We start from the raw sequence: 122,857 nt of genomic DNA, 5'->3' as shown, positions 1-122,857 counted from the left end.
ATAGCATAAAAAATACATTAAAAATGTTTTGCAAACAAAATGGATTACATTTGCAAATGTTCCTTTAAACTTGAAAAGGCCCCTGGAGATGTTAGGAATTACCACGAAACTTTGGCAGCTCATTTGGTCCGTTTTCATTTCAAGAGATGAATTTACAAAAAACTGCAAATTTTGTAATATGCAACACAATAATGAAAAAAACAATCTAATTGCACAAGCGGTATGTGGAACATCAGCCAGGTATTCTGCAAAGAAAACGTTTAAAGCAGATAAAACATTTAAGCTTAAATTTTTTTTTTAAAAACTGTTTAAAACAGAAAAGTGAGAGGAAGCAGTATTAATGTAATATGAAGGCAAGGACAAAACTGGGCAACAACCAGCTGTTTGATCCCTGAGCGAAGACCAGAGCTGTACCAAGTTTTCAGGAGTTAAAATCAAAACGGAGAGCCAAAACTAAAACTAATTTAAACGCTGTTCTTCATTTTTCAAAGGGCAATTGATCTAAAAAAAAAGTTAACTTTTTTTTTTACAAATCTAAATGAAACATAAAAAGAGCAATAAAAGATTTGATTCACAGATAGCTAGTTTTGGTTTCTGCAGGAGTAAAATCTGGTAAAGCTAAATTAGTCGACCACCTTTGAGCGAAAAGTGGGGTTTTTTGGTTGCTGGAAGTGGATTTTTAAGCTGCTGTTACACTGTTGAGTCCTCGTCGTCTTCATCGTAGTAGCGGTTCTTCTTGATGATATCCTCGGCGCTCAGATCCTCAGCGTCGCTCCCCTCCTTGTTGTCTTCCCAGAAGCCCACATCCTGGGAGGAGTGCTTCTCCTTCCCAGCCTCCTCCTGCGCTCTCTCCTTCCGTTCCTCCTCATCTTCTGTCGGATTCTTCTCCTTCGAGGTTCTCACGCCTCCGTTTGGCGTTTGATTCATCCGCTGCTCTTCCTTTTCCTCCTGTTGGTGGTTTACTTCGGGTTTGTCTTCAGATGACTGTTTCTCCTCCAGCGATGCCCTGAAGTCCTTCACTAATTTGAGTGGGCGCCGCGGCTCCCTGGGACCCGCGGCGGCTGTGGGAGTCGGTTTCGGTTTGGCTGCGACTGTGAACATGCGGCTGCGCTCCTTCAGAGACGTGGTCCTCCTCAGGCTCTTCAGCTCAGCCTGCTCTGAGCTCTGGAAGGATGACTGGACCTCGTCCTCTGGGGGCCACTTGGCTCTCCGGGATCTGTTTGAAGGGAAGTCCTCTGAGGACGGACTCAGCGGTCCAGGGCGGTCTTCGCCAGCCGGAGGCGGCCAGGCCACCTTCAGCCGCCGCTTCTCGGCCGGCTTGTCTGCAGCCTCCAGCATCTCTCCGGAGCCGGCCCGCGGTTTTGTGCGGGTCTCCAGCAAGGCGGCCATGTCTGTGACCTTGACCTGTGGCGACGTTTCCCCACTCGGATCTGGCTGCGGCTCGGACACACTCTCAGCTGGCCGCTTTGCTTCCACTGGTTGCTCTTTGGGCTTCGGCGGTTCCTCACTTTCCTCTCCCTCGTCTCGAGGTTCCCACATCTCCTTATGAGGGCGATGGCCGAAGCCTTCGTCGTAGTTCCCTTTGGCCTTGAACAGCTGGTTGTAGTGCGGCTTGCAGTAGATCTTACCATGCAGGGAGGCGTAGTTGCACAGACTAGAGACAGAGCAGCAAAGATTTCACATGAGCACAAATCTTATAAAATTCATTTCATGTTAAGACTCCCAGAATTCCAAGAAACCCTGTTCCAGAGATTTCAAAACTTTGTTTGACTTAAAAATGCAAAGTTCATACTAAATTTGTGGCAGAACTAAAGAAGGAAAGAAAGAAAAGTAAAATAAGAAGAGAAGGAGACCAAAAAGGGATTGAGGTTGGACAAAAAGCTGGAAAGGACAGATATAAGGAAGCCACAAAGAAAGGACACAAAGATGAGGAAGAAAGAAAGAAAGAAAAAATACAAGAAGCAAGGAATGAAGAAAATACAGAGGGAAGGACAAGAAATGAATTGAAAAAAGGAAAATAAGCAAGAAAATGATAGAGGTAAGAAGGAAGGAGGGAAGGACAGAAAGGGACACAGCAACACGATTGGTAAGAAAGAAATACATTTACTCTTATTTTCTTATTTCAAACAAGTCATGTGTATATGCCTGTTTGTATATGTATATATGGAAGTAATAAATGTGAATGTCATTGACAAGTTGATTAATTTTAGTAATTCAATTCAAATAGGATTTTTTTTCTGTTACAGTTTGGTTATTGCTGTTATAACTAATAAAACTAGAAGTCAGTTTCTCATTAAAATGAAATCACTACATAAGACCAAAAGCAAAGTTTTTCTTTAAGTTAAACAGAAATAATAAATTCACCGAAATCAGTGGATGACTGCTGACTGGGCATTTGGCATCTAAGCACACAAATGGAAAGTTATGTGGAAGGAAAAAGTGTGGCAGAACAGGATGAACTGCAGAATTTAAGGGATTGTGAAGCAAAGCACATTCAAGAGTCTGGACTAATCTTTTCTATTATACAAGAATAAATATAACAGTAGATCCAAGTGCAGCAGCTTACTTCAGCTTGGTGTTGCAGTGAGAACAGGCGAAGCAGTTTTTGTGGTAAGTGTGTTCACCAACCACCATTTTCTCCAGAGGATACACCGTTTTCTGACAGGCAGCGCATTTTGTTGTCTCTGGCAGGCGAAACTTCTGCTAAAACAAAAGCCATCCAATGCATTCATGAAGAACAAAGAGTGAATAACTGATTTTAGTAACTGGCTGTGAGATTGTCATGTTGCCCCACCCTGGTTGCTTTGAGTTGCTCAGTTCCTTCTCCTGAAAGAGAGAAAACACAGAATCAGCTCTGGCGTTGCTCAAGGCCTTTTCATGTTTCCTCTGGTTTCTGGAAAACGTTACCATTGCACTCTGCTGCCGGAGTCTGTTTGACTCTCATGGATACAGATTTTCTTAGAGCAGGCCCTTTTGGTTGATCGGTCTGGTGAAAGCACAGAGAGAAATAACAGTATTAGTGACAAGATCATCCAAGTTTGGACACTGAGAGAGAACGATGCAAACAATAAATGGAAACACTTCTCAATCTTTATGAGAAAGAAACTGAGTAGCAAAAGCTGAACTGGTAAATCTGGTTTTATTATATCAATTAAAAAAGGCAGGGTGGTCAGATCAAAGTACAAGATGACCGATTGTTCTTTGATGAAAGCAGTTTTAATGTGTGGTTTATGAGTATTTCTAGTGTGCTGTGGTGGCGCAGCGGTTAAGCACAACCCACATCCGACCCCTGGCGACCTCAGCTGCATGTCTTCCCCCTTCTCTCATTACCCACCTTCCTGTCAATGCACTATCAAATAAAGGCCACTACAGACAATAAAACCTTAAAAAACTTATTCATTACTTTTCTCAATATCAATTTAATCATTTCAGTTACGATCTATTTTGTTTTCATACTATCTCAGAGAACTCTGAACTGAACAACGCTACTGCTTTACATGACAAAACTCACTTGTGACATTTACCCTCGAAGGTGAGCGCGTGGTGACTGCTGTTCGTGTGTTAGCATCGCATACTTTAGGCAGTCACACAATCCGCATATCTTTTCCTACTGATGATGCCCCTTCAGCAACATACAGAGAGGCTCACTGCCTAACACTCAAAGCTGATTTTTCCCCAGCTGTTTCTGCACCACAGTTCTCTTGTCACTGCACAGAAGCTACCTGCAGGCAAGTCTGCATTCACAGCGCAGGAGAACGAAGCTGCAGTCTGGATTTCACCCTTAATTTATGTCCTTAGTGATTTTATCAGCTGACAAGGTTAAGCAGATTTCATCAGGGGAACATTAACCTTGAAAGCCACATATCATTTTTTTTCAAACAATCAAAATACAGCAGAAATATTTCTGTTTGTTTCAACTGAGTTAAACTGTATCTTGTGCTGAACTCACAGAGAGGCCGGCGTTATGTTTAGCAACACTCAGCTCATACTTGGCCTTTTTCTCCTTCATAGACGCAGAGCGGGTCAGCGCAGAACCTGGAGCAGAGGTGGGGATCTTCATAAACTGAGGTCGATAGATGTTAAAAAAAAAAAACACAACAAATGCTGGTAGAAATAAATAATTTGCTTACTTTTAGGATGTTCTGAGTCTTCAGACGAAGTGCTGCGAATCGCCGACCTGCCGACCTGAAGGAGTAAAAACAGGCCAAGGTTTTAGGAGTGGAGCTAAACGTGCATGTATGAGCCAGGCCTAGTTTTCCTTCCTTAATTTGCTGAGGAGAGCACTTTAAGTATTACTCATCTCTGCCTTCACTACTCAAAAGTTTTGCAATGGTTGATAGCGAGAGACACCACCCAAACAATTTCCAGATTAAACTTAACAAAACATGTCACAGGTCATCAAGCGCTCTTTGAACGAGTTCGATTTGTTCAGCTTCCATGTCCAGAACCTGAATTTTTACATGTTTTATCCAAGTATATATACTAACATTTGTACAATAAAGTGGTAACATTAAAACACAAAATAACATAGGAAAAAGTTTTTAGCATTAATTTCTGTCAATAACTAAAGTTCATCACCATTTTAGTCACATTACAACCAAAACTTTACTTTAAGAAACGAAAATCAGAAAATTGGAGTGTGCGTTTAGCATTAACTCTACTCAAAAGTAAAGTAATATTTGGCAGCAATTGAACCTGCAAATCAATGGATCATTCGGGTTTATACATTTGTTCCGGCTCGCAATACTTTGAATTACTTTTACGTTTACTGTTGTAAAAAAAAACAAAAAACAAACAGAAACATTCAGGAGGTACGAAAACCTTTGCCTGGTACCGTAAACAACATCCGGATGGTGTGCTGAATCCGAAAAGAGAAACAAAAGTGATACAGGTAGCAGATGTCTGACTCTTATCTGATGATAACTGGGACGGCTGGGATCTGATAAGGCTGCCACCTGCACGCGTCTGACCTGCAGTCAAAACATCTGAAAGCGTTCGTGTGTCCTTCACTAAACACAACGTGGATGTGCCTGATTGCACCGCGGCTCTGACACTAATGATAGTTTCTCTCTGCACACACACACAAAAAAAAAGCAAGGAGTGTGAGCCGTTTCAAACAGCCCACGTGTTACTAAGAACAGAGTGAAATTTTTTTTGTAACTTTCCTATTGATCATGTTGAGATGAATAAATGTGAATAATAGTTTCAATGATTATGTGAGAACAGATTAAGTATAATAACACGAGAGGGAAACTGAGCAAACGTGAATACAGGGATGAATTAACTAAAGAAACCCAAAGAGTGAAGGAAAAACTCTAAAAACAAAAAAAAAGAAGATTCTTGGTTTTAAATATGTTAACAATGCCAAGATAAAGACAGCAGCTTTACTGAGGCGATCCCATGAAGACTGAGATGGGCCTTGGAAAGGAATGTCTGCATTCCTCTGTTTCAGGAGCTGAAGAGAGGGAGACTTGTTTTATTGGTCAGAGAGAAAAAAAGAGAGAGAGAGAAAAAGAGAAGGAGAGCTGCAGCGAAAGAATGGAACTGGGGAAGGTAGAGACTGGTGACTGAACTAAAGGGCCTTCAGAAATGAGTGAAACAAGTAAGTATGGACGGTTTCAAACGTCTGAAAGGACGTGAAGGGAAATGTGCCTGAGCATTTTGCACCAGGACAGCACCTCGCAAAAGAATGTTCACCTTTGACCTTTTCTTTTCTACATCTTATCAAGACACAACAAAAAGAATAAATCTGTTTTACTGGCATTTTATGTGATAGATTATCAGAAAGCTGCGCATAATTATGATGTGGAAGGAAAATAATTTGCAATGTTAAAAACAAAAAGTGTGTTGATCCAGTGTGCTAATTAGTGAGTGCAGTCAGGCTGTGTGTCGTTTAATCTTAGTATAAACAGGTCTATGAGTTTGTTTGTTTGAACAAACAGGATAATGAAGAGAGAAATACGGTGGTGGCAGCAGCATGCTATGGGATAGCTTCTGCTAAATGCAGGGCAATTCTGGGAGAAAACATTTTAGACCTGAAGCTGGGGCAGAAGTTCACTTTTCAGCAGATCCAAAGCTGCTCAAAAATGAGGAAAACACGACAAAAATGATTTGACTTGTGATGAATTGATACTTGTTAATGTCTATTTGTTGAAACATGCATAACCTGCAAATTTTTAATAACTCTACATGACACCTTATTATGTTCTAAAACACATTACTAGCATACATCAATGAATAATATGTAAATAATTATCCAACTCTTTGTAATTTACACATCGTAATCAATATAGTTATGTAGGTATATATTTTGCAGTAAAAGCTGACTCTAGAAAACATCAAATGCAAATGTCCAGCATATTTTAATAACTACATAACCTAATTTCCTCACTTTGCAGATGTATCATGTTTTGTGTTGGTTTATCACACAATTCTTGTGAAAAATAAAAGCTCCAGGAGTATGAATACTTGTGCAAGACACTGTAAAAACAACAACAAAAACAAGATTGTAACCTTAACTACAAGCTAAAAACCTGAGTTATGTTGCACTCGCCATCAAGTTTAGACTTTTGCCACTTTTACAAATCAACAGGTTTACCTTTCCAGCGGCATCTTCTCCCTTCTCAAACTTCATCTTCAGGTCGGTCAGCTGAACTTTGGGTTTTTCAAAAGTGGCGAGTGGGCTGGTGGGAGCTTCCTCCTCAATCGTCTCAGGTTTTCGCCTGTCTGTGACCTCATCCCTGTCCATCCCTCTCTGCTTGTCGCCCGCCGGGGCTGCGGGTGGCTGCTGCACTGGCCTGGCTGCGCGCTGATCCCCCTTATCGGCGTGCAGGTCCTGGTTCTTGACAGGCGCGGGCTCCTCGCGGATGGCAGCGGGTCTGGTCAGGACGGAGCGTGAGCGGCGAATGCTGGAGCCACTGGGAGGCAGAACAGGAGGCTTTTTATCCTGATTTAGGTTGACTGCTTGCTCAAATTGATTCTTCAGAGAATTCAGTTTTCCAGCGCGCAGAGAGGATGGAGCGCTATCAGTAGTCTGCAAGAAAAACAAGAGAGATGAACTGAATTAGAAAAAAAACATTCAGTCACAAGAACTATTTAGTTGAAGGAGAACTGATGGAGAGAGACAGCTGAAAGGCCTCGGATTAATGCAGTGGAATGAAGGAAATGCCTGATTCTGAACTTGGCTAAGTTAATAGATGAAGTGAGCAGCTGCTCAACGCTGCTCCAGCACAGAGATGTGGCTCCTGAAGTCAGAGATGCTGGTTTATTAGCTGTGACGGGAAACTCAGCTGCTTTTCTCTTCACTTTTTTCCCTAAACCCCACAGACGACGGCTCCGTTTACCACTGAAGTGTCTGCTTTTAGTGACAGGTGAGGAAAAGAAAACTCAGCAGGAGCACCACACACTTCAGCAGGCAGGAAGTTCCTCAATTGTAGAAAAGCAGTGACACATAAGCAAAGAGGATGTGGACAGGAAAATATGTACTTCTGTTAATCATAGAAAACAAAATGGACTTCAGAATGACGTTTCCTGCCCACACCCTTGCACAATTTCCACACAAAAAAACTATTTAATATGCCTTGCAATTAATTACAAGTTATTAAAGATGACAAACATGAACTGAATCCTTATGTGTAAAATAAATACATAGAAACAGTAAAGGACGCCGCGACGAGATTTCAGCAAGTGACAAAACCCAGACAAAAAAACAAAAAGCAGTGGCACAACTGCTGTCTTTGTGAAGCGAGGCCAGCCTGAATGGACAACCGGATCACGAAGAGATTGTTCCCGATTTTTTGTTTAAGCAAGTAGAAAAGAAGAAGGAACCTTTTTCAATGAGAAGAAGCAGCCAGGATTGGTGTCACTACAGCGAGACAGCAAGGAAAGTCCAGGTGGCGCGGCTGGTTTTCCTCCGCGGCTCAGGAGGCGAGAGACGGCAGAAGGTCGAGCTGTACATGACACAGGCGGCTAGACAAGACCTACCAGAGAGAGCCGGTCCGGCCCCGCTCTAACGGCAGGAAAGTGAGAGACAGAGTCAGAATACCCAGGAAACCAGAGCAGGAAATGATACGCTCCGGGAAAAGTTAACTCTTTGCTCCCTGCTTTTACTTCTTGTTTCCTCTGATGAAGTGTTAGTGGACAAAGTTACCAAAACCTCAAATTAATGCACGACTCGCCAGAAAGATACAGAATACTCAGGTTAAAAGAATAAAAGGGATCAATTAAAGCAAGGAGCAGGGAGGAAAATTAAACGGTAAAGAAATAGTTCAGTATAGGCCTGTCACGATAGGAAATTTTGCTGAGCGATTAATTGTCTCAAAAATTATTGCGATAAACGATAATATTGTTTGAAGACCTTTTTACACTGATTTAATGGAAATGAGGTAATAATGCATGTGATTTCCTGCCAAAGATAGATACACTTTATTTTCAAAAGAACACTAAACACTGCAACTGATAAACAAAATAAACAAAACAACCGAAAACAAAAACAAAATGGATTCTCAGTCTCCATTAACAAAAAACGCACTTGAAAAAAAAACTAAACAACATAAAGCCAAAGTGGAAATAAATACTGCATTCAACCAAAAGAGTGCAGATTATGAAGTCTGTATATTATTTTGCCCTTCAGTAATAATTAGATTTAAATAGAGAAAATGGGCACATCGACTACCTGATGCAATAGTTCACACTACATGATTTTTGCTCCTATTTTTCCCCTTACAACAATCTTAAAACGTTGATCTTTCTAAGATTGTGTGGTGTGTTACGGTAGATCGTCGTTGCCGCTCCGATCTAAATCAGGGGTTTTCCCCGACTGGGAGCTTTAACTACACCTGTTGAATGTGACAGGCAGCCAATCAGAAAGCGAGGATTCTCCTTCGCACTTTCTGAGGGGAAATTACGTCCCAAACAGCTGACACGACGCAACCCGAAGTCCAGCGGACATTGGAGATGATATGTGGAAACAACATTAATGTTTATTCAAAAGCAAAGAATATAGAAATGACAAGTGGAGGAGTTGGAGCGAAATTGCTACCGCAGTTGATAAACCCGGTAACTTTTCAGCTGTTCTTCGTTAACGTGACGTAAATAGGTTATAATGATTTTCATTCGGTCAGGACTTTACGCTGACACTAGCCACATGCATTGCAGGTAGATTGTAGTAAAGCTTTGATTAATGCCTGGTTTTAAAATTAGTTAACTGAACTTGTAGCCATTATTTTGTGCCCATTGTTGGACACCACACGGCAGGAACGAATCCGATCGAACCGCTATACCTAGGATTTCTGTCGGCTAATGTGTGGTCTGTCAGGTTTTGAAAATGGGCCGACAATCGGCTGGCAGCTCTAAGATCGTGCAGTCTGCGCTGGGCTTTTCACTAAGGAAATGAGGAAGGGAGGAGTCAGTGGAGAGCACCGGAGTTGAGCCTTTTTTCTTTCAGTGTCATTAACAGAAAGAGAAAAAGGCTGGAAGAGACGATAATGCCGATAATTAAAATGACGTCGATAGTTTTAATTTATCGTACGATTAATCGATTTATCGTTTATCGCGACAGGCCTAGTTCAGTATTTAATTAAGAGTTGCTCATTTCCTAAGCTCTACAATCTTATGACTCTACAATATCTTAGGAAATTATGTGGTTTTTTATTTGTTTTTGTCACGCCATTACCGCAAATATTTTGAGACAGACCAACACAAATCAGTGCATTGCCGTAAAAGTGCCATAGAAAAAATACCTGGTTTTCAAAATGTTCTACAAAGTAAATATAAATAAACAATAAATACAGAAAAGTGTGGTTTGCATCTTAGTCACTTTTACTCTGAGGCCCCTAAATGAAGCTGAGGAAGAGTCTCTACCATCTGTCCACAACCAGAGATTTGAATTTTGGCTCATTCGTCTTTGCAAAACAGAGAGGATCTGTGAACACCACAATACATTCTCAGTTTATTTTTGACCTGGAGTTTGACTAAACCATTCAGGATGGTTTAGACAAAGTCCATGTTGATAATTGGTGTTCAATTGTTGATAAAAATCCTCTCATTGCCACAAAAGTGAGATTTTTTTAAAATTAATGCACAAAAACTGTTTATTGTGACTTTTTTCCATTTTAACCTGTTCAACAAAACCCAAACATGACATATCTTAATAAAATTAACTTACAAATGATTTGTGCATAATAGTTTCTTGCACATTTCTCTTATTCAATTGTTTTCCATTTCATTAATCTAGAAATATTAATATTATTATTATTATTATTATTATTATATAGGATAATGACTCTTTTTCAAAAAGGCTTGTTGTAATTGGCCACTTTTAATGAATGGCTGCACCAATGTCTGCGATTGAGGAAAAGCTGCTGGATCCTCGGGGTTCTCTTTATTATTAAACCAAACTGAAAGCCAGAAATTTGAGTTCAGTTACAAAAAGTTAAAATTTGTAAATGAAAGCTTACTGTAATTAAAAAAAATAAAAAAACTTCCATTGTAGCTCTGGATGTATGTTTAGATTTGTTGTCCGGCTCCATGTATCCTCCCATGATAGAGCCACCACCATGTTTCCCAATATGGAAAACGTGTTGAGGACGAACTGTAGTATTAGATTCCCGTCCAACGAAGCTTCTTCCATGAAACCCAGAGACGTAATCTGACCAGAACATCTCCCTCTACTCTCACCCCCAGTTCATAACTGCTACCCTGTGCTGATCTATCTCATAAAATCTAATCAAGTTTGTTAAAGTTTGTGTTCAGAACTGAAAGACCAAAGGGTATGGATATTTTTGAAAGACAGTGCCGGTCCTTTAAAGACTGCAGGTTCAATCAAAACTTTTATTGCAGCAGAAAATTTAAAAACAATCATGGATTCTGTATTTTTGGTCATTTCTGTCTCTGAGGTAACTGATCAGGGTCAGTGATGCTACCAGATCCCAGTGGCTTAAAATTTTTTCAGGTTTTCATCAGGTTGAGCAGAGGCCTGATGTTAATGGCCCTCTGCTTTTAAATCAGCTGCTGAGCCAGGAACACATAAAACATGCAGGACGCCAGCCCTCTGGTCCTGGAATTGGAAACCTCCGCCTTAAATTATCCTCAAAAGCAGCTGCAAGTTTACACATAATGAGTGGCAGTTATACAGAATCACAGAGACAGACAGACATGAGACGGTGTTCAAAACAGCAAAAAAAGTGATGGAAAAGGCACAAAAGTGATCTACCTTGGTAAACAAAAAGACTTTTTATAACTGGAATTAGAGCAGCCATATTTCCATATAATCTACTATACACATGCCAACATGTCTTGTGAAAAAACTTATTTTTAAAAAGAAAAAGAAAAAGATTATTTGAGCTTTAACAGAAGAAGTCCCTTCAATTGATCATATTTTGTCACAACATACCCAGAGACTTCAGCGTATTTTATTTTATTTAAGGACTTTGTGTGTTAGAGAAGAAGTTAAACTCTGTCAAAGGGAACTTTTGAATAAAAGTTGTTGTGGTGGATTTTATTTAAGAGTATCAGAGTAAAGGAGGCTCAATACCAATAACCCCACGTTGACCAATCCTAAAAAAAAAGTGTATTTGAAAGTTGTTTAAAAAAATTCCTCAAACAGATTTTATTCTTGCTTAATGTTTTTGTCACATGTGGCCTTTACTCATTAGTAGCTTGAGAGGAGAAAGGGCAAATAGATAAGGAGAAGCAGTAAATCAAACCGAGGACAAATGTGTCAAGGACAACAGCCTCCATGTTTGGTGCATCTGTTCTCCATCTGAACCACAGGGCAGCATGTGATATCAATTTCAAATAAAACCTACTGCATTAATTGGGAACACAGCTTGAGACAGAAGGTCAATACAGATTCACTGCAGTCACACAGCATTTGTTAGCATTTCAACAGCTAAACAAGAAACTAAACCAGGAGTCTGCAACTTGGTAATAAAGAACCAACTAATGTACTTAGATATACTGCAGATTTGATAACACATGGAGGTTTTCAGATTTGTTGATAGAATAATTGCAGTAAACATCCACAAAAGAATGACTCAAAAACCACCAGTAAGATTTTTACTGGTGACAGTAAAAGTGACCGTGAGTTTTTTTTCTGTCACTGGGTTGGAAACTATGTGTTTTGTCAGAATCAGTTTTTATAATACAAGATTGTGTGCCTAAAAAATCATTCCTCAAGCGCTCACAGTGTACAGACTTTAGGTATAAATATATAAAAAATGACTTTTCATTGTTTCTTATACAAAAATCATAGAAGAAAACTGTATCCTTTCTTTCATTTAAAACTTAAAAATATAAATAAATATATGTTTTTTTAATTGCGAAATCACATTGTCTAGAGCAGATATTTCTAAAAAATTATAAGCAGTCTTTTTGTCAAACGATCATGTAGCATTTCAGCCCTAAACAACTTTTATTTCTCTGGACAGAGGGCACAAAAGCGCTTTCGATTACAAAGGTTGCAGACCTCTGACTTAGACAAACCATTTTCCAAAATACAATCACTAAAAGAAGAATTTCCAGCCAAAATGATTCATATTCCTGGTAATGAAGTAGGAATATTATGTGGGGAATAAAATTATATTTTAATCTTACCAATATGTTTCTTCTGCCTGGAACTATTATTATCATTTTTGAAATAGCTCAAGTCTATGTATGTGGTAGAGAGTCTGTGTAGGGAGCTGAAGTTTAGGGTGATGGCAAAGAGGCTTTCCAACCTGAAAGACTTCGAGCTCATCGCCAAAGAAAACTCATCAAAATACCAGCGGAAACACGCAGAGAGCTGCTCAGCAGTTATGAGGGTTTGATTCATGTAATAATGACAAGATTAAAAATAACTTTCAACACCCATTTAGAAACAGAAACTACTTTTATATTATCTTGTTGTCTTTTGAGATGCCTGTCTGATGTGCCTGTCAGAAACAATTTAGGGCTTAGCTGTGCATCGTTAGTTCAACTGGGTAATTTGAGGTTGTAGATCATCTTCAAAGCAGAAATAAATCTGAATATTGGCTTTGTTCTTCTGCCTTTCAAGCTTTCCTTTCTTACATTAAGCAACAAGTTGGAAAGGCCCATAAATAATTAAAAGACGAAATCATTTTATTTACGTAATAAACTAGGTTAACTGGATGGTAACACTTTATTTGAAGGCGTGTGCATAAGACTGACATGACACTGTCATAAATATGACATAACATCTGTCATGAACATGACAGAGTCTTCATGAATGCTGTCATGAAGCGTCATTCGGAAAATTAAAACACTTTTAATGCAAAGTTGTCCTAAAAGTTGCATTAAAAGTGTACATTTTGCATCACTTTGACATTAATGACCATTTTAAAGCGTCATTATTTACCAAATGACACTACATGACAGCATTCGTAAACATTCATGAAGACTGCTTCATGTTTATGACAGTATCATGCCAGTCTTATGCACACCCCTTCAAATAAAGTTTAGTTTGGGATTAATAAATTACTGCAAGTCACAACAGAATAAAATCCAGAAATCTTATTCTTTATAACAATCTGTCTCTTGATTACATAATAAAAGATGGACTTGGTATTTGCTGGACATGTTGACAAAGACTCCCAACCCCCAACTATCTTCCCACACACACACACACACACACACCCACACCCCCACGCCCACACACACGCATACACACACAACCCCCCACACACACACCACACAAACAGATGGTCTTTCACGGTGCTCATTCAAACTAAGCTCAGACACAACATACCACACGAGTTATTCATAAATAATTCAGCTGACGCTCAACTTTAATGTAATTGTATCGGGAAGGCAAACATATGTTAAGACGTTGAAAAACAATAATTAAACTGATTCACACTAAATATTGGTTTAGATTACAGCTGGCGGTGCTTTGTGAGAATTCAGCTCCTATCATTACAGTAACATCTGAGCAGCTACCTTGGTTTATATCAGGTTTCGGCTTTACCACCCACAGCATTAAAGAAAGAAGATGCCTACAGTCTCTCCAAATAGCTGCTTGACACACAGGCTGGGAAACAGACCCTGTAATCACACTGTACAACAGTACCTTGTGTTTCCTCATGACGTTCTCTGATCCGTTTCTCATTTGATCTCAGTCCAAGTTTGTTTACCGCTCTTTCACTCTGACACAGCAGCCAAACCTGCACGTGGAGCCTCAATAAGTTTTACAAGTGGGGGATTACACTGGAGCAGGATTATGGGTTTGATAGCTTGCCTGTCGCAACAAGTAGCCAATGAGAGGTCAGCTGGAACAGGCAGTGTGTTGGCATGGTGAGTCAATGCGTTTGTGTGCGCGTTCCTCATCTCCTAAAGCTCTAATTAGGTTACCACCACATGAGTGGAATGGAGGAAATCAAGAGAGACAAGCAGTACACACACAGTTTGTATAACCCCCACTCCGGAGGAAGGGGCAAAATAAATGGTAATTTACACATTAATCTGCTTGTTTGTTTAGTCTTTAAATGAAAGATCTTAATCCCTGTCTTCCAACGAAGGATTAGGTTTCTACAGTGCCTCGTAAAACATTCACACCTCTAGGGCTTCACCCGTTTTTCCAAGAAATTAAAACTTTACTGCATTTTACTGGGGTTTTATGTCGCAGTGTTGCCCAAGTTCACTCACCAGCATATTTTTAGCTGTGCAGAGGTTTCATAACGAGCCACTCATTTAATTCAGGTGTTTTTGAGCAAGGATGCATCTAAAAGTTGTCAAGTTTTTAGATGTATATTGCTGGACTTGACCAACCGTATCCTGAACCAACAAGTTCAGCATATGCATGGTTTTGAACTGTTTTAAACAAATACAATTCTGAAATATGTGACCTCCATTTTTATTCAGCTCCCTTTACGCTGATGACTATAAATAAACTCTTGTACAGTCAAGAAGAGCCACTTACTTAATAGTGCCCAAACGTCAGCAAAGGGCCTGCATAGGTTCACCTTCCAGCAGGACAGAAAGACTCTGAACATGCAGCCAAAGCTCCACTGAAAGGGCATGAATCTAAGCAGCCGTGTCTTAGAAAAGCCCTCAGTCTAAACCTAAATCTAATTGAGAATCTTAAAAAAGATGTTCACAGATCTTCTCTATCCAATCTGACTGAGTGAGCTTATGGCATTTTAGAAAGACAAATGGGCAAAACTGTTGGTATCCAAATTTGCAAAGATTGTAGAAACATAACTCAGACGATTTGCAGCTGTAACCGCAGAGGATGGGGTGTTTCTACAAAGTTTGGGATCAGAGAGGCTGAACAGAAATGGACATAAAGATTTTCAGAAAAAGCCAGTAACTTTGTGTTGGTGTTTCACATAAACTCCCAATAAAATACACTAAAGCAACAATATCTGCAGGACTGGCGGATGTGAATTATTTTTGCAAAGATCTGTGAATGTTTTCTTAGCAATACATAATTTTACATAAATGTCACTATTCAATATGATCCATCTTTAAGAGGAATACTCACTCCTTTCTTTTCTGCATTGGATTTCTCGGCATTCTTCTGGTACCTGCAGGGCAAGGAAACAACGCTGACCTCTACTGACTCACAACAATGCAGAGCATACACACATTTTATGTTTTCTGATTTAAAACGTTGGGAGGCTTTAAGTTACAACGTATACAAAAAAAACCTGTTCATTTGTTTATTTTAATGTTATATGATGACATTCTGGAAACAAACGCCGGTGCTTAGATACTTCAATGATTAAACAAGTTTTCCTAGCCATATAAAGGACACAGGAAAAAATACTCTTATGGATAGTTTCTACACATTATTCTCTCACATTGACTGGAATTAATCTCAACTCCTTGGTGGAGCCAGTCCATGTACACAAAACTACATTCATGTGAGTCCAGCCTCCACCATGATAACTGTCTTAATCCGGAAATCTGCGCTATCATTTCTCCAAACAGAACCCTTCCCACTTACACAATAATATGTCATCATCTACCAAACATGTTTAAACAACCTTCCCACTTGCCCACATGGTCTTGAGTAAACTACAGGTAACCATGGTGTTTTTGGAGGGCTGTCGCTTCATCCCTTGCTCTTCAGGTTTCTCCTGGTGGGAGTGGCTTCTGGTCATTTTGCATAGTGACCATATTATACCCAGAAATGTTTGGTCATTACATGCTTGAGTGGTATGATGTAATTCTCTATTGTCCACTTATAATTTACAGTAAAGAAATATGGTTTTAGTTGGCAATAATTGGTCATATTTCCTTTGAGTCAACAGACCCAAGCTCGGATCAGAACCACAAGAAATAGAAACAAATTTCATAAGAGCAAAAAGGTTTTAGAGGTAATTTAGAATTAAGTTCAATGAAACCTTGTTAAAAGGGGGATAATTATGTAAAATGGTGAGTGCTAAAATTGGTGAGTGCTTGCACGTTACCCAAATTCAGCATAATAGATCATGTTTGCCAATCATAGCTTTTGTGTTGGAATGGTTGGATTTGAATCCTGAAAACAATTTATTCAGGCAGCTCAAGAGATTTATACGTTACACATTCAGAGGTCTGATCATAATTTCAGATGTACCCGAAAAATAAACAAAAACATTTGAGGTTTTACATTTGTAAAAGCAAGAGGATATCATAAACTATTCAATCATGTTTAACATGTCCTAAAATTTACTTTAACCTCTATCTGTATTAAAGGCAGCTGCTAAAAGTAGAAATTACTACCAAAGTTTGCTAAAATGTTACCCACTTGGAGAATATTTTTGCAATGCCACTGCTTTTCCCTCGCCCGCCGAGAGACAGCTCCTTGGCAGTGACACGCAAGGACTGCGTCACCTTGGAGCCCCGAACAAATGAGCCGTTCTCCATGGCTATCAACCTGAAGCAAGAAAAAATAAAAGCCACAAACACATTCATTAGATATTTGAACATATTTCTTAGTAATCTACTTCTACAAATATATTTCTTTGTTTTATACCACAACCAGGAAAAGGCTTTGGGAGATAGAGAAAATAAAAGAAAACAAAAGCAGCAAACAAAAAAGATGATCTTATGTAATTATTAATGCCTCGTATTTGTTGAAGAATAATGTTAAGAAGTGTTAAGACAGGATTGTTAGAAAGCGAAATGATTCACAGTGTTTGAGGCAAACTGTGACACAATATGATCGTGAGAGTCTGGCGATATCACGAGATAGTCTGTGATGCTATTTGATATGATGTGAAACAAATCCAAAGCAATACACCATGTGATGCAGGGGCAACTCATACAAAACAATGCAATGTGATATGATACGTGTACCTGCAAAAGCATTCATTACATCCCTTTAACTTTTTCACAATGTGTCACGTTAGAACTTGACAGACCAGCTAAATTTAAGTTGTTATTCTTTTACTAATTAGGTGAATTCTGAGGAAAACTTGGTGCACTGGATTTTTTTTAGGGGTTTCACTGTAAAAGAAAATGCATGTGAATCTGCATAATTCATGAGCAGAATTTTTTAAAACCATAGTTTTCCTTTCACTTCATATTAATGCAGAACTTTATGTTGTTATATCACATAAATCCCAATTAAAACATTGAAGTGTCTGGTTGTAACAAAATGTTAAAAATGTCCCAAGGCACCAAATCTACGGATGTCATTTATTTTCCCCTTAAAGGAATGTCTTTTTTAATTTATTTGTCTATTTATTAATTAACCTTTAATTCACAATAAAAATGCAATAGAGGCCAAATATTTATTTTACAAAAGCATTCGAGCCAAAACTGCCGACATTTGTTTTGCACAAACAGCTGCCTTTAGAAAAGAAAGTAATCAAATACTTAAACTGTGAAACATAATATGTTACAAATATACATTAATCATATGCACAAAATAATGAAGGATAAAATCACTAAAATAAGATTCATTTGAGAGTAACACTTAGCCACCTAGCATGTAGGAAATAAACAAACAAAAAATAATTCATAATCAACAGGATGCTCCCTTTTTTTCCCCCCGTATCTGTTGACAGTTGGTTCATCTTTCTGGCACTCCGTTATCAAGATTGCAGTTTCTACTGAAATGGAAAAACTAGTCTGAAACCTGTTCTTGCATCAGACCGTCAGGCACCCATATGGAAGAGTCCAGCACGGTGTGTGCCGGGCTTGTTTTCTGCCTACAATTATTCATTTGCAAGTTTATAACATAAAACTTTCCTAACAAAACGGCTGAATGCACATATTTGTGCTCATTCAGTCGTGTATGCAAACAGACAAGTCGACGTGTTTGAACTTGTACTGCAGATCCGGTTGCATGAATGCAAAGAGGGAAAACACAAACTGAAAGCAGCAGAGTAGGTATATTCACACAACAAGTGGCCGGCGCAGTGGCGACACAGTTTCACAGAAGATGAGTGTGAACCCAAAATTACGCTTTCACTTAATTATCCTTTGACTAAGCTTTTGCTTTTAGATCTGGCTTATTTGTCAAATGATGAACCTTTGAGCAATATATATATATATATATATATATATATATATATATATATATATATATATATATATATATATATATATATATAAATCACTCTGATATATAAATCACTCTGTGGACTGCAGAGCTGGTGAAGTCATATTCCAAAACACTGGAATGGGAAATGGACAGAACTTATTTAGCATCTTTCATACTGACCACTCAAAGCATTTTACACTACAGCCACATTCAACCACTAAAGTACATACAGTATATACTAACATTCACAACCATGAACACATTTCTAGTTGAAACACAGATCTGAGTGTCCTTCACTGAAAATGTATTCGTGCCATCAAAGACGCTCAAATTCACACCTGAGCTGTTAATACCTTAAAGGTTTGATTTATTTACTTAGCAATTTGTCTATTTACACCTAGAATGCTAATAAAAATAAATATATTGATGTTTGTGGCTTCAACATGTATATAAAATGTTAGCAGGGCCTCGTAAATCACTGCCATCTGCAGAGTATTACTTTAACAATCACTTCAGCTGTGGTCATGTTCACCGTGGCACACCTAGAGGATTACATCATCACTCTGATGCTGACTACTTTCAGGACTTTGAACTGAACTTTAACCCTCATTTAAAAACAGTCAATAAAAAGTCCTTCTTTTACTTTACACCAAATTTGATCTATTTATTTGTGTTTACTTCAATCTACTCTATAGATAAAGTTTTGATTTCTATATTAAGTTTGACAAATATGAACAAAAGATAAATAATGGCGGTACACAATCCAACATATATTCACAAACGAGCGTTACGATGTTATGTTTACGTTCCTTAAGGCGACTTATTACTGACACAAACTTTAGATCTGAAGGCAGGGTGGCTCATTTCGTCATCCTGTATGTTGCCTGATACCAATACTAAGCCAGAACACTGGATCGGGTTCTTTTTGTTGTCATTCAACTGTTCATCTGTTTGCTTCAGGTCTTGCTTTAAGCCTGGAGTCATTTTCTTCATGCAAAGGAGGAGACACACCCTGGAGAAGTCACCTATTCGACTTAAATCTTAAAAAGCCTAAGGATTTAGAAGCAATGAATGAGACAAGGTAAATATGCGTCCGACCTGTCCTTCCAGATACTCATGGAGTGAATTATTAGTACAGATCCTTTGTTTTCTCCACGTTAATAGAAAGCAGTTAGGAGTAAGATAGGGTCATGCTTTTAAGGCATGCAAAAGCAGCCTTAATCTTTTGATTTAAAAAAAAAATAAATTAAGCAAATTAAGACTTAAAACTGATGCAAAGTTGTGGTTTACATACAGTCAAGGTCTTAGACACTCTGATCATTGAGACCAAGGCCAGAAAAACTTGTCTTAAGCAGCTGAATCCAGGGTGGCTACCTGAGCAGATAGCCTTACTAATTAACAAGCTAATAACTGTTTGTTTTACACTATGAAGAGCAGAACAGCAGAAAGGCATACAACTCTGTGCGATGAGCGCTTGAAAACTAATTTTAGCTGCAATTTGATATTATTATTATTATTTATCTTTTGCTTAAAGTGATACTTTAGATTTTTGGAAGCGTGGCATCTTTGTATTACCTGTAACAGAAAGATGCCATATCACAAAATAATTAAATCGTCAGAGAGGTAGAAGACTAACAGACACACCCACTAGGGCAGATTTTATCAATTTGAATGAACTAAAACTGGATCTGTATATTTCCATAAAATACCACCCTATTTTCTTATGATACCTTTATTAACTTTGTTTTCGTTTACATCCACAGTGACCATCTGCTGCCATGAGACTCTGTACAACTGGGTAATTATTATGATAGCCTTAAAAATATAAGTTCAAAATGCTTGGAATACATTAGGCAACAATTACTGTGCTCCAAACAGTCCATTGTGATGTGAGTACTAATCACACTGATTTTAAAATGGTTGCCTTCCTACTTCAAGTAAAAGAAATTAGATAAGGTTATGCATTCGTCTTAAAAAAAAATAATTAAATACTGTACTACCAAGAACCTGGTTTATTTTTACTTGGGGTTATCGTACCAGCAGAATATAAAACTGTCCCAATTACATGGATCCTAGATCTGTTGTTACTTCCTTAATTCTTATACGCATCATTTATTCATAGTATTAGTTCTCTTTTATTATTATGTATCATTATTATTCATTGTTTGTTCTGGTAAACTAGTGTGCTCCTGTAACATGCTGTCTTTGTCTGTTGTATTCAGTTTACAGCACTGTTTCCATTTCTAGTAATCACCACTCCTTTTGTCAGATCCTCCTGGTCTCAGTTCTACTAATGCTCCTTGTCTTCTCTTGTGAGTTTTGGGGATTTTCTAGTTGCCCGTGCAACTGCATCACTGTATAGACGGTCAATGATATTTCATTTTAAAAAATCCCTGCTGCAGTTAACTCTGGCTGCTCCAGGTAATAAAAGCCATCTCAATCACTTTGAAGATTATTTTTGTTACCAGGAGTCATAAAAATCTTTTCAGCGTCACCTTATCAGCTCCAGATCACAAGACCAGAGCTTTCTTCATTTTCATTTTCCAAAACTCCACAAAGGTGAGCAGCATTTTTCCAGCCAAAAGCTCACAATAGGAGTATTGACTGAGTCAGTGGCATCATATGTTGTGAAAGCGTCCACAGCGGTCGCCCTGTTTCGGCAGGGGAATGAGACACAAGCAAAGGCTTGACTAGATGACAGCCTACATAATCCTGTAAACTCTTCAGGATTTTATAATTAAACAAAATCATATATGCTCTCAACGCTCTTGATTTCTACATTGCTGACACAACACCCTCAAAGGTTTTTGCTATGACTACAAGCTACACATTTGGATACTTACTAAGTCAGAGAAAAGGAGGAGTCCTCCTTGCTTAATGCATAATTGATCTATTATTAATTAATACAAAAGCCTCAGTCAGGTGTTCAGGAAAGCATGAGTGACTCGGAACTACAGAGTCATTACTGAAGTATGCAATAAAGAGGAATAACTTGAAGACAGGCAGCCCAGCTCTGAGGCCAACATGTCATCTGAAAAACTTTAATTATAGGTCTAGCTTTCATGGTGGCTAGGAGATAAAAGGGTAAAATAGGCTGTAGCCTTTCGATGACGCAGACCGAGAACACAGTCGTTTTAACTTCAAGGAAAGTCTTGAATAAACAGAAACACACAAGCTGCTCTCACAACGCACACACGTGTATTTATTAAACTTCCCATCAATGTTAGCAATATACGAACTCAAATCTTTCAAACATACCTCTTTGCTTGTGGATAAGAGCGGCGTTAGTTGTTTAGTGAATGTTCCCCCGTCCTAACATGTACCTGCTCCTACCTGCGGGAACTTCCGTTCAGCCAAAGCTTGTGAGAAAACCTGCCAGACACCTGACACTGGCTGCTGGAGCCGCGACACCGCCCGCAGTGGACCGCTCGGAGGAGGAGTGAGCGCAAAGGTGAGTGGAAGAGGCAGATCACGTGACTTGCTGCACCAATGACCTGAGGCGTAACGTTACGTTTACCTGGGAGGTTTTTGTATGCTTGTGCGCAGGCTAAAATTCCTGAGAACAGGTGGCTTTTGCTCACTTCTCAATGTTAAAAGTCAGGAGACAGTCTGATGGTGATAAGAAAAACATGGAGGCAGCAACCGTCTCCATGACAGGGGGAGGCAGCTGGACGGGAGCGTGGGAAGGGGGTGGGGGTAGATGTCGGTGGGGGAGTGACAAAAATGAACAATGCACGCTAAGCCAATGAGTGAACTACGCCTTTAATTTGGATCCCTAAACCAGCAAGAGCACTTCCATTCAGTTTTATTATTATTATTTGTTTATCAGAAAATTATAAATTTCTTCACATTAGGCTACATGCATTTCGCGAAACTTACATAGCTTAAATAAGTAAATACATAAAATAAGCATAAATCACCATGTAGACATAACAGAAAAGAATAAATAAATAAATAAATAAATAAATAAATAAAGGGAGGAGCATTGGGGAGCTAAAAGGTAATAGCTGTTACTTATTTTTTTAGCTTAGTCACATGTTATGCTTTTGGATGTCAAGAATGAAAATGTTCATTTATCTCAGTTTGATTCAAAGAGAGTCACTCATATTGTATAGATCAATAACACACTGATATAGTTCAAGCCTGTATTTCTGTTGGATATTTATGACCGACAGATAATGAAACAAAAAGCCAACCTCAAATTCCCTTACTCGGAAAATGTAAATATTATATAACTTCTTCTTATACAACACAGATTAGAAAGGGATTTTTTAAATACAGAAAATTCGGCCTACTATTCTTTTACAGTATTTAATACGTCCTTATACTCCCCAGGCAGTAGAACGTAATATGGAGGAGATCAACCTGTGGCTCTACTGAGCTTTTTAGGAAGCTCAGGTTTTGTCATCTGCTTTGTTGATTCTGGTGATTATTATCTTCCTAATGTGTTTAACTAGCTTTAGTTTGCTGGTCAATCAAGCACAGTGATACCAAAGCTTAGAAATTATGTGTGTGAGTGCCAAGTTCTGTTGGGAAATCAAATCAGCATCTCCATAAAGTGTGTTGTAAGATTTGATTGTCAGTAGCTGCACAGGCTTTGATCTTAATAGAAACTCAGTGGACCAACATCAGGGTTAGGGTTACAGCTCATGAGTTGAGCTGTAGTACAGGCCTTTTATCTCCCCAAACTATTGAATGGATTTTGCTTCACAATTCTGTTGAGGATTTAGTTATCCCTGCTGATTATACTTATTTTTCTACTATGGCTTTTCCTTCCACTCAACTTTCCATTATTATTCTTGCCTACAGGACTCTGTTTGCAGCCAACTTCTTTGACAATGAGCTTTTGTGTCCTAGCCTCCCTGTGGCAGTTCTTAATGACTTTCTGCAGACCACTGTACAAATTGTGTAAACCATACATTTGTTTTAGAAATCCATTTTATCGGTACAATAATTGGATTTTACATGTAATAATCAAAGAAAAAAAAATATGTGCAGCTATCTAATTCGAAAACACTATCCAAAACCTTATTAATTATTATTTAATTATTACAATATCATGTGAACTGTATCACTACAATGTCAAGTCTCACAATTTTACTTCAAAACGTGTTGTGTTAAATGCACAAATCATGATTCTTCGATATGGTTTCTGTGGTGACAGGAGGGTGATATGATATAATCTGGAGTCCTGCATAAGGACAAATGAACCCTTAGTCAACACTGATGTAACTGAAAACACTGTAAAACAAATATATTTCTGGATTTTCCTTCTCATCAAATACAGCAAAGGCACATCCAAAAGACAGCAACATTTTTGGGTGGGGATTAAAGGATGGAGTTAGTTAGATGTTTGCATGGTATTTGCCTTCTAAATAAGAAGAGATTACTTTGAACGAAGAAAAGTTCTCACTTGGTTGAACCTCTTTGAACAACGTCCAGTGGTTGTTTCTGAATTGGACTAATTACACATCCAGCAGCTTTTAATGCAAACTGCAACACATCTAATTTATGTTTTTGAATTTATTAGAAGAACTGAACACAGACTTCCTTTCTCAAAGAAGCCTCTTGTTGCATGCTCTCAAACAAATAAAAGCAGCTTAATGTGGCACAATAATGCTGGGAATGTTCAATGGCGGTGTCACAGGTAATGTTGGATTTTACTACATTTGCTTGGAAAAATATACACCAGAAATCCTACACCAGCAAAACACTTCGTTTCAATTATTCTCCATTTTTGCAAGAGAATTTGTCATCAATATAATTTTCTGATGCTTAAGATTTTTTGATGGCATTTCTAAATGCCATCAACAAAGCTTGTGATCATTTGCTGCAATCTCAATGCAGAGCTATCAAAGTAGGATTCTGAAACCAGTGGCAATCCTATATCTGCATCCTTAGGAATTTAATTTCATCCTCCAATATGTCAATGCTCAGAGTTTATCAGACTACCTGAAGAATTTGAAAGTGGAGATGACATAAAAGCTTTCTGCAGCTCTGACCTCTCGTAGGATTAGTTTGGAAGATAATGATGAACACATGGCTAGTTATGCACACTGGCAAATAACTAGCCATAGTACAGGAAGAGTGTGACACGTATTAGGAGGAGGTGCTAGGCCAGGGGTCTCAAACTCCAGGCCTCAAGGGCCGCAGTCCTGCAGTTTTTAGATGTGCCACAGGTACAAAACACTGGAATGAAATGACTTAATTACCTCCTCCTTGTGTAGATCAGTTTTCCAGAGCCTTAATGACCTAATTATTCTGTCCAGGTGTGGTGCAGCAGAGGCACATCTAAAAGTTGCAGGACTGCGGCCCTCGAGGACTGGAGTTTGAGACCCTTGTGCTAGGCTGTTGTGGATGTGTAGCCCACAGTTCTTCAACACATTATAAAAGCCCTGTTCGTTAAGTGAATTATTCATTACAAAGATGCCTGGCATTGGTAGGAAGTATTTAGATCGTTTTTCATGGATGCAACCGACAAATTAGTTTTTCTAACTCATAAATGTGGCGCAATTTAAAGAAAAATAAATATAAGTCCAGTGGTATAATAATTAATTGATCACTAATCTTGCTATCTCTGCTCAGGCTTATACATGTAGATGACTCAATCCAAAAGGGCAAAGGGCAGCATAAAAACTACTGTAACTTCCTAGTGTTTGTACACACGTCCCTGTTCTCTGTCATTTTAAGAGCTCGCTCCCCTTTTTTTTCCATCTGTGCCTCTTCAGACGTGGTCTGAATCTACAGTGAGCTGAGAGAGAGGCCCAAACAACATTTATCAACCTAAACGCGGTGGTGGGCGTCTCCAGATCAGGAATAATAATGGACTAACAGTCTTCTCTGCTGTTTCAGTTTGATCGCCACTCTGGCTTCTCGGGGAGCTGGAAGAAGATGAGCCCTTTCTCTTCAGCTGAGGAGGGTTTGCTGCTGTTGCTGTGTGGGGGAGTGGGCTACATCCTGTGGCGTTTCCTGTGTTTGTAAACTAGACGGTGCAGAAAACGTCGGCGAGCAAAGCTGGTACGTAGAAAAATTTGATCGTTTTCAGTGTTCATGTAATGTTAATTATGCATTTGGATGTCTGTGTGCTCATTTTGTAAACGTACAGTCGAAGAAGGGAGTAAAGCGGGTTATGCATTGTTACAGCGTCAGTGTTAGCCAGTGCTGGGATGCTAACAAATGTTAGCTTAATGATCGGGAGGGGGAGGCACTCGTAACGACGGCCATCACGAATGTCTTTATAGCCCAGACTCGTCTGGAACCAGTTGAGCTTGTGGTTTCTTTTTTTTTTTTAGTAATCTAACTGGGAAAGATATGAAGCGATCCACCTTGTGAGGTATATACTCTGGCGAAACCGCTGTATCAATCCGAAGTGAACGTTTTCTCATGATTTGTTCCGAGTTTTTAGTCTGTGGGCGAGGGCGCCACCGAGCAGTTAGCTGCTGTTAGCTAGCCTGCTCAAACAGCAGCTAAACTAACGCAGGGTTCAGAGGCAGGACGAAGGCCACTACTGCATGTGCTGAAAATGTACGTTTAGTACAAAGTCAGCCTTTAGTTAGGTTATTTCTCAGTATTTTAACTAACCGAACGGCAATAAACATTTGTAAATTATGTACGTTTTTCTCGACTTATTAAATTAGCATTAGCTGTAGCGGTCCGTTAGTTGTCTGGCTGTACTAACGTTAGCTCACGTTAGTGAACTGAAACGCTTTGAAGCTTTTATGATGAAAAACACAAGTTAGTCCCATCACCAATCTAATATATGTGAAAAACTAACGTCTTCGTGATGTTTCTGTTTAAAATCGAATATATTGATAGCATTATATTTGTTAAAGGGGGGGTTTAATCATGCTTTTGTCTGCTTTTTTTCCTCAAAAAGCACAATCCTAAACGTAGTTACATTCAATAATGGCAAACAAATAATTTACTCGAACTGTCTTAAACTAGCTTTTTAATGAGGAAAATATTGTAGTTTCTACACAGTAGAGCAGCCAATAACACATAAATGTTATTCTATTTATGTTAAATATCAAATCCTAAGTGTATATTAACATACTTTGCTAAAATAAATTATTTCACACTAGTGAGTTTTCAGAGGAGTTTAAGATGAAGCCAAGACTGACTTATTGACTGTACAAATTAAAACCTTACATCAATTTAAAGGCTGAAATTCTGGGGTAATTAATGCCCTTCAATTACCTTAAAAAGCACAGAAAAACTACTCAAATCCTTAAAAAATTACTTGCTTTAAAAATTACTTGTTCATTATCATTATCTTTAAAACCTGATTTTTGTCAGTTGATTTTTTTTCTTTTGATATTTTTTTCAATCATCACTGAATTATAGATTATGTGTAATTATAGGTGCAGTTGTAATGTAGCACTTTTATTGGTTAAACCTATTAAAAAACAAATAACTGATGAGAACTGAAACTGGTATACGTTTCTTCCCAATAGGATAATTCTAACTCTCAAGTATTAGGCCAGATTAAATTCACTTTTAGCTACAGTGAGTCCTGTTGTTGTTAAAAATGTGTTCATTACCTGGAATCATTTGTGCAAAGAAAAAATCATCTGTTTACATGAACTTGCTTTGTATTATGTGTCCGTAAAGGCAGCCAATGAAGCAGTTGTAACTGTATGTCTGTCTGTTTCGTCCACATCCTCCTCTTCCTCAGTTTTAGTACTAGATGAGTGAGGTGGGTGTGGCTTCCCACCAACCCGACCATCCTGACTGACGGATCTCTGGATGACCTTGTCCCCACCCCTGTCCCTGCGCTCACATATACCACAGCAATGTCACATCTGCCCAGCAGCTCAGTCCGCGACCATATGAAATGGGTTTGTTTTGACAACACCAAAGTGGTTACAAATAGTTTTACTTGCAGTCTTGTGTCACTCAGGATGTTGTCGTTGATGAATAGCTTGGCGGATGCCACTACTGTCTTAGCTGTAGTTCATTTTAAATTGCAGCTCATTTTGTATGACTTGATACAGCTTGTAAAGTGTTGCGTCTTGTTTTCTCTTTTTTTTTTTGTTTTTTTTGTCCCCCCTCCCCCTCCTCATGCAGGCGGGGCTGCTTGGCTGCGAAGCTGTCCTGTCCAGCATGGCCCTGATGCAGGCCAGTACAATGGCGGCTCCTCCTAAAAAAATGATGGCTCCGCTCGGCCATGCACCTCCTCAGAGAGACGGACCCGACCGTGCTCCCCAGAGCCACATGATCCTCCCTTCTGGAATGAGCTGTCCACCCCTGGTTAGGACTCACATGGGAAATATGGGGGGTTAACTGCTAGGCTTTCACAGTGTGAAGATTGCAAACCTTTTGCTTTTATACAATTTTTGTATGTAATTATTCTTGGATAAACCAGTTTTGTTACTTTTGTTGCATAATTTAGATTTGTCATAAACAAAATCATATTAAAGAATGGTATGAATTATTAGAGAGGTTATAAAACAGGTCTATATGACCATTGCGGTTTATTTCTGACCATAGCTGTAACTGAAAATACTGCATAATAAAGAGTAAAAGGTCGTTGCTATTGCTTGGTTTTTGGCCATGATCAGAACCTCTGTTTACAGCGCTAAGAAGAGACCTTTGGGAAAATGGGAAATAATTAACTTTCTCTTGCTCCGTAGCTTATCAGGAAGGAAGGTGAATTCCAAGCTCCCCGCTTGCTGGATGAGAAGGACATGAGGACCAACGAAGACATGCAGCAGAAAAAAAAGAACAGGAAATCAGTGACGCCCTGTAAAGTGAGAGAACAAGAAGGAAGGGGAGGGAAGGTCAGTAGCCAGGATTGTTGAAATTGTTGGGAAAATTCTTGTATTCTTATTTCATGAATGTGCACTCAGCTCCCCGTGTGTGCATGTACCGCGTTCAGCATTTGACTTCGCTGATGTGTGGCTGCCTTGGATTATCCAAGGGTGCACATTTTTGTTTGTGTGGGGGTGGGGGAGGAGCACAGGAAAGATGTGGAGGGGGTGGGTGGAGGTTCTCTGGAGAGGAAGGGGGGGAGGGGAGTGAAGTGGAGCACAATGGCTGCAGTTGTGAGCATAACAGGGGGAGCAGTAACAGGAGGGCATTAAGGCCATCTGACATGACTGGGAGATTTTCTCATTTAAAATTGACATTGTGCTTTGAGGAAAAAGCTAAATTTGACTTTCTGCAGTAATTGTAGTGCAGTAATTTTAGTGTTTGTGTGGAATAAACAATTTAACATAAATTTTGATTGTGTTAACAGTCACGTTGAATAAAGGGGCGTCTGATGTTCAGTTCACAAAGGAAAACTGATGTAGAGTTTCATTACACGCAGCAATAAAGCATTTAATTTAGCTAATTTTGATAAGGACTTACAGCTAATGAAAACCCAACTTTTCACACAATCAGAATATTTCACAAGACTTGTATGGAAAGGGGTTTTTTTTAACTGACATCTTAGCAGTATATAGTCAGGGAAAGCCTGATTACATGACAGGTATCCAGCAGACACTGACTTACCGTCAGCTAGAAGGGTAAGCAACTGAAGCTCATTCCTAAAGAAGCTGGATTTTCTGGGTGTTATGTGAAACTGTTAATGAAAAGTTGAGTGGAAGGAGAACATGTCCTGATCCAGGACATTGACTACAGCCGATGGATTTCTTATATTGCGTCTGAACCAGACATTAGAAGTGTTCTACATTTAATTTGGAAATTAAGGCCCCAGTTTCTGAAGGAAGAATGGCCAAAAAACCCCAGGAGAAGTTCACTCCTGAAACAAATAAACGTCTCCACGATACTCTGATTTTATTCAACTGCACCTGTCTGTTTGCATTAAAGCTTACTAATTGAATTGAATATTGAATATTTGTGTTAAACTCTTCTTAAGCCTGTATTTAAAATGTTTTTTTTTTTATCTACTTATTTCATAGGGCGCAGGTGGAGATGAGAATGGTCCGGCCTCCAAAGTGCAGAAAAATTTTATTTGTGATCATTGTTACGGAGCATTTAGAAGTGGATATCACCTAAAGAGACATATCCTCATTCATACAGGTATGGTAGCCGCTTGTAGTAGCTCGACTTCTCTTTGAAGCCAGAACAGCTTTTAGTGACTGAATATTTAAATCAAATGTTGAAAGAGGCCTTAAACGTTTAAGTTGGACTGAGTCTAGAAGTGTGCTGCAGTTGTGAGCTTTTCCAGTGGCCTACTTAAAGCCTTGTTTGGTAATAGCTTTGCCTCACAGCTAACTGGTGTCTGTGGGGGACTTGAACTAAAACTGGTGCTCTTCGGTTTAGGGGAGAAGCCGTATGCTTGTGCCGTTTGTGACATGAGGTTTATTCAGCGTTACCACCTGGAGAGACACAGCCTCATTCACACGGGTATGCGTCCTTCAGCCGTGCCCATTTTTACATAAATCTGACTACGCATGTAGTCTTTCACATAAATCAAGGGACAGATGCTGACGATTCATTTTTGTCTGTGGACAGTAATTTCCAACAAAGCCAGCCCCGAAATCTCTTTATTCCAAATTATAACATGCAGTCTTTTTATTTGGCCCCACAATCAGAAAACAAAAGAATAGAAGCCATTGTGGTCCTGTAGTCCAGAGTCCATTATTAAAAACTCTTTATGTGAATTTCTTTGTTTTTAATAGTTTTGACTTTGTGTATTAAATATTAGCTGGTTCAGTTATAGAATTGTGAAACTTGATAGAAGTTTTGATCATTTTAGCAGTTATTTAAGGGTTGGTGAGCATTTTTTTGAAGAGTAGATGAAGTTCTGGTGTAAGCAGAAGCTAATTTCAGCTTCCCACTTTATATTGATACTTGTTAGCCATTTTAAATTGTCTTAAAATACAAACGTTGCAGATTTTTTTTAATATACAGAAACATTTACATCTTGAACTTAAACTTGGCAGTTTCTACTTGGTCCAAGGTCATCCTACATCAGGCTTAGATAGTATCAGACTGTCATGGGCTGATAACCTTCAGTGAGATTACCACTATTTTATCGTGTCATGGTATTTACACATACATTTTTGACTAAATTGTCTTGCATTATATTATTGCCTTTTTTAAAAACAGAAAAGTAATTATTTGTCCCAGAGATGGCTGATATGGACTAACGACATTATCATGTTTCTTTGTGGGATTAATTGCAAATGTGATTAAAAAGGGTCAAAAGATTAATCTTTTTGGCAACATGTATATTATAAAAAAGGCTATTGCATCCCAATAGTTACATTCAGTTGTGCAACTGTGCTGCTAAACAGTGAAATAATTGTTTTAAGTCATATTTTGAAACACAGGATCTATTGACAACCTCATGGAACAGTGGGAACAGTTTTTAAACCTGTAAAAACGGCAATCATACTGCTAGTTTTTGAGGATTGTTCATCTTTACCATATGATTACTAATCCCTTTAACAATAGTTTTTCTTTCACAAAATAATAATGAATTATGCAATATTTTCCAATCCTTAATTCCTACAAAAAACAACAACAAAAAAAACTATATTATTTCAATTGTAATAATTTTTTCTGAACAGTTTTTTATGGGGGTTTGCGACCATAATCACTGCCATATAATGCTATATTACATGCGGTTGGATCTGTAAGTGTACAACTGCTGATAGTTGAGAATCCTTTTAGAAAATCACATTAATAGCTTAGGAGTACATTGACTTAATTTATAAAATTTTGTTCATAAAGTTTTTTGATGTTGAATCCCAGCATAAGAAGTTAAATTGTTGGAGAGCTGACTCTGCATCTTTGCCGTCTTTAAATATATGAGCTGGTCAGTTCAAAAATAATTTGAATTTCTGTTTATATGTAGAGGCTTAATCACTAACATGTTAGAAATTTGACCATATTTACTCTTTAGTTTGTTGTTGTTCTGGCTACAGTACCAGAATATTCACCCCTCTGTGCTTTAACAGGTGAATTAGATTTGTAGGGAAGACTTTTTAATAGTGGACTTTATGATGGACTCTTACTTGTGGACCCCGGTGTGCAGATTTTAAGCTGTTAAAGCACAGGCAACACAAATCATGCAATACATAGCCCCTTTTTACTCTGTATGTTCTTCGGTTTGTGTTGACAGCATCTGCATGGTGATCAAATACTGAATTCTTAATGTCTTATTGTGTACAATTAAAAATTGCGGCCATCAATTGGGGAGATGTTTACATAATAGCTATAAAACAGACTGGGTAAGTCAACCTTCTAAATAATTGTTTTAAGTAAATTATTGCTGCTAAGTTATTCACTATAAGAAATTAAAGCTAACTAACCTTGGGCTAATCTACCAATCCACGTTGATGTAGTTGACATTTACAGTTTTTCTTTTTGCCAATACTGCATCTGTCTTTTCCCATACACACTTTACACATTTCTTACTTTTCTTCCTGAGTTATTCCTTACTTGCCAGACTGACTAGCTAATACTTGTATGCTCTGTGTGTGTAGGGGTGAAGCCGTTTGCTTGTTCCATGTGTGACATGAGGTTTTTCCAGCGTTACCACCTGGAGAGACACAGACTCACTCATACGGGTATGCGTTCTTTTACCGTACCCAGTTTTTGTTTAGCGTGATTGGGTGGACTCTAAAGTCAGTGGATTGATTCTTATGCAGGGAAAGGGAAGGTTGACTTCGATCGAAGAAAAAAGACACAGGGTGAAAGAAAAACACAGGCTGTAGGATTTGATTTTGTGGAACAAACTGACAAAAACCATTTCAGGTTAGCTCTGGCCCTTTTTATTAAGTGTTAGAAATATCTGCTTGTAAAGTTAGAAAATGCTCATCATAAAATTACTTTGATATCCTGTGTAATAGTTATCCTAACTGTATAAATACTGACAAGAGCTTAAAGGGTTTCTGGAAATATATTAAAATTTTTTCCCCCTCATTTTTTACTTTTGTTTTTTGGATGGGCTTTCTTCCACACACTGACAATTTGTAAATGTACACAAATACAAACAATAGTTTGAACTGTCAGACAGCATAACAGGCATAAATAGATGTTAATGACTGCATCAAAAACAATTCAGATGCAAATACAATTATCCATATTTACTTGTAAAATTACATAAACTCACTTTTACTGTTGCTCACATTTTCTTTATTTTTCAAATTATTTTTTGACATTCTTGTGTGTTTTTTGTTGGTCGTACAAAAGTAAATGTCCTGTATTTTAGAAATGTCCATTGTTGTCTACAGTTTGAAAGCACAAGGCACTGATGAGCTGATCACAGGTGGACTTGGTGTAAAATAAAACCTAAAACCCACTAGACGGGAAATTTATTTTTTCTAAATCCCTTCCTTTAGATTTTTAGAAGTTCCACTATGAACAACCCAGCATTGCACGTAAAATAACAATTTCATAACTTAACTGGTTTTCAATTGTTTTTTTTTTTTATGAAACATGAAGCCATGCCAATGAACAAAAGACATAATTACTTATTAGACCTTAAGATCTTGGGTGACATTTACATTTACATGGGTGAGAAGTTTGTTCTGACTAGATCTAAGGTCCAGTGTTGCAAAGTTAGAGAGACCTGAGGAAAGGGCGCTCTTTCTCCAGGAAAGTTCAAATCTGAGGAAGACTGGTCTCACTACAACTTAATTGGGAAAACTCATTGTAATATTTCTGCAGTTTTAATTTTGATGACCTTCAAATCCATTTTTTGACATTTTTTTCCCCCTTCTATCCCACAGCAATGTAGCTTTTACCATCTCAGAGCCTCTATGCATTGTTAAAACATCCCTAAATATTGTTTTTGTTTTGTGACGTACTCCATTTCATTTGAAAGTTGATAATCTCAATACCTGCTAATAATTTTACCAAACTTCTTTTAAACTAACATAAAAAGTGAATGAAGGAATATCGGTTCCTGATAAACTGGTTGTTATGAATTCCCCGTAATCCCAAAGTAACGGCGTAGCTAATTTGTTGATAATCTGTGTATGTAGGGGTGAAGCCGTACGCTTGCTCCATGTGCGACATGAGGTTCTTCCAACGTTACCATCTGGCAAGACACACCCTCACACACACTGGTATGCGTCTGCTCACTCTAGAAGTTTCCAGCAAAAGCAAAGACTTAGCAGATTTTAAATGGCAAGAAAGACTAGTGCTCAGACGCTTGTGGATGTATCCAGACATGTAACAGATAGGTTGAAGTTTAGCATTTTTCTCTTAACTATATGAATACTTTATGAAACAGCTGTGTGTGAACTTCCTATATTCTTTTCAATTGTTAGATCATTCCTGCCATTTTTTTTGTTGTTCAAGTGAAATAACCTTCACCACACACACATTAAAAATGACACATGGTATATATGTATAACTGGAAAAAACCTCACTTAGGAAATAGTTGATGGTCAAATGTTCAAGGTTTCTTTTGAATATTTACATACTTTTGTATGTGTAGGGGTGAAGCCATACGCTTGCTCTGTGTGTGATATGAGATTTTTCCAACGCCACCACTTGGCACGACACAGCCTCACTCACACGGGTATGGTTTCACCCTTTTTCCTTCATCAGTGCCCAAATACCCAAATTTATTAGTCATGTGTAACATGAAATATTTATTAGCATTAAAGCATCTTAGCTGTTAACATGTGTACGAAGTGCTTAGCAGCTAAATCCTGCAGATGATACTTGAAAATATTCCTGACTGGATTGAAAATAGCCCTTTTACTGTAAGCACCTCAGGTTATAGAATACAGTTTTAATCAAAGTCCCCGTTTCATGAATGTCGACAGATTAGAAAATGTTAGTTGAATGTGTATTTTGTTTCAGTTCTGGTCCTCCTTGGCATGTCTGGATACATAAAATACAGATGCACCTCAGTAAATTGTAATACAATTGAAAATATAATTTTATTTGAGTAAATTTAACCCACAAATATTGATTCATCACACACAGAATATTTAACAAGTCTTTTATTTTCATTTGGATAATTATGGTTTTTAGCTAATGAAAAACCTACAATTCTCTTTCTCAGAAAATTAGAATTATTTATAAAACCAAGTCAAAAAATGGCTTGTTACAGAAACTTTAACTTGATCTGAAATAGGGATGCACTGACTATTAGGCAGATATCTGATAGTAATATTGTTGCTATTAGCCAATAACTGATATTTACAGCTATAAACTGTGTTTTATACATTTCTCTAACCTTTTGACACCCTAAAGAAACAATCACACTGATGACGTACATAGCTACTTTAGTTAAACCACCCACAATCCTGCACCGCATCACTATTACTGCCACATTCCCAAGCAAACACCACATGGTCATCCTAATCCAAAACGCAAACAAGATGGAAATAAATATTTGTTGTAAAACTTATTGACTATTGTCAATAAGCTTTACTCATTAACTCGATATTTAGATGTTAAAAATGACTAAAATTTGCAGAGATAACGAGCAGCATTCCAGTCCAGAAATTCCTGGATGAGTTCTGCGTCCCAAAGCCTCACAAGGTTTCAGTTGTTTTTTTTTTCCATCACTCTGCTTGAATACGGTTTCTAAACAGCCACCATCTTTAGCAGTGACATGGTGTGGTTTGACCTTCTTGTGGACAGACGTCAACTCAACCGTCCCATGCGTATGTAGGCCATAAGATGAGATAAATATAACATTTCTATAATAGCTTGATTTTCTTAGAAAGTGAATTTTTGGTTTTTATTAGCTGTAAACCATAATTACACTTGTGTAATGTGTGTGTGTGTGTCAGTTTCAATATTTTAATCAAATTATTGAAGGAAATCAACTTTTTTCCAATGATATTCAAATTTATTGAGGAGCAGCTGTAAGTAAGTGTGTCCTGTTGAGTTCATTTTGTCGTTTTTACAAGAAAAACTTTGCTTTGTGTGTGCAGGAGTGAAGCCATATGCTTGCTCCATGTGTGACATGAGATTTTTCCAGAGATACCACCTGGCAAGACACACTCTCACTCACACGGGTAGAAGTTTTACTTATCCCTCTTTCTTGACAGTGCTAGGGTTTCTAGACATTTTGTTAATGGTATGGGTCATTTTTGTCAGCACTAAAAATTATATATCTTTTTTTTTGTCTATCTGAATCATTAAACCTAAGTTGCGAACACAGTTTGTCCTGTATTGTTTATATTTGATGCTACGTCTTTATGTCTGCACAGAAATAGCTGGCTATAAAGGTTAATGAGCATTTGTAATGAAAATTAGACATTAGTATATGTAAAATCATACAGCTGTGCCCTCATTTGACTAGATTTTCTTGTCTCTAAAATCTGGTACTGTATACATTTAGGGGTGAAGCCATACGCTTGCTCCATGTGTGACATGAGGTTCTTCCAGCGTTACCATTTGGCAAGACACACCCTCACTCATACCGGTATGATTAATTAATTTTCACTGTGAAAGTTTTGCCATTTAAAAGAAAAAAAAAAAAACTTTTAAAATGACATTCATAATCCCTTCTCCATACTTTAATTATACGACTGTCGATAAATCTTTAGGCTTTGTTGGAAAACTGTCCACTGAAGAAGTGATTCTGTCAATTACCTTGACTTTTAATACTGTAATGGTACTTTTGCATGCACATTTCTGACTATTGCTTGTTTTCAATGAGAGAAACATTACACTACAAGGTGTATTGAGTGCAGTTATGAAGCTGATCAATTGCTTGATCAAAAAGCTGACAAAAAACAAATCTGAGGATTTGGTTAAATTATTATAAAGGTTCGGATCTGTTTGTGGGAAAAGCTTCAGTATGAAATTAAAGCAAACTGCTTAAAGCTATAAAAAGCTTTATATACATGTATTAAGCTAAACTGCACTTCTCTTTTAACCTATATTAGTGTAATGTCTCTAACTTCACATTATTAAAGCATGGTAGAAGAAAAAAATAAATTCATGTAAATAGTTTTTCATGTCTTGATGTTGAATACCTCTAATTTTGTTGTGTTTTAGGGGTGAAGCCATATGCTTGTACCATGTGTGACATGAGATTTATTCAACGTTACCAGCTGGAGAGACACAGCCTCACTCATACAGGTATGTGCTCATTTATTTATATTTGCCTCCATCCAATCGCTTCCCGGCTTTGGTCGTGCATGCAGTACGCATTAATGGTTGAATGGCTGCTTCAAACTCGAGTTTGTAATGCTTGCTATAACTATCCTGGCAGTTGCTAATTTAGTCCTGGAGCATCTTTACAAATCGTCAGTGTATTAGAACATTTCCCCCTGTTCTTTGTTTATGAAATGACATGACAACCGGGAAGTACGTGAAAATCTGGCTTTTTAGCCATCATTGCATTACTGCAGCCTGGACTATCTTGGTGCATGCTTCCTGACTGATGTTTTTTAATGCAATTTTATTACAGCTCAAAGATGTTTGCCAAAGATCTTCAGAAAGCAAACTGGATTTTAATAAAAATATTTAATCAATATTTTAAAAGTTAAGATCAAATTTGCCTTACATTGTTGTGCAATGAAAGCTAAATTGCTGCCTGCAAATCAGAGATACATGCAGTTATAACTTTCCTCTGATTGGGAAATGTAGATTTAGCATATCTTGCAGTCACACACACAAAGGAAGCACTTTGTGAGGCCATATCGAACTGGAACTGTGCTCAGAACGGGCACAAGGTTTTGGTTAACGCTTTGGTTTCCTTGGCAAAGAAAAAACCCAGCAAACCAGCTGAATACCTGCACATTTTGTCATTGTCATTTCACATTCAAAGTTATGGTCAGGAAACAAACATATACTTTCATGCATACATAACTGTTTGTAAATATGTCTCACATTTATGTTGTTTTGTAAGTTGGATTTTACTAAGATTTTAAATGATGGAATGAAGTCGACTTTCAGAAGTTACTTTTACTTTCTAATTTTCTGAAAGCACAACAGATGCTCTAATGTTGAAAACAGTTGTTTGCCAACTGCCTAAAATTGTCTCCTGCTATCAGCGTGATTTAGTTTGACAAATCTAATCAGGAAATCCTTTTGGGTTTGTTGGAAACATGATCACAATTAGGATTTATTTGGCATTTCATGAGTTGGAATGATCCCCTCTGGAGATTCAGGCCCCAGTTGCTTGTCTGGTCACTTATAAGCACCTCCCGAAAAACCCAAACTTTTTTGGTTTGAAACAAGTTGATTTGGCCATCTGATCAGAAGATCTTCCTTATTCTATGGCAGCTCAATTAACATAATAGCCAAAGATTAGTGGCAGTTAAAGAGATGTGGAAACGTTTTCTTTTTCTATCGATTTGGATAGCAGGTTTGTGAAGCAAGCTGGGATTTCCAGTTCAAACCGAGCGCTGATAAGTGCAGCCAAACTTTACTAAAGCAATTAGTAAAGTTTATCATTGATCATTTTTGGCAGTTGAGGTATTTTTTTTTATGCTAAAGCTCATACTTTGTGTGTATAGGGGTGAAGCCGTACGCTTGCACCATGTGTGACAAGAGGTTTTTTCAGCGCTACCACCTGGCGAGACACAGCCTCACTCATATGGGTATGCCTCTGCCAATCCTAAACCTGCCACAAGATTAGGATGCTGTAGTATGCCTGATCTAGACTCTTGTGTTATTATAGCTGCATTCATTCACAGATTCAGATAGTTTGATTTCCACTAGGTTGTACACACGGGTCTTGTGTTGGAGTGGATTTAGGACAACCCATTTTGTAATTTACAACAACCATATTGTACACTTGTAAGTTACATTAGGATTATGACATTGGTTATTAACCACAGTTAATAATTAAACCATATTGGCTCATTTTTTTTACCAAACAGGACTTTAGACTCATAGTTTTTTTTTTTTTTATTGTTGTTGTTGTAGAGACATAAATTTTTTTTCTTGATGCTCTGGGTTTAGGTGTGAAACCTTTTGCTTGCACCATGTGTGACATGAAGTTTTTTCAACGTTACCACCTGGCGAGACACAGCCTCACTCATACGGGTATGGGTCTGTCCACCGTCAGTCAGACTTTAGGGTGCACATTTTATGTTAATTCACTTCACGTTTCTGCATATTCATGTCTCAGGAACGTGTTAATTACAGGGTTCCTACAAAGTTTGGAATTCAGGTTCTGTATTTTCCAGGTTTGTCTATGTATGAGAAAATAAAATAAGAATATGGAAAATTTCCATCTCAATTTCTCTAGATCTCTATCTTTCCGTCTCCATCTTTCGCTCATGTTTAATATTTTGAAATGAACATAAAGGGCTGAACTCTAAAGTTTGTTCTGGATTGTTTCTTCACATGGAAATTGTCCTGGAACCCTGTAATTATAAAGTTAACAAAGACCTGTTGATATTGGTCAGTATTGTTAAGGATAAACAGGATAATTCATAAATCAGCATTTTACTCTTTTTATTGTTAATTTTTAAAAATGTGAAATCGATTAGGCATTTTGTGTGGTTAATAACCAATAACGTTAAACTTTTATTATACATTTAAACAAGTGAAAAGGAGGCAAAGTGATATAATACTGCTACTTTGCATTTAGGTGTGAAACCTTATGCTTGCACCATGTGTGACAAGAGGTTTTTTCAACGCTACCACCTGGCGAGACACAGCCTCACTCATATGGGTATGCGTCCGCCCACCTTACCCATGTCACTGAGATCAAACTGTGTTTATGTTTCATCAGATGTTCACCCAGCAAGCTTACATAGTAATCTATATTCTCTCAAGCTGAATATTAAAGCAGACCTTTATAGATGACAGGATACAGGATTGCAACATCATCAGCTCATGTGATGTGTTAAATTGTGGATTTGAATTGGTTCATATAGTTTGATGTGTTTAATAAAATCGGGTTACCATTTTCTTGGAAAAAAAACATTAAAAAAAACCCCAATCCCCTGCAATTATTGTGGTTAACAACCCATCAATTCCGTCTATATGTTTAAAGTGTCATGCTTATTGATGGATTGTGAACACAAGCCCAGACAGTTTTGTATATAATACTTTAATGCTCTGCGTTTAGGTGTGAAACCTTTTGCTTGTACCATGTGTGACATGAGGTTTGTCCAGCGTTACCACCTGGCAAGACACAGCCTCACTCATACTGGTACGCCTCAGTGCACTCGCCCTCTCACATTATACAGGACACCGTTACTTTAACTCAGCATCAAAAGTGTTTCCAGATTCTAGGGATGGGTGATATGGACATTTTCACTATATCTTACAGTATTTACTGCGATGAAGATAGAAGGGATGAGAAGTCTGAAAGATTTCATTGCAATTGGTTTTCTATAAATATGTGACTGTATATAGAAAGAGACCTACAGGCACAGATGGCTCTAGATATCCAATTGACCCGTTATCAATTAGACTATTTCACTACACAACTACATCAAGTATTGCAACGGAAATGCAGAAGAGTACACAATGCACCTTTAAACATTTGAGATGCACCATTTATTGATGGCCTTTGGCACTCAGGGTGGGTGATTTGGTAATATCAGATCATATAATCTATTGGGCACATTCTGTACACTGCTGTTCTATGCTCAGACTCTCAGGTTTTGCTTCATTAACCTACTTTTAAGCAGCAAGAGTGAGAACTATGAGTGGTAAAGTGGTGTTTTTACCTTTTTAATTTAATGTAAAGGCATTAACGTTTTCCAAGTGATCTGTAGCAGAGTGTATTTCAATAATAAAGTACAATTGTACTCGACATAAGTTAGCTAAATTTAACCTGGATGAAAATCTATTCAAAAATGTTTTTGCCAAAAATGCTCTTGTCTTTCCTGTGAAAAAGCTGTTTGCACATTATGAATGTTACAGATTCACCAAGAAATTGTGATCAGACTTAGACAATTTCAACCATGATCTGCCCTGATTTACCAGTCATAAATTCTCTAAAGTCCAGTGAACGCACCACACCTAAACACAACCAACTCTCTGTGCAACTTGTTTCCGTGTGATGAAGACTCGACATTTGCTGTTGGCATTAAAAATGATATTGAATTAAACAGAGAAGTAAGACGGTGTTTAAATTGAAACTTTTTTCATAATATGTTGATAAATGTCTGCAGTCCATTCAAGCTGTGGGAGAGTAAGACTTTTGGTAGATAACAGGAAGGCTGAAAAGTGAACTGCAGTTGGTTTATTTTGTTTTTTTGAGCTTCCAGCCTCTGCCTGTCATGAAACATGTCAGATTTAAATATGATGAAATAAATTTTGAAATGTCTGAGTTGAGGTGTTCCCTTATAGTCATTTGCAGCTACTAATGCTAACCATACTAATTGTTGATCTAAGATACTAAAGAGAAGAGTGTAATAGATCAACACTTTATAAATGTTTTAATTGGTCAAGCCCTGCTCTGTCACACATTGATGTCTCTGCTCCAAATATAAATGACTGCTCATTTAAGAAGTCCTTAAAGATGCTTCCTGTTATTAGAGAGAAATCAGAATAACCTGAAATCTGTATCAGTTGGTGAAACGTTTACAAAAACCAGAGCTACACGATACATCTTTCTAGATTTTGAAGTGTAAAATATAGATAAATGCCATATTGTCCATCCCTAAATGGATCCGCTAGTGGATAAAATAGTTTCCAACAACAGAAGCATCAATTTGAATTATTCTAATCTAAAACATAATCGGTTAGATTGTTTACTTAGGATAACTCATTCTTGTCACTGTTATTATATGGTAAACGAACACCATGTTGTTATCCGTACTGGTATGCACACTTCTTTAAATCCATAAGTAATTTGGCAAAAACAACTTGGCTCATGTGAAACATTTGGCGTGTTAAACTCAGTATCCATCAAATAGACAAAAATATCAGCATCCGGTCTGTGTGTTTAAAACTCTTATTAGTGTGCTTTGTTTTTCTATGATGGTAAGAAAAGTCTCGTTTTGTTTTTTTAGATGAATTTGACCATGTTCAATGATTTTAACGACATGGTAACAATTTGATCACCTTCACATGAATTATTTAGAGGAAAAATATTCACTTCTGTTGAAACGTTTAAACTTCTCTTTTACTTGATAAGTTACTAACACAACACACACAAATGATTCTGGCGCTTTCAAGTTAGTAATTTTAACTCCTCGTGTCATAAAGAGCAAACTTTATCAACTTGTAAAGTAAGTACAGTGGTCAGTTGTTTAGTTTTTTGCTGCCGACTAGTGTACCCTAAAGTTAACATGTGAAACGTATATACATATTTTTCTTTGTGTTGCATGACTTGGAAAATGTGTAGTTAAGTAATAATAATTTAGATATTTTTGTTGAAGAATGGAAATGAGAGCTGAAGTGATATAATAGTAATATTGCTACTTTGCATTTAGGTGTGAAACCTTATGCTTGCACCATGTGTGACAAGAGGTTTTTTCAACGCTACCACCTGGCGAGACACAGCCTCACTCATATGGGTATGCGTCCGCCCACCTTACCCATGTCACTGAGATCAGCTTGTTCATACATTATGAAGTTTCAATTATCTCAGACAATTGATATTTCTGTGAAAGTAAGGGACATTTTTACTTGTTTTTTTAACTCTGGTGCACTGTGTGTTAAAGTAACATATAAGACCAGGACTAAATATATCATCAGCTCATGGGATGTGTTTAGAAGTGGATACATAATTTGACAAAAAAAAAAAAACACACTGTTAATCGCATTCAAACAAATTTAGAGCATACATAACTGATCGTTTTAAACAATTGAGAAGTGGTTAACAACCCATCAATTGTAAATACAAGTTTCAAGTACATTTCTGATTGATGGATTGTGAAACGTGAAGTAAAAGCCCTGAAATTAACGTGTTGATGCTCTGCGTTTAGGTGTGAAACCTTTTGCTTGCACCATTTGTGACATGAGGTTTGTTCAGCGTTACCACCTGGCGAGACACAGCCTCACTCATACTGGTACGCCTCAGTGCACCTGACCTCTTGCATCGTCTACAGTACTGTGCAAAAGTTTTCAGCTCAAGCCGTAGGGATTCTCATCCTCTGCGTGTGGCGGCATCATGGTGTTGGGTTGATATTTTTCAGCAGTAAGATGGAAGCTGGTAACTATTGATAGGAAGATAAATACAGGGAAGGAAGACAAGATGCAGGTAGAGGCATATTCGTTTCTTTGAAAGGCCTAATCAAAGTCCAGACCTAGACCTCATTGAGAATCTGTGGCAAGACTTGAAAACTTGTTTCCAGATGCTGAAATGCTTTAGAGCAATGTTTTTTTTTTCCTTTTACAATAATGAGCATCTTTTAGGTGTTGTACCACATAAATTCCAATCAAATAAAGTAAAATGTCTGGTTCTAACTTGACAAAATGTTGAAACTTTGAAGAGCCGAGTTCCCTAATGTGTTGTCTGTACACGTTTTCTGTAATCTTTGGTTTATATTTCCCATTTTTACCAGAATGTAAATGGAGGAATGGCCCAAGACTGTTGCACAGTACTGTAGCCTCATGTTAAAATATTAATCAGCCATTTTAGTTGCATGAATGCTTATATTAAAACGACAAAATGCACATTACATTCCTGTGTAGGATGAATTCCCTTTTGCAGGGCTAGCTTGAGCTTAAACCCTGTCTGTCTTGCACTTGTGAGTGGTAGGGCTAATATATTGCTCTGTGTGTGTAGGGGTGAAGCCGTTTGCTTGTTCCATGTGTGACATGAGGTTTATTCAGCGTAACCACCTGGAGAGACACAGCCTCACTCATACGGGTATGCGTTCCTCTGTCGAGCCCCTGTTACCCAGAAAAGGCACCGGTGCATGAACAACAAACTCGAGTTTGGATTGTTAAGTCATTTGATGGGATGTTGAACCAGCCTAAAAGAAACTCGCCCCAGTTTTGTGGGGCCTCTGTGTTGCTTAGATCTGGGCCATAAAATTGAGAAACTCCACTCTGATCTACACATAATGAGTTGATGACGAGGCCTTTTTAGAAAAGCAGCTCAAAGTACTCTTGATTGTTTGACATTTAATAGAAGAGTTATTTTCCCCCTGAACTGATATAAGTGTTGGACATTTATTCTCTTAAGACATCTAAATTAACACTCTTGCCATTTTGCTGACTCAAGACTCTAAGACTGATGCATTGACTGTGTATTTGTGTGCTCTTCCAGGAGAGAAGCCATTTGCATGTGACATGTGTGATATGAGGTTTATTCAGCGCTACCACCTTGAGAGACACAAGCGCGTTCACAGTGGGGAGAAGCCTTATCAATGCGAAAGATGCCAGCAGGTAGGTCTGACTGAACAGGAAGCAAAGCCTTTTCAAATCTGGTGATATATGACTAATGATAATAATGCATCTTATCTATAGTTCCCTTTTTACTTGCTATTTCCAATGGCTAAAAGTGGGGAAAGCAATTACAATGGATAAAACAGAAGAGATTTAAATAAACATCTACAAAAGTGAACCAACAGTATGTAATGTATTTTATTCATTTTTATTACCAAAACAATGAAAAGAAGCAGAATCATTTAATATAACCAAAGTGATCAAAGGCGCTCATTTCCTCCCCTCAACCCCCCCCCCCCCCCCCCCCTTTTTTTTTTTTAATGAAAATGGAAAACATAACCAGGGAATTAGAGGAAAACGAATAAGAAGGAATAATTAAGTCTCAACAGTTAGTTATTTAAAAAAATATGGCTTAATAAATCATAAGGCTTAAGACTTCAGGGGAAAAAAAAAATAATGAAACTTGCATAACATATCCAATCTTATGCATCAAAAACAAACACGCGTACAATTATGCAAAAGACATTAAGAGACCAACGAGGGTTAGAATTGGCCCCGATTGTTGATTTTCATCAAAACTGAATTTTCAGTAAGTCCACACTTTTTAAACTGGATAGACTTTGGTAAACATACAAATTATTTAACTATAAATGATTTTTGATCAGGTTTTGTGCTGCGTGTTAGTGGAAGATAGATTTATCTAATATTTCCCTTTTCTGTCTCTCGAAGAACTTTTCACGCACAGACCGTCTGCTGCGACATCGGCGGTTGTGCCAGGGCCGCAGCGTAGCCAAAGTAGAGAACCAGCCATGCTGCGAACCACGCCCGTACCAGCAGGAGCCCCCGCCTGCGCCGCCAACCTGGAGCCCCCTGCACCCACCTCCGGGACGGCTGGCTGTCTGACATTACGCCTTCCCGGGATCCATAACTACAGCGGAGATGGGACAAGCCGCAGGGTTTCCTCCTCTCGCCTCTGTGCAGAGTGGCGCCACATTCTAGCGCAGACCGCTCTCTCAGCTCCAGTCCTGGGATTATTAATGACAGTGGGGCAATTTTTTTTATTTTTATTTTTTATTTACATTTCACTGTGTTCCCTTTTCTTCCCTGTTTTTTTATTTTTATTTTAAATGATACTCTTTTCTGTGATGAACAGTGGTCAATGGTCCTGTTTTGTACATTTTTGTTCCCAAGAAAAAAAAAAGGTTTTTATTGTTCAAACAAACTGCATTTGGTGGTACTCCTCGGGAAGGGAACTGGATATTGTTTGTCCTAATGTTTTTGCAAAAAAAAAAAAAAAATGGTGGAAAAATACTATCGGAGCAACTTGGTATTTTTTTTTTTTTTCCTCTTAAATGGCCCATTTTACCTCAAAAGAATCGTCACTCGGTTTAATCGGTAAAACTGAGTTTTCCCTCCAGGTCGAGCGTGGAAGCTCCGCGTCATTGGGACCACAGTTTGCCTTTCGGTGCTGCTTACCAAGAAGTTTTTACTGGAAGCATCGACTGGCACCTTCAGTGTTTTGATACACTAAATTCTGTTGACTCGACCAGCAGGGAAGGCCCAGTTTTAATCGGTGTAAATAATTGAAAATGTATATTAATCTAGATTGGACTTGAGTGTTGTCTTTTTATGCGTAAAATGGGCCAAAATAAGAGTAAAAATGGAGTTCAGATACAGTCTGTCGGCGCCGTTGCAGTCGAGTCCTGAGGGAAGCAGTTTGTCTAAGATGATGTTTGTAAACCAGATCAATTTTTTGTGTCGACTCACGAGTTTCAGAGGACAGCAGTGTAACAGTACTTCTTCCACAATTACTGTCCATTCACCTGTGTGTGTATATACTGAGATCTCCAGTGCTGTGTCAGAAAAATGTCTCTCCCAGAGTTTGGGTGGAAACCGGTGCAGGTCGGCCTCCTCGAGTCTCACTGTTTGTACAGCTCGTCACATTGTGAGATTAGCAGCAGTATACAGAATATTGTGGCCTTAGTATGTTTTCTTTATTAATTTTGTTTGTTGCCTTTTATTTTTCTGCTGTGTTTTAGGCTGTGGCTCAGATACATTTGCCAGCCTTTTGTTGTTTTTGTTTGTTTGTTTTAAAATGACTAAGCTCTCAGTTGTTGAATGCTGAAAGCTTCAGAAAACAGATCTTTCTGATGATGATTTTAGGTCATTATTCCTGCTAATTTTGTAACACGGCATACTGTCCTGAAGGTAGTGCTCAGCGGTTTTTAACAAATTGCTTCTTTTTTTTTTCCAGATATGTGACCGGTGTGTAAATGTTTATCATGTCATTGGGTTTAGCCTTAAGTTTGAAATACACGAGTTATTGGACTAAATGCCGCCGTAATAACTGGGTTTCTTCTGCGCATCATGAACTTTGGAGGGAATCTTTTCAAGCGGCCAATCAGCTGCTGGTCGTGTTTCTCAGCCCCGCTGTTACCCAGCAGCTTCTGGCCCTGAAACGTCAGTGCTAGACGGAGAAGTGCTGCGTCCAGGCAACCTGTTTAACCTGTATTGTACCGATCTGGACGACATGCTGTTGAAGCCATTAACCAAATGTGGAAGCTTTCTGCAGCCTCTGTATTTGCTTCAATGTGTCAGAATTGTAAGGAAATTGGGATGGTGTTTTTTTTTTTTTTATATATATATATAAAGACAAAGTTGTGCAGCTGGTAAAGTGTGCACAGAGAAGAGGTTCAGTTTTAAGTGAATTGATTTGGCTGAAATTATGATGGAAAAAAAGGGCCAAGTTTAAAGAAATACAGTAATTTGCTTTGGAAACACTATTCCCAGCCTGTGGAAGGACTCCACTGGCGTGTGCACATATTAAAAAAAAAGCAAAAGGGCAATACAGTATGTAGATGTTGCTTGTTAATATTCGTCATTTATTGTTTTTAGTATTATCTTTTCCATCATTAAATCGCAATAGAATCCTTCCATCTCAGATCTCGTTATGAGATTTTGTTTTTCAAAGGAAGGGTTAGCGCATCACATTTTTATGATTGTTTTAAGGACTTTTTTTTTAATTATTCAGATGAAATTGTACACTGGAATGAAATGGAAAAACATGGAAATTTGATTTCTTTTTTTTATTCCTTTCAGTCTGTCTTAGATATTAGGCTTTGACAAGTTTGTTTTCTCTTTGACACAGAAGGCAAACAGAAAGATTTGGATCAGTACAGTTGGGAGCCCAGTATGTTTCTGTAATTTTGACATTATATGATGTAGTATCACAGGAAAATGTTTGCTTTTCTTATACAAAGTCCCTGGTATTTGTAGTAAATTATATTGATAATGGTATTAGATGAACAACAGCATAACAGTAGCTATCACAGATTAGTTGTTTTTCTTTATTAGTCTTGCATGCAGAGTTACGGTCCTCAGTTAAGATAGGATCTCTATTGATTATTTTGTGTAGGAAAAAGTGCATAAGAATAACTTCCTAAAAAAATTTACAATGAATTATTGTAAAAATGGGCTAACTAATATGTACCCTTGTGATCCAATTAGTTTCAGCTGTATGAAAATCAGAGGAGAGGCTTCTTACTATTATGCTAAAATAAAGAATTTGTAAAGGACTTGCTGTTTTTAATTATTAACGAAACTGAAAGTCAAATGTGCCGAAGTATATATGATCCCTGTTTTGTCTTACACCGGCATGAAGATGTAGAAGTCTAATCTTCACAGGGTTACTATGCAGTCTTGAATTCCTGGATAAATAAGGAGATGCATGGGAAATAGAAAATGCTGTATTTTCTTTATGTCTATTCTCGGGGTGATTCACTGTTGGTATGACATCGTAATGTTCACCTGGACCATCAGTGTCAAACTCCAGTCCTTGAGGGCAGGTATCTTGTAGCTTTTAGATTGGTGTTTCCTGATCCAACACACCTCAATCAAGTGGCTGAATCACCTCCACAGGACGCAGCCAGGTTCTAATGACCTCATTATTTCATTTATGTGTATTTAAACAGAGATGTGTTCAAGTTAGAGGAGAGTCTCTAATTGTTGGTGGATTTTTCTGTGCTGAAATACTTTTACATGCTGCCATCCCAGGGCAACTTCTGCAACAGTAGCAGCTCCACTCCTTAGTTGAATCCTCTGTGGGAGACTGTTCTTGCCTTTGCTGGACTTTCTTGACCCTATATGTTTCAAAAGACCCCTCTTGGCTAGATTAGGCTGCAGTCTAATTAGCAGCAACCGTTCTGTTCTTCATTCAGATTAAGATGAGGGGTACCAGCTGCTCTGTCCTTGTTTGGCAGATCATATTTAGGGTAGATCATATTTAGGGTAAACATGATCTGTGATGATGGCAATTACATTAATTTTGCAAATAATTGCAGTCTATTTTCTTAAAGCAACCTAGACTCAACGCTAAATGCTTGCAAAAGAACAAATACAATGAAGTTTTTGGGCTGAGGGAAAGACGGCTGTAATTACACAAATATTCCTGTAGATGGCACCAACACATTCTGTGTAAAATGCAGCGTCAGAGGAAGAAACTGTTGCGACTCTTTGTGTTCTGGTTTTAAGCTGTGATCCATAAAAACAACTTAATGCGCCTTTTTAGCTGGACAATCAGCGACTTATTTCAACATGTTGGACGGCAGCACGTCTGGAAATGAACCGGGGCTCTCAGCTTTACAGAACCGGGTCTCTGAGCCCGCAGATGGGACCCCGTCCTCCAGGTTCCTGCAGGCTGAGCAGGAGCTCAACGCCCTCCTCCGAGGGCTCACCTTCGGAGAGCCCGTCCGCTACATCTACAACCCGCTGGAGTACGCCTGGGACACCCACCGCTGCTACGTGGAGAAGTACTGCCAGCCCGGGAAGACGGTCCTGTTCCTGGGGATGAATCCTGGACCTTTCGGCATGGCACAGACCGGGGTGGGCATCGTCAGCAAGATCACTGTTTACATTTAACCTGCTCTGCAAAACGGTTGTACCAAACTTTAAGGTGTTTTATTGGAGTTTTATGTTAACAACCAAATTTACGATAACCGTGAAGCAGAAGAAAAAAAAAATATTGAATTGGGTTTTATTTATTTCACAAATAGAAATCTCAAAAGTGTGGTGTGCATTTTTGTTCCCCTTCCAATAAAATACAATTCAACCAATTAACTTCAAAAGCCGACTAATCAGTGAATAGGCCATTTGGGTGCACAATGCGCTGTTCACAGATGAAAATTTAAAGAGTATGGTACAATTGCTAGCTGAGAGGCCAGCTAAGGAGACTAAATCAGAGAAACAGGCTTATGATAACTCTGGAAGAGCTGTAAAGACCCACAGCTTATCTGGCAGGGCTTGTTGACAGAACGACTATTATTTTTCCTCACAAATCTGGTCTTTGTAGAAGAGAATTGGAAAATGCCATATTTGGAAAAAAGCCAAAAGTCCTGTTTTATCACATGTAATGTAAAATAACAGCAAACATATGGAAAAAGGTGTTAGGGTCAGATTACACCAAAGTGGATGTTTTTGGCTTGCATGCAAAGGCCTTGTCTGTGTGGAGGAAAAATAACTGTAATTTCAACTATTTGTTGAAATTGTCACTTTGTTGTGACAGTATGAGACAGGTAATTTGTCGTTTTCCAGTGCTAGAGACAACCAGTTAGAGGCAGTTGGACGGTGTTAGTGCTGTCAATCACAGTCTCCTATGGCGCTGCTCATCTTACCTCCCCTTCTCCCCATTGCTGTTTGCTATGCTGCAGCTAGCCTGTTGTGAAGGCTCAGTCTAGATAGCATGGCCACCGATGAAGGCATAAAGGGTTTTTCTGTATTGGTAAGCCATCAACACATTTAGTGGAGGATGATTGGCAGCGCTAAGACCCTCCCCCTGATTCTGATTGGTTGTTTTTGGTTGGAGCGGTGCATTTTTTCAGATGGCAATAGTAATGCAAGTAGAATGTGGAGGAGATTGATCTTATCACAGATAATCTGTCTCATAATACTCTGTCACAGCATGGTGACAGGGTGAAATATGTAAAAAAATATATATATATTTTTGGTTTAAATAAAAGTTACATACTGCACTGTTAAGGTTCAGAATGTGTTTCTGTCTGTTTCAGGTCCCTTTCGGTGAGGTGAAGTCAGTCGTTGATTGGCTGAAGATCTCAGGTGAGGTCGGTCGCCCTGCTGAGGAGCATCCAAAGAGACGGATCCTGGGCCTCGGCTGCACACAAAGCGAGGTGAGCGGCGCTCGCTTTTGGGGTTTCTTCAGAAAGCTGTGCGGCGAGCCCGAGCAGTTCTTCCGCCACTGCTTCGTTCACAACCTGTGCCCGCTGATCTTCATGAGCGCCAGCGGGAAGAACTTGACGCCGCCAGAGCTGCCTGCAGCGGAGCGAGAGAAACTGCTGTCCCTGTGTGATGCGGCGCTCTGCAAAGTGGTGGAGGCGCTGGAAGTCTCCATGGTGATCGGCGTGGGGAAGGTTGCGGAGCAACGGGCGCGGCGGGCACTGTCTGCCTCGGGTGTAGTTAATGTCCGAGTCGAGGGCGTCATGCACCCGTCGCCCAGGAACCCGCTGGCCAATAAGGGCTGGGAGGAGGTGGCTAAAGCCAAGCTGGCTGACCTGGGTGTCCTCCCTCTGCTGAGTAGCAGCTAACGAGCTGGAGATCCAATCTGATGATTCATCAGGAGGTGAAGAGCTGCTGAAAAATGCTGCCTCTAATACCTTCCGACCATATGCTGCTCCATATTCAGCTTGTTATCGCAAACACCGTCTCTGACCTCTGTGGAGAAATCTTAACACAAGTCTACAGAGTTGGCATGTCTCCCCTTCAGTAATGACTGCATGAAGTGCATTAAATATTCATCCTCAGAACTACAAAACATCACTGTTTCTGTTGTAGAAACTGTTTGTACGTTTCAGGTTTCTTGCTGGTAGATTGCCCACATCTGAGAAGGGAGTTTGGTCCGTCGTTATGCTGAACTTTATGCAGGACTCATGCATAAAGTTCATGCATGAGTGAAGTAGGGCTCTCAGAAAGGTATGGCATTTTATTTCTGAATGTATTTTGGGCTAACTTGGTATGAAAATAAGAGTAAACAAAAGTATCTGTATTTCTGGACTTGGTTTATAACCCCAGGGTCTAAATGTGCCAGCCTTCCTTCCTTCCTTCCTTCCTTGTCTTGCTACCTTTCTGGTGCAGTTTCTTCTTTCCTTTTTTGTCTCTTTCCTATCTTCCTTCTGTCATTCTACCTTTATCTCCTACTTTGGTTCCTTTGATTGTGTCTTGACGTTCCTACCTTCTTTTGGTTCTTTCGTTCCCCCTTCTGTCCTAATTTTCTTTCATTTCATTCTGTTATTCTTTCTTCCATTCTTTCCTTTCTTCCTCTCATTCTTGCATCCTTCCTTTCTTTCTTTTGCTCTTTGTGTCCCTTCTTCCTTCCTTCCTTCCTTCCTTCCATGTTTATGACTTTGCAGCTTTATGTTTTGTAGAAATTTGAGTCGCTCCATTATGTGTAGGGACATAAGCTCTCCATCTGAAGTTTGCCAGTGAACATCTGAATGATTGAGAGTGCATTAAATATTAATCCTCAAAACTGAACCTGTTCTAGTCAGATGAGACCAAAATCCAGTTCTCTGTGACGGAGCCAAAACATACTGCTGGGGCACAATTCAGCAGGGAATCAAACTGTTATTTCTTCCATATATCTGAAGCTCAGGACACTCTGTTCCCCTTTTGTGTTGTAATGAAAATGACAACAAATATGTAGAAATAATTCATCAGTTAGACTTTAGTTCCAGCCAGGTGGTTTATCAACAGATTAAAATGTTATCCACAATGATTCATTAAATGACTGTTACCACGCCGACTCAGTTAGCACTCCTATCAAACTACTAAAATGGCACCTAAATGTAACCATGGCTACATCTTATATCTACGTATGCTGCATTACATCCTGTTGAATGAAATGTTACAAATGTGAGACGCTATTTTTTTATACTTCTGTTTATCTTTTTTGTTATATTTGGTTTGTTTTCATAACGTGTTGGTTGTTTTCCTCCGGTCTGTTTTAGGGTGCTGTGTCTTTGCTACTAAAATAAAAACACTCCTGTCTACAAATAAATGTTAAGTCTTTTCTTAATATTTTGTTTGCTGGAAAATATAAAAGTCATAAAAAATGTTTAATTTTTACCTGTGATTCAGCATGTTTTTTGCCACTTATTATAAATACTTTCGCAGTATGTTAAACAAGCACCAACCTAGTTTGAAAATATTTATAACAGGAAGGCTGAAAAGTGAACTGCACTTGGTTTATTTAGTCTTTTTGAGCTGCCAGCCTCTGAAGATCTGCCCTGTCTTGAAGCTTGATGACAATTAAATTGATTTCATCATCAAAGAATGTTGGCATAGTAATGAAACATTTATTGCCAATTTGAAGTCCATGGATAAATTGGAGGAGTCTAAAATATGTGAAGTCTTATTGTTTTCTTAGCTTGCCTTCTTTTTCTCTTATTTTTGGTTATATCTTAGCCGTGGAGCGCCGCTGCACTGCCATCTAGCGTCCAACGTGGGAACAACATTTTAGCAAAGTCAGGATATAAATATAGTAAGTAGCCTACAGCTTGCCCTGAACATGAAACTTAAAAATAATGAATTTGCTTAAACAGCAAACATTTTATGTAAAAACATATATGTAAAAAAATATATGTATTTTTTTACATATATGTAAAAAAAAAAAAAGGTTCATATGACTTTAGTTATTTTTGTCCCTTGTTGTTGGTATCATTTACACGGTGTGACAGTATCTCCCCAGTTCTGGACAGCCTCTGGTTATTGCAACATGTCCAAACTACAAGTAGCACACTCTCAGAATATGTTTTCTTTTCTGGGAGTTGAAGTCTTTAGAGCGACTTTGCCTCCTTCCCAGCAATGCACTCACTACATCTCCCATAATCCCTTCTGTATCTGAGATGTTTATCTGGACTCCACATGGTCCAGGGGATGTTGTGAAACTCCTGCACCTGACAGAATTGCACATCACTTTCTCCAGACTGATCGGATCTCTCACGAGGAGCTGAAGGCAGGCGTACATTTCTCAAGAGATTAAGGTCTGATTCATTGTTCATTATCAAAATCTGACATTTAAATAAATAAAAGAAAAACTTGCATTAAGATGAGTTTTAAATGGATTTTTTAAATTTATAGATCTAAACTTAGCAAGTGTGACATCATTTTAAGGGTTTTGGATTGAAATTGACATTTTTAAAACATATTTCCTCTGAAACTTTGCTCAAACAAATTTAATAACGTTTTTCTTTTCGTGTTAGAAGGATTAGATTACTTTTTACTGTGACTAAGTAAAATACTTTTAAGATAACTCATTCTAAAATCTGATTCATAATTTCCATTATTCCTATTGTTTACTCTTGGAGTATTTAAAATGACTTGCAGGTTTTGCTTTAACTAAACTCCAACAGAGAGTGTGTGTGCGTGTGTGTTCGTGTGTGTGTGTGTGCGTGTGTGCGCGTGTGTGTGTGTGTGTGTGTGTGTGTGTGTGAGCTCCTTGCTTGCTATGAGCACACAGCTGCATTCCTGAGCTCAGCTATCACCTTTCATCAGCTGTTCTCATCCAGAGGGAAACTGGAGCTCATCAAACCAGACCCATGTGTGTTTTCTTCCTCAACAGCAGAGCTTCCTGTTACTTATGGATAAACAGCCGGCGGTGGTGTTTCGAAATGTGGGACAGTTGTACTTCCCCCAAACCAGGGTGGAGTGCCATTACAGTCTGACATCAGAGCATGGGTGGAGCAGCAGTGACTGGATAGGGATTTTTCAGGTATAATAACCCACGTTAGCATCAATTCTTAACCCTTGAGTGAATGATGGAAAGAATCTGCTTCACCCAATTTGTGTTTTACGGGTTGTACTGTGTCTCCTGTGTGGTAGATGGGCTGGTCTTCAGTCAAACAGTATCACACCTACACATGGGCTCTGGTTCCTGAGGGCTACACGGAGGGAACCAGCGTCGACCACTGTGCCGTTTTCCAGGGTACCAGTTAAATTTATGAATTACTTGCAGCACGTCTCACCACTCTCAGCAACAATATAATCAGACTGAATCTGTATCCATGACTCACCAGAGAGTCATGGATACAGTGCTGTATTTATAAAGCACTTTTAAAACAACACAGTTTGACCAAAGTGCAATAAAAACAACTCAATTATAACAGTGACTGTAAAAACGAACACTTCAAGTTGGGTTAAAAATGAGCTTTAAGAGAAGATTCAGTCAACAACAGCTTTTTAACATTTTTCCACAGGTGAATCCAAAACTATTCATGCCCTTGACAGATTTTTATTGATACTTATTTCACTTTGTTTTGTTATCATTTTAAAGACACCTGCCTCCAACAAAAATGATTAATAATTTGCATAGATTTGGGGCTTAACTGCAACTGTTTACAAAAAAAATCAGTAGTTTCTCAATATTCTTCTCTCTCTGTCCTAATTGATACATTAACAGCATTTTGCTTTTTTGTAGAGAATAACATATTTTAAAATATATTTACTCTGGTTACTGCAAGTTTTTAACATTGTAAAAGACACATCTTTCAGAAATGATACATTTGGTGTCGCAGGGTTTAGACATCCAGATTCCTGGCACTGTAATCCGTCTATAACACAGAACAATAAAAAACTGCTTCTGTACTTAATATTTAATTTATTTTATAAAGATTCAGCCAATGTGGGTACAGTGAAGCATTGAAGATGCTTTCTCTCATAGCGCCAAAAAATGAATCAGGCAATATTGTTAGCTTTTTTGAAACTCTGCACATTTCCCTGCGTTGTAATATATTTGAGAGTGTGCTACTTGTAGAGGTCATTTTAATATCATAAACTGTAAGATGAATTTTGTGTGCATGAAAAAAACAAGGAACATTGAAATCATGTTTTGCATTTTAACAGAAATATGTAAACTATTTTAGCTAAGTAGAACAGGTTTATAAATATGCAGCTGACTCAGGAGTGCTTGCTGTTGCAGGTTTTAAATGCTTTTCCACAGTTTCCAATACAAAACCCAAAGAATTGAGATCAACTAAGAATATCCAGCTCAAGAGCTTTTTATCTATTAACCTGTTACTGTTTAGGTTTATCGTATTTGAAACTATAACCCTGAATATAAACGGTAAAGCTTTATATTTCTTCTGCAGCGTCGTACTTGCCTCGCCCCAGTGCTGTGGAGTACCAGTTTGTTTATGTGGATAAGGTGGGAAAGGTTTGTGCTCGCAGTCGTCCGTTCACGTTCTGTGCCCCGAAGCCGCTGGAGGAGCTGGAGACGCTGAAGGAAGAACAGGATGAGGAAGGTGGAGAGGAAGAGGAGCTGATGCTGGTCATTCCCAGAGCGCAGCTGCTGCAGGTGAGGGATTCACTGTGATGATAAACTGTGATGAAGACACCAACGTTGAGGAATTAGCAAATCCTCTGACTGGTTTCTGTAAAAAGGAATGAACTCTTCCATGTTTGCCTTTATCGTCACCAGAGTCGGCTCGAGCAGAGCCTCAAAAAACAGGCGGGCTTGCAGCGAGCTCTGGATGAAGCCAAGAAGGAGGTGGAGACCGAAAAAGAAACCAGCAAAAGAGCAAGGCTGGAGTGGGAGACGGAGAAGCAGGCAATGAAGGAGGAGATCACTGAGCTCAGAGACAACCTGAGGCAGAGCTGTGAGATGCTGAAGAGGCTGGAAGAAAAACACACGGTAAGAAGGGCTTGGACACCGAATCACATTCATTTTTATCCACAAACTAAAACACACTGAACATAAATCCCACAGCAAAACTGTCATGAACACAGAGATACCCCCAACCCCATTTACATTTCCACATTTTGTCACATTACAACCACAAACTTAAATGTATTTCATTGAGATTAAATGTGATAGATCAAGACAAAGTTGTCCATAATTGCCAAGTGGAAGGAAATGTTCAGTATATTAGCAGATATTTTAAAAAGTGGAGTACAGCAGGAACTGAAACAGTAGAGAGAAAAGACTTCAATAAACTAACGATGTCTCTGGAGGAGCTGCAGAGAGCAGCTCAGCTGATTCTACAAGGACTGTCAGTCTGCTGACTTTTATGGATGACCAGCAAAATACAAACAAATATGAGAAGTCCCAATTTTATTTCTCCACAAACCTGCAAGAAACAAAAATAACCAAGTGGAAGAATTTGCTTTGTTTAAATCAGACTAACATTGATTTTTCTTTTTCTTTTTTTTTACTCTACATGCAAAATGCTTCGTGATGTTGAAAACTAATATTTTGCATCGTCTTGAACATACCATCACACAAAACGCGGCCATGGCAGCGTCTTGCTGAGGATATGATTCTTTTAAAAGAGACAGAGCGGCTTAAAAACCCAGCTGGAATCTAAAAAAAAAAAAAAAAAAGAGTTGAAATCTGTGGTGAAATTTTAAATTAAATTTCAGGTCTGGTCTGACTAATATCAAGCACAGAAAGTCTCAGTCTCTTTAGGTCCAGATTTGGTATCTATATTGCCCCTAAGACTTAGCTTTGAGTCTAAAAAATAACTTCTTCTTGTAAAGGAAATTTGGAAACCATGCTTGAATTTCCTCGCACTCCTCAGTTTTTGGAAAACTCTTTTCATCCGAAGCTTGCAGCTTTAATGTTACAAAAGGTTTCCAAGTGATATTTTCTAAAACATTGTAATCAATCGTGTCTTATGCTGAAAGGATGTAAAGTACAGTCAGGAAATTCAGAGCTCTGACCTGAGAAAACTTGTGGCTGAAAAGGGCGAGAACCAGCAGCAAGTCCAAGACCTGAGGGATGAGGTGAAGGTTCTGGCTGACAGAGAAGAGCAAGCAAACATGGAGCTGCAAAGGTAAGAGTCTGAAATATTTATGTGACTGCATCTCATTAATTGCAACTAAAGCTAACTTTATCTTTGTTTTCACAGGTTGAAGGAGAGAGTGAAGAAAATGTCCTTCCAGATAAAACATGATGAGGAAAAAAGGAAATCCCTGCAGGTATGAAACTCTGATGGTAGCTTGGTCACAAAGCTTTGTGAAAACAACAAGTTACATTTTTCTTTTACTTCAGTAATTTCATTATGAAGTATCGCTACTCTTACTTGAGTAAAACCTCTGGATACACTGTGAGAAAAACTGAATGAAGAAAAAACTTGCTTTAACAAAAAATTCACCAGATACACACACACACACACACACGCCCACACACATATCTGCAATTTCTGTTAAAGTTTCATAAGTTTTATATTGAAACTAATTAATTTGGAAATTTTTCATTTGCCTGATTTTGTTATTTTTGTTATTTATAACATAATTACAATTATTTTGTAATTATGTTATTTATATAAATGATTTTCATTTTGGTTTTTAAAATACCAAATTTTCCACATAACTGTCAATTTTTGTCCATTTGATGATCCCCAAACCTGATGTTTTGATCAGTTACTCAGTATTTAATACTTTTTACTTTTGAGTAATTTCTTGGACGGTTACTTGAGTAAAAATTTGTTGAAGCTACTCTTACTTGTGCACAGTTTTTGGGTGCTCTACCCACCCTCTGTACCTCTGATTATTTCAGTGAGTCTTCATCTCTTCACCAGGTGGAAGTGGAGGCCTCGGCTGCAGAGCTGCACAGCCTGCAGGAGCAGCTGGAAGCCAGCGACCATGTGGCCGAAGGCCTGCGCAACGAGCTGCGAGACCTGAGCACCCAGCGCAACCACACCCACGCTGAGCTGCACCAAGTCCGCCTCCAGGTGGCGCAGTTCACCCTGCAGCTATCAGACCAGGACCTGGCCCTCAGGGAGGAGCGGGCCACCTGGGCCCTGGAGAGAGAGGCTTACAAGCATGCAGCAGAGGTGAAGATCCAGCAGGACGTGGTGCAGGGCATGTGTGAGACATATGTGGAACCAAACTTATTCTCAATCCTATTTTTATCAATTTTTGTGCAGATTGCCAAGAAGAAAGTCCAGGATCTGAGCTGTGAGCTGCAGAGGAAGGAGGAATGGCTCCAGGAGGAGAGGACTGAACGAGACAACCTGGAGGCAGAGCTCGGGAGAGAAGAAGTGAGCTACCAAAACACAACAAAAGTCAAAGCATCAACACACCATCAGCACAAAACTTGATGGGCGTCGCACATAGTTGCTCGGTTGCTCAGAATGTGTTTCGGAGAAGCATTCCAGAGTTCGGCGCAGTTCTTTTCTTACACGCACGCTGGCAACCAGAGCAAACAGTTCCCGACATGTGATCAGCGGGCCAGGAGGCGGGCCATGTCAGATGTCACAGGGTGTGAGGTCGCTGTTCCCCCTGCAGGTGCTGCTGAGCGACGCCAAGCGAGAGCTGCAGGAGCTGAAGGCCGCTCTGAGGAAGGTCCAGAAACTCAGAGAGCAGGAGCTACTGCACAAGCAGGCAAGGCTTCAACGCCACTCAGGGTTCATTGTAAAACTTCTTTCATTGTCATCGTTTTGCTTGAATGCATTATTCTAAAAATCATAGTGAAACATGATTCCCCGATGCCCAGCTTCATCTCCAGAGGAAGTTCATCTTCTGCTTATCTGATGCCCAGCATGTAGACTGTGTAGCTAAATATGTCACTTTTAGTAAATAAAATTATTTTCAGTTTAGTAAATAAATACATCTTTTTTACAACTAAAATGTTACCAATTTGTGCTTTAAGTCCAGGTGTTCATCTGATTCACAGTGTTAGATTTTCAAAGTAGAAACCTGACATAAACATATAATCTATAATCACAAATCACAGATAGTAATTTACTGTCAAACATGAAATATGATCATCAAACGTTTAGATTCATACAGTTTGGGCAGAATGAGCCTGTTTTTAATTTGAAATAAATAAATTAGCTATATTGTGTCACGTGTTAAAGTAGGTAAACTTACTGCACACATATTCCAGTTTGCACTTTTTAATTACTTTTAACTGAGTTGAATGTCTGAGTTAAAATAGTTGTCTAAAACCAAATCTCTCTTAACCTGGAGTTATAAACGTGAACTAGAGCTAAGCAAGAGTTTAGCACTATTTGCCTTTCAATTGAAATGAAATCAATTCTTCATTTATTTCAAACATGTAAAATGTCACAAAAAAATAAAATAATAAAGAATAAAACAGAATTATTTCAGAAGTTTGCGAAATGTTCTGCATGCTGTTTTTGTTGTGTGTGTTTTTTCAGAGATATTATTCTAATCTTTATTGTCTTACTGTGATAATCTGTATGACTGAAACCTTCCAGGATTTGGTGACTTGCATTCGGCAGCTGGAGGTGAAGCTGGGCATCGGGGAAGAAGCAAACCCAAACATCACAGAAGTTAAATGTATCTGTAAGTATGGAAAAGGATTTCCATGAGCCGGACCGGTAACTTTATTCTAAGGAGGCTTAAAATAAGGAATATTATGAAACTGCTCCAGGTTCTTCATCTGAGAAAGGGGATTTCGCTCCATCAGCCAGATCTGCTTCTTCATCTTCCTGCCCGGAGGAAAGCTCCACCTCTGAGATCCCAGCTGAGACTCTCAGCCAAAGCGAGGGTGACGAGTCGCCCGTTGACTCACAGGTACGCCCGCCCGCCTGCTCAGCCCTAAACCAAACAACCATTAACAGCGCCTGCTTTAGGGATTGACCCACTCTGAGTGGGTAAATATTTGATTGTTGTCTCAAGGGATTCCTGCAGCTCTGCTGTGTCATGAGTGTTTGCTCCAGTTTCATTGTTGAACATCCGGGTTTCTGCCTGCTTCAGAAACAGGCCGGGGCAAGACAATCTGTCTGCAGGGATGAAGTGAATAAATTAGACGAAAGCAAACACTGTGTAATAAGAAAAATTATAAAATAACCAAAGATCACCTCAATAACTAGCCTGTTAATATTCAAATGTAAATCATGTAATTGCCACTGAGCACAGAAGAGACATATTTACAATTGAGACATGTTTATTTTCTAACTGAAAGGAGATTACATTTTTAATTTAGTAATCATGCAAGGTAAATGCTACTTTATGTGTTTGGATTATTTTGTTTTTACTGCCAAGGCTGCCACCCCCCTTGTGTTGTTTTATGCTGTAGCAAGTTAACTAAACAAACTCCAAGCTTCAGAAAAGAACATCATATTGTTGGAATGTCACCAATAATTTTATTATCTTGCAGTACTGTTGAAGAGGAGGAGAGAAATAAAAATAGCATACCTAATAATGAAAATGTTTATGTTTTTCCTTTATATGCCGCAGCACAGCTGGCTGCTATGTTAAATTAGAAAGTAGCACGTTAAATTATAATGAGAAATCACTTCAAAAATTTGCAATGAGCCACATCCTCCTGTGTTTGACATGCAGAAATCATTTTTAGTTTTCAATGTAGCACATAAAAGTCATATTTCCCTGGAAGCTGGTAAATCCAACCCTGGAAATACTGGTCGGCATCCCAGGCTCTGACTCAAGTTTTTTTTTTTTTTTTTGGTCTGTGAAATCAGGATGAAAAATCTCAGCTCAGCAAACCCCAAACCGGCGAAGCGAAGCAGCTGATCCTGCCTGAACTCGTCAACCCCGTCCTGAGGTGAGAACAGTCCAGCATTGCTCCGGATATCCTCTCTTACACAATCTTTTCTGAGAGGCTGCGTCGCTGAAACACGTCAGAGTGGAAATGTACATCGTGCTGATGAGAACTTTTCATCCCTCCATCGGGATTATATATGTCATATTTAATCTGCGGCTTTTGATTTGTTTGAACCACTCTTTTTTAAGATCAAATGATGCATATAACTCGAATGATTTAAAAAAACAAAAAAAACAAGAAATGGCAGCACAAGTTTTAATTATTAACACAGAGTCAAATATATGAACACAGCCCACTTTGCACCAGAACTGCATGCTTTTTGTAGTCATCAGTAATCTTCCACCATATTTATTCCTGGATATTTAACAGGAGGATTTAGTAAAATCAACCTTTTTGAGCTACATGTCACGTTATAATGTTATTTCTTCATCTAAAACAGACCTGGAGTGTTGCTTTGGTTCTCTTATGCATGTGGAGTTATGATGACGCGCTGAAGGTGGAGTGTCGGAAAAAGTAGGAATTTCTTAAACAGACAGAGGCCCAATTTCAATGCATCAAGTTCGAAGTCGACATATGCAGCATTTTTATAAAAACTGAAGGTAACATAGTTACTTGATTGTGCTAGAAAATATCACCATGCGCCTGGGAAATACAATTGTCAGACATGGTGGTGGGAGCATCATGCTGAGGGTTTGTTTTTCTAATACTTATGCACTTCACAAAGATGAAGGAATAATGAATGAGAACTACCTATAAACTAAACTTCTGCTAAAACCTTCAACTAGAGGGCTGAAACGTGGACATGTTGGGTTTTCCAACAGGACAATGGTCTTAAACTGGACTTTTAATGGGTTAAACAGGTTAACTGATCTGATCCCTGATTTATGATGCTTAGAAATGTGCTGGGCTGTGTTTAAAAGCCAAGTCCATGCCTGGAAACCAAGCAGGCACAATGAGCTGCACCATTTCTAATGACAAGAGTTGCTACATTCCAGTCAGAATGGAAAAACTGTGCAGTCGATTTTCCTTCCAAGGAACATTTCACCAGTGAGTCGTCAGAGACATTAAGTACACATTAAAAATAACACAAGCTCTAAATAACTGTGTTTGTATTTAGGAAAAACGCTCCAACTAAATCATCGAAAGCCCCAAATTGTTGTGAAGCTGCTGCCCACGGTGACGGAGGTGTACCACAAATTAAAATAGTGATTCGTTTAAAATCAGCTGCAAACATAAAAGTTTGTTCTCTATTACGATATTGTTTGATTGCATGTTCTGTGAAACTTTCATCTGTTTTCTCTGCAGTGAGCTGGCTGACTCCCCAATGTGGTAACAGAACAAGGAGCAAGCAGCTTTGGTGCCACTAATGTTTATTTGAATCCAAACTAAACAAAGAGCATTTAGTTAGCATTTGTTTCTTATATTTGTGAAAATGCACTTTAATTTTTTATTTTTTTCCTGAGTGGTCAATCATGTTATAGGAAATATTTCTCGTGTTATTTGCGAACCTCGACTCAGGTTACATGGATTTTAGTACTTGTAATTCAGTCCTTTGTGTTCCAGCCCTTAACCTTGTTGTAATGTGAATATGTGGCAAATGTTGTGAGAAATATGCTGTTGGCCTGACTGTCATACTCTACGTGTTGTTCTGGTGCTATTTTGGCCCCAGGGTTTTTGCATGAGAGCATGACTCCTAAAACCGTGTCAAATGTGTGGGCGTGCGATCACGGCCAAGTGTGAAATGGTCTGTTTCAGCTTTTCAAGCACCGAGTCAGGCTGGAGGAACGTGAATGCCTGTCTGCAGCGCCGCAGAGTTGGGAAACTGCGTTCAGGGTTCTCAGTAAAATGCTAGCAAGTGTTGTTCGGTTTCTGTGCTTTGTTGACATGATACTGACAGGAAAAAAGATCCCGATCTTTAAAATGATACACAGACATCTGCATGATGGAGGTCTTCACTTGACTGGAGTTAAAGCTAGTATGAAAAATCATGTAAAGTATATATATTTATCTTTTTACCAAAATCATTAAAAACACATATATCGCCTCCTTTGTGGTGAACTCAATTTACAGAGAGAACATCACTTATAACATTTGGCCAGGCTGGCACATTTACTTTTCATTTTATAGAAATACTGTATAAAAATTACCTAAAAACTGTAAAAACAGTTAACAGTTAATAAGCTTATTGTTAAAAAATTCCTCTTTTTGAAAGAAAATGGCAAAAACAATTAAACTTAATTAGCAACATTGTTTAAAAACTGCTCTTTTTGAAGTACTGCAAAAACAGTTAACTTTAATTACCTTTATTTTATTAAAATACATCGTTATAAAAAACTGTAAAAACAGTGACATTTAATTAGCTTTATTTTCTTAAAAGCCCTGTTTTAGAAGTACTGCAAAAACAGTTAACTTTAATTAGCTTCATTTTTTTTCAAATAGCTCATATAGCATAAAAAACTGTAAAAACAATGAACTTAGCTTTATTTTTTTTTTAATTGTTCTTTTTGAAAAACTGTAAAAGCAACTAACCTTAATTATCTGTATTTTGTAAAAATTGCTCCTTTTTTTGATTTTTCGGCTGAAGTGGCTTAGTTAGAGCCACTATGGAGGCTCTTAGGAGCCACTTGTGGGTCTGGAGCCGCAGATTGCTGACCTCTGCTTTAGTCCATAGTCCTGGTTCCTGTGTTTCGCTTTCTTCTTTTCAGCTTTTCTAAAGGATTCAGGTCTGGAGACTGAGATGGACATGGAAGAAAGTTGAATAATTTCTGTTAATTATGTTTTGAATCAGTGTCCCCAAATAACCCATTTGTTTATTTTAATTGAATTAATAGAAATCAACAACTAGATACAAGCAGCAATTTTTAACCCCCGTAAAAATGTCCTCAAATTATTATTTTAGGGCAAGATTATGTTACTGCAATAAATGTAAATAAAATGAAATCAATTTTTAAGCATCTTTTCCAGTGGTTCCCACAAATGCGTCCATGTCTGTAAATGTTTGTTGGGAAAAAAAAAAATTAAAAAAGTTGAGACAACTAGACACTATAATGTCTGAGAACAAAAAAAATGCTTTTATCAAAATACAAGAAACATAAAACATTTAATAGTAAGCATAAAAAAAGCAAACATAGTTTCAGCCTCTCGTAGAAATGTAACCGGAGCATTTCAACACAGTTTTTGAATTTGTTTGTAGCTGTGTGCAATAGTCAGAGACATCAAAGCTAATTTGGTTTCTCAGATATAAGAAGACACAAGATGAATGTCGCTCCCTGAACACAACATGCCTGGAATAAAATATTAAAGACATTTATCAGCAACAACAAAATGTTAGAGAGATGAGATTTATCCAGCTTCATTATTTAAAAAAACAAAAAGTAAAATCTTGCCCAACACAAAGTGACTTATCTGTCTTTGGTCTTGTATTGTTACATATCTATGCTTATCATATTGCTGGCTTGAGAGTTTGGCAACAACCTCTGTGGTTAATTTATTGCACCGGCTCAAATTCAAGATAATTAATAACATCAGAAACAAAGCATTTACTTTGAAATTAATAAGCATTATATGATCTGAAGAGATCATAAGAAGTGTAATTTTGGCTGGTGCTATGCAATTACTATGTTACAATGTGTGTGTGTGTGTGTGTGTGGGTATGTGGGGGTGTGTGTGCGTGTGTGTGTGTGTGTGTGGGTAGGTGTGGGTGTGTGTGGGCGTGTGAGTGAGTGAGAAACGTTTAGATCCAACAAGAACAAATACAGCTTAGTGAAAATCCTGACAACTTTAGTTTTGCCTTTTTGATGGCTTTTAATCTGATTCTAAATACTTTGTTTTTAATATGGAAGACTTCAGTCCTTTTGGTACTCAACACAAGTCTTTCATTTGATCAGTTTTTATTCTGTTAGCAAAGAACTGTAATATTTTATCTCACTAAAATATCACCTGGTGCTTCAGGAGGACACCCGTTTACTGCTGATGCTGGATGATCATTTTTGATCAATTAACAATCGTTCCAATTAATTCATCTTTGAGATGAGGCTTTTAAGTCTAAATAACTTCTTCAGTAATGTTTTCTAACTTGTAACCAGAGCCGGCCCAAGGTATAGGCAAACTCATGGGACATTTAATTCGTCTCTGATGTCAAACTTTGGAACGATTTGACCCCGAAGTTGAACACGCTCCAGTCACAATCTGATCTGTGGGATCAGCTAACTACTATTAATACAATGCATTTTCTCTATTTTATACATTAAACACTAAAGTAACATGATAGTTTGTACAACATTGTGTACGATACCGGTTTACTTAGATACAAATTGTCAGAAGTACTAATAGATATTTTATATCTGTGACTTTTAAAATATTTTAGATAAACAACCCAAAACTGTTGACTTTCCCAATTCTGAGTTGATTTCAAAATGACATATTTATCAACAATCAACCTGCTTTTAAATTTTCTCTAAAGGCTTCTGGACATCAAATTTAAAACGAAAGCCCTTTACATTTAAAAAGTAGCTTTATTAGTTTATTAATTTATAGATTTAAAACATCCTAAGTTTAAGCGGGTCAGTGATGGCTCTCCAGATCAAAGCCCGCTTTGGACAACTTTGGACCGGCTCTGCATGCATCCAGTGTGTTCAGCGTAAACCGATGATACTGCATATTCAATTTAAAATGCATCTTTTTGAGAGTTTCATCTATTAAATTTATTTTTAATAGTTTATAAATGTAGCTTTAAACATGGAATTTGTGTAAATGTGGAAAGCTACTATTTTTGGCATTATTTTAAAATCTTTGTTTCTTTATCCCATCTGCGCTTTCGAGCTTGAATTGTTGAAAATGGCACACACACGCCCACACACACACGCACCCGCCCCCCTCACACACACGCACTCGCCCCCCTCACACACACACCCTCCTGAGTATATTTATTTTAATATCTGTTTAAATATCTTTACTTGCAATATCACAAGTTCTTTCTTGACTTTATGTGACTGGGATTTTTAGTTTTGCAGAAACTGTTACACAGAAAGGTGAGACAGAATCAACCTGAGAGTGAAGGATGACCCCTCTGAAGATTTAAAGATTTTAATGGGGGGTCAGAAATATTAATATAGATTTATTAAAAGGATGAGAGATATGTTTGCATTTTTTCCTATTTGGCACCAAAGTTAAAACACCAGCTTTCCTATCATCCTCTCAAATAATTTCAAGACTGAAAACTTATTGCGATTTCTCTGAGTTTGAGTCCTGCTCATGACTCTCTTGTCTCTCTATCACACTTTTAAATGCTCTTGTCCAATAAAGCAGAAATGAAAAGGGTTAAAGTTCAAACTTCACACGCATCGAGTCGAATGAGAGTAAAAAATATACCAAACAAAAGAAGAGGCAAACAGACGTAAAGGTAACATGCTCAGGAAAAGGACGTACACAGAAAAAAATAAGTTGCATAATCTCTGAGAAGTAACTCTGAGAAGACATTCGTGGCACATGAACACCATGTAGAGCTCAGCTGCTGCAATCAACCATTTTATACAGAGCATAGCCCTTAAGAGACAGAAGAGGAGCTCCTTTTCTTCCTCCCAGCAATCCTTGCTGCTCCGTGTTGAACTCAGAAACATTTTTGCAAAGTCACGTCGATATTTTAATGGTGCCCTCATTCATCCACTGAAATGTAGTGCTTTTTCTCTTTGTTTAGTTGCTTCCTATTCTGAATTGAAAACAGTTTCCTTGAAGTCAGTATGTACAGTTTATCATAATGTCATTAACGAGCCTAAATCTGTGAGGAGGTGTTGCTCTGTGCGGCTCAGCGGTCTCTCAGACAGGAAGCAGCCTTCCTCTCTCACTGCGTCTTTCCCGCCACGGCCTTCTTCTGTGCCGCCTCCCCCCACGGCTCGCCGTCGCTGTCCGCCCCCCACTCCCTCTCCTCGTCCCAGTAGTCGTCCTCTTCCTCCTCCTCCTCCTCTTCGAAGGCCGACTCGTACGTGGACTTCTCCTCCTGCTTGATGGCCTGGATGGCCGGTGGAGGGGCCGAGGCGCTGTCGCTGGAGTCGCTGCTGTCCTCGAAGGCGTCCGGGTTCTCCAGCATCTCCCTGATCAGAGGCGGCATGGGGCCCGGGATCTCCGTCTTGAGGGTGATGGCTCGCTCTGCACCTGCGGGCGAGCAGAGAGGCTCAACGTCAAAACAAATTGTTCTCCTTTCAGAGGAAACAAGTGGACCTAAGCTGTGCAGATTGCACACGGTGCTTTGCAAATGTACAAACTTTAATTTTATTCAGATTTTTAGACATTTTACACAGAGTAAAGCTGAACGAAGTTGCTTACAAAAACACCTGAAAAGTGTGGCATGCATTTGCATTCAGTGGGAGTGGGAATCTGAAAAGAGTTGATGGAGAAGGCGGATGGAGCTGAATGCAGAGCACTGCTTAACTTGCATATGTTAAGGAAAGACTGCAAACGATCCATTTTAGTTACTTTGCAGTCCCAACCATGAGTGACAAAACTGTGCAGACATCTTCCGTGTACATATTAAGTGATACAATATAGCAAAACCTTGTAAAAGTGACCTATTATATTTCCTTGAATAGGTTAGGATAGGTCTATGAAATATACAAAACGTGTTCATTACATTTCTTGGACAAAATTTTTAGTTAATGAGATTGTCTAGTTAGTTCTGCCTATTTTGAGCTCCTTTCAGAATGAGATGTCTCAGGGCATCTTGTTACTTTAAATCAAAATAAGCTGCTGCTGGCCACGCCCCCAACTCAACGTTTACACTCGTACATGAAAATGCCTATAAACAGATGTGCAATTATACAACCGCACATCTTTGAAAAGCAGACGTGGAGCTTCCTGCACAACCAACAAGAATGAAACAAGTGGTTTCTGGATGGTAAGTCAACTACGAAACCTTTGTCTTTTCCAGCAGCCATTGTACAGCAGTAAAACCAGATGACCAAACTCAGCTTGGGTTGCTAGGTGACAGGCTGGGCTTCGCTGGGGTTGCTACTTTTTGCTGCTTTTAGAAGCCGTAGAAACCCAAATGGAAGTATGAAAACATACAAAATAGGGATTTTTCATAATATGTCCTCTTTAAGATTACAACTGGGAGCGGAAGACTTACGTTTTGATTTACTCAAGTTTTATAATGAAAAAAGAAAACACCCTAACCTTTGGTGCTGATTCCTCGCAGGTCTGTGACTTTCATCAGCATGCGAGGGAACATGTGAGGTTTGTTCGGGCGTCTGCGGCGAGTGTAGATCTTTAGAGCCTCCAGCAGCGGCTCCTGGAGTTTGTCGACCTTCTCCGGCTCTTCCAAGTCCATGCGGTCTGGTGAGGGGCAAAGAGGAAACAATATTAACCTCATGAACAGCTGACAAGAAGACAAAAAGCAAAAATGAGACACTTTATAGATTCAGTGAACCAGCCGGCTCATTAACTTTTACCTCCACAAATGAGACAGATTGCACTTAGGAGCCCCGTCTCTGTGTCGTCCATCTCCAGAGGCAGGAGCTGACCGGCGAAGGCAAACACCAGGTCTGTGAGCGGCCCAAAGCCGGCGTTGTGCATCTGGGTTCTGTTGAGAGTCAGGCCGTCTGAGAACGTCATTGTGTCCTGCTCTGGAGTGTAGCGGGTGCATATCCTCAGCATCTGCACAAGGGAAGGAAAAACATTACAGAACACAGGGGAAAAAAACTGCACAATTGAAAAAAACCCCTAATATTTGCTTTGTCTCAACAAGTGAAGCAGTGTGATGAATGAGAAAGCCTTGGGAAGGTGGAGGGTTGGTTAAGCAGGAGAGGGCTAATACCAGGATGTCCAGGCATGCAGATTTGAGGAGGGTGATCTGGTCAGCGATGGTGAGCGTAGTGAAGCCTGGTAGTCGCTTGGCAAACTCCACAATCTTTATAATGCACTTAGTGGAAAGCTCACTGAACTTATCCCACAGGCCCAGGTCCAGCTGCACTCTGTGGTCAGCGCTGGAGTTCTGGGAGAGAGAAACAGGAACACTTTTTGTGTGCGCAGAGTCGGCACTGTGGTTTGTCTTTCCTGGAAAGCAGTTAGCGTCGGTGCAGAGTGATGCGGACACTCCGTCGTGAGCGAAAGTCAAAAACTCACTGTGGTGTATTTTCCCAGCTGGCACAGAGACGGGAATGTCTCTTGGTGAGCTTTGCTGACTTTGTTCACAAGCTCCTCCAGTTCTCCGCTGAGCTCGTAGTTCTCGGGCAGCACCACCTCCTCCTTCACGTCCTTCTTCTTCTTGTTCCTATCGTTGCGCACGGCTAAAGGTTGAAGAAAATCCGGTTACTACAGGATGTTCGGCTATGATGTCGCAAATTTGTGATCGCAGCAACTCGCAGGCCCACTCCACACTTATTGGCCCTCCTAATAAAGTTTAAAATAAGTTTTCAATTAAACCTAAGTCTAAGTCAGCTTAAAAAGGTTAGATATACATTAATTAACAGGACGAGTTGTTTTCCAGCCCACAGACCTTCTTTGGACATGCCGACCTCAAAGCACTTCTGCAAACGACAGTATTGGCAGCGGTTCCGGGTCACTTTGTTAATCTGACAGTTCTTGTCTCGGTGGCAGGTGTACACCATGTTCTTCTGGATGCTCCGGCGGAAAAATCCCTAAAAAAGCAGAAAAGACTCTGATTTATTTCCTTGTTCTAAGGTTCCAGAACAGACAGAGACAGGACAGCTCTCAAAATGTTTCCACTTTAGCTAACATAAAGGTAGAATATAATCTAATTACAGTGTCTTTCAAAGTATTGGTACCCCTTCAGATTTTGTCATGTTGCAACCTCAATGTATTTTACCAATTTTAACACGATAGACTGACACAAAGTCTGCAATTCTGAAGATGAAGTAAATATTACAAACCTGAAAAGTGTGGTGTGCATTTTTATTTGGCCATACTTTGTTAAATCATCAACAACTTTTGGTTTACGTCTCTTCCTGCTTTTAGAGACAAACATTTTTGCCCATTCTACCTTGAAACTGGATCAAACATCTGTGTTTGTGAAGATCAATCTCTAAATGAAGTTCTCCTAGTCAAACTAGAGATAGGTTTGGACTTTGACTGGGCCATTCTAACACAGGAATATGTTTTGATTTAAACTATTACTTTGCAGCCTTAAATGTAAGTTTATGGTTTCTGATTTATTGGAAAATGAACCTTCACACCAGTCTTAGGATTTTATGCATCCTAACATACTTTCTTCTGGGATTACCAGGTATTTAGCTCAATCCATCTCCCATTAATCTGTTCAGTTTAATTTCCACTACTGAACTGCTGGATTTTTATTCTGGTTATGAGTGAAAAGAGATGCATATACATTCCCGCCTTCCTTTTTAAACCTTTTATTGTTCAATAAATTTTGGTAACGATGCATAGCTTTTCCTTTCTCTGAACTTTTATACATTACTTTCAGTTGGTCTACGACAGGAAATCCTAAACAAAGGTCTTGCATATGTACATGCTGCAAATAAATTATTAAAGAGATCATGTTTTTAGGATTTCAATTATTTTTAAACAGCTGCAATCTGTTTTTGTTAACCTTTAAATGACACTGGGTTTAACTTTTATGTAAGTAGTCTGATATCTTTTAAAGCTGAAATTTAAATGACAACTTCACATTTATTTGGTATTTAAAACTAGATTGGGAAACACCGAACTTCCAGATTATGCTGCGTGCCTGTGCAGTGGCAGTGGGCACACAGCAGGGGGCAGCAGCAAACACACAGCTGCACTCTTCACACATCTGTTTGGCTCTCAGAGAGAATCAGGTTCCCACTCTGGGTTTCTTTTAAACTGACCTCAGCTGTTCAGCTTCTTCTTCTTCTTCTTCTTCTTCTTCTTTTCTTTTTTACACATGTCCTGTAAACTCTGCATGCACCTCTGGCTTCATTTACCTTGCAGCCCTCACAGGAGCTCACTCCGTAGTGATAACCAGATGACTTGTCCTGGCACACAAAGCACGGCTTGTAGACCCGCGGAGGAGGAGGAGGGGAAGGGGAGCTGGGCACCATCTCCTCTGAACTGGTGCTCTGCGTCTCCACCGCTGCAGGGCAAGAAAATAAAATTTAAAAAAAAGGGGGACAAAAGGTCACTTATTATAACAATGCATCTTGTTTGCATTAATCCTACGAGTCTTTGAAATAATGATGAAAGCAAATGCAGCAGCTGATTAGGAGAGAGTGGTCAACAAACAACCCCCATCCTTTCTCGGGCCACCCTGTGGAGCCAGAAGGGAACAAGCTCAAAAGCAGACATTTTTAAGAGAAAAGGGAGGAGGGCGGGAGGCTCTGCTGATTGACAGGGACTTAAAAGAGACACAATTAGCTGATGGCCAGATGGCCCTGCTGATAAAATGCTGATTGGCAGCTGAGCTTTGATTGGCTTCCCCATTTATTGGAGAGCAGGAGGTGAGGTGGGACACCTCTGCTGACTTTTTGAGTCAAATATAAAAATTTTGCACGTGTGTGTTTGTGTGCACACCCATATGCTTTGTTTTCCTTTTCTTTTCTGTTATTTTATTTGGAAACGCCATCCAACCGGACCTGCCCGTCTCCCCAAAGCACCATGTGAACAAACAGAGGTGGGATGTTTATGAGACCTCGCTGTCTCCCTCTGTCCCCTCGCACTGTCTCGCTAAGGAAAATTTCACACTGTAGAACAGCATATTTTTTGGCAGAGGCCTTCCTCTGCTCCTGGTGAAAAAGATTCAAGACAAACAATGTTTAATGGTTGTAGTAAAGTTCATCCAGCTGTGGTTTCTTGCACTTAAATGACAATACAGCAGAAAACCTGAGGAAAAACTGCAACGACCCAAGTATCTATTTAGAGAGCAGGATCATTTTATGCTTTACTGTTATTGGTTGAATAGAAATTAAAATACAATTTTTTTCCAAACAGCAAATAAAAACACTCCTCTGTGCTGATGTTGTTAGTGAGGGAGGATAACTCAGTTTGCTATTTTTTAGCATCAGTGATGTACACTTTTAAATTACTTTGCAGGAATTACTAAATGTTTTTCAAGAGAGGAAAGACAACTTCAGTGTTGAAGCTGAGAGTATTATTGTAAAGTTGCTATTTAATTATTTTAAAAACCTTTATTTTGTGACAAAATAAAGGAGCATGAAACAGCCTTGATTAGGAAATACTGACGTGTTTTTGAAATTGTTACAATTACAGATTGATTCTACGACTACTGTTTAAAGCTAACAATGCTAGCTTACTGCAGAGATTACTGTGCTGATCATGCTAAAGATTGATAATAAAAGATGCTGAAGAGAGTTTAAAATGTCAACTCTTTAATCATTTTGTCTTTCCTCTTAAATATTAGCGAAATCCAGTTTATCTGCAGAGCTGTGTAACAGTGTCAACTCTCCAAAATTCAACTTCTATGTAAGTCTGGGATGTTTTTAAGTAGTAATTGTTTGGTGATGCTTCAAACATCTTATTGTTGAAATACATGAATGTCAAATGCAAAAGAGGAATCAATTAAAATGAGCATAAACAGAACCGAACTTCAGAAATCTGGGATTGGAAATCTACCACAAAATCTCTGATCAAATGTGCCTTTCAACTTTCACCTTCAGTCACCCCAACTTCACCTCTCTGAGCCCACGCATGCCCCCACCCCTCTGTTTCCTGGCCCTAAATTCCTCAGCGCAGGCTGGACGGGGTTTAATAGTTGCCCAGGCTCATAACCAGCCCAATAAAGGTTGTGTCTCGGATGGGAAGGGGGCCCCGGCCAGGGTGACGGCCTCTTTATTGGGATCCAGTCACCTTGGGCCGCTATTCACATCAACAGCTCCATCCTTGGTACACTTCCTATTAAAAATAAAGAATCTGGGGGTCAAATACCCCAAAGTCACAGCCCCTCCTGTCACCTTCAATGGACAGCACAGGACTGAACCAAATGTGGCCCTCACCCCATGGCAGCAACCCCAACCTGAACCCCCAGCTCGTCATTAACAAGAGTGGTAAGGTTTCAAACCCAGAGAGGGACAAAGGAATTATCTAATAAAAACAGAGAGGGAAAAAATGAAAACAGAGAGAAAGGGAAAGCAGGAGGTGAGCCCGAGGACAGAAACTTCTCAGTGGAAGGGAGGTTAAATAAAACCTTGACTATTTAACTTTGACCTTGACTTCGAAGACCACTGCTAATGATCAACAGCCTCCTATAAACTTCCCCAATGTGTGCAAATGTTTTTAAAAATGGACAAATCAACACCAGCCCGGCAGGAACTAATGTAATTTAACAACTCATTCCCCGTTGAACACGGTTGGATGCCAAATATATCTGAGCAGCGAAGTATTAGGCGGACCAAGAAGTCAGTAAGCTTTCAACACGGCTGCTGCTTTCCACAACAAACCCGCTATCTGTGAAAATAATCCCTGTAACATAGTAAGTTGTTTTTAAATTGATGGCTGGAGGTATTTTGTAAGCCTCTAACTGATTTTGACAAAGAAATCTGCAAGTTTGCACATGAGTCTCCGGGATGAATGCTTCCCTCTCCGGGATTCTTCTTCTGCAACAGGAAACCAAAACACACCAACAGGGATTACAGCTCATTAGCAGCTATTCATCTCTCTGAGACACATCTGCATAATTTAGGAATTTTCTGTTGGTTTCAAGTCTCAAAGAGGCCTTTACAAACATTACTGTCAGGATTAATTTATTCAAGCTAAATGCGGATTTTCATCCATTTGAATTTGAGGACACGTTATTTAATCATGTCTTCCGTATTTAAGAACCACAGGTGCAGACCATACTGTCCCGTCTGGATTAAATGTTTACATTTTGACTCATCTGGTGTGCTCTGCAAAGCAAAAAGCTGAAAAAAAATCTCCTGATTAAATACTGTATGCAGTGAAGAACAGTGCAATGAGTTCATTTCAAGCTATGCTGTGAGATATGGCAACACGTGGATTCTGAGATGCAGCATCCTGCACACTGAGTGGTACCGCAGTAGAGATGAGGGAAATGGCTAAAAATAAATGGAGCTGCATGATATTAGACAAAAAAAATAAATAAATAAATAAATATATATATAGCCTACTGTATATATATATATACAGCAAAAAAGAAAACAACACCTTTAATTAGAGTAAATTTATGCAGTGGGGGGAAATCTTGCTTTTTCAAATAATTTATTTGAATAAAATAAGCAAATCTAACAATTCCTTTAATAACAATAAATCACACACAAGTATTTTTTTTCCATTCTTAATCATTAATTTGTTTATTATGAATATTACTTTTAGGTGAAACTGTGATCTATTGCGTTAACCACTATTAGCTTAAACTTGTCCATAACTACAGTCAGAGCAACAGAAGCTGTGACAAAGAAATCGACAATGTTTGCCTTTAGAGAAGAAACGGCATATTGGGGTTTCCAAGTTTTCATAACAACAATTTCAAAGCTTCCAGGTGCTTTTAATAATGTAAGGAATACACACATTCAAAGAAATCGAGCCAAATTGCTCCTAACATGAAAACATGGCTAAAAAAACTTGGAATGACACAGGTATTAAATATTGAACACATGAAGAAAATTAGGTGCGAAAAGGCATAGAAAGCCAAGAAACCAGCTAAAATCTGTCAGTATTTAGAAAGCATTGCTATTTCTATGAGAAATAGCAATGCTTTTCCCATGACCAAATCAATCACAGTCTGGTGAAACCCGTAAGACCTTCAAAAAAGTCTTACAGGTTTAAAAAAGATGCTAATTGAAATTATTTTAACAGCATTTTTAAATGTCTGAATGTTCCAGTAATTCCCATTGGAGTCATAATACAGAAGTAGCAACCACCAGAATCAGATGCTGATGCTTTCTGGGTCAAAAGAATAATGAACTTAGAGGTCCAAAAGCCAAAGTGGACACACAAAGAGCTCCACAAACCTCTGGACACAGTAGGTTCGGTTTTTCACCCTGGAAACAAAGAGTAATGCAGTCAACCACAACGGCCTTTATGTGCATAAAACTCCACTGCTGAAGAAAAAACATGCTGAAGGTTGTTTGAAGTTTGCTGCAGTACATTTGCTCACATCTGGTCAGATCAGGTCAAAGGTGAACTCGCTGGACACCTTTTCACAGATCATGTTTGAAATCAGAATTTTTCTGCCCAAAATTATTGCCCCAAAACCAAGGTGAGGTTTGCAGGTGGGAGCATCTCGGTGTGAGCTGTCTTACAGCAGATGCTAATCTCAGACTTCATAGAACTGCAGAACTTACTTCTGGTAAGAATCTGAAGATTTAACAAGTGTGGATCGTCAAGCAAGACAAACATCCCAAACACACAGCCGACTGCTAGAACAGCACAGCCCATAACCGGACGTGTCACAGAACATTTACGGAAAGAACTGTAGATTAGAGAGCATAAAGGGACTTCAGGATTTTAAGGTCTGGGTCAAACTCACACCTGAGCAATGTTTGTGACCAGTTTCTCCTAAATGGAGACACTGGTCATACAAGAGCTTTGTGTGTTTAATACTTATATTCCAGCTTAATACCCAGGGTGACTAATTGGCATTGATTTTTATTTTTATTTTGTATCTTTTGTATGAGTGGATTCCTTGGGTTGCTTCTGACATCTGGTGTGATTATCAAGTTAACAGAAAAACTAAAAAATATATTTACAGAGAAACTCAGGCAAAAACATTGGAAATGGTTTGTTTTGGAACAAGGCTAAAGAGTATGTATAAAACAAAACAAAACAAAGCATAAAAAGAAGCATAATATAGCAAATATTGTATGGAAATACTGTAATGAAAGAAAAGAAAGCATCTTTTTTTACAAGCACAACATTCATTTCTGCTGCGACTCAAAGTTTCCGAAAAGCAACAATTTTTGAGTTTTCACCATATCAGATAATTTATCATCTGTATTATAGTTTGTACCACTTCAAGTTTAAATAATTTGGACCTGCACATTTAATTTTTTCTGACATTAAGCAAATAATTATCAAATGAACCATTAGAAAGGTCTGCATCCTCTAAAAAGGTTTTTAGTCGTCAGATTTTTGACAAGGAAAATCCTCTCGGGTTGTGTCACGTCTCAGGCTTAGCTTGGTGTAAATGGTTTTATGTTTAGGGGCATCAGGAGAGTGAGGAGGAGCGGCAGCAGGTGAGATGCACTGTAACCTGACCACTGGTTTCTGTTTATATAGTAACACTGACGGTGTCCTGCGAAATCCAGTGGAAAAAACAGCTCCTATTGAAACGGAGAAGCTGCATCTGGCGCCAGTGGAGAGCGAGTGACTGACACTGTCTGAGCGTGGCGAGAAAAGAGAGAGAGAGAGGAGGGGGGATTTTACCTGATGTGGAGAAAGAGGGCGAGGAGCCAAGAACTGTCAGCAGCTGTCATCACCCTGAACTGAGCTCAGCCTTGAAAACAAAAAAATACGTCTCTCTTCCTAACCTACAGCTCACCCCTCAGTGTGTCACTCCATCAGTCAGCACAGAGGAGACAACGGGACTCGTGTGAATCCCCTCCATCAGCCAACTCCCACAAAGAGTTTCGAATGCGACAAAACTATAAATCTTATCTGTCATGCAGCATATTTTTCTGTCTAAGCTTCATTTACTCATAGCTGCAACTAAAAGATGTAATAAATACTGCGCAACATTCCTTCACTTCGCTTCCGCGCACCTATCTCTTTCCTCTGCCGTTTCCTCAGCGGTTGTTGTCGGATCAGCACATCCCTGTTTAGACAACAGAGGCCCCTCGGAAAGGAGACACCTTCCTTATCAGCTCACAGGACAGAGTCACAGCCAAATCAAGACATTAGTCATTTACAAAGTCTGCAAAGGAAAAATATCCCTTTATGCGTTAATTTAAAAAGTTTAACCTCCAAAAAAAAAGTTCCAACTTGTAATATTACTATTACTGTTACTTCTTTTCCTCCTTATGACGTGAAACAGAGACCCATTTCTCTTAGTCACTCTTCAAAATGACAAAGAGAGGCGAACATGTAATTCCTTAAAGGCAACCTGGTTGTGCTGATCTTCATAGATCAGAAAATGGCAACAAGTAAAGAGCTACAGGCCTAAAACCTTGACTATAAGTACAGACTGAATGCAAAGTGACATTCATTATGCCGCTATGCATCGTTTGGTGGATGATAATGAAGATAAAAATATTCCAACTTGAAGCAAACATTGGAATTTCACCAAGTCTCCATAGCAACCTTTAGATGCTGCTTACATGAAACTGTTTTCTGTCCTACCATCACAAATATAAGCATATGGAGTTAGCAGAGTGCTGCTGAACTTGGCGCATTCATTAGATGAGCCTAAAATTGAGCTTTTCAGCAACTAACACTGCAGGTGGGGCTGGTGTAAAACAAAGGTTGAAGGGTTCCTCATGCCCATTGTTAAGTAGGGCAGAGAGTCTGTGATGCTGTGGGACTGTTTCTCTACCAGAGGCTCTGAAGTGTTGCTATAACAGGAACATTGAAAGAAAGTGATGCTTTATAGGTACTGGTGAGAAAATCAAGACAAGTGTCAATAAATTTACTCAACACCAGCAAAACTTTACTGCTTATATTTCAGTGCTCTTGAGCAAAGAGGGTTTTGTGATTTCTCTGTAGTCAAATATTTCAATTGAAAGTCAAACATGAATCACTGTGTGCTGCAGACACACCTTCACATTCTCCTGGAGTTATTTGTCCATTTGGCGCCAGGGTGAGTAACAGTTCTGATATTTCAGTGTGAAAAACCCAATGTGTCTTTGTGCTCTGACAAATATGTGAGGCCAAATACTTGACTGACACATTATGATGACATAAAGTTTTCAGGAGTTTAGATTGTGAGAGTACAGAACATGGAGCCCAAAAACACACAGAGGGAGCTGATCCTAAAGGTGATCTTCTGGCCCGGCCCGAATGGACCTGGTTCTGGACTTGGTCCTACCTGTTAACATCTGGTAAGAGGAAGGTTAGAGTCAGAACTTCAGTAGACTTGCTTTACCCTTAATGCACAGTTAAGGAAGATAAAACCAAAATTAGTCGCATAATAAAAGATGCAAAACAAGAAATATTTTAACAGAAAATAAACTCAACAGTCTGTAGATAACCTGGAGCCCTGTCTGCTTCCTCAGACCTTGTGACATGTCAACTTGTTGGCCACAAGCAAGGCTGCTTGTGTATGTTGTTATTTTTTATTTCTTTCTTAATGCTGGATTTTTCCCATTTAAACAAACGTACTAAAATCGAACCTTTACTTTTCCTATAGAAAGCAATGAAAAAAGCTTTTAATACATCTGTTACCATTGATCGCAATAAATATTAAGAACAGTGTTAATCACTCACTGATAATTATATTAAAATTTATTCATGGTAAAAGAAAATCAAAATTGCTTTAAAATGCAAATCTTAATCTCTAAAACATTTATTCTGGTAATAAATTCAGCTTCTGTCTAACATCCCAAGCCACAAAATATTCAGCAGCGCACAGTGGGATGTGCGTTCATGTGTGTGTGGGGGTGTGTGCGCACGTGTATGTGTGTGATGTATGGATGCATGGGTCATGTGATTTCTTTCCATTTGATTTGGAGTGCAACAACAACAAACGTGGTGACGATACACTGGGAGAAATGTTAAACAGAAATGCAGCGCTCAAAAAAACTGGACAAAGTCTACTTGAAAAGGTAATCTAAATAAAATGACCTCAGAGTCTGTCATAAAAACTCAAATTGTCATTTTCAAATGGATGTGTCACTGTTTGCTGATAGAAAACCTTGCGAGTGTCTCAACCTCAAAGATGCTGAGTAGGTAATTACAGCAGGGAGGAGATGGGACAAATCTGAGATACAATCCCTTTCATCAGCTGTTCTAAGTTCAATACCAGAGGCATCCCTTCCCCTCTGCCTTCCTCCCCGAGCTCGACCTTCACTAATAACCCTTTTCCCCCCTCCGTCCTCCTCCTGCCTTCCTGCCCTGGCAGGAGGAGGAGGAGGAGGAGCCCTTCCTGTCATTGGCAGCGCCTTTTAAAGGGAAGCCTGTGAAAACCGGGCTACTGTCCAGGAGATGGTTCCATAAAACACACACCAAACACTTGAAAAGGAGGCAAATATACCCACACACACACACACACCCCAACACACACACATGCTTGCTAGAAGTACAGGAAAGAAATCTTGCAAAAAGTAAAAAAAAAAAACCCCAAAAACAGCTAAAATGTTTGTAGCAGAGATATGGCCCAATGGAGAATAACTTAATGACAAAACAAGACAAACGTTAGAAAATTGGAAGTTAGGTCTGGAGTTTCATGCATGTGTGAAGAGTTTGTCTGCAGAGTGAGGGGGAGGCTGCATTTATGTGACAGGTTGTTAAGTTTAAGTTTGTCCCTCCTGTCCCTTTTGTCCCTTTCTTTCTTTTACAACACCCCATAAACACAGATGGGTTTATATTTTGTCTCTTATTTTGATATTACAGTCCATGTAGCCTCCAAATTTCCTCTTCTAGGCTTGCAGGGTCAGAGTAACCACGTGGAACCTTTTCACATTTTGATACATCAAAACCACAGACTTTAATATATTTTATTAGTAATTTATGGGCAAACACAAAGTAGTGCATCACTCTGAATGGAAGGAAATAAAACAATAGTTTTATTTTTACAAATAATTTGAATGATGTGGTGTTCATTCGTATTCAGCCCCTCAGAGTTGTCCAGAGCTCAGGATATTGTGTTATAACCAAATCCAGCTGTAGTTTTTTCCGTATATTTTCCCCCTGACCTGATTACCGTGTTCCTTGAACTCACAAAAGGGGCTAAAACATTTTAACAACTAAAGAAAGAAGTTTGTGAAAGCTGATATGTGTTGAGGGCAGGTTTGGAGATGCCAAGCTTGGAGACGAGTTTCAACACGTCTTGGTTTAACAACTTAAAAACAATCAGCTGCAATAAAATATAAAAATGTCTCAATTCTGATGGTTTCAAAATGACTTTAATAGGGATTATATCAAACTCCAGCTTTAAATAATGTGAACAATAAAATAAGTATGGTTCATCAAAACTATACAAAAAGCAATGGTATGTTTTATATAATAAATACAATTTTAAAAACAACAACAAAGATGAAAGTTTTTTAAAACTCAGTTGGGATATTTCTACCTTAACCATTTAAGCAAACAATACTTAATTCAGAATCCTAATTTGATACTTTCAGCAAAAAGTTGCAACGTAAACACTTAAAATTCATGACCGTTATTACAACATATTTACATACTGTACATGTCAGACTATTTTGAGTGGCACTGAATAGCAGTGAGGAAATGTGTCTTTTTTCATATTGCTCCTACATATATATCCACATAACGGATATATTTGTTTTAAACTCTGAAAACCATAAAGCTATGCCATATAAAGCTAAAATAAAACTTTAAAATCCATTATTCTTAGTTTTATGCACATTTAACACATCAAAATTAAAAATTAGGCATAAAGATTTAAATTTTCCCTCGATGATATCAGAACATAAATATTCTTATATTTACTTCTTCCAGTTTTAAATCGACCAGGTTGTTGTTTTGATTGTTTTCCTGTTTTCTGACATGATAAGGTTATTGCTGTGAACCTTTAGGTGTCAAAAGTGATTGAAAAAAAGTACCAAAATATAAACACTACAGTCTGGATGTAAAATTAGCCGGAGATATTCTGGGCTAGAGGAGAACTGTGTGTCGACTGGATGTTGAAATGTCACACATATTTCACAGTGGGCTCCGTCAGGCTGAGTTACAACCTGAAAGCAACGTTCAATGTGATAGAGAGAATCATAAAAACGCCACAGGAAAGCAGCCATTCTGAAAACAAATGTTTAAGATTAAATGTTCAATCGCTGATAAAATAACTGCAGGGGATTTTCCATATTCAGCAGGCAGTAATACTAGTAGAAACCTGATCGCTTCATATTTTCCCAGCAAATATCCTTCCTCGCAAACTGCAGGTTTTCCATAGTAGAAGATTTTCCTTCCCACTGTCACCTCATGCTTGTCAGTGACTGAATGCAATCAGAATGACTCGTTTCAACCAGCATTAGAAACTGAGCTTGGCTGCACTGCATCACAACAGGAACCAGACTGTAATGCGTGTAATCAGATTTGATTCTGTCAACAAGATTGATTTGATGATATCAATTTATTAATGAGAATTTGATATGTTTGTCTTTTAAAAAGCCTAGAAATAACATTTGTTTTGTCTTGATATAAACTGATTTATTTAGAAAAAATTTTATGTAATCAAAGATACCAAATCATGTCAAATGTAAAGAAAAATATGAATAATAAATATTATCAACCATAATAATTCAAGCAAACGATACAAAATATTGCACCAAAAGTTTATTCCTAAGCAAGAAAATGTGCAATACACATACGGTGGAGTTCTTAAAAATATATAATTTGTCATTAAACTAAATGATTTAATATAATTCAGAGCAAACATGGAATTATATTAGAATGTTACAGTACAGTAAAATCGTTTTATGGTATTGAGAAAATTTATGTCAAATATAACATAGCAATAAAAAAAATAGTAGTTTAAAAAAAAGAGAGAACCACGACCCTGCAAGGATAAGCAGGTTCAGGCAACTGATGGATGGAAGATTAACAAAAAAAAATTATAATATTAACACTAAATACTAATTATAATAATTCAAAAAAATTATTAGGATTATTCTTCAGCAGAATAACAAACATGGCATGTTGACTCTAACTTTTAGATGAGATTAGAGTCGAGTCGCTGCTGCGTCTAAGGTTAATAGTCACTGTGTAGCAGCAGCATCTCCATATTGTTTAGCAGTTAACTTTGCTCCATCTCTGTGATGAAATGAGGGTCCATTGTCTGGCCAGCTTTGAAGAGACAACTTTAAAGAGGATGCCAGGGGAAAAAAAGAGATTATCACTGAATGAAGAGCAGAGACTGTTTCCCCTGAAGGCATGAAACACTTTCAATCCCAAATTCCAGCTTCATCCTGCTATTCTTCTCTCAGCCCTCGACTTTCTCAAAAGTCAAATGTCCACACACACGCGCCAGCTGAATCACTTAATTAGCTCTTTCTTGTTGTGATCGATTCATTAGAGGTGCATGGAGGTGTGAAAGGCGATCCACATGCGAGTAAAGACTGAGCATGCATTTTTAGCTAAAAAGGAGCACACACACACACACACACCCCCACACACACACACACCAAGAAGGAAAAAAGAGGGAAGGAGGAGAGTGGGCAGAGTTTGGCATGACTGCTACATTAAATACCTAAAGAAATGGGAACAAAGGGAGGCAAAGAGGAGATGCACTGATCCACACAGGAACAAATACACAGCAGCTCTTAGAAAGAATGTTAAAGTTCCAGTAATGTTGACATTTATCACTATCTTCAATCAAATGGGCAGAATGAGAGTCATGCTATCGTACTCATGGCAAAAATACTATTAATTTATGATATTGAGAAAATTTACAACAAAGGTGTACACTATTAATTGATTTCATTTCAATTATCCTACTATTTTATTTATTTATTTCCAATAAATAACATATTGATGATTAGCTATGGTATAACAACTAGCACTTATTTCATTTTAATTTTGGTGTCAAAAACATAGAATAAACACAGAAGAAAAAATTTAAATAAAATCCTCATAGAGCAGAATAATATGCTCTTCATAGGGAAATGCAGGCATAATAATCAGATATCAGCTGGATAACCAGCAGGGCTGCCTGTGGTCAGCCTGCATGTTGCTGCTCAATAGATGTGCTGCTTGTTGTTTTCCAGCTGTGCTACCTTACTAAGAGAGTATTCACAGAATAACTATGGTTGTGTTTCACCACTGGAAACACTTTCAAAAGGCTGAATCTGTCATTCTCCTAAAAGAGGAAAAAGATAGAAGTCTTTCAGTCTGCTGTGTTACTCTGTGGTTAACACAGCAGGAGAAAACAACAGGGATTTCTTCATGAGGTCTATACTCTCTGGGCTACATGAATTTGATTTTTCTTCATTTTGGTTATGCTAATCCATAATATTTGGTTAGGTAGTGTGTGTTTTGGGGAATTTTTTTCTTATTTAAATTCATGTCTTTGCCATTCCTAAAACTAAATATGTAGCCTTTTGACATTTTATGAACACAACCATTGCAATTTGATCTGGGTGTTTGATTTTTTTTTCTTTCCCTTGTGTTGGAGCCCCTTCATTATACCTAGTGGATAATATGTCTTTGATCTGCTAATGTGCATCTTTAGGATGTAAAAAATACATCTTTGTGATGACTCTCTGCAGAAATGGTCAGAAAGGAGATTAAAAAGAAAAACTACAGGCATACAGAAGGGTTTTTAAGACACCGGGTAGTGTCAAAAAAATATTGAGAGACAGAAAAATATAAAATTTTCTGGGTTATTTTTTTCCTATAGAACAAGAGACTTTAATAAAGTATCTTCATGTTACCCAAATCATAAAAACAATTTAATTTTAAATCGAAAGATACCTGTTTAGTCCAGATATCATTAATACGTTTGTCAACAAACCAAACAATATTTAAAAACTTTTCTATTTAGACAAGCTGAGGAGTGAGTGATCTATTTGACCACAACTAAAAACCAACTTCAACTCTTTTTCCACTAACAACTTAAGTATTTCCTCATAGTTTTATTACAACATGCAAAATAGAGCTAACAGTTCACCACTATGATGGTATCATTTAAAAACAAAACAGAAGACGAGTAAATCATGTATTTCCGGGAGACAATCCTCCTTAAAAGCCTCCACAATTACTCAGTGAACAACTTACACATTTCCACTATGTGGGAAAATTTGTTTTCTTGGACTGCTTGGTAAACAATAACTGCTAAAAATAACCAAAAAACGAGAAACTAAGCCGAATTTAAGGTGTAGTAAGAAAAAAAAAAAAGATTAATGAGCACTTGTGGACATTTGTCTTTCAGGCTGGCATCTGGCAAAGCTCCACAGCGAGTTGAAACAGGCCCTGCTGTGGTGTTTGTCATCCTGACTCCTCATCCATCATCATTAGCGAGCGCCGCGGACTCAACTGCGTTTAATGCACTGGTATCTGAATAATTACCACAGATAAATAGACTAAAGGCCCTCTTTAGGGACATCTTAGCTCGTTGGAGAGAGGTGATGAATAAAACTGTGAACTGAGTCAAAGTGTAAAAATAGACCGAAAGGCAGCAGCAAAAGAAACTGGCCATTATTCCAGCAGATAAAGTGAGATTTTCTTCTTTATCTCGGCAGTGTTTGTGCGTGCAGATTAGATTTCTTACAACACCTGAACGCCTGATGCAATCTGTGCCTTTTCTGCTCTGCAGCTATCAGAAAAATGTCTCGCTTGTATGGTTCAGAAATCATGTGGTTCTTACTTTATCCGTCAGCCACTGACTTCTCTTTTTTTTTTTTTTTGTCCACAGCTTCTTGCACAATTAAGAAGTTTCGGGAAGAGCTTGCATCGTCCAAAATAAAGAAATATAGATTAATCATTCTGTCGTTGTCTTCATTTATCTTCAGCACGCTGTCCGTGTGTAAATAACGCCATCTTTGTGATTGAGTGTGTCAGCCAGCATGTGATTTGAAGGCCCATTTCCCGTCAGTCTGTCAGTGTTGTTTCTGTTTTGGACTCTGCTCTCTTCTGGACACATCACCGGGTTAATTCCCTGCATTGTTTAAAAGAGCTGTCAATCATGTGAAGTCATTCATAAAGAAAACAAACCCCGTGATGTATAAATACACTCCCCGACTCACGCAGTCACACTCACAAAGCTCGCTAAGCACATAAACAAACAAGCTGAAGGGTGAGAACCGGCACATATAATCGAAAGGAATCTGACTCTTCCTGTGGAGAGAGCTCCCTCCGCGATAACAAAACCCACAGCAACAGCATAGTGACACACACAGACACACACACCCCCCCACACACACACACTAACACACACAGAGAGTTACTGCTGTTGTTCTTCGTATTAAAGGCTGATTGGACTCACACTGAACGCTGCCCGTCCCGGTCCAAGCGAAAGGGTCAAGCCTGGAGAAATAAGAGGTGGCCTTGCCCAGGATGCAGGAGCCCTGCCTGGACACATCGAAGAGGGGCCGAGGAACCAGCCCGAGAGCCTCCATGCAGTCAAACATGTTGTGTCAGATCACAGAGAGCAGTGAAGCTGGGAGAAGAGCCCAGAAAAGGAGCTTCCTGTGGAGTAACCTAATGCCCTGCTTGGTCCAGGTGTTCCCTATCTGTCTGCCACTGCCCTCTGGTCGTCCCGTCCTGCTCCCCCTCACATGAACCAAACCTCGTCTTTCTGCCGGCTCTCTCCTCCCTTTTTTTTATCCCTCTCTTTATTCCAGTCTTTCTCTGTTCCTAGATCACTTGCTTGGCTGCCTGCTTTCGCCCTGCCTGCTGTAACTGATCTCACCTCCCCTCTTGCTGGCTCCGTGGGCCTCTCACACTCCAGAGCACTTACAGCCAACTATCTGCTGTGGTGGCGGGGATGAGAGGGGGAGGGAGGAGCGGTGGGGTTCAGGGAGGGAAAACAAGCCCAAGGAGGTGTGTCCCTGCTTTCTGATTGACCGGACACCAAACACCGCGTCCCTCCCTTTCTCGCTCCAAGTTTTCAAACTCGCCTCTATTTTTCATGTGCAGAAAATGAAAATGAATATTTTTTGTCTCCCTGTACTCTATCCTTGTTTTTTGTTTTCCTGCTTCGGTTTTCATTGTGTTCTCTCCTGCAAACAGCAAAGCAGAGTTGCTTTCTGCAAAAGTAAAATTTAAAAATCCCAACTCGTACAAATCAGTTTTGAATTTGGAACGGAGAGAAAAATACGCAGAGAGAGAGAAGTTCTTCAGCCAGCATGTCAACTTTCACTGGAACTTGGGTTTACTGAAAGTACAGTGAGCTCAATAAATGTGTAAATGCAAAAACCTCACTCACAAATATGCATTACCTGCAAAATGGGTTTAAAGTAGTCATTTGTTTGTTTGTTTGTTTGTTGTTCTTATTTGTAAAATTTACTTAAACTTACTTGCTTAAATTTTATTGAAAGTGTGCATAAAATCAACAGCATGATAAATGGTTGGGGCAGATGATCAGATAAGTTGAGGTTTCCACTGTGATGTAATGAAATTTATGCACTGTTTATTTCTCCTTTAATTATTCAACATCAATTAGGTGATTTATTTCTGGTTTGAGCTCCAGAGTTGTGTGTTGAGCCTGTGCAAACTTGCCAAATCATCTCTGTGAATGATGGTCAGTTTTGGGTGGAGGCAGTATAATGCAGCAGCATTAGTGGAAATTCTTCAACTCTCCTCTCTTAGAAATCAAACTCTATCCTCCAAGATATAAATAATTGCAGGATAGAGCGGGAGCCCCCACAGAGCAGGATTTATCAAAGACTATCTCCAGAACGTCAGAGTGAAGAGGATGAAATGCAGTGGCAGCTGGCGAAAACAAATCTTGATAGGGCTGTCGTGCCAATAAATGTCTCTTTCCTTCCTACAATCCCACAATAATATAACATTCTCAATATAGCAAAATAGCACGAAGGGTTAGATTAGCTATAAGTAAAAGATCTGATCACAAAATTGCAAAAATATATAGTATTTAATCATTAAATAATTGTCAACAGCTAACACAGACTCAAGATTGTGAAAATTTTGAGCCTGGAAGTTTAACATCAGAAAAGCCATCTTACCCAACAAATATCATTATGTCAACAAAACATTAACATAACAGCAGGAGCGACTCAAAGAAATCTTAGCAACATTTATCCAGAGCAGCATTAGCTTTATGCTAAGCATCAAATTAACCGCAGCAACATTCATAACTGATTTCCAGCCAAGAATAAATGACAGCAGCAGCTGATGATCACAAAAAGTAAACAACAGAAAGTAGCAGAGTAATACAGTAGCGCCGTGTTCCTATCAGGAAGGTCCTCTGCTCTGTCATTCAAACTGCAGTTGTCACCATGACAACCCAAAACTGGAAATTCTTTGATGCTGATTGGGCAAATGGTTATTATTTTTCCCTAGCAACCACACACAATTGGCTGTTTAGCTTAACTTCTAGGGTGCAATTAGCATAACCCCAGAAATGAACTGACAGGAGTCAGGGGTAACTTACTGTTGGATGACAGTTAGCTGGGGGGAAATGCTATAAATCAGATTACATTTAGGCACACTCTATTAAGGAAAACCGGTTAATACAATTTCTTAAAAATGCTTATGGGTCATTTTGAGATGCACCGCCCTTTTCCATTGCTCCAGCGCCCCCTATTGACCAGCAGCTATCAATGAAATGACATGCAAGCAGTTCTGTCCTCAACCCACTGAACACTTGTTCTTGCTACAATGAAGTGAAAAACTTGTGATAACAATTTCTTGATTTGGTGACCAGCAGCATGAGAAGGTTACAGGCTGATGTTATATAAACTGTTGAACTTCTAAAATGTCTTGTTTCTTCAAAAGTCCAGTAAAAATACCAAAAAAGTTCAAACTAAAGTCAAAAGAAGCCCAAAGTATAAGAAGTAAATTTAAAGGAAACTATTTTCTGCGGACACATGTCAGCTGCTCATAAAGTTTCAACAGCGTTCGACCCCAGCAGATAATCAGGACCAGGTAAGGATATGGCTTTCATACTGGATTTGGAAATGTTGTTAGACTTTTGGAAGTCAGTTAAAGACAATAAAGTGACTGATATTTACCAATACTAACTGTGCTGACAGCTAATTTACAACACAAAAAACAGTTTAAAATGCCAACTCTAATCATGTTTCTTTGTGTTAACGTAGGAGGGAAAGACCTGTGTAACGCCGACTGCTTTCTTGCTCTCAAGGTGTGACATCACCTCCACTCCATATACAATTTACATGTTTCAAAGTACATCAGAGCTTTTTCTTTTTAATTAAAATAACATCTTGAGATATTGTACACTTCTACATTTTCAGATAAAAAGTAAGTTTAAAAAGCTGCCGTCTCATGCTGGTTTATTTGTAAAGCACATTTAACATTAATTGCATGTGACCAAAGTGATGTGGAATAAAAACAACTTAACATTGGAGAAGACAGGTAAGCAAACCACACACTCCTGATGCATAGCGATAAATAAAATCACAAAACAGCTAAAAAATGTTGAGCTATAGCTTACGGGGTACTTACTTTACTCAAGGGTTAAATTCAGTAAAAATGAAACGTTATAGTTTTGTGAAGACAATTACACGTCAAATGCATCCAGGAATTAGAAAGTGAATGCTGAATGTGGTAATTGTGAAACTTATTGAAGACAGAATCAAGTAAAATTAATATCCGCAGGCCTAAGTCTTAAAAACTGTCCTCAAAATCTCTAACTCTTTGACGGCAGCTTTAAAGAAAAGGGACATTATTTAAAGAAATAAACTAACTCAAGAATAAAAAGCTACATGTACCTCTCACTAGCAGAGGAAATCAAAAACTAATTCACATATTTATCTGGCTCCAGTTTGCACTGTTTCACTGTTTTACTTGTCGCAGTTCATTCAACTCAATTCACTTTTATTAAAATGATCTCTGTGTAGGTAATTTCCCCTCATTGTCTCCAGGTCTTTACTATCTGGTCTCTATCAAACTGAACTCTTTTGAGGTTTCTTCCAGTGGATGCAGCTTTCCTCCCCTCAGTCACACTGAAGTGCAACAGTGCTGCAGGCGGGCCACGCCGGCCCCAAACTCTGCAAAGTCTGGACACTTTGTGTACGAGACAAACTCCCCCTCCCTCCACACCTCCTCCCTTTCCTTCCCTCGTTCAAGAGAGATGAACTCTGGAAGAAACCCCCACTGGGGCCCTAACACCCCCCTCCACCCCAACCACCAACACCACCTTCACACAGATACACACTCAACTTGTCCTGCCTGTGGCTTCGTACTCTCCACACTTCTTTTGTATATTTATGTGCAGAGTCTGTTTTCTTTGTTTTTCCTACACTTTTTGTTTGTATTTCTTGCTCTGTCTTGAATATATTAATGGATGTTTCTCCCTATGTTTACAAGTGAATCTATTATTCTCCTTCCTTTCTTTGATGATTATTTTTTGCAGGCGTCCCTCCAGTATTTACCTGTTTTTCTGTTTGTACCCTCACACACCGCTGGAAGCGGAGCTGCACCACATCAGCCTGCTGAGCTCTCTCCACACCTTGAGACAATTAGCCTCCCTGCCTCACAGCACCCTGCCCCCTGTTGCTGTTTGAGAAAAGAAGCACATAAATACGCTGGGGGAATGCGAATAAAAGGAATCGTTGGATCACTTTCCTTAAAAAAAAAAAAACTAAGAAAAATCAGGCTCACTCATCCTCCTCCATCCGCACAAAGTGAATCTCTTTGAAACGTAAAGCACTTTCAAACAAGTTTTTATCCTTAGTTTTCAAACATCCAACTCGTGAGAGGACGGAGTTGTTCTCCAATAAAAGTCCAGTCCTCATGTCAGACACAGACATACGAGACTGAACAATGGGTTTCTCTGTGTCTGCACAAGTCCAGCAGCGGCCGTTTGCAAGCGCAACGATATGGTCACAAATGTGAAGCAATGAAATGTGAGCGCAAGACTGCTGTTTGTGATATTCATGGTGTTGGAATGTGCAGCAAAAAGAGTGGCGGTGGGTACGCGTGTGGGCGTGTGTGTGTGGGCGTGTGTGCGGGAGTGTGTGTGGGGGTGCGCGTGCGTGGGTGGGTGTGTGTGTGTGTGTGTAGACATGCTGACAATTATGTGTGTGCTTAAAGAGAGTGCATGTGATGACAGACAGAAAGGAAAACACACAAGTCTCACTCTGAGCCTTTAGTTTCAAGTTACTATCACATTCACCTCACACACACTCAAAAACACTCAGATTCAAAACACAACAGAGAACAAGATGTCACTAGCACAAAAGTTACTGTAGTGTCAAAAATGTAGGACACTCTGTTAAACATTCAGTTCTTTATGAATAAACAGGTTGATGTCCAGGCCTTTTATTGTCTTTCTCTTCAGAGGAAAGTGATTTATTTGCACTTAAACTGCAGCTATAACTTTGTTTTACTCATTTAACAAAGCATATCAACAGGACGCGTTAGGACACCCTGCCTCCTCACAGCTTGTCTTATGCAATAAATGAAACTTTTCTCATAGCCATTTACTTATCTCTGATATCTGCTTAAGAAAGGTTTGTCCTGCTCCTGACTCTCAGCTGTGAGACGCTTGAGGTTTTTTCTTTTTATGAACAATCACTCAGTTAATTCCTGGTGGATTTACTGGTATACTTCATGTCCCTGTCATGCTCTAGAGCCCAGTTCTGCTTCAGCTTTTGTTTCTTACAAGTGATCTCATGTTTTGTCTGATGCACAGAACAATTCATGACCAATAAAACCTCAACCTCCATGCCTTGTAGTTTGCATTATTTTTTTTTTTTTTTTTCTGGAATGGTATCTTTGATTTTGGTTGTATTTCTGTTTTAAGATAATTTGAAAACTTATCAGTCCAAAGAATGCTCTCCACAAAGATCTGTCCTTGGTTTATGAAGGCAAACTTCAGTCTTACCTTCATGTCTTTCTTATGAAAGCAAAAGGTTTCCTCCCCTTGCACACCTCTAATAAAATTTAAACTTGTTCAGTTGTTTTTTTTAGTGTACAGACATCCACTTTCACATCAACGGTACAGTCCACTGGTATGGACTGTACCGTGAGCATCTTGCTTTTAGGGTGAACTTGCTGAAGCGACCAGACTAGGGAAGGTTTAGAACAGCGGTGCCTGTAGACCACTCTTCATATATCAGAGGAACTGTTTTGAAATTCATTACAATCTTCTTTCTGAAGGCCTCGGAAAGCTCTTTAGATCTCTCCATCAAGTTCACACTCACTTCAGCCGTCAGGAGTGATTTAAACTAACTGTGAGATGTTTAGAAATGTGGATTAACATTGCTCTAATCATGTGCACCTGATGTTATACAGCTCTATAAAAAATGAAGAGCCCACTGTACTGAACCCCATTGAATATGAACTTGTTTTCTTTGCATTGACGTCTTGACGTCTGACAGCACTGCATCTTTTTCATTATTTTGACTATTTCTCATTTTCTGCAAAAAAAAAAACAAAATTTTTCTTGGAATTTCAGAGACGTGTTGTCAGTAGATCATAGAATAAAAGAACAATGTTCATTTTACTCAAACATATACCTAGAAAAAGTAAAATCACATAAACTGATCATTATAAGTGGTCTCTGAAATTTTTCCAGAGCTGTACACACGTGCGATTTAGGATTTCTAGTAGATGAATGTAGATGTGTTCTAATTTATTCCTCTGATTCTGATTATTAAATAATCAGAAACTGATTATTTAATACACCAACAGAAAACTTCTAGCCCCCCACCCCAGATTTTTTTTTAAATAAGTATTTCAGTATGCATCACCTTTTCTAAGCCCCTGCATGATTCAGAACTGCTCTGGTGTCTCTGAGGACAAGCATTAAAAAAGATTAATGTTATCCTAACCTGGTGATTTTATTCTACTTTTGCAACAGTTCCAAGATGTTCTGGGCCAATGTCAAGGAGCCTTAAATGCATCTATACCACATCCCCACTCAGCAAGAACTTACTGAATCAGTGAACACACGTCAGGGTGCTTTTCATGTGGATAACCACTAACTTCAGATCTCGAGATGTTTTAACGTTCATCTCATTAGGTAACAAAGTCTGGACTTGCACTCATGCTAATAAGCGTCTGGTTTGAATTTACTCACAAATCCAGCTTTTACTGGGACCATGTACCCTTTGGTTCACATTGCATTAGCAAAAAAAGGACTTAATTCAAGCTTATTAGCTGCAGAGTTACTCATAATGAAAACCAAAGAATTTCCACCAACCTGGGCATCCAGCCACAACAACCTTTTATCACCTTTGGGATGTCTGCAAATAATAGGGCCTCTTGTTTCAATTTCCTTTTAACATAACATGAAGAATATTGAGCAAAACCACTAAACATCTAAATGAGCTATAGTTCCTCTGGTTCACATCTCCCTGCTGGTTGTAATCACTGAAATCAGTGCTGTGAATGGCTGCAGATGTGACATAATGGACGAGTGTGTGTCCTTAGATATCTCCTTGTATGTGAAAGTCAAGTGTCTCAATCTATATTAGATGAGTAAGTATTTATGAATAAGTATTTCTGAAAACATTCAAATGAAGGAATATAATAGAAACCTGGTGATCCCAAGGTCGCACTGTGTTCTCTACCAGTGAGATTTAGAAATTTTATTTAACCTTTTCCTCAGAAAAGGACTTTGTTTGTGATTAAAATGCTTAATCGTTGCTCTAACCAAATTTACCTGTGGCCACTTCCTCACTATCAGAGATAAACACTCATCTGCCTCATTTTAATGTCACGTTGTCTCGTCTTTTGCATTTCAGGTGTGGCTGAGAGGAGCTGGGTTGGTGTGCCATCCCATATTCATACCCCAGGGAAGCCAAAAAGTCACAAATTACTACTTAAGAGTTCCTGGACGCTTGAGTCACCTTAAAGAATTAGAATATTAACAGCTTTGGTTACATTGATTTTAAAGAAATGTAAAAGAATTCAACATAGTTTATTTTGTTTAAAAAAACAAACAAAAAAACATGTTATTGTTTAAAATAAATGTACTCTAGTAAAAGGTTTTCTTGTTCTTAAACTTTCAGTGTGAGATTATGCTATTTGAACAACAGATTAATTTAATTGTAGGCATTTTACTCATATTTACCAGACAATCCAATAAATATCAAAGTTCTCATAATTCTTCATAAAGTTGGTTTTTGGTGACTTGTGATATCCATATTGCTGTCAGCTGTGGGAGAACTTTGTTTAACCTCTCTCTTTGTTAAAATAATAATAATAAATAATTCCTTGTTTCTCACATGAAAACATTGTACTAAGTTGGTTCATTCCTCTGTTATTATTATTCCTCTGTATCAGATTCTCATATCATTATTTGTGACAATTTTAATCCAACATTAACCATGAATAACTATAAAAAATAAAAATAAATGTGCTTTAAGAGTATAAATATTTATAGATCAGCTAGATTTATGCATGTATAATGAGGGTTAAGACTTGAAAGCAACTGAAAAGTTTATTTTACTATTGGCAATATTATATAATGTCATTTACGAAGTTGGACTGATGAATGTTTTTGTCTAAAAATAATTAAGAAAACATGTTTTCTGTTTCTTTCCCTGTTCAAACATTTGCTGGCTTGTAGGTCCCAAAGGAGGATTTTATTCTGGATAATAAGACTCATGTTGTATTTTGTGCAAGTTGTGAAAAAAAGTATTTTTCCCCACACAGATTTCATGTTTTCTCCTTTTTTGTTACATTTACATGTTTCAGATCCTCCAACAAATCCAAATATCAGATAAAGATAACCTGAGTGCAAAATGCATTGTTTGCAGAAAATCTAGAAAACATATAGATTTCATCCAAGAGGTTACAGAGTATATACCATTTAATTAATGCTTAGTTTGTTTCATTCTGATACATCAGCATACCAGGAGCCTCTCTTTTCTACATGTGACATTTATTTAAATGTTGCCCCATTATCCTTCTATCTCTGCCTGAGTATCAGTAAAAGCACCGGAGGCAACATCTGAAAGATGTAATCAGACACTGAGAGCATGTAGCCTGCAGGACAACCAGCCCTCCTCCAGAAGGACTCCAGAAAAAGAGTTCAGATCAGCAGATTAGAGAAGCTCAATCAACATGTCGTACACACACTGCTGGACTCGCACCGCTATCTCTACAGCTGGTATGTGACTGACAGCAGGGGAGCCTCTCTAAATATATCTCAGTTTACAGAGCCAACTTTATTATATTATTACTATGTATTGTTTCTTTTTGTCATAACTTACATTTTACTTTGTTTGTATGTTTTAAGTTCTCCTTAGATGGCAGCTATATTTATTTTATTTTATTTTTTTAAATATAAGCCTCATTATACTTTGTTTCGCCAGGGGGTTGAGGATCTAAATTTAGATGTTCCACTGTGAAATGGAAAAAGTTTACAGATGCCAGTAATCCTCCTGGATCTAACTCTCTAAGAAAATGAAACATGAGGACTGTTAGTAAGAAAAGGAATAAGAAAGAAAACCATGGAGCCACAGAGATCATGTGGGATCCAGTCAGTCAGTGTGGCTTTCTACCAATCAGCTGTTAGAGTGCAGAGTTCAGAAATAGATCATCACTGAGATGTGTCTACAGTTAGTGACACCGACAAATATGTTTTAATTGAGTTAGGCAGAAAAAATGTGCGGTCATCCATCTAATCTGACAGAGTGGACAAGGAGAACATTTGTAACGCTCTTGGTCTCTCTGGAGGAGCTGCAGAGATCCACAGCTCAGGTTTTAGAGTTTATTGGCAGGACATCTATCTGTCATGCAATGCAAAAAAATTGACCTGTAAAGGGGAGTGGCAAGGAGAAACCCAGTGTTGCAGTTTGCCTAAAGCCGTGTAGGGGATGTAAGAAATGCACTGAAGATGTTCTGGTCAGATAAGACCAAAGTGAAATGTTTTAGCTTCGCTTATGCAAAGAGCATCACCCCAAACACATCCCCACCCTGAAATATGGCGGTGGCAGCAGCATGCTGTTGGAATGATTTTGACAGTCGATGGATGGATGGATGGATGGATGGATAGATGGATGGATGGATGGATGGATGGATGGATGGATGGATGAATGGACAATAGAGATGTTCAAAGCTGGTACAGACGTACCCTGAAAGACTGTAAAGCAAACAAGGTTTTCTAAAGGCTGCTGAATAAAATGCATGCCACACTTTCCAGATTTTATTTTTTCTCTATATATGTATATATATATATATATATAAAAAAATTTGTTTATAATTAAACAGAATTAGGAGTTCATAGAGTGACAGAATATGGAAAAGTTCATAGGATATGGGATTTAAAATAAGCTGTAAAATACTGGTAAACTGGTGCTGCCCTGGTCAAAATGGAGGTTTGAGATGAATGATTAAAAAACACAAATCCCTCCCAGCACACTGAGTATCTCAGTCAAAGACAATGAAAGGAAGAAATAAAAACCCCCAAAGCTCTCAGTGAGTCTGAACCTGAACCCAGAAAACTCTCTCGAGATCCGGCCCTGCAGCGATCAACCTGAGTCCTAAAAATTTCATATGACAACAAATAATTGTCGATTTTAACCTTTTTTTATCTATTGTAGAGCTACCAGGATACAATTGTTAAGAAATAACTCTCTTTTTAAACTATGTCCAAAAAATTTTTCTTTTCTTTCTGTCACCTGTAGGGCAGAGTTTAATTTTAATATTCATGTCCATGAATAACACACATGTTGTCTTGTTGTCCTAAAGACAACACAGACTTTTCATTAAGATGCAAAATCAATCTTAATGTTTTTCACCCATCAAACTGTCCGTATTTTCATTATTTCATGTCCTTAGTTTAAGAAAATAAATGGTCAATGTGAAGTGCAACAGCGCCCCCTGTGGTAGAAAAGGAATTCCATGTGCAGAACAAAATGAGAAACTCTGTCATCTGCCTAAACTTTCCTGCTTGAGGAGAGTCCTGGTTCAAATATAAAGAGCTGGAGCACGTCCATGAAAAGCAGAAAATTACAAACAGGGACCACATTATGTTGACTGTTTTTCCAGCCTGCCTTCTTACTGCCATCTGTCTGGTTTACCGCATGGAAAAATCTCCTCTCCTCTCCTCTCCTCTCCTCTCCTCTCCTCTCCTCTCCTCTCCTCTCCTCTCCTCTCCTCTCCTCTCCTCTCCTCTCCTCTCCTCTCCTCTCCTCTCCTCTCCTCTCCTCTCCTCTCCTCTCCTCTCCTCTCCTCTCCTCTCCTCTCCTCTCCTCTCCTGTCCTGTCCTGTCCTGTCCTGTCCTGTCCTGTCCTGTCCTGTCCTGTCCTGTCCTGTCCTGTCCTGTCCCACACATTTGCCCTGAGGACCCTGACTTTCCTCTGTTCTGCACCCCAAATAGCCGGTCAGGGGACACTCATTCGACACACAGGCTCGTCATGTGCGTGGAAAAAGAAATTGATTTTCTTGCATCCCAACTTTGCCTTCCTCCATTTGAACATCTTACAGTGAACTCCAAAATACTGCGTACAGATACTCCAGTGTTATATATTAAAATGCAATGTGATATACTTGCAAAAAGTATTCTCATCTCTTTGAATTTTTCCACATTTTGTCGCATTAAAACTGCAGATTTCACTTTTAGGACTAAAAGGGGTAAAGTTAAGTGGAAGGGAAAGGATTTGTGTTATATTCAAAAAGTTATTGCTTCACAGAATGAAGGTCCTTGATTTTAACTCTGGCCAAGTGCTTGTCTTTGTGGAGTTCACAATTTGATTTACAATTGTTTTTGTTTCTGTTGTTTTACAAATAAACATGACAAGTGCGGCATTGAAGGAAAAAAAAAATACACTTTTTGCTTTAATTATAGTTACAAGTCTTTTGGGGGTATTTTCCTACCAGCTTTGCACATGCTGAGAAAATTTTTTCCATTCTTTGTTGCAGAATATCTCAAGGTTAATCATATTAGATGGTCTGGACTTTGGTTGGACCATTCTAGCAAATAAATAAACTTTGATTTAAGCATATTGTGTTTCTGTCTGTGTGTCCAAAGTTGTTGTCCTGCAGGAACATGATCATCTCTCCCAGAGCAGCGACTTTTTTGAGCCTCTAACATTTTTCACCCTCCTTACTCTCAGCATGTTGCTGCCATCACCATATCTAATCATGGTTTGCTGTGTCTCCTACATGCTTAGTGCAGAAATAAAACTGCGAAAACGTTGGTGTGGAAGACCAGATGAGTTATTTTTCTACTTACACAACGCAGCCATCTCTTTGGGAAGGTCCGCTCCAAAACGTCCAAACAGGTGACTGCTGGCCAGCAGGTCAAAGGGTGAGTGACCCCTCATGGAGTTAAAGGTGAAGGGGTACATGGCACGAGAGAATCCCGTCATGTGACGCATTTGGTGCTCTCTGTTTGTTGCCATTGTGAAAAAGTGTGGCTGCTTATTCATCTTGTTGTTGGTTTTTTTTCCTTTGTCTTCCTCTTTCGCTTCTTTGTCAGGGACGTATGGTGAGTTTGAATCGGGGTAGTGCCATTCAGCTCCACTCAGCTGCTGGCTGCTCTTCTGTCCGGCCGCGGTGACGCTGAGGAGGGAGGCGGGCAGGAAAGTCCTTTTCAGGTCCGAACGCTGCAGAGAAAGAAGCAAATAGAGGCCAGAAGGTAAATTTCTGTAGGACTCAAGTTAAAATGTAAAATGTTTATCAAATGCAATAGATAATATGTAACTGGTTTAAATAAATAGCTATTTTAGTGATGTAAAAAATTATAATAATAATAATAATCATGAGTATTTTTCCTGGCCACCCCTTGAATTCAAAACATATTGTGTCATTATTTCCACCCGGAAATGGATCAACAATTGTTTTTGTGGAATTATGTGTTAAAATTTCCCGTTCATTTAACAGTAGTTTCGATTTATATTAGATTTAGTTGAAGAATGGCTGAGCTTTATTAGGAACTGCAGTAGTGTGTGTTAAGTCAAATAAAACATGAAGCTCTAAAAATGATTAGTTCAGGCATCTGAACAAAGAAACAGCCAACTGGTGCGCACTTAGCATCATAATTTGTGTGACAGTCAGTTCAGGTTAAAATCATACTATTGTAAACCATAAAACACTGACGATATGCAGAATAAATCTCAGTAATCCACATGTGAAAGAGATTATGAAGGATATTTGGGAACAGGGCTGGAGGCGTCGCTGAAATATTAAAAGAGAAAAACGAAAACAAAGAAGATTAAGAACAAAACAAAGAAGACGAGTAAGATCAAGCGGGAACGGTGGGGGAGGGGGGGGGGGCAGGGCAATATGGCGCTGCCTTTTTTTTTTATCTTTCGACTAGTAAAGTAATTTCAGGCATACCATATGATTTCAATCAGCAGAAGTGTATCATAAAGGTCCCTCTGTTTCATTTGCCAGCCTGACTCCAGCCAGCCAACCCACAAACAGTCAGCCGCAACTTGGGCAATTTTAACCCTTTGCTAGAACAAACACACATTAGCTTAGCATTCTCACACCATACACAGGCCCAACCTCATCTGCTCTGCTGACAACTTTCTGATGAGAACATCTGCTCCTAAATCTTCCTTTGTTTGTTTCCCAGGAGTCACTTTGTGGCTTATAACTCTGTCAGAAATGCTTAATGTGCAGCACTTCCTTCATCTTTCTCTGTAACTCCTGCCCCCGTCAGTGAATTTATGAGTGGGTGGGGTTAAGCTCTCTGTGGTGAATCTGTGGTAAATACAGCTTGGCCAAAGAATGTCTTGTTGTTTTGGGTCTGCATGGGAATCAAACACCCAGGGTGGATAAGAGACAGTGTCAGAGAATAACGGCTTTACACATGTCTTACTTTCAATAACTCCAAGTTGTATTTCAAATAAACAAAATCAATTTAGCTGAACTAAACAAACAAACAAACAAACAAACAAACTATTCTTTCAAAATTAGGTCACATTCTCGTGTCTGGGTGCAGGCAAAAACATAAATCTTTTGTCTCTAGTGACAGATTAGACTCAAACAAACAGTAAACTCGACTAACCCTGGCAGCTCTGATTGAGGCTTCATTTCAGACAGATGTAAAAACTATTAGATAGCTGTTAAAAAAAACCCATGACTATAATTAACAAATGGCATATCACTTAATGCCATTTGTCTCACAGTTTAAACTAATCCCTAAGGAAAGCTTAAAAATGTAGTAAAAGAGGGACAAATTCCTCAGGAGCCACCAGTGCAGGGCTTTGCTCAAAACTGGCAGCAGGTAGGCGAGATTTACGCAGCAGCAGAAACACTGTTGACCCGAAGTTGTGCAAGAAGTAAAATGGTTGACTGGAGAATTCTGGTTCAAAGTAATTTTCTGTGAGGAGTCCTACTTCTATTCAAAACTATTTGAATGCATGAGGTGTGCTACCGTAAGTCCTGCCCCATGCCAGCATCCTAATGAAACCTACAGTGTCTTGAATAAGTATTCACACCCCATGAACTTCAAATGTAAAGATAATCACACCTGCACTGCGATGAATTCACCCAGAATTTACAGTAAAATAGCAGCAGTGGAGTTGTCAGGTGGTTGCTGTCATTTTAAGTGTTTATTTCACGTAAACCTTTACTGTAATTACTTTCATTACAATTCTACTTTAATGTAATTAAAGTAGAATTTAATTACCGTATATTTTGATATACGGTAATCAATATTACCGTATATTTTGATAAATCTAAGTTCTGAAATTATTTTCCAAATGAATCTCTGAAAAGTGTTCTGAAAAGTGTGGTGTGCATTTATATATTCACACTCTGTAAAGTTAGTGCTACCATGTTTTCTTCTAGTTCTATACCTTGTGTGATTAGCTTTGTCATGAAGCGGTGTGGTGTTGGTGGTGAGGCAGACGCAGCGGACCCAGGTCAGATGAAAATGATGATTTTTAATTATAAATAAACCCAGCAACAGGTAGTACACACACTGACAACGGATAGACTAGACATTGACGAGGACCCGACGAGGAACAAGGAACACAGGTGGAGTTAAATACACGGGAGGGTAATCACAGAGACGAGACACACCTGGGAACAATCAAGGGGAGGACAGGACAACGAAGAGACTAAGGACACAGAAAACTCTAAATAAACACAGAAAAACACAGATCCTGACAAGCTTGGCTCATTTTTCTATCAGACCTCACCTGCTTACCTGTCACTGACGAAGAAACGTATCCCCGTATCATGCCACTGCCACCACCGTGTTCCACCCTGGTACTGGTGTGGGTCAGATAAATGAGGAGTGTTGGTTTTCTGCCCACTATAACATTTTGCCTCATGGCCAATGAATGAATAGTCAATTATTTATAAATGCAAAATATATATTTTTTTGATAACTAGTTGTTTAAAAAAGATTTTGTTAGCGAATGTTTATTAAATGTTAAATGGTTGGGTTAAAGTTTCAGTATGTAACTTTTATAATTTTTTTAAAATATTTTTTTAACTGGTTCTATGTACAATAGAAAATTTGTGAAGAAAATTCAAGCTCCTACCTCATTATCTCATGTTATATTATCACCAGGTAGTGATAGTTTTAGCAAATATGTAATAAAACCATATTGTTTATAAAAATTACATGCTTTAAAAGAGCAGCTAAGGATAATGTCCTATGGATTCAGTTCCAGGAAAAAGTACAAGAAGTGCATCTTTATGTCTGTGCTTGTAGTAAATAATCTTCATTGCAGTCTACTGCTGACAATTTTTGTTTTTGGCCCCACAATAAGACTGCCAGCTCCTGGTGTGTGATTAAATGGTCAGAAGCTGAAATATAACAACTTATTTCCATCGTGTTGTGTTTTTTCACTGAACCGTATTATGACGAGAAGTGTTTCTAATCGCCGAGAACATTTCACTTCTCTCCTCTGCTTTCATCTAAGTGACTATTATTAGAGTAAAATCCGTCCACGTCATGTCTTCCCACACACACGCCAAAGCGCCTACAGTATATAGCGCAATTTCTCACCAAAATCCACAAAGTCAGCTCCCAGAGTGTTGTTTTTAAAGTCATATTTCCCATATTGACATATTTTCTGTAGCGGCTTGGCTCCGCTGCGGTTTTTCTTCACTGCGAGGGCCCGTCGGGGAGAGTCCCCACAACTGTTTTCACAAAGAGCTGCAGTGTTTGACGATTAAAGAACGCCAAGCACAAGCTGGACGAAGCATGCAGTTATTTCAAACGTAATTACATATGCTTGCTGGGAACTGCTGCATTTTGCAATCAATGCAAAGCCTCTTTTTAAAGGCAGGACGCAGACAGATGCAAGAACCGACATGTAGGCAGAAGCGGGGCGCGCGCGTAAGCGCGCGCAGATGTTCTGCGACTTTGATCGTGCTCGTGGGCAAGTAATCAGCGGGGGACACACAACGTTCACACACTCTGAAGGACCATTGAGAGTGGCAATTGACCTTGAAGAATGAAGCCGTAAATACAGGACAGAGGATCCGACTGCAGATGCAACGACTTCAAGAATACTCTTTAACCAATCAAAATTCAAAGAGCAAAAATATGTGGTATGAAAACCAGATGTATAAAAAAATGACATGTGGGGGGAAGAAAATAGTGGTGAGGCTTGTCAGGAAAGTAATGAAACAGGAGGCCGTTTTAAACATCTGGCAAGCTGATGAAAGACGTGGAGTTAATGAAATGGGAAACTAATAGGAGAAAGAGTTAATTGTGTTTAATGGCGGAGGGAGAAAGTGGATGGTGAGCAAAGCCATTAAAAACATACATAGAAACAATTTTATTTTTGCTAATAAACTGAGAATTAATGAGCACTAACACTAAGCAGAGGTTTCTGCCTTTTGCTGGGGTGTTACTCGCCCCCACCCCTCGTTACCTCCAGGGGGAATACACCTTGGGCCGGGCAACAAAAGCAGCGCTGTGTCGCTGGGCCTCCAAGCCTCAATGCTGCTTTTATGAGACCTTGCTGGGTCGGGTCAAACTGGGTCACCTGGTCCTGGTACAGCTAACACACACACACACACTTACACGCCCATAAGTGATGTTCTCTTTCCCCAGACTAATAAAATAAGATCCAATGTAAAAAATAATGGCTGCTTCTCTGCCCTGCCAAGTCACTTCATGCAGTGCCCACACTTACAGGCTCTTTTTCTTGCAGCTTTATTCTTTTCTGACCCTAAATATAGAGTAAATGAGATATTTACATAACATATATATGTATGAGGACGCCTATTTTTTTTTTTTTTTCTGGCTTTCAATCAGACTAAACTTTTCTTCTTTTAGGTCAGTAACGATTAGCAAAATTATGTCACTATTTTTACTATCTGAGGTTAAAAAAAAAAAAAAAATGCCAGAACAATAAAAGTAGGAAAACTCTTTGAATTCATAAGTTAGCGTAAATTTCTGTAGTGTTTGGTAGAATTGCCTTCTAAACTTTATGACTTGTGAAAGGATACCCACAACATTGAACCCAAGCTTCTCACAGCCGTTTTCCTGGAGTCAGGATTTCAGGTCGCCATTTTTGTAAACGCTTTTTCAACTTTGCCTGTAAATCTTTTTCTGATGGACACTATAAAACATTTACTACATTATCCTTGAATTACTTTCTCTACTATAGACATTAGCTTTTTCAATTATTTGGAAGTGTTACTTTTGTGCCTGAATTTGTTATTTTGTAAATATTTTGTTTAGTTTTTTCCATTTTGATTTTTAAAGAAATTAATACATTTAAAATAAAATGAAAAGGAAATAATTTTGGTAATCTAAGCTAAAACAGTAAAAGTTTTATTTAACTGTGACAGTAAGAGGAAAAAGTGGTTTATCTTTTTAAACAATGTTTTCAAGTTTAGATGAGTTGAAGTATTTTCTTGCTGCGGATTCCTGACTCATGAATATCAACAAATATTTGACTTATATCACTGACATGTTCTCTTGTGTTTCCCATTGTGAGGAGTGACTAAGAAATGGATCGTTGTACCACATCACACTCCACTGGAAGGTTATTGATTAACAATTGAAAGTTTTTAACATTTTTATTCGTATGTGAGAAATAATAAAAATCATGATTTATAGGAACTTAGGTTCCAGGAATTGTTTTTGTTCTCCTCTGAATAAAAGTAATCAAATAAAAACTTTACTTTTACAGTTTGAGATTTTGCAACAACAAGGAATATCATTTACTTTTTCAAAACTTTAATCAGTGGCTGCCAATACATGTGAAGAGCCCTGACTAATAATGTTTAATTTTTATAAAACATACAGTAAACAAAACTCAAAGACACATACTAACATTAATTCTTAATGTTTTAGTTTATGTAATTTAGTCAAACCTGCCAAAATCAAAATCACTGGATGTAGTTAGTTCTTCCAGATATAATAGTGAGGAGCTTAAACACGGTCAGATTGCAGACATTAAAACAGAAGTAGAGTGTTGTCCAACGACTTGTCCACACTAAGATAGGTCATCGCTCAGCTTTTCAGCACTCTACCTCAACAAACTCAGCTCTGGACCATTTCTTTCCTTTCTGCCCACCTTTGCCAGGATTAACACATCAAACAAAATCCTGCAGCATTCTGCAAAACATCTCGACTCATAACCAAGGAGTCAGAGTCTCTTAATCTATTAAATGAATCTTGACTGACATTTTCATAAACTTTCTCAGGGTATTTTGTGTTTTTCCTTTTTTTTTTTCTGTCTTTGAATCTCTATTGATAATTTATCACATTTAAATTATGTACAAGCTAGGACTCACAATGACTTACCTGATCCTAACAAATATGTTTTGATCAGATCATTCACACTTATTGATCACAGGGAGCAGGAAGTAAAATGCAGTCTAAGTTCATACACTTCACACGAAGCTTTGTTGACATATTTGGGATCTAAGTTGGTTTGTAATTTTTAAATCTCCCAAAAATAAACAGCATTTGTGAAATTTGAGGAGGAACTTCTGAACTGATAAAAAAGAGAATTGGCCTCAATGTGTCTTTGTTGCTAATCATTTGTGTAATTAATAGAGAAATCTAACAGAACAAAACTGCAGCTCATTATTTTTCAGTTTTATTCAACCAAACTACAAATACAGAAAACATGAAAATGTCTCGTTTCATGTAAAACTACATCAAGCAAGAGCAAATTTAGAGTGTCTTGAAAGAAAAGAAAAGTTTATTACATATTTTAAAGATTATATAATTTTTCACAAACTATAGTGTCTCGGTCAGGTTGAAAGCAGAACGCCATGTTTTCCAGTTCCAGTTTTCAGTTTGTAACAAACAGCGATGCCGGTCATAAATAAAACGTTTACAGACTCCGATGACAGAGACGCTAAGAGATAATAAGGACTTAAGGACTTCCATTTTGGTTTGCATATAAAGTTTGTGCAAACCAAAGTTTGATTTAATGTTTCCAGATAATCTTTATAGACTTTAACAAGTGAGTTCAATAATTTATCTCAGAGTCAAATTTTCCTCATTGAGGGAGTCACTTTTCTGTTTTTTTCTAATTCTGGGTATTTATATGATTTTCGCAGTGAAGAGCTATTCTATCAGCTCTTTTTTTCCTCTTTCCTCTTGTGTTCAGGGGAAGAAATATTGTGGAGAGTGTGAAGAAGCTTTTGCTGGGAAAAGGAGGATAGGAGATTAAGGTTTCAGAAAAACTGAGTTGAACAATCTTGAACTTGTTACAAAATATTAACTTAAGAATGAAATCACTCTGGAGATACACTTAATTACATATAAATCAATAAAATAATATTTTGCTCAGGTTATGTCCTGATTAGTCAGACAGTAGATTTGTTAATCACTACAGTTTTTAGTTTGTGGCTCAGCTAGTAATTTTGCTCTCTAGTCTTGTTTTATTCTGTTCTCCATTCATATTTATTCTCAGTTTTTGAGCTTTATTCAGTAGTTCCGGTTTGTGTTCTAGTTTCTTTGTTTCATGTATTTGTTCACTTTCACTCCCCTGTCAGATCTCTTCAGTTTTACTTTAACCTTACCTTTCCCCACACATTTGCAGCCTGTTGTCTACGGCCGTTTGATTCTGGTCCAGTAATCACTGCCACAGCTTCAGAGCCTGTCAGGTTCGTGAGTGCTTTGTCAGATCCATTTCTCCTCTCTGCTGTGACCCTACTGCTCTACTGGTCCCAGGGGTTGAGTAGTTCAGATCTGACCTCTCAAACAGAAGTGTGTCTGCATGAACCACATACTGTCAGACTCCACTGATCTCTGATGCTATTTTGGCACAATTTTTTTTTTCTTGCTATATATTCACCCAATTGCACAGATAATTAATAATGGAATATTTTAGTAATGTAACAAATAACACATACTAAAAATAATTTGAATAATAAATATGTGTAATTGTCTTCTGTTTGTATCTATTTTATAATGATTGTTATGTTTTACTGACTTTTATTTGTGTCTGATTTCATTAATCTCCCCCCCCCCCAAATAAATCTGATATGGTAAAGTGGTTACTTGGTAGTTTTGTAATCTTTTTACCAAATACTTTTTTTACTCTTGGCTAATTTCGCTTTGCTTGACTACCATTTATTGTTTGTGATCTAACATTTTTAAGTAGTGCTACTTGAATACAATTTTTGGCTAACCAATCTTACCAGAAACATCCCTTCAATCTTTGATTAGAATATTCAAAATGTTTTCTAATGAATGAGTTATTCGGGTTTTTTTCTCTAAATCATTGTATTATTCTGGGGAATAAAATTTAAAAGGTACCTATACTACTTTTTGTCTTCCGAAGTGAAGAGTTCTTGGTTTTATTGCTCCAACATTGCTACTTTTACTCAAGCTGTGTTTATCCTGGTAAGGATGGCTTTGAATAGACGTATTTTATTTTTTTAAATGCATCACTCTCTCTACTCTGTCCAGAAACCCAACCGCTGCTTCATATTTCAAAGATTTTGGCTGAAGTCTTTTTTATCACTTCACTCTTTTTAGTTCCATCAAACCAACATGCGTTTAGCTGTGTGTGAGGTAAATGTTGGGGTTTTGGCAAAGCTTAGGGGAAATTTGAAAGGAATTGAACTTTAGCTGAAAACATGTTTCATACAAGAACAGAGGATAAAATGGAAAACAAATAGGAGGCTGTTTATGTAATGTTGGAGGTTCAAAGAGGTGGCAAAGAGATCAAGTTCAGAAGACCTTCTGCTGGTGCGCTGCTTGTTTCACATTTCAGATTGGTGGCGCAGGGGGTTCAAACGCCCCACGTTTGGAGGCCTTAGTCCTGTTGCGGGTTCGACTCCTGGTCCCGGCGACCTTTGCCGCATGTCCTCCCCCCTCTTTCCTGTCTGCCTACTGTCGCAAAAAATACGAGCCACTAGCGCCGCAAAAACTCTTCGAAGAGAAAAAAAAAAACATTTCAGATTGGTATTTATATAAAGCCTCATAACTATAAATATCCTGGTTTTCTCCTTGGAAAATAAAAACACAAATAAACAGAACCTTACAATTTTCAACTCGTTCCACCCAGACCAGTGACCATCTGATTAGCAAACAGTGAAATTGAATCCTTTCCCAATCAGTCCCCAGAATAGCAACCGGTTCAGTACAGCTGTTAATAAGAAAACAATATTTTCTTCAGAAATATCACGCCGAGGCATGTCTGTGTGTCATTGTTGGAAACATAGCAACTATGTCGACATATGCAACAAATATTCAGACCGTCCCAATGACCATATATAAAAAAGTTTCGTATTTCTAGTCTTATTGGAGACTTTGACATTTGACACATTGCATTGTTACTGTTCATAATAATCAGCAAGAGCAACAACAACAAAAAAGAAACTCCACCAGAGTCTTTTTGGGTCAGTTGATTTAGTCCAGCCCTGAATAAAGGACAAGGAATTCCGACATTAAAGAAAACCTCTATTATTGTGTCCATTACAATTACATACACAGGGCCATTTATGCAATTTAGGTAATAACTTCATTTAGCGACTTTTAGTGACGTTAGGACAGCCAGTAGCTACTTTCCTCACACAGCAATTGGTAAAACTGATGTGGTTCATCCAAGCTGTGAAAGAAAGTTGTACCGTTTTATGCTTTTGAGATTTTATGCTAAATTAGGAAGCAGTGGGAGAGAGTTAAAGTAAGGATCAATGTTCTCTTGAATACACACAAGAGAACATTGTTCACACAAGAGGCATCGCTGTAAGTAAGCATCGCTGCAGTTTTAGCGATGCTTACTGCACCAAAGTACTAACATATGCTGCTAAAGGCCATTTCCAATGAGCTCTATAATGTTTTTCTTTGTCTAAAATATCGGTAAAATATTTCTTCCAGCGACTCCTCTCTCTCTCTTGATGTAAATAAATACTGACCACAACAAAGAATATTTTGTATGTTGTTAAATCAGATCTCGATAAACAAAATTTAGATTAGTAAATTTTTAATAATATCTGATCCTTGACTCTGGTTCTAAACTCCTTTTGAGTTTTGGGATGAGAACAACTGAACCAAAGTGTCTGGCTTTGTTTTTGCCTAAAACATGGCCTTAGTCTTTAAACACAATATTTATTAAAAAATATCTATCTATATATATATATATATATATATATATTCTCCTCTCAGCTAAAAAATAATCTTGTAATAAATGAATTGGGAAATATAAATATCTTCCTATAGTTTTAGCCCGGTCATCTCCCTTCAGTGCTCCATGTGGGATTTCTCCCATTGAGGTCAATTTCTCCAGTTTAGCTTCAACTGGACCAATCAGGAAGCAGAAGGAGGAGTTGCGAACAATTGACGTCTTTTCTTGTGTGATGTTTCAGAGCTGTAGTCTGCCTGTGGTTGCAGTTTGGCAATGTCAGCGGAGGAAGTGAACGAAGCCATTCAGTTTGTTTTAGCCACGCTTCCAAATATTGAGCAATTAAAGATGGAGCAAGAGGAATGTGTAAGACATTTTACTGCTGGCAGAGATATGGCCCCGCAGAGTTGATTACAACTTTCCAGTGAATTTCATTGAGGTAGAGCATCCAAATATTCTATATGAAGCAAAGAACAAGACGAGGTTAGTAACTTGTTTCCCTATGAAAATCTAAAATGGTTTGCTTTTATGACATTCTATTTATTTTCATAAAAGCTTTTTCCTTATTGGCAGGCTGCATTTTATACACTCAGCCTCTTTTGTTTTACACAATAAAGATCTACTGAATGGCCATTGAGGAGTTATCTGCTTTGTGGCGGGGAATAAAAGAATCTGTGTGGTTTTGTAGGACATGAAGTTCTAGTAAATATCTACAGAGACAGAGTGGAACAAAAAAGGGCGAACAACATTCAGTGCGGTGAAGAAGAAAAGAAAAGTCCCAACTGAAAAAAAATTATTCTAGGAGGGGAAAATACCAGTAAACTAAAACCCAAAGTTGAGTCTTATTCTTAGAGAAAGCAGTTAAAGATGAGCTGTGCTGAATACCCCGAGGAGAAAGTGCAAGTATGAACACACAAACACCAGAAGAAGAAAAAACAAAACAACAGGCACCATCACCCGCAAACAACATAATTAGATTTTCCAACAAATGACCATACTATATATTTCATGTCAATCTGACATGCAAAAAATGTCTTTTGAAAAGCACAAATACAACTTGGCGATAAACCATCAGTTTCTGACAGCTTTCATTCAGCCACAAAATGTTTTTGGCTGCCGTGGACACATTTTTAATTTATGAATGTAATTATATTGCTAGCTCAGTCGAGAATATCCACACAGTGTATTAGGACGAGAAACAACATTTGATATGTTTTCTGGGCATTACTGCTTAAAACGTGTTAAGAAATTATTACCAGGAATCCATCTTATCGAAACATCTTGCAGCTGACATGATCTAACCACCTTTGCGGAGCTTTTAGAGCATTGAGAGAAATTCAAGGACTGGGCTAATGATTCAAATTGAAACCACATTTTGGAAGGATATATATTTTACTTAAAAAAAAAATTAGCTGAAGAAGATATCTTGTTTCAATCAAAATCTGGAAATAAATACTTTCAGTAAAGCAAAAGTTCGTTCTCTGTTATTTTTGTGTTCAGATTCAACTATAAGTTTGGGGATTTTCTTTTTTTAACTGCAAGTCATTTTAAGATAGACTGATGATATTAGCATTAGTACAATTAGATTTCATCCATTGGGCTTCATTTGAGTCATAAATCAAGTTCAGCGATTAAATAAACAATTTTAGCTCAACAAATGGTGTCTAAAAACACACAAAAAAAGATAAATAAGACCACAGCTCATCCAAATGATTGCAGGAAGGTCAACATGAATACTAGAGCACTATCTGCACTTTGGAAAAAGCTGAATGAATTTTAGCTGTGTGATCATATGGACTAACAATGGAAAAACTGGTTCAAGTGGTGCCATTTTTCCATCCCAACCTACTTTAATTTGACTGTATTTTGTCTTTGTGAAGGCTTTGTATCATCTTTTCTTTTGATTAATTATGCTTCTCAAACCTGCTTGTAAGTATTGACTTATTATGACTCCTAGTGAAACCAAAATAACTCCATCGTTGTTTGGAAACACATATAACCAAATTTTTCCATTATATGAACTATAATTATTTGAAACAAATATTTCAGATTAGTCATTATCGAACCTTTTCATAGCATGTACCACTTTCTAAGCACCACCATCATTGGAAACAGTGTGTTATTTGGGCTTTGCCAGTTCATTGTGTCGTAGTATGAAAGCATGAAAGAATGAAAGAATAGATATAAACATTCTTTGATCTTTTTGGGACTGCATTAATTGTGGCGTGTTGCAAATTTTGATCATATGTTATGTAAACGCTCCAGTGGAAAATGAGACTCATTGGACCAGGCACCATTTCTCCAATGTCCTGTCATCTAATTTTAATGAGCATGTGTAAACTGTAGCAGGTGGCCTTCTTCTGTAGTCCATTTGTTTAAAGGCTCAATGATTTGGTTGTATTGAGTGGTTATTCAGTCTATTGTTGCCTTTCTTTCATTTGAAACCAATTTGATCTCTGATTATCATTTTTATCCACTCAACAGCCCTACTGATACTGTGTCATGTTCAAATCTAAATCCCTTTCCTAAGACATTATCGCTCCGTTTGAACTTTAGTAAGTCGTTTTCACCATAACTAGATGCTTAAACGCATCGAGTTGACACCATGTGATTGGCTGATTCTGTATTTGACAAGCAGCTGTAAGGGAGTACCTGCCAACATAACTAGTGAGTCTATGCGCCATTTGTACTTTAAACTTAAAAGTTGGGAGTGGGAAACATTTCCATTCTTTTCAAATGGTAAAGATGAGGGCTTCTTACCAACTCTGACCTTAAAACCCAAGGCAGCCGACTTTAACATGTGAAAAGATTCTTGTTTATTTGAACTTTTAATTTGTAGGTCATTAAAACAGTCACATACAAATCACTTAACTCCTTTTTATTACACATTTAAATTTACCTTGCTAATTAGCTGACTACAATTTCTTCTGAAGGCCAGAAAAAGCAGCTGAGGTGCCAGCAGTGGTGCTCGTACCAGTGGCTGAAAAACAATGAAACTCTCTTTAAAGTGAAGACTAAGCATAATTGTATAGTTTTTCCTATGTTGTACATTTGATCTTACAGTGCTCTCTATTGTGTCTTTCTGTTGTTGTTTTATTATTATTACTAATCTGTGTGTGTATCGCCGTACTTCCTCTGCTACTGTAACACTAGAATTTCCCACAGAGAAACAAAATCTTTCCATCTATTCTAAAATAGCCTGAAAATAGATATAAATTGATACATGTTTAGTTCAAACATGTATCCGTGTGTATATGTACACACAACATGCTTGGTACAATGATGTATCAATTCAGACACCTCCATTTCATTTTCTGAATTTTATGAATATTTATGAATTGACAAAAAGTTCTGCAGCAGTTGACTCCTTTCGAGGTAAACAGGTACAAATTGTTACCAGATCGGCACGAAACATCCCATGGCAGATGGCTCCTTTCTGAATATGTTTCCTGAATAAAGTGGGCGTAAATAGAGACATTGTAGGCATGTTGTTGTGCCAGAGGTCCTTTTTAGTTGGAACAGACTCTGTCTGCACTAAATGTCCCATTTTTTTATTTCCCAAAGAAGTGTGGCATATAAAACAACCAAAACTGAAATGTGTTAAAAGGCAAAACTGAAACACGACTAACACCGGGATTCTGTGTCACCGGTGCAAATGAGGTTGACAATAGCAGTAATGTTTAATAAGACACATAATGTTGTCATTATAAGGAGGCTACCCTTTGGTCTGCTAAAGGTCTCCAGGTCGGATCTGGGGTCACGGCCTGTCGCTTCAGGCTGTGCAGGTCACATCTTATCCAGGCGTTCAGTGGGACACTTTTCATTTAGCATTAAAGTCAAATATCCCCCATCAGTTTCTTGATGTTCGTCCTCAGAGTGGTTTAAACTGTGCTAAAAAGGACTAGCTGTTTTTACTCAGGCACAGCCCTCAGGACATGATTAATAACACTAAAGCACTCTGTAGACACTGAGGCTTTTTCAGCATTCAGTTTAAGAAACTGCAGGAGAGCAGCAGTAAATGTCAAAAAAGTGACTTTCAAATCTCTGAAGACATCAAACCAAACCATGACCAGTACACGACTCCAAACAAATCCATCAAAAATAATTCAGCAGACAATGGTGCAGAACAGAAAAAACTGATGCCCTCAGCTCTCTGAAATGAGCAGCAAATGGCTGCATCTTTGTCTTGAAAGTAGCAACTGAGAACAAACCCGTACAAAATGAAACTCAGCTGACACGCACAAGAAAAGAGTGAAGAATTTGCTCCCACTTTATATATATATATATATATATATATATAAAGAAAATAAGGAAGAAAGAAGGCAGTGAGACAGAGGGAAAAGAAAAAGGGAAAGACAGAGAAGAGCCAGACATCGCTCTCAGCCTGAGGGGCTGTCATTCTTCAAAAGTGAAGAGAACAAAGATGAGATTGGAGCGCAGTTAAAGAAGTTAGCACACCCCAACACATGACTTTGCAACCACACACAAGATGTTCCAACAGTTTGTTTTCTGCATAAATGAAACTTAAAGGAAAACTTAAAAATGTAACTACGCTTAATCCATTCAGTAGCTGGTACTCTACAGAAATGACCATGCCACGGAAAGCATGTTTACAATGTGATTCTGATATACTGTATGATACATTGTTCACACCCACTTGTTTTTTTTTCCCCTTCTTGCTGACTCGTGCACTTTTCCCTGTGACATGCTGATGAACATTCCTCCAGACATCAAGGAAAATTAATCTGGAACCGATCTGTCAAGAGTTTGCGAGACCGACCGGCGGCTAGGCCTCGCGTTACCGTGGGTCTGATCGAGCACTCATCAACGTAGTGTTAGCCGACTGATGCGGAAAGCTAAGAATATTAACAGAAAAATAAAATAATAAAGGTAAAGAAACTAAAAGTCATGGGATCAATTAAAAGAATAATAGTAAAACTGAAGCATCATGTAAAAAGAGAGAAACCTTGAAATGAAAAATCAGCATTTTGAAAAATTAAGACGTGATAAAATGAACCGATAAAGTGGGCCTTATAGGAAAGTTGGGGTAAAGAGTGGTGTTTTCTGTCATAATTTGAAGGAGTCAATAGTTTCTGTAAATCTCAGGCTTTTAGGAGGTTAGTTCCAGTGCTAAGGAACTTAAAAACTGGTTGCTCTCCTCTTCTTTTGCTCTTGATCTGGGAGCCCTGATTGGGCAGAAATCTGGTGATTTACCATAAGTTGTGTGTACTTGACAAGCAAATTTGAAAAGGGTTCAGGTTCAAAACCATTCAAAGGTTTCTAGAGAAAATACTTAGATGGGGTCCAGTTGCCTTATTAGTAGTTTTACACAATAATATAACCAACTCAAAATAAAAACCTTCAATGTCTTGTTTTGTCCATGGTCTCTTTTGACAGGATTTTTTTCTTGTAATGTTTTAAGATTGTAGTAAGCTGATTTAGTAACAGATTTAGATGTAGAAATAAACATCAGAGTCCATAACAACATCTTTCATTGTCTGTGGTCTTCAGACTCACTGAGTCCAGTTGGGTGCTGCGTTCTGGCCTTCTATTATTGGGACAAAAAGGTTTTGTTTTTCTGCATTAAGCTTGCAGAAATGCTAGCTCAACCACTCTTTGATGCTTTTGGACATTCTGTTTTAGTAAATTTAATGGACTGTTGTCATGTTGTGGAACAGAAATACAGTCAGTTGTCATCAGCATAGATTTTGTAAGCGATGTTATAATACTACGTGTTCTGAACTAAGGACATCACAGATGTCAAATGAAAACTTTCCCGAGAACGAAACCCTGAGGAACCCCACAAGTGATCATTGTTTGCTCAGAATGCCAAATGACAAAAAGTATTTCCAAATCAGATCTGGCCCAATTCACCAAAGTACCAGACAATCTCACACACTTTCCCAGTCTTTCAAACTGTGGATTATGATGAACTGTGTCAAACGCAGCTCTGAAATCCCGAAATAAGATCGCAGAGGAAGCATTTGGCATGCAAATGACATCTTAATCATCATCATCAATCAAGCAGCACATTTGTAGTCATACACCACATGTCGCACAAAGGATGCTATTTGAAGTGATTCAGTCTGTATAAAAAGAGCTCGTGTTTCAATGCGAGAGGGTCACCTAGTTTATTTGCACACATGATGCAAAGCAGCAGCAATGATCAGACAGCAGATCGCCTTATGATACCTGACAGAGTGAGTGCTTCCTTTGGTTTGGAGGGGGTCAGGGTGAGGGATCATACTGAAACTAAGGTAGACTAGACATACTCAATCATTGTGATGTTGATGGAGTGATCAATCAACTTTGACAGTCGGTTTGGCGGTTGAGAGCCTTCAGGTTGCAGCAGCGTCTTCGTCTGCTGCAGGAAAACAAATTGAAATGGCCTCAAAGCTGACCAAGCCTGATGTTTACAACAGAAGAAAATGCTTTTTTTTTGTTTGCTTTTTGTGGATGAGAGACTAACTCGTCTTATTTCCCTTTGCACAATAGTTTTATCTTGTTTATTTAAAAATCTGCAGTAAAAGGAGTTTTCCACTCATAAAGAGGGCAAACAAATACAAAGTATTCATCCTCATCATACCATAGTTCTGATGAGCTTTTATTCTCTTTCCAAGCTTTTTCTGTTGTTCTTTCTACTCCTCTCTCCAAATCTCTGTTCTCAATTAAAGCTGTCCTTGAGAAACTCAATCTCCCCCCTCATGCTGTCCCACAAACACACTGACTCACACACAAAAAGAGAGAAGGGAGAGGGACAAGAGGAACACTTCTCACTCATGCTCTGATATGTCCTCTGCCCGTCGTCTTCTTCTCTCGAAAACCGCCAACAGACTAAAAGTTACCAGGAAGCCATAGGAGCAAAGAGTGAACTTACCAGATGTTGGATGTGAATGCCTCAGAGAGTCAGTGTAGAAGGGAGTTTGAAACGTAGCGCCGTGGTCGCGTTTGTCAGTCAGAAGTCCGTCTCGCAGCGACAACAGACCTCAGCCTGTTGCATTCCACCTCCCTCTCTGCTTTTCCCGTCTCTCTCGTCGTCGTCGTCTTCTCACCAGCGTACACCCTCTTTCTCTTTCCCTCTGTCTTTTTCCCTCCTCTTGAAATCGTTGTGTACTTTGATTCACAAACCCTGCCTTTGTCACGTGATATAACACTTCAAATATACAGCACATATTTTTACCAGCCACAGAATGCCCGAAGGCAGGGAAAACAGGGTTCAGAGAGCTTAGGTTTCAACTTGCTGCCCCCTCAACCCCCACCCGCTTCGCTTTCTTTGTCTCAAAGTCACTCCTTACCTTCGGTCCATCTGAAATGCACTGTCAGTCAACGCTCGTGAATGGGATTTTTAATGCACAGCAAACTGTTTGCTTTCAGCCTCCGAGTTTGTGTCTTTTCCTGCTCATCACCCGAGGATAGGCTGGCTTGTACATGCATGTACAAGCAGACGCAGTCATGAAACAGCGATTAACTCCCTGACATACACAAACACACATCTGGCAAGTGGTGCACACCTTTGGGGGTATCAGTATCAGCCCATAGCTTTCGTTCCATTCCTGCGTGCCTTGACTTTTGGACTGTGACTGTCTAACCTGAGGGATAAAGGAATCAGGCCAATCAAATGCCTCATTGTGACCTGAAAATGCTCAGCGCTAACATGCTGATCCAAACTTTTCCATAAAAAACAACTCGTACCTGAAAGAGCTTTACAAAATGCTGAGGGACTTTCACTCAAACCTATGGAGAAATATATATTCTTTGCATTTCACTGAAATGCAAATGACTAAATGTTACTTTCCATCGTGCCTGGCTTGAAAAGCACAAAGGGATTTTCTCCTTTCAGTTTCAACAGCTTCACAATTATTCAGAGGACTCTTTTTCCTCCTACAGGATTTTCCTAAGCAAATCAACCCTGTGCTTTTCTGGTGAGGAAACATTTAATGGAGCACCATTTGATCCGTGATGAGATCAAACCTGGCCAGTCGGCCCTTGGAGGGTAAAGCTCGCTGCCTCTTCATGTCAGAGATAAATCTGTCTGCCGTCTATCTGACCAGCCTCAGCAACGAGGAAACAAACTGCACAGCCATCCAGCAAATTACTGTAGAGGTGCAGGCGGCCTACTGGAAACAAGAGATGAGATAATGAATTTACATTTTTCCTTACCTTTCAGTTTGACTGGTCAGGTAAATTCAAAGGATGAGCCAGTATTGTATCTACATATAATAGGTAAATAAGAACCAGTTTTAAATCTTATCTGTAGGCCCTTTGGATTTGGCAGCCTGTAAAAATCAAGTTGTTTCCATTCAGTTTGTTGACTGTACAGAAGAAATACCAAAGATAGTTTGGTTTGACAGGCATGAAATAGCATTTTGGCAGCAAGAAGGTGATTCCCAAAAAGATATTAGCAAAAAACTTGGCATGCCAGCAAGATAAATAGTAACGACATTGGAATGTCATTCAGACTGGATAGATGCAGTCAAATGTTATCCAAGAGAGGGAAGGTTATCCCAACTGAAAAGGCCGAACTAGTAGACGTCAACCTTTCAGACGTTCTGGACAGCTACAAGTACTTTAGTTTCCACTTAATAGCAAATATAAAAATGTTACAGGGAGGTCAGCCACAACTAATCATCTACAGAAAGTATAAATGGTCTTGAATAGCATAGCTTTGTGGAAAGACCCACAGAGCTATGTGGTAATAACTCTGTAATAAGATATACTTATTAAAGGTCGTCTTATGAAATACCTTAAATTATTAAAGATGCACTTTAATAAGTACATCTTGCCATTATCAGATAACCCACTGTGGTATTAGCTTTGTCCAAAGAGTTCATCATAAAGATGATGCCCAAAGTGTGAATTCTCAAGTGAATGTTATAGACAACAGACACCCAACGACAGACAAGAATAACGGTGGAAGCTAGCTATCAACTGCACACTATGAACATTAGATAAAGCAGCTACTTTATTGCTGAGTTTAATCATTGCAGCAAAAATGAAGCGCTAAGGTCAAGTTTGAGACTTGAACTCGAGTCGGACCCAAGTTGGTAAAACAGATTCAGACTTAAACTAGTGCTGTAAATAACAGTGACATGACTTAGACTTGTCTCGAGTCTTATTAGCAATCTTTAGCTTATGTAATTAGGACAAACTAAGTCAGTAGATAAGCTTCAGATGCAGCTCTAATAGTTGCTGCATGTATTATTTTACTCTGAAGTGATCCGCATGGTAATTAGCCGCCAACATTCATAGACCCTTCGCTGTATGAATGCTGTATTATATGACTGTCTGCTAACACACATTTAACCACCATTTTTTTCATTTTTAAGCTACTACATCACTACAATTTAGACTTGAAACTTAAAATTGGGGCAAAAGAATTGAGACATGACTGGACTTTACACTCAAAGACTTGGCACTTAAAGCTGCAGTATATAAGTTTTTTAAATATATATCCATCCATCCATTTTCTATCACCCTTGTCCCTAGTGGGGTCTATCTTATTAGCTAAGTGCTAATAAGATAGGATAAATTATAGATGACGATTTCTGGAGAGACAACTTAGTTGAGATATTTTTATTTATCTTAATTATTTTTGAGACTCCTATTCTCTTTGTTGGTCAGCAAAGACCAAAGTGGACGTTTTCAACTGCATAAAAAGTTATGTGTGGAGAAAAACAAACACTGCACATCACCCTGAATGTAGCGTCCTCATCCTGAAACATGGTGGTGGCAGTATCATGTGATGATTTGTATCAATAGGGACAGAGAAGCTGGTCAGAGTTGGTGGGGGCATGAATGAAACAAAATTCAAGACAATCCTGAAAGAAAACCTGAAAGAAAAAGACTTGACACTTGACCTGAAGGTCCCCTTTCATCCGTACAATGTCCCTGAAAGTCCAATGGAGCCCAGTCAAAGCCCAAACCGGGAGACAATTTAAAATCTGTGGCAAGACTTGAAACTTTACACATGCTCTCCAACCAACTTGACTGAGCTTCTGCTGTTTGCAAAGACGAATGGCCAAACATGTTCATGTCCAGGTGTGCAAAACTGGTATGAACATCCCCGCAAAGACTTACAGCTGTAGCTGCAATAAAATCCAGAGATATTTGTTCCTTTAAAAACAAAATGTGAAAAAACTAGACTGAATAATTTTACGAGGCACTGCATTTAACTGTGTTGGGTTTACTGGTGTAACCATCTGGCCCAGTGACACACTACTCCTTAACAGAGCCAGAGATTAGTATTGTTTCTGTTTCTGTGCCAGAGGAAGGTGAACAGTCACAGAGTGTGTACGTCTGCTGAGTGAGAACGAGTAATTTGTGAATTTCTGAATTCAAATGAACATCCTTTCTTGCAAACAGACCTGAAAACGAACTCTCCCTCTTATACTCCGAAAGATTGTACATTTGTTTTTTTAGAAGCGTTATACTTTTATTAAAAATTTAAAGATGTAAAACACAGGACAATAAAATTGAGAAGAACTGAGAACGAAAAATAGATTGGGAGTTTATAACCTTCTGCTGAATTTAAAATGGGGCCCTTTTTGGCAGCAGGCAGCGGAGAAACCGCAGAGTGGTGCGACTCTGGAGTCGAGGGGTGGAGAGAGGAGGAAGAGTGCCGAGGTAAAGGCAGAGGAAGAAGAAAATGGTGAAGGAGGGTGGAGGGGGGGAGTGCTGGTAAGGCAGAGGGTGCAGGTTTTAATCAGCAGCAGGCTGTTGGTAATGAGATCACTATCCCGCCGCTCTCAGATTGATGTCATGTGAGTCTCTTTGGTGCATGGACGAGCATGCAGAGGATGACAGGCATGCATGACATGCTTGCTGTCTTTCTCTCAGCAAACAAATCTACAAACATGTAAGCAGAATTGCAAAAACAGAACCAGACTCACACAGCCCGCAAACCAATTAACACTGGCACCATGGCTCATACAGAAACGACACTTGCACAACACACAGAGAGCGCTTAATACGACACAACACCCTGTTATTAATTTTCCCCGAGCAAGAAAAAGAGCTGACACAAATATAATCACACCCACACATACACTCGAAACACATTTCTGGTCCCAAGGCTCCTTTATGTATTTGCTGTCTCTCATACTGCTAAACATGCCTGCACACAAAGAACATACTGTACCAGTGGTGAGGGCTGGCTAGACTTGCAGGCATAAAAAAAAAGGGGGGAGCAAAAGCAAGAAAGAAAACAAGAGCTGTGAGGAAGAAAAGAAGCGAGGAAAATGGAAAAGAAGAGTAGACAAACCGGGTAAAATTGCCAGCTTGGGTTTGGAGAGTTTAGTAAACAGCTGATTAAGATGCTTTGTTACAGAAAAACAAGCTACAATGTTGCACGACGATGTAAAAAGTATTTAGAGAAAAGTTTGTTGCAGATTTTCTCTGTTTTCGTTTTTTTTTTTCCCCCACACTAATGCTTCAGATAAACTAATTTTAAAGTCAAACAAATAGAATCTGAGTGCATAAAAAATGCAACTTTCAAACGATGATTTCATCCAGCGACGCAAAAAAGCTTTCCAAACCAACCTGGCTGTATGCAAAAAAGTAATTTTCCACTAAACATTTGGCGACACAAACTGCCATCTAGCTTTTATTATAACTGGCAGTGACTGTTTTACATCACTATGGAGGAATTTTGGACCACTCTTCTTTACAGAATTGATTTAAGTCAGCCACACAGCTTGAACGCCCTGTTTCAGGTCACGACAAAACATCTCAATCAAATTTAGATGCAAAGTTTTAATCTGTCACTTTAAAATCTTTTTTGTCATTTAAGTTGGTCGTTTCTACGCTTTAAGTCATTGTCATGGTGCATAGTTTCTATTTTTGTCTTTTGGATTCTAGAAAAAATCTTGGGGATCTTCAAAGCTACTTTTTGGGGAAATCTGATACAGGCAATTTTGTTCAACATTGGTTTTTATCTTGCAACTCTAACATTGACGTCATTTTTGTTCAGTGGAGCCTCAAATTCTTCAGTAGACCTTGTCAACTTTTCCATACTGACGGATGTTGGTTACTGTTTTGCGTCTGTTTTTTATCTTATTTAATTTTTTTATATTGGGGCACAATGTACTACTTTTCAAGATTGCTTAGCCTACTTTATGTTGTCAGACAGGTTCTATTCAACACATTTGGTACTAATCAGGCAGCATGTCTAGTGAAGGTGAAATAGGAATTTATTTGATGATTTCAAAATGGATAATTGTAACCAAAAGGTAAAAGCAGAAGAAATCTTAAAGGGGGAAAGTACTTTTTCCAGTCCTGTATTGTCTTCTGAAGCAAATCTGAATGTTTGAGGATATTTGCAGCAGTTTGTGCGTGTGGTTTGTCTTAGGAGGAAAGAAACGTGGAAAAAGTGGTTAAAGGGGTACATGTGCATCCAATGAAAAGCAAATAGTTTTTCCGATATAAATGTTCCCCAAAATTCAACCATGATGTCACTGTGAACTTGTCGTGAACCCAACTCTGTCAACTACCATTACCGTCTCATCCGCTCTCTGTTTCCACTCAGCCGCCGTACCTCTCCATCTCTTTCCACTCTATTCCCATCCTGTTCTTGGACTTACACTCGTCATCTTTCGCCATTCGGAGTTGTCTGGTTACATTTTTCCCCTCTTCAAACTGCCTGTGCGCTCACCCCTTCATCTCCCCTCAGGAACCCCAACACCGCCCCAAATATACAACACAAACTGCTCACAGACATTTGGAAAGTCTCTAGTATAACAGCGAGAGTTTTAATCAGAACAAGCTGGCATATTTTGGCCAAAACCTGCACTTATGGTAATTCAATCAGAAAGGAAGGGGAAAGAGGGGGAGAGGAAAAAAAAGGAAAGAAAGAAAAGGGGCACACAGGGGGTAGCTGAGAAATAAGAAAAACAGAGGGAGAAAAAGGAGACAGTGGGCGGATGGGAGGGTAAGGTAGGGGTTGAGTGGTTTGCAGGAGTTTGATCCACATGTGGAAGCGATTGCCTAATTACAGCTGATACGTATGTGTTACTGCCTGCAGGACAGAAGGTGATTGGAGGGTGCACATCATTAAAAAGAGATGACAGGACCGGAGGGAAATGAGAGGGATAATTAGAAGATGAGGAGAAGTCAGAGAGATGAGCCTTGGTGGCTCCTCAATCATCCCAGCTTTGTTATCCAAGTCACAAGCTTTTGCATTTAGTCATGCATCGCCATCTTGGAGACTAAAGAATCCTCACAGCTTCAAATGGTTCCTTGGGAATTAAATTTTATTTACAGGATTATTATCGAGCCTGAATGCACCTGGCCATGAAGGAGCCACCTTGTCCTTAACAGGTCACAAAATTAGTTAAGTAAAGCTTTAGATACACCTGGACTATTAGTGACAATAATTCAGACTAAAGTTTTCCTGTTTATGTTCAGTTTGGATTTATTTCTGATAGAGGAATAACAGAAAGAAATAAAATCCGTTTTTTAAAAATAATTTGAATCACTTTCTTCAATTTTCTAAGTTTACCTACACTTTGATTACTATGCCTTTCAACAGTTTGGGAAAGCCCAGATGACGCTGTAATGTAATCTTCTGATGAAACTCATGTGGAGACACACCTGGTCATGTATTTTAAGGCAAAACTACCTGCTTCCTAGATGATATGAAACAGGAAAACTTTAGTCTAACTTACTTTCAGAGTGTGAGAAAAAAAAAGACATACGGTATATGCAAATATTTGGTTTCAACTGTATTCAAGGGCAATGTGTAATTTTATACAACGCCATTAGCATACTACTTCCTTGTTTGACATTTGGGAAAAAACAAAAATCAGGAAGGAGAAAAGTTCTGTAGCCTGGTAAAAAATCATCCCCTTGTACTAAATGCACAAGGGGAATTTAAATCAAAGTATCGGTCACTAAATGTGTCGCTAAATTCTGATCAGATCTCTCTAGTAATGATGCTGCATGAAAAAATGTTCAGGTGCTTCCAATAAAACAAAGGAACTAGTTGAATTGATCGATAAAACTGAATTACAAGGACTGCATCCTAACTGCCCATAAAGCAATTAATACAGTTAAAAATGATTCAACCTGCTCAACAGAATTTTTCATAAAGTTAGGAACACCTGTAAATATGGTAGAGCCAAGAAAATTAACCTAAATGTTCTTCAACCAACGAAACTATGGAAGCCCGTTTCCACCACTCTGTTAAAAAAAATTAAAATAAATTATCTCATTATTTTGAGATAGTACTGTATCTCATTATAATGAGATAGTAACTCAAAATAATGAGATACTATCTCAAAATAATGAGATAGTATTTCAAAATAATGAGATACTATCTCAACATAATGAGATACTATCTCAACATAATGAGATACTATCTCATTATAATGAGATAATTTTTTTTTTTTTTTTTTACAGAGTGGCGGAAACGGGCTTCCATATGAAACAGACCAATCACTGAATGTTCCCAGAAATGCACGTTGAAGCAAAGTTGTTGTTTTTTTAAAGGTTTTATTGGCTCTAGTGGCTTTTATTTGACAGTGAATTGCCAGGAAAGTGGGTAATAAGAGAAGGGGGAAGACTTGCAGCAAAGTTCACCAGGCCGGGAGTCGAACCTGTGGCAGCCGCATCGAGGGCTAAGGCCTCCATATGTGGGCCGTGCTCAACCCCCACGCCACTACAGCACCCGGAAGCAAAGATTAAAGTAGCAACTGATGAGGTTTTAGTTTTGTAAGTAAAGCACATGAGAAACAGTGAACGACTCCAAGATGTACACCAATTCTGACAGCGAAGCACCAAAAAATCAGCTTCAATGTATGTATAAATAAGTCAAAGAGGCTTTGGGACTTTGTTCTGTAGAGAAAAAAACAAACTGGAACTTTTCAGACCAAAGGCTGAGCTGCATCGCTGTAGGTCGAAGGATGAAGCAAACACACTTTGGCTCTGAAGCCGGTAGCGTGATGATGATAAGATCGACTAAACTGAGTATCAAGTAAATCTCTCATGCTGTTTGTGATTAAAGCTCTGTGTGATGAAGAGGTCTTCATTATGGATACCATATTTTACTTAAGTAACTTATGTAGCATTTTAAAAGTAATTTATTAAAAGTACTTATCTTAGCACTGCATTTATTTACACATCAATAAGTTTTAACTATTTATTGAATATTTGTTGAGTTTTTAATAATTAGCATGTGCCCTTTTGTTCCAGGCCCTGCACAGCTGCTCCTCTTTAAGGAGTGTGGTGGTTCCCTGTGAGGAGAACAGAACTGTTACTTGGAGCAAATAAAGGCTATTGTTTTGCAAAACTTTGCAAATGTTTGTGTAACATCTAAAGATAGAAGAATGAGTGTAAAGATGTGACCTGATGTTGCTAAAATATGATTACTCATCTGTCTTTTTTGTTTCCTCTCCAAGGTGTTTGAACAAATACTTCCCCAGGAACTCCAGACACCGTACAGAGGTTCCAGGAGAGACCATGTCACAAGAGTGTGGGGAATTTCTGCACTTGATGTTTTTGGTGTTTTCGTTACGGTGCTGAGGTGTAACATTAAAATATGAAATCTTTATATAAACTAAATAGTAGAATGTACATATTTATATCTATTAAAATATGTTTTATGTGTATAGATGGCTCACCTGTGAGTTAAGAATGGTTTAGTCCATAAACAGCTGAGACTATTTAAGGCTGCAATTTTGTCATTAGAGAGATTATTTTTATGTACTGTTGGAAGGCTTGACCAACAAGTTAAGCCAAATCTGAACAAACAAAGCCCTGCTAATTCCACCAGTTGCTGGTTTGCATATGTTGCCAAAAAGTCTAATCTGAACAATCATAGGCACAACCGTACATGTACTTAATCTTTATTTTTTATTTTGATCAGTGCTGCAGACCTCAGGCCTTTTTCCTTTTCGATAATGATTGGAAGACAAATGGCGATGATGGCAGAAGTCGGAAAAACACTTTAAACCGTTTCGATATGGTGAGACTGGAGCTGTTCTCCCTGCAGGATTGTTTGGCACCTCTTCACAAGAGGGCACTTGTCCGCAGATGTCAGCAGATCTCTGCTGGCTGCTGCCATGAAGTCCGTTCGAAAACGTATTAGTCCTCTGGAGGGAGTCCAGGAGACATTTAGTGCATTAAGACCGCTCAAGTTCACTCTTTCTGTCCTGTTTATTATGTGACTAACACAGTTTGTAAATGTTTAATATGTCCAACACCCTTAATTGGGGCCAACATTATTTCCAGAATATCAGAGCTGTTTGTTGGTATGGCTGTCATTAGTTTAGTAAAAGCAGCTGTTCCCTGGATTCCTCTTAAATTTCTTCTTTGGCTGCAATACATTTAGTTTTAAAGAACTTGAGCAACTAGCTTCACAGTATCTTGAGCAAAATCCAGACTACTTAATGCACTTTAAAAAACACAATTTAATACCTGCTTTAAGCTGGTATTAAAGCCCTACAGATCTTGTTAAAGTGCTTTACAAAAGTATATGTGTATCTTGAACTTTTACCCCTTTTTGTCATGTTGCAAATAGACTACCTTGGGAGACACATAAAGTACAGA

The 122,857-nt window shown here is 38.5% G+C and overlaps 5 protein-coding genes and 1 long non-coding RNA gene across 46 annotated transcripts in view; 4 read left to right on the top strand and 2 right to left on the bottom strand.

The window, feature by feature from the left end:
• LOC116710743 (LIM domain and actin-binding protein 1-like) overlaps window positions 1-22,040 on the bottom strand; it is a 22,126-nt gene extending 86 nt beyond the window's left edge. Inside the window, exons 1-10 of one of the 4 annotated variants that reach the window (XM_032549956.1) lie at window positions 21,803-22,040; window positions 16,727-16,855; window positions 15,479-15,521; window positions 6,599-7,033; window positions 4,131-4,185; window positions 3,950-4,035; window positions 2,908-2,986; window positions 2,795-2,826; window positions 2,567-2,703; window positions 1-1,654 (exon numbers count right to left, since the gene is read on the bottom strand). The exon at window positions 1-1,654 is cut by the window's left edge and continues 86 nt beyond it. In XM_032549956.1, coding sequence (XP_032405847.1) covers window positions 691-1,654; window positions 2,567-2,703; window positions 2,795-2,826; window positions 2,908-2,986; window positions 3,950-4,035; window positions 4,131-4,185; window positions 6,599-7,033; window positions 15,479-15,521; window positions 16,727-16,845 — 1,950 coding nt within the window. In that variant the 5' untranslated portion in view covers window positions 16,846-16,855; window positions 21,803-22,040 and the 3' untranslated portion in view covers window positions 1-690. Of the gene's footprint in view, window positions 1,655-2,566; window positions 2,704-2,794; window positions 2,827-2,907; window positions 2,987-3,949; window positions 4,036-4,130; window positions 4,186-6,598; window positions 7,034-15,478; window positions 15,522-16,726; window positions 16,856-21,727 lie in introns of all 4 variants that reach the window. The other 3 variants (XM_032549953.1, XM_032549955.1, XM_032549954.1) reach the window with 3 other exon arrangements.
• A 3,083-nt stretch (window positions 22,041-25,123) lies between these two features.
• Window positions 25,124-47,226, top strand: znf740a (zinc finger protein 740a). Of its 33 annotated transcripts, none has more exons than XM_032548676.1 (21): window positions 25,124-25,486; window positions 27,144-27,306; window positions 27,536-27,718; window positions 28,102-28,248; window positions 29,374-29,494; window positions 29,738-29,821; window positions 31,909-31,992; window positions 33,412-33,495; window positions 33,870-33,953; window positions 35,326-35,409; window positions 35,736-35,819; window positions 36,398-36,481; window positions 37,864-37,947; window positions 38,312-38,395; window positions 38,946-39,029; window positions 39,429-39,512; window positions 41,749-41,832; window positions 42,244-42,327; window positions 43,047-43,130; window positions 43,533-43,651; window positions 44,381-47,226. In XM_032548676.1, exons 2-21 carry the CDS (start codon window positions 27,262-27,264, stop codon window positions 44,552-44,554), a joined length of 1,965 nt encoding a protein of 654 aa, XP_032404567.1. In that variant the 5' UTR covers window positions 25,124-25,486; window positions 27,144-27,261; the 3' UTR covers window positions 44,555-47,226. The 33 variants fall into 33 exon arrangements, with proteins under 33 accessions (XP_032404567.1, XP_032404569.1, XP_032404580.1 ...); XM_032548677.1 differs by lacking the exon at window positions 25,124-25,486 and adding an exon at window positions 25,494-25,802; XM_032548678.1 differs by lacking the exon at window positions 27,144-27,306.
• Window positions 47,227-48,113: 887 nt separating this feature from the next.
• On the top strand, window positions 48,114-51,784 carry LOC116710065 (single-strand selective monofunctional uracil DNA glycosylase). Its single transcript, XM_032548866.1, has 2 exons — window positions 48,114-48,532; window positions 49,714-51,784. Exons 1-2 carry the CDS (start codon window positions 48,245-48,247, stop codon window positions 50,245-50,247), a joined length of 822 nt encoding a protein of 273 aa, XP_032404757.1. The 5' UTR covers window positions 48,114-48,244; the 3' UTR covers window positions 50,248-51,784.
• Window positions 51,785-52,483: 699 nt separating this feature from the next.
• LOC116710062 (calcium-binding and coiled-coil domain-containing protein 1-like) lies at window positions 52,484-62,232 on the top strand. Of its 5 annotated transcripts, none has more exons than XM_032548863.1 (14): window positions 52,484-52,701; window positions 53,280-53,429; window positions 53,540-53,642; window positions 54,805-55,010; window positions 55,134-55,346; window positions 56,399-56,487; window positions 56,563-56,632; window positions 57,235-57,489; window positions 57,583-57,696; window positions 57,944-58,039; window positions 58,879-58,966; window positions 59,046-59,197; window positions 60,106-60,188; window positions 61,494-62,232. In XM_032548863.1, exons 2-14 carry the CDS (start codon window positions 53,298-53,300, stop codon window positions 61,519-61,521), a joined length of 1,629 nt encoding a protein of 542 aa, XP_032404754.1. In that variant the 5' UTR covers window positions 52,484-52,701; window positions 53,280-53,297; the 3' UTR covers window positions 61,522-62,232. The 5 variants fall into 5 exon arrangements, with proteins under 5 accessions (XP_032404754.1, XP_032404750.1, XP_032404749.1 ...); XM_032548859.1 differs by having other exon boundaries at window positions 52,487-52,701; window positions 53,283-53,429; window positions 56,339-56,487; XM_032548858.1 differs by having other exon boundaries at window positions 52,488-52,701; window positions 56,339-56,487.
• Window positions 62,233-62,568: 336 nt separating this feature from the next.
• Window positions 62,569-65,325, top strand: LOC116710064 (uncharacterized). The gene is made up of 2 exons (XR_004337032.1): window positions 62,569-63,830; window positions 63,883-65,325. It is a non-coding gene; the product is annotated as an uncharacterized LOC116710064 (long non-coding RNA).
• On the bottom strand, window positions 63,270-113,712 carry LOC116710063 (retinoic acid receptor gamma-A). 2 transcript variants are annotated; one of them, XM_032548864.1, is made up of 9 exons: window positions 113,193-113,712; window positions 96,037-96,409; window positions 70,103-70,251; window positions 68,677-68,818; window positions 68,304-68,467; window positions 67,996-68,172; window positions 67,631-67,835; window positions 67,356-67,514; window positions 63,270-66,338 (listed from the first exon to the last, which is right to left on the bottom strand). In XM_032548864.1, the coding sequence occupies exons 2-9, from the start codon at window positions 96,230-96,232 to the stop codon at window positions 66,028-66,030; spliced, it is 1,503 nt and encodes a 500-aa protein (XP_032404755.1). In that variant the 5' UTR covers window positions 96,233-96,409; window positions 113,193-113,712; the 3' UTR covers window positions 63,270-66,027. The 2 variants fall into 2 exon arrangements, with proteins under 2 accessions (XP_032404755.1, XP_032404756.1); XM_032548865.1 differs by lacking the exons at window positions 96,037-96,409; window positions 113,193-113,712 and adding an exon at window positions 84,187-84,665.
• Window positions 113,713-122,857: the final 9,145 nt, after the last annotated feature.

The sequence above is a fragment of the Xiphophorus hellerii genome, chromosome 20 (assembly GCF_003331165.1).
Source record: "Xiphophorus hellerii strain 12219 chromosome 20, Xiphophorus_hellerii-4.1, whole genome shotgun sequence".
Lineage (NCBI taxonomy): Eukaryota > Metazoa > Chordata > Actinopteri > Cyprinodontiformes > Poeciliidae > Xiphophorus > Xiphophorus hellerii.
Note: the sequence above shows the minus strand (reverse complement) of the source record. Positions and strands in the feature narration are given on the sequence as shown.

Bases quoted from the DNA above. Each gene is read 5' to 3' on its own strand.
- znf740a (XM_032548676.1), top strand. From the start codon at position 27,262: ATGTCACATCTGCCCAGCAGCTCAGTCCGCGACCATATGAAATGG. The intron at 35,410-35,735 runs GTAGAAGTTTTA...GTATACATTTAG, and splicing joins ACACACTCTCACTCACACGG to GGGTGAAGCCATACGCTTGC. The intron at 42,328-43,046 runs GTACGCCTCAGT...CTGTGTGTGTAG, and splicing joins ACACAGCCTCACTCATACTG to GGGTGAAGCCGTTTGCTTGT.
- LOC116710063 (XM_032548864.1), bottom strand. From the start codon at position 96,232: ATGAATAAGCAGCCACACTTTTTCACAATGGCAACAAACAGAGAGCAC. The intron at 68,468-68,676 runs GTCTGTGGGCTG...TTCAACCTTTAG, and splicing joins GGTCGGCATGTCCAAAGAAG to CCGTGCGCAACGATAGGAAC. The intron at 67,836-67,995 runs GTATTAGCCCTC...TCCCTTGTGCAG, and splicing joins CTGCATGCCTGGACATCCTG to ATGCTGAGGATATGCACCCG.
- LOC116710062 (XM_032548859.1), top strand. From the start codon at position 53,298: ATGGATAAACAGCCGGCGGTGGTGTTTCGAAATGTGGGACAGTTGTAC. The intron at 53,643-54,804 runs GTACCAGTTAAA...TTTCTTCTGCAG, and splicing joins CCACTGTGCCGTTTTCCAGG to CGTCGTACTTGCCTCGCCCC. The intron at 59,198-60,105 runs GTACGCCCGCCC...CTGTGAAATCAG, and splicing joins AGTCGCCCGTTGACTCACAG to GATGAAAAATCTCAGCTCAG.
- LOC116710065 (XM_032548866.1), top strand. From the start codon at position 48,245: ATGTTGGACGGCAGCACGTCTGGAAATGAACCGGGGCTCTCAGCTTTA. The intron at 48,533-49,713 runs GTGGGCATCGTC...TGTCTGTTTCAG, and splicing joins TCGGCATGGCACAGACCGGG to GTCCCTTTCGGTGAGGTGAA.